General features: G+C 40.8%; 2 protein-coding genes across 4 annotated transcripts; one reads left to right on the top strand and one right to left on the bottom strand.

Annotated features, from left to right (window-relative positions):
• The first annotated feature begins 26683 nt into the window (after positions 1-26683).
• Positions 26684-45313, top strand: LOXL4 (lysyl oxidase like 4). Its single transcript, XM_054581716.1, has 15 exons — positions 26684-26702; positions 31085-31400; positions 31987-32165; positions 32988-33193; positions 34599-34637; positions 34839-35058; positions 35893-36076; positions 36209-36363; positions 37104-37271; positions 38266-38428; positions 39976-40219; positions 41261-41376; positions 42480-42616; positions 43017-43128; positions 45174-45313. Exons 2-15 carry the CDS (start codon positions 31118-31120, stop codon positions 45242-45244), a joined length of 2277 nt encoding a protein of 758 aa, XP_054437691.1. The 5' UTR covers positions 26684-26702; positions 31085-31117; the 3' UTR covers positions 45245-45313.
• Positions 45314-49257: 3944 nt separating this feature from the next.
• On the bottom strand, positions 49258-134960 carry R3HCC1L (R3H domain and coiled-coil containing 1 like). 3 transcript variants are annotated; one of them, XM_054581326.1, is made up of 11 exons: positions 134846-134960; positions 111368-111468; positions 99054-99094; positions 98890-98957; positions 93557-93652; positions 80263-82085; positions 64650-64825; positions 59480-59550; positions 58601-58696; positions 57937-58077; positions 49258-50096 (listed from the first exon to the last, which is right to left on the bottom strand). In XM_054581326.1, the coding sequence occupies exons 6-11, from the start codon at positions 82069-82071 to the stop codon at positions 50029-50031; spliced, it is 2361 nt and encodes a 786-aa protein (XP_054437301.1). In that variant the 5' UTR covers positions 82072-82085; positions 93557-93652; positions 98890-98957; positions 99054-99094; positions 111368-111468; positions 134846-134960; the 3' UTR covers positions 49258-50028. The 3 variants fall into 3 exon arrangements, with proteins under 3 accessions (XP_054437301.1, XP_054437302.1, XP_054437303.1); XM_054581327.1 differs by lacking the exons at positions 98890-98957; positions 99054-99094; XM_054581328.1 differs by lacking the exons at positions 93557-93652; positions 98890-98957; positions 99054-99094.
• Between the last annotated feature and the right edge of the window lie 9219 nt (positions 134961-144179).

The raw sequence follows: 144179 nt of genomic DNA, 5'->3' as shown, positions 1-144179 counted from the left end.
CCAGGCAGGAGGAGGGGTTAGTTTAGCCTTTGAGGCTCTTTGGGAGCTCTCCAGGGTCCTGACAGCTCTGCTCTAAACTGTTTGTGACCTAGTGGGCCCTCAGGCCTAGGGCTGGGTCTGCTGCCTCTGCCTTTCTGGATTTTGCCCTCCAGATATCAATGACACCTAGTATGAACAGCCTGCCAGCGTCCACATCCTCCTCGGTCTTATACTACTTAAAAAGGCAACGCGGTGTAGTGGAAAGAGGCTAGATTTCCCAGCCACACAGATACGGGTTCAAATCTTGGTTTTGCTATTCATTTTGTAAGTTAGGAAAGTTGTCTCTCCTCCTGATCTGCAGCTTCCTTTTTTGTAAGATGAGACAGTAACATTTGCCTTTTTGGGGTTGTTGTAAAGATTTTTAAAGTTGGTGACTCACTATAAAATACTTACCTTGTGTCTGGCATATAGCAGGTGCTCAATAACAAATACCTACATTATCATCTGTGTCCCCCTTGGTGCTAGGCTTAGGCTGCTCTGCCGACCTGTCAAGCCCTAGGCTGGCGACCCCTTTCCCTTGCATAAGTTAGAACTCAGTGGTCGCAAGTAACAAAGAAGGGGCATGGGCTTATGTAAAAAAAAAAAAAAAAGTGGAGGTGCATTATGAGGACATGGTGGAATTTAATGGAAGCCAAAAGCCCAAATACATGGCACCTCAGCAGAGCTGTGAACTGGGAGCAGTGAGGTCACCAGCACCTTCATCATCTCCCATCTGCTCCTCTGTCTGGTGTCTCCTTATTCTACCTACGGGACAGTGGTCTCACTTCTTTCATCTATGTGGCAGAATACACCCTCTGTAGTTCATGAGTATTCACATTGTAGGTCTAAAATAGACACTGGACTAGGCTAGTTCCATTTTCTCAGTCCCAATTCCAATTTATTGGGGAGAAAATATGATGGGCACTGTTTGGAATGACCCTTGATACAAATCAGCCAGACTGGGGGCAGGTCTGGGAAAGCCATTCCTAGGGGAGACAAGGTGAACACACCCCCAGTAGAGCCACTTGGATTTCCAGTACAAACCACTTTCAAGAGTTGGTTTGTTGTACCATAGACGATAGATTGATCGATAGGTAGATCGACAGATAGAACTTTAGAAGTGATAGAGACAAAGGTACTTCAGTACCTAGTTTTAAAGTATATTTTTCTTGTCACTAGGCTCATGCAGAAAAAAAAGCAAATGGTCTGTGTCAAAGTGGGACTTACCAATGCCATTTGATACCTTTCACTGTGGGGACCACAGTGGGAAATGCTGCAGGCACCACATTTGCACTGAAGCCCTCAAAGGCGTGCACAGTCCCAGAGTCATCCTGTCCTTGGAAGGGAAGGATGTCAGAGCAGCCAGGCCTCTTAGTTTCTCATTCTGTGTACCAGAGGCAATGTGACCCTGAAGGAGACACTCCTGGCCAAGGACTGACCACATATAGAGAGATGAGTCTAGAATCCACTCCCCACAGACTATTCCAGGATAAATATTCAGCCTCAAAGGGCTGAATGCATGACCTCAGTCTCCATGCTCTTCAGACCCTTCCCTCTGACAGCCTTACAGCAGTCTCTATTACCTGTCTTGATGGCGCTTCTCAACTTGGATGAATATCAGAATCATTTAGAGAGTGTTCAAAATATTAAAAATCCTTAGACTGCCACCCTCCTTTTCAGGAACTGTTTTGAAACCCCATGGATAGATGCAGGAACTTATTTTTTAAACAGTTTCCTCTGTGATTTGAATGTGCATCATACTGGAAAGCCCTGAACTAAGGTAAATAGTCTTCCAGCATAAACATAAGTTGAGTCTCTATTGTGCTGTGCCTCGGGGTACAGACACTGGATGTGATTTCTAAGATGTGATTTCTAAGAACAGCCTCTGTTTCACTTCTCAAAGGGAAATGATGGCTTTCCTTTCTTCTGCACTGGCAAGCTCACCAGAGCCCAATGTCTTGGGAGCACTCCAAGCTGATCAACAGAGGATTGTGTCTGAACTCTTAAGGGTGTTTCCCCATCTTCTCCAGAAATCTCAGAAGAATGGTTCTGGGAAAGAACCCACAGGCCTGCAATTTGAGGACAGTGGTGCTTTGGTGAAAGATGGCTAAATCAATGCCTATTGGGCAATGGGGCAGGGATGTGCCTGTGATTACAGGGTTATACTCTGCACAAGCCACTGTTTACATAACCCAACAGCCAGGACTAATTGCTAAGGGTTAATTTTTAATGAGGAAGTAAGAGCCCCTAAGAGGGGCAGAGAGGTTTTGGGGATGGGAGGCAGAGGGCAGTTAGGACCAGCAGAGAATCAGGGGAGCTGAACCAAAAAGACAGAATAAGAGAGCTTTGGAGGACAGAGAAGCTCAGAGAAAACTCAGGGCTAAGCCATGGGAAGCAGAGAATTAGATAGAAAATGCTAAGGATATTGGGCAGAGAGACCTCAGCTGGCCTGCAGAGACTTGTATACTGAGTAATCTCAGTGTAGCTCATGGGAAGAGCTCAGAGCTCTCGAGACAGAGAATTTGGCCTTAGCTAAGGACTTGCCTTTAACAAGCTGTGTGACCTTGGACAAGTTGCCTAAACCTGGGTCTCGGTTTTTCGATTAGTAAAATGGTAGGGTGGGAACAGGTGATCTCCAACTCTAAGACTGTGGACAATGTTGCCACAGTTTGGGGAATGCTCAACTCCCAGCTGCCACATGTGCTGGAATCTCCTCCTCATTTCCTGTCTGGGCACTTTATGCTCAGAGCCACGATGGTGAATAGAGAAGACAGTTGGGCACCGAGAGAGAAGGGCTACCTAGGTAGAGCCGTGAAGTTGGGAGCCTGGAGGGGTGTCAGAGCCATCTGAGGGGCAGAGGCATCTGCAAGGATAAGGAAACCCAAGGCCAGACCCAGGCTCCCATGTGGTCTTGTCTCCCCATACCTCCCCCAGGGATCTTATGGAACCCTGCAAAGAAGTCGCACTGCACCTCAAGAGAGGCAGGAAACTGCAATTCTACTCATGATCAGGTCATACGGCCTAATCATGGTATCAGGTTTTGTTTTTGTTTTTGTTTAGCTTGGCGTTAGAATGGCCTCAGTGCAGTGGGTAACTGGGTAATCTGGCAGCCACCCACGCCTCTGATGGATGAAAACCACATGGTGAATTACAGCTTCTCCCTGCAGTTTGTTTGGCAACTATGGGGTCCATATCTGTCAGTGTCTGGTTCAGAAAACAGAAATCACGGCAGTTACTTTAACAGAGAGAATTTAATCTAGAGAACTGGTTAAAGAGGCATTGGATGACTGAAAAGGAAAAAAAAAGGAGATGGGGGACACATTGAAAAAAACATAGTGAATAATGCAAAAGCAGCTGCCACTCCCAAAGCAGGAACAAAGGAAGAGTTGGGGTTGTTAGAACCCAGACCTGGAGGAGGGACTGCAGGGGGTGCAGCTGGAACCAGGACTTCTGAGGAGGGGTGCTGCCTAGCTGGAGTGTCTGAGTGGCCACAATGTACAATGATACTCCTTCTAGAAGTGTTCAAGAAAAGCTAATAACCAGAACTGACTTCTGCTGCCATGATGAAGAACCATCTTTGGAGTGAGCTTGACAGAATAAGAACCAAATCCAGAAAAAGCAAGTCCCAGCTCTCTCCTCCTCTGGCCTTCTTGTCTCCCTCTGGCCTTCCCAAAGCAGAAGCGACCAGGGACTGGCTGGCAAAGCAAACCTATGGTTTGCAGACTCTCAGCCTGGGCACCACAAAGCATCACATAGAAGAATGAGTTCAGACTGAGAAACCGTATCTGGCAGTCTGTTCAGCAGCTATGAGGTCCAGGCAGGTGCAGGAGAATTATGGAGGCCCAAGGATGCAGTGTAAAATCTAAGCTAAAGATTTGATGGTGCTCTGGGACCCATGGGAACTGCGAGAGCTCCAGTAGCCAGGTTTGGGGTGAGACCTGAGCTTAGAGTGGCAGTAGGCTCCCCGTTGGTTCCCCAGTAGTTCAGGGCTAAACAACCCCACTCTGGAGACAGGAAACCAAGAAATGGTTGGCTTGCAGGCTCATCACTTTCAGTCTCAGTATTTTCTCTCCTTCTTTCCTTTCTGGGAGGAGGGGAAACAAATTGTGAGGAACTAACTCCACAATGCAGATGTGGAAGGAGAAGACCAAACCCCTCAGTCCAGGGAAATCTCTCAGAACCCATCCCCAGGCACTGCCTACTTCTCCACCGGACATTGTCCTTGCTGGTCAGACCCACTCACTGGGCTGGAAGGAAAAAGAGTAAGGACTCTTTCTATGTCCTAGAGATATCTGCCACGCATGGGGGTAGGAGGATGGAGGGGTGGGGGCGAGGCAGATGTAAAATAACATGGGCCCATTTTCACTAACTATCGTACATCATTGCAGGAATGACAATTCTGGGAAGCACCAATCTGCATAGACCAGGGGCAGAAATGGAGCCCAATGGAGCAGCCACACCGTGCCAAGCCACTGTCCCTCACCCTACTACCTCAGAACTGGTGACCCAACCTCCCACTGCCAGCCCACAGCCTGCTCTGCCTGGGTACATGGAATGATGGAATTAGCAACCCTCATCAGTGCCTGATGGGGTACAAGTACCCCAATTCCCTTGCTCCCAGGTGGGCTAAGTCTGAGTTGCCCATTATACACTATTTCTAAGCAGAATTAAACTCCAGATGTCCTCAGTAGTAACTCACGTGGTAATCCTCTCCTTCCTTCCAGGCCTCCTATGCATTCTCACAGCAGCCTTTCTGGGATCACCTCCTGCATCTCAGCATCCATTTCTGGGGTACTAAGACACCCAGGGGAGAAGGGAGAGGGACTTCATGTCCAGACAGAAGCTGGCCCCAGGAGCGAACCCAGCTAGGGACAAAGCTGTGGGCTCGAGCCTCTCCATCTGTGTTTCCAGGGGCCCCCACAGGAAGCGCCCACAGCCAGCTGCCTCTGGAGTCTGGCCTGACGCTCAGGCTGAGGTTTCTCTGAGAGAGGGTGCAGCTGCATTTTGGTCAGTTTGTTTTCCCTGCCACTCTGTCACACCCGTATCTACATGACACCTGGGCCTTTGAGCTCTGTGCATACTTTTGAAAAAGGAAAATCTGGGTCAGGCAGTCGCCATCAAGTGAAGTTTCAAAGGACTTTCCATTCCCCAAGGCTTCTCTTTGAACTTGGCCAAAACTTCCCTCCCAGGCTGATATTTCTTCCCCAGAATGATAGCCCAAAGGTGAAAAATGCAGGGCAGCATTCACCACAAGTGGGTGGGGTTGTTTTTGAGTCTGATGAGTAAGTGAGGAAAAGTACTGGCAGCTGAGGCCAGCAGCCCCTATCCCGTCTGGGATCACCCGGCTCGGTGCCCAGGCCTGGCCAGTCACTCATGCTGCGAGCTGCCACTCAGAGAACCCCCTCTTGGAACCACAACTGGTGATAGCCACCAACCTTTTTCTCCTCACGCTTCCTCATTTGGTCCTGTGGTACGAGGGTCATCCACAGAACTCCAGCCTCAAAAATGTGTCCCAGCCCAGACGGGGCTGGAAGACACTGTCAACATCAATGTCACTATCCTGGAGCTCTTCCCTGGATCCTTGGGTCATCCATGCCTGCGTGCCCTGGGCTCCTGGCTTGGTTGGCCAATCCAGGTTAATTCTATTCCAGGGGACTTTTCCAGTAGCAGTGGAATGACTGGGAGTTGGTCTCTCTGTCCTCCCCTGTCAATGCGGAAGAAGGGAGAGGTCCAAGAATAAATTACATGATGGGCCAGACTGATTGTGAGCCATTTGGGTCTTTCCCTAAAACACAAGGTGTGTTTAAGATGAAAACACCTCAAGCTGAGGTTTCTGGTGGACCTCAGGAGAGCTGGGTCTTAGCCTGGACTCCACTGTGTGCCTGTGGGCAGGCTTCTTGACCTCTCTGAACCTCGGTTTATTGGGGTTCATTCTTGCAGGTTTGATAAGGGTGTTTCAGTTATGACAGGGTCAGTCTTTGTGGTTAGCATCAGGACGGCATAAGTGCTTAGACCCCATGTGTGGCTGACCTCCAAGCCATACAAGAGGAAAGAACCCCCTCCTGAAATATTGAGGAAAAGCTACTTTGTAGCCATGCAACATCTGTGCTTCACAACCAAGAAGCTTCTGGTAGTAACGGGAACTGTTCTCAGACTTAGGATCCAGAGAACAGATCTGATCCAGAGGGTAGAAATCCATCTGGCAAAAGTGGCGAATACATTTGTGGTTGTGTCCAAACTTTCTCTCTGGACTACGCCTTGCTCTGCCCTTCTTCACCTCCCTAGGTTTGGATCTCTAGAATGAAAACCTCTAGTCCCTCACTCAACAACGAGTTCCCAAAGCAAAAGGTTGAGAGCTTGGAATTGAACCAGGGAGACCTAGTTCAAAGCTGAGCCACTTTCCAGCTGGGTGACCGTGAACAAGTTACTGGCCTCACTCTCCTTGTCTGTAAAGAGCGTTATAAGAGTATCTCCCGCCTAAGGTTGTTCTGAGGATCAAATGAGGCAACACTTGCGCAAATCCTTAGAGTTGGTCTGGCACACGGCACACAGTGTATTGTCAAGAACTATTAGGTTTTTTTGTTACTTTGTTGTAATTGCTTTTTAAACTTCAAAGAAGGATGCTGGACCACAGATCTGCAAACTCTCACTCAGCTCTTGTGTTCAGTAAAACAGAGTGGTGCCTACCTAATCCATTGTAGAAATTTCAAGCTGTGCAATACTGATTTACTGGAAACAAGGACTATTCCAGAAGAAGGGCCAGTTTGGCTCAGTTTTTACCCCTGAACCCAAACTGACTTGGCATCACTTTTGCTGGTTGTAGAAGACCAGAAATTCTCGAGCTCCTCATCGCTGGTGGAAAAAGTCAGGCCTAAGAGGGCAGAGGCCTAGGTCAAGGGCTTCTGGAGGCTGAACAAAAGAGCAAGAGGAAACCTATGTGTTCCTCCTCTACCTGCATACCATCACTCGCACCCCTCTCTGTTCTGCAGTGAATTTCCCAACTCATGTTTAAGTCACAGACATTTGCTCCTGGACTGTGTCTTGGTCACATGAGGTGAGGGGATGTTCTACTACTCCAATCCCATCCCAGACTCCATTTTGCCTCAACAGGTACCTATAAGCTGCATAATATAATGAATTGTTGTAAAGCAGCCCACATTTTCCAGAGAGCCAAGACTGTAACCAGTGGTTACTGGTCTGATCAGTGGTGACTCAACAGCAAATTCATTATTGATAGCCACCAACAACATCAAAAACATAATGTGTGTCTCTACTACAATACTCCAGTTATGCTCCAAGTCCTATAAAATGGGCATGAATACACTGAACACTCCTTACATAAAGTGAACCAATGGGCTATATACAATATATGTGCAGCTATAAAAGATATAACTGTGTCTCCCCTGGCCAGGTTGCTCAGCTGGTTAGAGCATCATCCTGTACATACACCAAAATGTTGAGGGTTCAGTTACTAGTCAGGGCACATCCTAGGCTGCAGGTTCAATCTCTGGTCAGAGTGCATAAGAGAGGCAACTGATGGATGTTTCTCTCTCCCATCTCTCTCTTTCTCTCTGTCATCCTCTCTCTCTGAAATCAATAAACATATGCTTGGGTGAGAATTAAAAAAATACAACTGTTTCATACATTTGAGCTAAAACCAATATTCTAACCTTAATGGACATCAATTAAATATTTAATTAATGCCAGTTTTCCCTACTTGCTTTGAATTCAAAGTGAATTTGGGAAGGATAATTTGGGTAGCTCGGGTCTCTTAAAAACTGCCTAGGAAAGCCTGAGTGGTTACATGGCCCTCCAGTAATGAAGGTCCCAGAGAAGTCAGCAACATAAAGTTTAAGCACGAGCTCTGAGCTCAGTGACAGGTGGTGATGGTTAAGGATGGTGTGTATCCCACTTAAGACTGCGTTCTGAAGGAAGGGCTGCCCCACACAGCACTCCCCCAGCCCTCCCACCTCTGAAGGAGGAGTCACCCTGCTCAGTTATCCACCAAGGCTGGTGGCTGATTACCTGTCTGCTGAGCTAAGGGAGCAAAGGTAGTTACATGCAGTTATCACAGAAGTGCTTCAACAGGGAACCACTGGTATCAGAATTAAGGGGAACTGGTTAAAATGCAGAGGTCTGGGCCTCACCCTGACATCCTACTTCAGTATGACTGGGATAGGGCCTAGGAAACTGCATTTTGACTGGCATCTTGGTCATTGTCATGCACACAAAGTGTGAGAAACCTTGCAGTGGCGGTTCTTCTCATCTCACCCCCATCCTTGCCATGCATAACAGGCCACTGCCGTTCCCATGACTACAAAGAAAATGAATGTAGGCACTCCTCACACCCATTCGATACGCCCATCCTTCCTTCCCTACAGGTAGTCCCTGTCAATCATTGGCTATGATCTTCCTAGATCTTTTAAAAAATGTTGTTTGCATACTCATGTAAACTTTGAAGTTCTTAGGGTTTATATAAATGGCATCATTCTAATACATTGGGAAGGAACTTGCTTTTTTCATTTTACAAAACACCAGGCAACAATTCCACGCTAGTGTGTGTAGATCTGCCTCATTCCTTTTCTCTCCTGAACCTTATTTTGTAACAGCGGTGTGCCTCGGGTTCTTTAATCACGCCCCCAGGAAGGAATGTCTAAACACCCCCTCCCATTTTTTTTTTCCTCTGATTACTAACCATGTTTCTTTGCATAAGTCCTTGGGTTCATTCACAGTCTATTTATGGACACTTCCCCAGGCCTAGGCAAGGAAGGAAGCAGATGGCCCCAGGGGCTTGCTACTGGCAGGGTAGGCTGCACTCTGCTGAGCCTCCACACTTCAATGAAAAGCCTTCAAACAATTACCTGGCCATTCACTGGAACATTAGCTTCTCTCACTAATTTGCCTTTACCTGAACTGAGGATGCTTATCGCTGCATCCCTGAGATAAGCTTCCAGCTATCCTCCCCTGCCCCCACACCGTCTCCAGCTTGTGCTACCAGACTGCCCTTTCTTACCTACCATGGGATGTATCATTTCCCCCACTGAACCTGAAACCCCAGGCAGCCACCTGACTCTTAGCCAGGCTGTTTGTGCTCCCTCCAATCCAGCACTGGGCCCGTCTTTCCAGCATGATCCTCTTTGGGCTCTGCCGTTGATCTTATGCTCCAGTGGGCTGGAGTCTCTGTTCTCTAAGTCCATGTAGGAGACTGTGGGGGATGCTTTCCACCCCCCCCCCACCCCCGCAGTGTGTATTCCTGTGGATAACCTACCTTTTCCTCAAACCCCACACAGGGCTCACACCCCCATGAGAACCCCTCTGGGCTTACTCCTCTCTCCTTTGTGCTCCCCCAACACTCAGATGCCCCTCTCCTCTGTTGAAATTCTTCATTCCAAGTAGTGTTACAACTCCTTCCTGTGTGCACATTTCCTCCTCTTCCCAGCTGGACTGTAAGCTCCTCAAGGGCAAGGATTGCTCCCGGGCTGTGGACATCAGAGGCTATTCTCAAATTCAGCAAATGAGCATGGCAGCCCGTCCTTCCTCTCACCCAGCTGCAGGCACTGGAAGCATTTCACTTCTGAGCCTTTGCTGAGCCCTTCTCAGCTGTGGTACTGACAGCTTTCTACCTGCTGGATCAGCTTACCCAGAACAGTTCATCAACAAACGAGGAGGCGCTCACTCCCACACAGAAGTGGAGCTTGGCTTCTCCCTGTAGGACAGTTGCAGGGTGGCAAGTTGTTAAGACAGATGCTGGGCCTCGCCAGAGTGACTGATCCAGAATGTCTGGGGTGGGACTGACAACTGGCAATTCTAGTGAGTTCCCTGGTGATGTCGAGGCTGCTGGCTGGGACTACCCTTAGAGAGCCACTGCCTTACAGTGTTTGAAATTTGTTCCTGCTGCTTAATTTTAGGTCAGATGAGCCTGATGCAAATACTGTTACTTCACTTCCACCTTCAAATCTTATCTTTCTCTTTTTGCAGCTGATTTCACACAGCTGGTGGGGAACTTACACAGCAGGGATGGTGGCCTGCTGCCTGGCTGCTGAGCTAAGGGCAGGAGGGCAGTTCTGCGGGGTTGTGACAGGAGTGCTTGCTCCAAGAGACCATGGGTGTCAGAATCACCATAACACAAATCCCCCCTCCTCTGTCCTGGCTCACACCCTTTATCACCCTTATTTCAGTGTTTTGTGTCCTTTGGAGGGTCACAGGCCACTTTGAGAGTCTGAGGAAAGCCATGGACTCATGTTCCTAAAAAAGCATATATACAATTTTGTGTACAAGTTCAGGGGACGTGACAGATCCCTACAAATTCCACCACAGACCTCAGGCCAAGGACCCTTCTATAACTCAGTGATTCTCAGCCCTTACTGCACAATAAAGTGTCAACAGGAGACTGATGCCCAGGAGGATCCCACTACTACCACATCGCTTGGGTAGGACCAAGACATGGGTCCTTTTTTAATGTGCAGGCAGGCTGAAAACCATGCAAATTGCCTCCCTGCTTTGACCTAGCCCCTCCTCCCTTTTCCACACTGCCTGGACCTTAGGTGTCTCAAGTATCTTCTGTTCAGTGGGGTCCCTGGCCAGTCCTGAGCCTGCCATGATGATTGTGGGTGAAGGGGGTGGTTTAGTGTCTGTCCAGGGTCACCGCTCCTCAGTTATGCCCCTCACAAGGGTTCACAGCCAGTCTCTAGGCCGTATCCCGTGTCCCCTCTGAGAGGGCGTCCGGACCAGTCAACCCCATCCTTCCCACCTGGGCACAGCTGTATGCCCCATTAACTAGGCCGCTCCTTCCCACTAAGATTCAGATTAGCAATAGAAGGAGCTGCTATTCTGTCCTGTCTCCAGAAACAATTAAGATGAAAAAGTGTCTCAAGTAGCCACATGGAAAGCTTGGCTTCAGCACAGGATGTTCACATGCCTAGGAGAATCATAGTGTCAGTGGGAATATCCCCGGAGCGTGCTTTAAGATTTCCAGAACGTGGGACTCTGTAATCAATACATGAACACAGCCTAGGCAATTGTAATTGATTAAGTGAAGTGCTTAAATAGAACAATCACAGTCTAATTATCACTCATCACTGACTCAAGTTATCCTTTAAAATTATAAAAGCAATCTGTGGCTTCTCCCAGTTCCTTCTGAGGAACTGAGCAGGAAGAAGTAGAGATTGTGGCAGGGGGACTTGGGGCACGAAGAGGAACAGTCAGGGCTCTTTCCTCTTGTCTGGACAGCTGGGGCTCCTGTCTGCTCAGTGTCCTTTCACTTTCTCTTTAAGGAACTCACCGCCCTTATTCTGTGATGCCTTGGTAGGACTGTCAAAATGCCCTCTTCCTATGCCTACCTCCTTACTCCTGAACCACGTCTGGCACAGAACATCATCTTTCCCAATCAGACCTTCTCTGGTTGAATTTAAACTTGAGTGAGATGACCTAAGGTCACTCCACTGGATGCAACTTGAAGCAATGCCCTTTTGTTCCGGCTAATAAACAGTGGTTAGGTTGCCTTTAATCAGCCCAGCTTTTCCAGCTTTTCCTGTATCCTTCCTATACATTCTATTTTTGTTTAAATTAGTTGGCATCTATTTTTTCCCCCTGGAAACACACGCTAACTGATCCATGTCAACCAAGTTCCCTGCTCAGAAAGTTCCGAGGAATGATAGATAAGAGGCTGTATCACATGTTTTCTGTTAGGGCAGGCCCCAGGTGACTAAGCTACTCCAGGGCTAGTCTAAGTGCAGGCACCATGCAGGTCAAGGCCATATGGCATGGGTGCCAAGACTGCAGGTATGGCCAAGTTCAGCCTTATAGGGATGAGGTCCATGAGACCCGCAGGCTGTGGAGGGGCCACTTCTCAGAACCCAGACACAGAAATGGGGCAGCTGCTCCATCCTTCAGTCTGTGGCTGATGCGCTAGCTTCCTGTGGTTGCCTTAACAAATTACTACAAATGAGGTGGCTTAAAACAACCTCACTATTTCACTAATAGTGAAAGAGAAATTTATTCTCTTACCGTCTAGAGGCCAGAGGTTCAAAATTAAGGTGTTGGCAGGGCTGTAATCCCTCTGAACTCTCCAGGAGAAAATCCTTCCATGCCTCTTCCAGCTTCTGGTGGCCCTAGCAGTTCCTTGACTTGTGGCAGCATAACTCCAATCTCCTATTTCATTTTTATGTGGACTTCTCCCCTGTGTGCGTAGATCTCAAATTTCCCTGTCTTTTTACTTATAAAGATACCAGTCATTGGATTTAAGCCCCATCCTAATTCCAAGATGATTTCATCTCTAGATTTTTAACTTGACTGCATCTGCAGAGACCCATTTTCCAAATAAGGTCACTTTAGTAGATTCCAGGAATTAGGATTTGGACATCCCTTATTTAGGGCCACTATTCAACACACTAGAGCTGGTATCTGTGAATGGAATGCAGCCTCTGTCTATTCCTGCTTACCTATACCCCCCCATCAGAGCTGCACAGGGTATCAACACCCCAAAAAGTAGGTTGTATCTCATAAGAGCCAGCACTAGAGGAAGGCTGGTTGACTAAAAGGCCAGCAGAGTTAGTATCAGGTTAGGAGAAACCTTGGCACAGTGATGGGAGCATGCCACAAGATCAAAACATGCAGTAGGTCAAGGACTATGGGTCTGGCTGTCAGCACAACCAGATTCCATGCTCACTGCACAGCAATAGAGTAGAATCTTCTCCTGCACCATTTCATCTTCCCCTGGGGTGGTTAATGCCCCAAAGGCAACCTCACAATAGAGGACACAAGTGGACAAGAGTTGGTAAATAAAAGTCCCAGCCTCTCATCCTTTGGGAGTAGAATCCTCAGGTGCATCCATCCCTCCAAGGAGGGTCCCCAGTAAATAGAGCTCCAGTTACTGGCTAGGGTGAACAGCTTAATGATCCATCTCCAGTTGGCTTAAGCCAACAGAAATTTAACACACATTTCTTAAAAATCACAAACCGCCAAACTCATTCAATGAGAAGTAGATAACCCAAATAATCCTAGATTTCTTAAAGACATTCACAGTTAAAAATCTTCCAACAAAGAAAACCTCAGGCTCAGATGGAAATTTTCACTGGGAAATTTTACCAAACATTGAAGGAAGATATAATAGCAATTCCACAGAAATTCTTCAGAAAATTAAAGAGGAAGGGAGATGGATTTCTCCATCTGGGAAGATGAAATAGAACTTTTCCTAGTCCTCCCACTAAGTGCAAGTTTAAGTACAACTAAAACCTTGTACATTGTATTAAAAAAAAAGAAGAAGAAGATTCTGGAAAGCGGAAAGGAGAAGGCAGTCCAGCTAAGGACCTTGGGACTCAAGGAACAACACAATAGTGAATTCCCTGAATTTTCTTTTTGCCTCATATATCTCAGGCTTGTTGCTGAGGAAACCAGAAACCTGGTAGTTCCAATAGGTACAGATCACAAAAGCCCCAACAAAAGCTTTCTCTCTCTCTCTCTCTCTCTCTCTCTCTCTAGCCAAAGGACCAGGAAGCCTATCAAGACAGGAATCTTTAGAAAATCACTGTTCTATTCCAGCAAAAGCCACAGGGGAAAAAAACACAAACCCTGACACCATCCCCCAGCGCCGCGTCCCGCCGCCCCCCCCCCCCCGCCCACGCACAAACCTAAAGAACATACACACACACACCAGCAAAAACCTAATGGAGAGCCAGGATTTCTACCCTCTCCAGGTTGTAACAAGATACCCAATTCCCACCCCCACGCAGGGTAGTGTCATGAAGGTTGAATACGGAGCTGAGACTTATATCCCACTGAGTCAAATGAGCCTCTTCCCATCCTCATCCCACCCCTCCTACAGGGTCAATGGAGCCTGAATCTCCATTCCTGTCCAACAATAAGGAGGCACCTCTTCCTCTCCCCACTGGGATGGTGTCAGAGGAGGCCTGGTGGAAAGACAGGACTTTCAACACCACCCAGAGATAACGAGGCCACCCCCAACTGCAATGTCGGTGCAGACCATGTGAGAAGCAGTGACAAGGCCTCTTAGCCAGGGGAAAATCCATGGAGGTTCTCAGTGAGCAGATCAACCAACCTCACCCACCTATAACAAGGAGCCCTCTCCTCAGGTGTCAAGGGAGGCTGGATGGGGAACCAGGACTTGTACTCTGACCAAGCAGTAACAGGTGGTACCCTCTTGTCCCCTGCTGAAGCACTGTCAGAAAAGGTCAGTTTAACAAAAGTTTTAAACAAGGTCCAGAGGGTCATAACATAATACCCACAGTGTCCAAGTTTCAATCCAAAATCACTCATCATACTGAGAACAAGGGAGCTATAAAACTGAATGAAAAAGACTATCAAGAGATACCAATGCCAACATGATAGAGATGTTAGAATTATCTAGCAAAGATTTTAAAGCAGCCAAAATAAAAATGCTTCAACAAGCAAATAAAAACAAAGTTGAAACAAATGGAAAAATAAAGTCTCAGCAAACAAATAAAAAGTCTCAGGAAAAAAAAAGGAGACATAAAGAAGAGCCAAAAGGAAATTTTAGAACAGAAAAATACAATAACCAAATTTTAAATCTCAATGGATGAACTTAAGAATAGAAGGGAAGAGGACAGAGGAAAAGAAAAAGTGAATTCAAAAATAGAAAAAATAGGTATTACCTAATATGAATAATACAGTGACAATAGACTTTAAAAAAAAAACAAACCCAGAATGAACAAAGCCTCAGGGAAATGCAGACTATAAGAAAAAATCAGGAGAACCAAGATGATGGAAGAATGAGTGGAAGCATGCTGACCTCCTCCCAGGACTAATCTGGAATTACAACTAAATTGTGGAGAAATCACCTGGAACAAATAACTAAACAATAGAGAGAAAGGAGCCTTATAACCTCAGAGACAGAAGAATCAGCTTTAGCACAATCTAACTGGTAAGGAGTGCAGTAGAGAAGGCGGGCAGGGTGCCCACGGGTGGCAGCACCAGGATATTGAAAGGGCCAGTCGGATCCCCCTGAAAAGAGTGAGGTCTAAATCAAAAGTGGGGATCTCCAGCCTACAGCACCAGAGCCCAAAAAGTACACAGAAAACAGCCAGCTGTGAAAAATGGCATGGTTGCTCTCTGCCAGACACAGGCAGCTGGAGACTCAAAGAGCTGTTAAAAGGGCCAATGCATAAATTTTTATTCGTAGCCACTTACACAGGTTTCCCGCAAAGGTAGGGGGCAGAGTGGGCTGGAGAGGCCTGAGGAGAGACTGGGGAAGGAGGCTATGGGGAAAGTACTGAGAGAGTAGCTGGTGGGTTCTCGGTGCTGACTCATCTCCCATGCGGAAGGAGCCATCTTGCTCAGGCAGAGACCACTCCCCCTGAGCAGCAGCAGCGTCAGTGGACCCAATAGCCCTGCCCCAAGGTGGGATTCCGCCCTGCTCCGTGCTGTCTAAGCTGCCTGCTGAGTGCAGAAAGGCAGCCACAGATAGAACATCGCTGGATAAAGGGGGCACAGAGTGGTCTGGAGACACTTGAGGAGAGACTGGGGACAGAGGCTTTGGGGAGAGAGCAGAGAGAGTAGCTAGCGGGATCCCAGTGCTGACTCCTCCCCCATGCAGCAGCAACCATCTTGCTCAGGCAGACCACTCCTCTGAGTGACAGCAGTGTGAGAGGACTCAATAACCTTGCCCCCAAGAGGGACTCTGCCCCACACTGAGCTGTCTAAGTCAGCCTGCTAAGTGCAGAGTGACTAGATTAACAGCTGAAGGAGACAGCCACAAACAGTAGATTCCTGGAAGTCTCGAACAGACTGCCTAAGGTCAGACAGGAACAACACCTGACATCATCAGAGGCAGATCCAGAAAGTAAAAACAGTGGTCTCTAACCATAGAAGTTCACACCACAAAGTGAGGAAATCAAGACAGATCAATTTAAGAAGCAGCAGCAAAAAAGAAGAGTCTCACAAATAATGGGAAGACAAAGAAATACTCCCCACACGAAGGGAAAGGAGGAATACCCAGAAAGAGAGCTAAATGAAATAGAGTCAAGTAAACTATCAGATACTGAGTTCCAAACAATGGTTTTAAAGAAGCTCAATTAGCTCAGTGAGCTCAGAGAGAATTACAAAAAACTACAGAGAAACTACAAGGAACTCACTGCAAACTATATCAGCATGAAAAAAGACATAGGAACTATCAATAAGAGACAAGAGGAAATGAAGAATACAATTTCTGAATTGAAGAACACAATAGAAGGAATAAAAAACAGGCTGGATGAAGCCAAGGATTGAATCAGGGAGCTGAAGGACAAGGTAAAAAAACGCTCCCAGAAAGAGCAAGAGAATGAAAAAAATACTAAAAAAGAATGAAGAGGCATTTATGGAAATTCAGGACAACCTGAAATATAACAATATCCATGTAATAGGGATACCAGAAAGAGAAGAGGATGAGGAAAGGATAGAGAACCTGTTTGAAAAAAGTAACAATGGAAAACTTCCCTAATTGGAGGAAAGAAAAAGCCACACGAGTCCAGGAAACAGAAAAGGTCCCATTCAAGAGGAACCCAGTGAGGCTCACTCCAAGGCACATCATCATTAAAATGGCAAATATCAAAGACAGAGAATCCTAAAGGAAGCAAGGGAGAAACAGGTATTAATATATAAGGGAGCCCCGATACAGCTCTCAGCTGACATCTCAACAGAAACACTGCAAGCCAGAAGGGAGTGGTAAGAAATATTCCAAGTCATGAAAAGCAAAGGCCTGCAACCAGGACTGCTCTACCCAGCAAGGCTCTCAATTAAAATGGAAGGCAAAATAAGGAGTTTCCCAGACAAAAGAAGGTTAAAAGAATACACTTCCAGCAAACCAGCACTGCAAAATATGCTAAAGGGACTGCTTTAAGAAGATGAAGAAAAAGGGTCTATGAATACCCAGTTCCTTTCACAGTTGCCAATATTCGATATCACCAATATTTTTTAATATGAATTACTCTGATTGTGATAATGATGTTATTTTAATTGTTCCTTTATTATTTCTTGAAACTAAACCTGTTTTTGTATATTTCTTGCCTATATCTATTATTTTTAAAAAAGCTTTAAATGAATTTTTGGTATTCTTTATCCATTTATCGATTAAATGTTTGTAGAATTTTTTTCCCTAAAAAAAAACCCAACAACTATTAACCCTTTTTTAGATGTGTGGCAAATACTTTCCCATTCTATTACTTGTCCTTTAATTTTTTTTATATGTATATTACTATATAGTCTTAAATGTTTAATATGGTCATATTATCAATATTTTACTCTATTGCTCCTGGGTTTGAGTATGTTACTTCAGGGTAAGAAAAATAGTAGTTTGTATTTTCTCCTAAAACTCCTTAGATTCTACATACTGATTGTTAACTCACCTGAATATTTCTTGTATAATGTGTGAAATAGGGCTCTATATTTGTTTTATTTCAAATGATAGTGGTCCATGCACCTTATTTGTTGAATAAGCCTTATTTTCCCCATTGATTTGAAATATAAATTTAATCATATATTACATTGTTAAACAGATACATACATTTGTTTCTAGAATGCTCATTACATTTCATTAATCTACTTGATTATTTCTGTGCTGGTGTCATGTTTTAATTGCTTAGACTTTATAATGGTTTTAAATTTCTTAATATTTTGTAATTGACTTTGACATTTAATAAAATAAATAAAATCAATCTGCATTTAAGAAAGAAAGAGGGAGGGAGGAAAGGAAAGAAAGAAAGAAAGAAAGAAAGAAAGAAAGAAAGAAAGAAAGAAAGAAAGAAAGAAAGAAAGAAAGAAAGAAAGAAAGAAAGAGAGAGAGAGAGAAGGAAAGAAAGAAAGAAAGAAAGAAAGAAAGAAAGAAAGAAAGAAAGAAAGAAAGAAAGAAAGAAAGAAAGAAAGAAAGAAAGAAAGAAGGAAGGAAGGAAGGAAGGAAGGAAGGAAGGAAGGAAGGAAGGAAGGAAAGGAAGGAAGGAAAGAAAAGAAAGAAAGAAAGAATTCCTACCTTTTGTAACAACGTGGATGGAACAGGAGAATATTATGCTAAGTTAAATAAGCCTGTTGGTGAAAGACAAATACCATATGATCTCACCTATAAGTGGAATCTATTCAACAAAATAAACTAACAAACAAAATAAACCACAGGCATGGAAACATAGAGCAGACTGAAAGTGACCAGAGGGGATGGGGAAAGAGGACAATGGTGGAAAGAGGGGGAAGGGACTAGACAAAGAACATGTATGAATGACCCATGGACATGGACAACAGAGTGGGAATTGACTGTGGGAGCAGGGGGTGGGGGTCGGATGGGTGGAGGACGGTAAAGGGGGAAAAATTGAGACAACTATAATAGAATAAACATGATTTTAAAATTTTATAAATAAACAAACAAAAAGAAAAAATCAAATATTCATCATTTGTGTCTTTGGAGTCCTGGAAGCCCTGAGGACTAGCCACGCATACTTGAAACATTTTTCAAGAAGCATCTCTGGTAATGAACATCAGTGGTGGGGAAGGGAGGGTGCAAAGCTGGGGGTATGGAAGATGCTGCAATCTGACCATAGCTTACAGCCCGGTTTATGAAAGTACATGTTGACCAACCCCTGAACACTGGATGTAAACTGAGTGAGAATTTGAATGGGGATTGGTGGTGGTGCAGGAAGTGGTGCCTGAATAATAGAGACAAGAACCTGGAAAACATGGCTGTTACCATTAGTATGACTCCAGCATACCCTGGCCTGGGGAATGTGGGTCATATTTACTTTTCTAGATTTCCCAAAGTGGCTACATAAATAATATAGGTGCTCATAAACATGTTGAACAAAATAAGTAAACGAATGATATCATCTATACAAACAGATTTCACTGGATGATGTAATTCATATAATGATATAAATATAATTTATGACTTATGTGACTTACATTGAGGACAGAAACTGTATCTTTACCTCTCTGTGTTCCCAATGTGCCTAGCAAAGTGTTCTCTGTACAAATATCATGGACCCATGCCCAATATTTATCACAGGATAACATCCAAACTTGAATGAAATGCTTTTCACCTATTAGCCATGGTTTACAAATCATTGCCAAAGGCATAAGGCAGTACACCAAGTTTCCATCACACCACCTCACCACAGTGACAGCAATTCAAAACGTGCTGGTGGGCAGAAGTTGATGCTCATGCATTGGCAATGAGGAGAGAAAATTATTTCCCCTAAGATGTTGAGTTTCTGCCGATATCTGGGTGGAATTCCTTCTCTTTCACCTTGTTTACTAGCACTCAATGCTGAAAAGAGATGTCATTTATCTACATTTTTTCTGGATAGTTCAGTCAACATGTTAAAGGTCAAGCTGTCCTAAGAAAAGTGGTTTTTAGTTAATGAAACCAGTGGCTAGGAAATGAAACTTCTCTTGTCCTTTCCAGGCAGTTTCCTTTGTGAACAAATCAACAGCCTTGCAGCTATTTAACTCTTCTGTGTCTACTGGTGTATCCAGAATGGTCCAGGGCTAAGAATTATTCCTGCAGTGAAAAGCCAGGACCAGCTACTGGGGAAGGAGAAGGCGGTTGGTGCACAGTCCAGGTCTCTTCTGTCTGCCTAGAGCTGGGGGAACGTCAAGAAACCTGTTAAACTTGTCTCCCAAAATATCTCAGGCTTCAGTCGATCTTCACAATGGTATGGATTTTTGTGGTGTTGGGTAGATGGTGAAATTCCTGTCATGGAAGAAGATCCTTCCAGAGTATAGATATTGGCCTGACCACCCAATCTTGGCCCAGCACAGGTAGGGCTTCCTGAGGCCAATAATGAGGATTCCCTTTACCCCCTCCTCCATGATACATTCCTTGGGGACATAGAAGTCCTTGTAGAACTCTATGTAGGACAGAAAACATGTCCCTCTCACCCCACCATGAAGGGACTGAAAATCTATTTGGGAATAACTGGGATATAGAAGACTGTGATCCCCAAAGACTCAGTTCTTCACATACAGAGGATACTTCTCATAATAGAAGAGGTTCCCTGAGGAGGCTGAGCCCACCAGACAGGACTGGGACTCTTAGGAAAAAGGGATCCAGACTCTGTCAATGCAAACATTTTCCAAAGGTGTGGTCTAGAGAGATGGTTATCCAACATTAGCAGGAATTAGAATTATCTGGAGGACTTGTTGAACACAATGCTTGGCCCCATCCCTGAGGTACTGAGTGAGTGGGTCTGGGGTGGGGCCTGATAACTGGCATTTTCAACAGGTTCTCAAGTGATGTTGATGCTGCTGATCAAACACCAGTCAGAGAACTGCTGGGCTAGAGTAAGACTGCCAGGCCTGCCTCTTGCCCTGTCTGACATTGTCTGAACAGGCCTATCAGAGTAGCCCTGCCTTCGCGGGGCTTGTCTCTCTCCCCTCTACCCCTATCCTCACCCCTGGTTTAGCCTTTGATGCCAATGGATCCCCCATCTTGCCTCCAGCTCTCTGGACCTGGTCTTGGCTCAGCTCCTGCTTTATCCAGAGATTTGCCTGGAACTCTACCCTGGCACCCACCACCTTCCCTCCCCGCAAACAGGCAAGGTCAGGAAAATTCCCCACCCTAACAGCTCCTTGCTGCCCCCTCCTGGTTCCTGGAAGCTGAACACTGGTTGGCAACAGGAAAATTAACCCTTTGGGGTCCCGTCAGTCCCCACCTTGAATGATCTTTTATATTCTAGCTGGGGAGATAAAATCAGTTTCTCATTTAAATAACCTTTAAGATGTTTGCAAACCTGTCAATCAACAGACTCTGATGCAAAAGAATCCAAAACTCCGTTTAGGTCGCATGTACCCCTCGGCCCCCTGATTGCCTCAATTAATTCCAGAAATCACTCACAAATGTTAGGTCCCAGGCTAGGAGTGGCTTCTAACACTTTAGCCTCCAGTTTGGTTCTTCCCCCAAATAGTCAACAATCTCCCTAGAGTGACTAAGAAGAGGAAAGACCCTGGGCTAGGGGAGAAGTGCAGTCTGCAGGGTTCCCAGGCTAGCCCACTCAGGCCTGCTGACCTCATCTGCCATGAGAAACTGGGAGGAGCAAGGCACTTACTGTGTTATTTGTTTTAAAAGATCCAGGAAAACAGTGTAGAATAAGAAATGTTTTTTAATTTAACTTGTCTGGTGTTGCTTGAGGAAAAAGAGGTTCAATTACTGGTGGGTGAGAAGGTCAGCGTGGACTTGTGTGAGTTTCTAAAGGGACCTTGGGGGCTTCAGGGCTGTGGTACAGAGACTTCAATCCATTTCATTTCCCCCAGAACTGATGATTTTAATTTACCTGAACAGAAGTGCATCCAGGAACTGTGCCTGTTTAGCTTCTGACACAAGGAAATTTGGGGTTTGTAGGTGGAATTGGGGTGCAGAGGGAGAGTGGTAAAGGGAGATATTCTCAAGTGACCTGGAGAAGATTTGGAAATAACTTTAGAAAGGGGTGCGTGGCTGATAAACAAGCAGGGAGAGAACAAGGGAGAGCAGGGCGTGGGGCGGGTTCTAGAGGAAGAAGGAGGAGATGATGACAAGGACCTTTCTTAGGCAAGGACTGAAAGATGAGAAACAGAGTAATGAGGTGAGAGCCTGTATCTGCTAGTGGGGTGGGAGTGGGAGGGAAAGTTGTGGGCAGAGATGAGCCTGAAGCTGCTGATATCAAATCAAATTGAACACACAAACCTGTGTGTGAACTTAGGGCCTTTCTACTGGGGATTCCCAGGGGCAAAAGTGTGACTAGGGGCAGGGGTCTAAGTCAGGTTCTCTGCCTTTTAGCAGCTTACAGGTTATAAAAATCCTCCCTGTTCATCCCCCTCCTCAGGTCCCCTCTCAATGAGAGGTATAAATCTATGAAAAATTAAATACCAACTCAAGACAGCACCAGGAAAGACTAAGGTTCCTACAGCCCCGTTCTAATGAAACCCAACTTCCACCCTCAACCCTCCTCAGAAAGCTTCATTGCCTCCTTCCCCCCGACACTCACCTCTGGCTCTGGGGCTAAATGGCCCACCACTCTCCAAACTTAATTTGAGTGACTCATACCCCTCACCCCCACCCCAGCCACCAGAAACCACCTACCTCTAAGCTATATTCCACCCTTCATGTTATACCTCCTGCTTTCCCACCCTCACAACTTTCCTTAAGCCTCAGCAAAGGGGTCCCAACTCTGGTCCCCCGCGCTTTAGGGGGCATTGCTGCAGCCCTTCTCCAATTGTGCCCCCCTCTACAGAGCATGGAGTTCACAGGGCCAAGGGGGTGTACCCACTGGGACCCTAAGCTCATTTCCAAACCTGTATTCCAGTGATCCTGGCCCAAGCGGCCCAAGCCTGTTTCCAGCCTTCCTCCTGAGTGCGGACACTACCTTCAGGCTGTGTCCCCAGGCTCAAGGTTGACAAAAGGCAGTGGCTGTGCAGGTCTGGACAGAGCCTGGAGTGTGTGTTCCTGTCACAGCAGAAGGGCCCTTGCTGTGAGGGATGGAGCAGAGGGTGGGCCAAATGGGGCTCAGGGCCAGGGGTAGACTCTCATTGTAATAACATACTCTGCACAGAACTCCAAGAAGTAGAAAGTTCTGGTTTCCCAGGTCTTCCCAAAGGTGTATTTGTCAAGGCAGGAGGAGTAACCATGTTTCATTTGACAAGGAGTGTGAATTTTAACTCTTAGACACTTAGACATACGGTATGAGTTATCCCCTGACTCAGGCCCAGGCCCTGGCCCTGCAAATGTTGGGGTGGGCCCATCCAACTGCAAACACTATTGGAGATTTTTCTGAGGCTTTCAGAGGAACGAGGGATGGTGACATTGCAAAACTTCATACATTTCTATTTAACCAGCTCTGTTCTTCCCCTCAGTTTCCTCTCCTTACTACAGCCAGCCCATCTCTCCTTTCTTCCCGGGGACCATCTCCTTGGCTAGCCCCTCCAGCCTCCTCACTCCCCCACCTGTAAGATCTTCAAACTCCCCTCATCTTCCCCTCCTCCCACCCCCTACCTCTGAACAAAAGCCCTGTGCCTGGTTAAACAGCTCTCAGCAAGGCAAAAGCCCATCCTATGTCAAAAGGGTCTTCTCTCCCCACTTTTTCTGCTTTCTGTTATCAGTCTACTTCCCACCACTGCCGTGTTTTTGAGTCATCTCTCCCACTAAGCGGTGAGCAACTCCAGGGCAGAGGCGGTGTCCTGTTCGGCTCCTATTCCAGCACCTTATACTTTGAGAGCTTTCATGCAAAGTTGCATGGATGAATTCACAGAGCAGTTGGAACCTGAGTGAGACCTGAAGGATAAGTAGAATATGGAAAATGAAGTCAGAAGAGGAAAGGAGTAGAGGGAACAGAAGGAGCAACAGTAGAGTCTCCATATCAGTGGGCAATAGTGAGTCATCGACTATTCTTGACCTAGGATATGACAACATATTAGGAAGATCAACCTGTGAAGAATTTACTGAAGTCAGGGACAGCCAAGATGCAGGGAGGAGAGGAAAGCAGCTGGAACCTTGGGTGTCAGAGGGTCAGGGGTACAAAGGCAAAGCAAATGGATGCAGGAGGCTGTACCTTGGGCTTGGCAATATCACTTGCCTGAGGCCACACAGTTCAGATAGTCAGAACTAGAACTCCATTCTCCTGATTACCAGTCCCCTGTATAATTTCCACCGCACTGAGACTCAAAGGAGGTGGCACTGAACTGAGTCTTGAGAGCAGCCGAGGGGGAAGTTTTGCCCAGCAGACACAGCACTGGGTACTCTAAACTGGTCTTCCCAGCTGCCTCTGGCAGCATCCTGGGTAACAGCTTTTTGCAGGAGATTCTAACTTTCCAACCTGGGAGAAAGCACAGGCCCTGATTTGGATGGGGTTGAGGAATACCCCATGGGGAAGAGATTCAGGTTTGCTACTGTTCAACCTCTCAGCTCCTCACCCTGGTGGGACAGGTGGGCAAATGGTGATGCTTACACTCTGGCATCCTGGGTGAGGGGTGAGGGAAGATGCGGACCTGATACCTATACAGTGCTCCATGGCTTCCAAAGCATTACTCTTGACAACCCCACTTTCCCATCTCTCTACCTAGTGAATCGTATTTATTCTTCAAGTTGCTTCTTCCATGAAGCCTTCAATCTTCAGACTTCCCTCCTCTGGACTCTCACAGCCCTGTGCTTCCATTCTAGTTTATTACTTGCTACCCTATGCCAGTAACAGCTGTGTGACTTTGGAAAAACCACTCAACCTCTCTATGGCCCAGTTTCATCATTTGTAAAAGCAGGGTGATGAAAGCATTGTTCATAGTGATTTTAAGCAACTTAAATGAAATAATACATAGAAAACTGCTCCACCCTGCTAGCCATTACGGTAACTACAATGCCTTGTCAGTTGGTTGATTGTGGGTCAGTCTCCCCTACTGCTCTAAAAATTCCCTGAGGATAGGGATCACATCTGGCTTGTGTCCATGTCACCAGCAGGCCCATTTATTCAACCCACCAGCACTTATTGAGCGCTTAATATGTGCCAAGCACAGTGAGACAATCTGTGTTTAGAGATAAGTAAGAAATTTGAGGTGCTCCCAGAGTCAAGGTGGACACCGACCAGTATATCAAGAGGGCAGCGGAGGGTCTCAATGCTGCTGAGGCTATGAGTACAGTCAGGCCATCAAGTCAAAACTTATTTAGATGAACAGAATTGTGCCATTTGACCCCACAGTGGTAGCATTTAAGGATGAGGAGATGGTCACTCAGTTGAGACAATCTACCACTAGTAAGTCACAGGGCTGGGGCTGGGACTGGAGCCCCTCATTTCTCAAGGAAAGGGGCTCATAGGCACCCCCTGGAAAATCCCCCCTTCTACTGCTCTCCAGCCTCAGCCTCTGCCCAACGTTTTGCAGTTAAAGAACTTCCGGGCAACATCCATTCATTCACCGGGCTCTAGTCCGGGCCAGCCCTGGCTTCCAGGATATTTTTAGCTCTGGCGGCCAGGCCAGGCTGGTGATTGGCAGCAGGCGGGGCCCACCACGTTTCCGAGCCCTCCGTGTGTTGTTGCTGGCTGGGTATGAGAGGTGGCTGGGCATGGGGAGGGGGCCAAGGCATACCTGGCACCACAGCCCACAGCTGCCTCATTGTCCCTGGGGGAGGGGCTGGGCTGCTGCTGCTGTTGCTGCTACTAACCCAAGGCTGAGAGCATTCTTTCCTGTTGATTCATCACAGAGAACGCTTTGGACCCACTTGGGGGCAGGATAGGGGTGCTGGGGGGGAACATCTAAAACATGGGCAGCCAGGGGAGGATGGTGGTCCTCTGTCAGCCAAGTCAGTGTGTCACCTAGGGATCAGAAAGGTCCACCTTACCATCCTAGCTCTAATCCGTCTCTGTCTGTGGTGGTGTCTGTTTACACATCTGCCTCCCACACCAGACTGGGAAGGCCCCTCCCACCCACTCACTCCTGCAGTGTCTAGCACTCCAGTACTCTGTCTAGCATGTAGGAGAAAATCAATAAAGTTTTGCTGAATGAATGAGCCTTTGGAATGACACTCAGGCAGGTAACGGGAGAGGGGGAAACCAGACTGTACTGATTTGAGCCTAGGGAGGAAGATGGGAGGTTAGAACTCTCCATTTTACAGACAGGGGCACTAAGGCACTGGGATGGACCAGGACTCTGGAAAAGAATTTGGAGGCAAGAGACTGGCACCTGGGTGCTCAACTAAGCTGATGGGACTGTGCCCTTTTAGCCTTTTCTACTTTCATCTCTTTTCATAGCCTCCCCCCAACCCACCCTCCACACACGCCCGCCCCCATGGGCCTGTCAAGGGCCATGGCTGCCTCATTCCACTCTATAAACGATAGTAGTGGAGGATTTAAGTTCTGGTGACTTGGGGAGCAAGTCGTGTCTCTTGGGACTCAGAGTTCTCAACTGTACAATGGGCAGAACAGAGGCCTCAAGCCCATGAATTTTGAGGGACCAGGGCAACAGAGGGGACCACCTGTTACCCCAAAGAGAGCACACTTGCACCACACTATCTGGATCATTTGAATGGAGCCCCCAACTCCTGTCCACATCCCCATAAGGGAGTCTGCTTTGTCCTAAATAACCAAGTACCCTAGGACTGACTGGCATTTCATGGGAACCCACTGGCACCTTTCTGAGACCCACTGAATGTAATCTCCATGTCAACTTTGGGTGTGAGCCTATCACCTGCTTTGTCAGAGGAGGAAAGTGCGCCTGCCTCGGACAGGGGCTCACAAGGCCAGAGTCGCACTCAGCAGATGTAGCTGGCTGGCGCTGAGCCACTATCCTTTCGCTGGAACTCAAACCCTCCCACCATCCCTCCTGCTGCAGCGTGCCAGTCTCCTCCACGGAAGACAGTTCTCCTTCCCCTCTGACCCCCGCAACTTAACGACCCCGGGATTTCCCAGGCCCATGGGGCCGCGGACACAGCCTCTGCGGGCTGGCACCCAGCCAGCCTGGCCGGCCTCCCGGCTAGGGGCGCAGGGCGGAGGGGCCGCAGGGCGGGGCACCGGCCTCCTCCAGGGCCGCCGGGGGCGGGGCCTGCAGGGCCTCCTCCACGCCCTGCTGGGTGGGGGGCGCCGGCGGCCCAGCGGGATAAAAGGGCCCCAGGCGCCCTAGGAGGCCCGTTAACGCTGCTTCGCTGCAGCTCCCGCCCAGCCCCGGACCATCCCGTGCTCCAGCTGGTGAGCCCCCGCCTGGCCCTGGCTCTGGCCTTGGGTCTGTTCTGTAGCTGTCCTGTAAGTCTGTCTACTTCCGTCTCTCTGTGGGTTTGCAAGCCTCTGAGGGTTCCTGAAGTCTGGGCGCTGGGAGGGATGTGAATCCCATGGACAGTTAACCAGCTCCCAGTTGCTTACCAGCTTGCTTCTAATAGAAGTCACTAAGTTGAGAAGCTTGGTCCCAGGACTGCCCTGGCCTTGGGGTGCCTGCGTGTCTTGTTTGTGAGTGTGTGAATGTAACCATTTCTCTGCCTTCTCACCCAGGGAGGAGGCAGGGGAAGGTGCGCGGCAGGTTCAAATGTCACTCCTGTGACTTGGGGGACAAAGAAGCAGGGCAGAGCCAGGCTCTCCAACAAACAAGAGCAGAGCTGATTAGGGAAGGGGAGAGGAGAAAGGGCAGGGCAGGCAAAGGATGGAGGGTGGGCTGAGGGCTTCAACTCCAAGTCCTATGCCTGGACAGGTAGAGCTCAGCGACCTTTGGCTGGCACTACTTCAGGTCACCATAATTGGTGATCCCAGGGAGAGTATCAGGGCTCAGAGGAGACGCCCCACCCCATTCTCAAAGAGGTAGAGAAGGAACTTCGAGTGATCCAGAGGCTGTTCCTCACCAGGACAACATCCTCAATGCTCCCTCCTAACACCTTTGGGCATTTCTAGTCCTCCCTAGTGGGGCCAGTAGCAGCACCTGGAGCAGGTACCTCTCTGCTTCTAGCTGGCAGGGCCCTGGATCTGTCATTTGGTTGTACTGAGTACTGGCACCTACCCCAGTCCCCACACACCATAGCTGGTCATAAATCAACCAGCAACAGGGTGGAATTTCATTCATTTCCCTGCCTCCCTTCCTTCCTCCCCACTCCTCCTCCAAACTCCATCTCTCATGGCCGAGAGCCTGGCTTTTGGAGTCAGTCTGCCTGGGTTTGAATCCTGGCTGTGCAAATTACTTAGCATCTCTGGGCTTCATCTTCTCATCTGTAAAGCGGAGATAAGTATTCAATACATATTTTTACATTATGTAATAATAATTATTAACTCCCATCCCCATCCTTCCCCTCACCCTGTCTCGTTTAAGTGGGAAAACAGCTGCCACTTTGAGGCTGTTTCCTTCTCAAAGGGAGGGGGGTCCTCAGCCTGGTCCTTTTTTCTGTATTCCGCACTGGGGGACCTGCTATGGGTAGACACTGTACAGACTGGTTATGGAGATAGGAAGCAAACAGGCCAAGTGCTAGGAAGGTTTAATGGAACGGTAGCCTTTGAGCTGGGTATTGGAGAAATTTAACAATCTGAAATGGAGGGAAAGGATGCTCCAAGTGAGAGCAAAGGCTTGGCAGCTGGGAACTTGAAGGATATGTTGGGGAATGTGAGGCGACAAGTTTGGTGTGAGCAAAAAGCTGTAGAGGTACCGTGGGCAGGAAGGCTCAGAAGAGGAGTTCCCCCTGTACCCGACTCTCAGTCCCCCTACTGCCCACCCACCTCCTGGGCAGCTTTCATGGAAAGGAGCTGCTCTGACATAGCACTCAGGGTCCTGCAGCAGAAGCCCACCCCTGCCTCCAGGGAGGCCCCTTGGAGGGGAGGAGCCAGTTGGTCCAGGACTGTCCACAGCTTCTAAGACCTCCATGATGCTGTGGGACATCAGCCACCGCCACACAGGCAGAGCTGCCCAACCTATTCCACAGTCCATCAGAGCATGTCAGCATGTCTTAGATAGGGGGACCCCCTAGGGCCACCCCCTCTCAGAGAGAGGAAAGCACCTAACTCAAGTCACATAACAATTTGGTGGCATAGTGACAAGCATCCTGACTCCTTGAGACAGGGAGCAGGGTACACTCTCAGTCCAGGCCCAAGGGAACCACTGGGTCATAACAGCAGGAGAAACCTGAGCCCAACCCTTCCTGTCCTCTCTTGTCATCTGTGGAAGGTCTCTACGCACAGTGACTTTGGTTTGGCTCAGTCCCTAGCTATCTCCCTCCTCCTTAGGGGTGCTGGAGGAGGGAATGGGGACATCCCAAGCAGTGGAGAATACTCTGCTCATGGTGACAGCTAGCTGGGGGCCCCATGGGGAGTAAAAATAACAGTGTTCAAGTCTGGAAAGAAAGTACAGGAGGGGTCAAGGCAGGAGAAGGCTTCAGTGCTGAGAAAGGGGAAGAGGCAACACAGGGCTTCAGGAAGTGGAGGAGAACCTAGGGCTCAGAGGTAAAAGAGGCAAAGCTGAAGAATGCCACAAAGAGGGGTACCAAGAACTAGCTGTTGTGTTCCGATGTGGCTTCCATTCCTTCTTTATCCAAAGAGGAGCTGGAACCAACCTAGACCAATGGTTCTATAGTATGTTAGAGCTGCTGTTACTAATAGTAACTGTCACTTGAGAGCTAGCTTTTCTAAGGGTTTAAGGTGTATGCATTCATTTAACCTTCAAGAATCCTATGAGGTAGGTGCTTTTATTATCCACATTTTACAGAGGAAACTGTGGCACTGAGAAATTAAATCACTTGCCTAAGACCACCCAGAAACAAATTGGCAGAGGTGGATTATAAATCCAGGCAGTCTGACTCCCCATCTGTACGCTTAAGTGCTGTGCTATGTCACCTCAAATCCATGCAACCACGGGTGTTTACTGGGTGCCACCTACATACCTAGTTCTATTCTGGGCAATAGGGGCACAACACAAAGTCCCTGTTTCAGTGGAACTTCATTCCTGAGCCCATCCAGTTCACTTCTAGGAGTCCACTCTACCCAGTCCTGGGCTGGCCAAAGCAGAAGGATTGGCAGCTGAAGGCAGCGGGGCCAGGCTTAGAAAGGAATGAGTGATTCTCAGCCAAACACCAACCTGTAGGGAAAGGAGTGGCAGGGGGCCCCCTGAGAACATGGTTTCTTATGATGCAAGCACTGAACAGGCAGCCAAGAACCCAACTTTCTCCATCCACTGCTCCAGGCAGCCTCAGCTGAGCCTGACAATGGAGGAACTGCGGCATTGTTGGCTACAGACACTCTGACAGCTCTAATCAGCTATAACTTGCTCTTCTATGCTCCATCCCAACCCTGGTCCCAGGACCAGGGAAGCTACTATATGAGAGAGGATCAACCCCGAACCTCATCCCTTTTAAGGACTCAAGGAGCATCTGATTACAGCCTCCTGAAGACAGCAGCCCTCTCTCTGGTGGATGATCACTGCCTAAAACGCTCCCATGGCCACTCACTTCCTACAGGATGAAGGACAAACTCTTCATGGTGCACAAGGCCTTTGAGCATCTGGCCCCAGACTGACCCTCCACTTATGTCCCCTCCTGGTCTTGCACAAACTTACGTCTTCTCCTCTTTCCTTCTTTACCCATTCTCTTCTCTCTTCCTGGAATGCTGAGTTTTCCCATCTGGCAAGGCCCAGATTATGTGTCTCTTGCCTGAAAGCCTTCCCTAATTCTTCTTCTCTGGGCTTCATGCGGGCAGGGAGTAGTGTTTACCATCCTCATGTCTGTGTCCCAGCATCTGGCCTAATTGGCCTGAAGCAGGTATTCCACAAATGTTTGTTGAATCAATGTACAAATCACACACCTAGATGGCCATAGAGCTAGGGCTTGAGGATATCGTAGACTATCCCAGCTGAAGGAGATATTAGACAATACCGGGTAGGGCAAAAGTAGGTTTATAGTTGTGAGTACATGAAACAGAGTTTATTCTTGTATTATTATTTATTATTTATTAATTATTGTATTATTTTTCCATACCAATAATTGTAAACCTACTTTTGCCCCAGCCTTTATTTGGTTCAACTACCTCACTTTCAAAATAAAGAATTAGAGCCTAGAGAGTTTAGGAGACTTGCCCAAGCCACACAGCAAATGAGTGGTAGAGGCCTATACTTCCCTCAAATAACCCTTTCCACCCCAGCATTCCATATGCCTTCTATAGTGAGGGTGGCCAGGGTGCTGGGAACATCACAAGAAGGATGAGGGCAGTTCCACTGGGGTAGATATTTCTGGCCCTGAGGGCACTCCTGGGGGCTCCCCATGACTCAAAGTATAGGTCACCTCTTCTATTTATATATAACACTGTATCAAGAATAGCTGTTTACTGAGCACTTATCATGTGGTAGGCTTGTACTATGTACTTTACATACAGCATTTTATTTAACACTCACAACAACACTGCAAGACAGGAATTATCCCCACTTTGTAGGTAAAGAGATTGAGACTCAGTAAGGGTAACCTTAAACTTCCTCAAGTTCACATGGCAACGAATAGTAGATCTGAACCAAACTGACTAACCTTAGAGTCCAGACTCAATGCCAGCACCCCCCCACCCCAAAACACACACACTTGGAGGGACCCTGCCATGCTTTGTCTCTGCCAGAAAAAGAGGCCTGAGGTCAGGGATAGAGGTGGTAATCACTGTCATGTTTACTCATTCCCCAGGTGGCCTTGGCCTCAGCTGCCCTTGAAGTCACCATGATGTGGTCCCCACCAGACACTTTCTCCCTGCTCCTGCTGTTCCTGCTGCTGGGCCAGGTCCCTCTCTGCAAGTTACAGTCACTGGGCACCATGAAGATACGGTTGGTGGGCCCAGGAAGCAGGCCAGAGGAGGGCCGCCTGGAGGTGCTGCACCAGGGCCAGTGGGGCACTGTGTGTGATGACAGCTTCGCTCTCCAGGAGGCCACAGTAGCCTGCCGCCAGCTGGGCTTTGAGACTGCTCTGACCTGGGCCCACAGTGCCAAGTATGGCCCAGGGGAGGGTGAGTGACTGGTGCCATCAAGCAAAATGACAAGGAAATGGTCGAGGGCTTCTTTCAGGAGCTAGGCTCATTGAGATTCCAACAGAACACATCAGACTCCCACCTGTCCTTTAATACCCAGCTCAAATGACCTCCTCCATGAGGCATTTCCCGAGTGCCTCAGCTGTCAATGACCCCTGCTCCAACTATTCCATTTGTTCTTGCAATAAGGCTACCACTATTACCATTATGACAACCAAATACTCAACTAACTTCCTTGAACACAGTGACTGGCACAGAGTGGGTGTTTAGCAAATGTTGAATGAATAAATAGATGGATGAATGGGAGAACAGGTTGGTCTAATTACTAGATCTACTTGTCATTTTTTAAAAACAGACTCTACAGGACCTGATGCCAAGAGGAGACAGTAAGCAGGGTTGTAGATATCAAGATCCCAGGAGAACCAACTCCTCTCTTCTCTTCATCCCACTTTCTGCTTAGGACTTAAGAGGAAAGTTGATAACTGTGAGGTCTCATCCAGAAGGCAAAGCCCATGACCTGCCTTTCTATGTTTTTCCCTGAGCATCACCTCCCCCTCCCCCTCAGGACCCATTTGGCTGGACAATGTGCGCTGTTTGGGCACAGAAAGCTCCTTGGACCAGTGCATGTCTAATGGCTGGGGTGTCAGTGACTGCAGCCACTCAGAGGACGTCGGGGTGGTGTGTCACCCCCAGCGCCAGCGTGGCTATCTTACTGAGAGAGTCTCCAATGCCCTCGGGCCCCAGGTGAGGAGGCTTTTAAGGCCCTGGCCTGAGTTAAGTGTTGGGTCAGGGGACAGAGAGCCTCCTGGGTGATGAACCTGGAGATGGAAGCAAGAAAGAGACTGAGCGTGGGCTGAGGTGTGTCCCTGGGCTCTGACTCCTATTGGTGGCCTAGAGCAGGTGCATGGACAGAGGACCCCAGCTTGAGGCAGGGCAGGCCAGGAAAGCAGAGGCTGGGCCTGCTGGGAATCACTGAAGTTGCTCCCCATGAGGGAGGCAGCAGAGGGGCAAGGGGCTGTCTCACCCACAAGGCCAGCCATAATTGCTGCCTCTTCCCGGCACAAACAACCCCAAGCTAAAAACAGCCCAAGCCAAACAACAGGAGCAGGCAGGGCAAGTCCTGGCTCCTACCGTCCACGAGGACTGCTGGCCCTGGCCCACTAAGTGCTGTAGGCCAGGATGGGAGCTCAACATGGTCTAAGTCACCCCAGGGCTAGGGTGGGGGGTTGTGTGGGCCAAAGGACCTGTTGGCAATCTCAAACAGCTGGTATTTGACCATTTTCAGCACCCCTTCTATAGCTAGTGGAAGCCAGGGAGGGTACAGATCTGCCTGGCTCTCTCTAATTGAGGAAAGGGTCCTAAACAAACCAAGGTTCTGCCTTGTGCTCACCACATAGCCTTGGGTAAATGCCTCCCCATTTGGGCCTGTCTCCTGACCTGTCCAATAAGGGAGCTGTGTGGGGTGATCTCCAAGTACTCAGAGCCCCAGCTCTCCCACATGAAGACCTGCAGTGGGCTCAGCAGGAGCAGGAATCCCAGGGCCCACAGTGACCATGCACCCTGCAGGGCCGGCGGCTGGAGGAGGTGCGGCTCAAGCCCATCCTTGCCAGTGCGAAGCGGCAGAGCCCAGTGACCGAAGGAGCTGTGGAGGTGAGGTACGACGGCCACTGGCGGCAAGTGTGTGACCAGGGCTGGACCAGGAACAACAGCAGGGTGGTGTGCGGGATGCTGGGTTTCCCCAGCGAGGCCCCTGTCGACAGCCACTACTACAGGTAGGGGGGCAGCTGGGTAGAGGGCACTGGGGTGGGGGGCTCATGGGGCAGTGGCTGTGTGTGTGCATGTGTGAGTGTATGTGTGTGACACATGTGGGAACTTGCAGAGGTGAGATTGGTAGGGTTGGGTGTCCATGGCAGGTCATTCAGTGGGCGTTGGGACTGGGAGGGATACAGGCCCAAATGAGCAATGTTCCTAAATTACCTGGGTTATGCATCCCCTAGAATAATTAAGAATGTGAGCGTGAACGTTGAGACCTTGGGAGATGCCTAGAAATTGTCAGAAACTAACTGATAAAAAGAGTTGGCTATAGTACAGAATACTCCCCATAGAAAATAATAACAACTGAATGTAAAATTGTGTCCCTGATTTAAAAAGCAGGCTTTACTGAAGATACCTACAGTGCTGCCAACAAAAATAGACAACCTGAGTCTGGTCTCACCTCTGCCAGCACCTAGCTATAGGGCCTCAATAGGGTACTTGAGCCTCAACTACCCAACCTCTAAGGAATAAGGAATTATCTCAGCTTTGCCCTAGTGGATTTCCTCAACTCCGATCCAAGCCAGGCCTCAGTTGGGTTGTGTGTAATCAAGGTGTCGGGTAGGGCAGCATTTGGAAGAGAAGACATAAAGCATTCTGTCAAAAATGTGACAGGACTGTCGCAAGATTGCATCAGCCTGTCAAGGATAGCCAGGCACAGCTCTACCAGCTCTGTGTCCGTGAAGACTGTGTGTTTCTCATCAAGGGAGAAACTTTCTGCAGTACATCTGAGTCATCATCTACCCTTGCCCACCCTAGTCAGTTTTAGTCGCTCTGTCCTGTGTCTCTGACTTAGATGACCCTGGTCCTGAAGACCAGCCACTTCATTCTACTCTTGAGGGTTATGGGCATGGAGGTCCTGGACTCCCCAGCCCTGGAATTGCACATCTGAGCCTGGCTGACTCTCTTACCACCCATGAGGAAGGCAACCCTGATTATAGCCTCTGGGTGGGCAGCTGCCACCAGCAAGGCTTTCAACTTGCACCTGTCCCCAGAGGACCTCTCCCCCTGGGTCCCTTCTTTCAAGGTGCTTCCTAAAGGTGCCCCTTCATCTGGAATGGGGAGAGGGCAAGCTGGGGGCTGCCTGTCCCAGGGACAGGCCAGGGCAACAGAGATCCCACTTTGGGATTAGTCAAGGGAGCTTGCTAGGTACTGCTTTCCTTCCCTATAAAATGGAGATCATTGTTATCTGTGAGGTGGTCACCCTCTCAGGGCTGCTGGGAAGCTCAGTACTGAAATAGGATCTGTGAACTAGTTTACAAACTGTGAAGTCCGGTGCAAACTCAAGGACAACTGTGAGGAGCCAGGGTGACTGGGTAGGACTTCTGCACCCACTCCACACCCCACCTCTTTTCTCCCACCCAGGAAAGTCTGGGATTTGAAGATGAAGGATCCTAAGTCTAGGTGAGGAGTGTACCCTTGGGGAAGGATGTGAAGGGATCCTTTGGGCTGATGGGTCTCCCTCCCCACCCCTTTCCTCCCCTCCCTCCCCCTTCATTCATCTCCCCACCCGCACCTCCTTCCCAACTCCCCAGTGCCTTGGCTTTCCTGAGTCTTGAGCTTCCCTCAACCCCTCCCCCACCCGCAGTCTCCCCTGTCTTCCAGGCTGAAGAGCCTGACCCAAAAGAATTCCTTCTGGATCCACCGGGTCAACTGCCTGGGGACAGAGCCCCACATAGCCAGCTGCCAGGTGCAGGTGGCGCCAGCACGTGGCAAACTACAGCCGGCCTGCCTGGGTGGCATGCACACTGTGGTCAGCTGTGTGGCAGGGCCCCGCTTCCACCCTTCTAAGGCCAAGCCTGGGCGCAAGGAGTCCAGGGCAGAGGTAGGCTCTCTGGTGTCTGTACCCTGGCAGGGAGGCACAGCCTCCCTCTCCGCAGAACCCTGCCTTTTGGGGAAAGACTGATGGGGAAGAGCTCCAGGACAGGCAGGAGAGGAGGTACAGTGGCCCCTATCAAGAAGGTGTCAGTGCAACTGGGAGGAGAGAGGCACGCACAGAATGGTAGAATCTTGAATTTATTTAAAAGGGACCATTTATAACCCAACCATAAATGGAAAGCTGACATCACCTTCTATGAATAGAAGGTAACCGTAAAAACAGTAATTACATTGGAGCTATATCCCGTATTGAACCAGAGCCTGGCCCTTTGTTATAAAAAGCAATGAGCAAGTGCTGGTGAGGTGTTACAGAGAGGGCAGCACCCCATGTCTCCTGGATGTAATAGGGAGGAGTGGAAGAGAATACAGTGGCAATAAGTTTTCCTATTATGTGAGTCAGTTTAATTAATACCATGTCCCTGCATGTCTAAAACTGCTTCACATATCCCTTTGGGAAGAACTGATCTAGTTTAACCCCCAAGGACAAAGAGGAAGCAGAGGCTTGGCAAGAGGAAGGGACTCGCCTGGTGACCAGGCAGTAGTGTTGTGAAGCACAGTCTTTCATTAGAGCTGGATGTTGCTTTACTATCATATTGTTGTGGCTCTTTGTCACTGAAGAAGGGGAGGTTGAGAAAAACAGCTTATTCTAGGTAATAGTTATGGGTAAGAGTCAGAGTCAGTGTCTCTGCCCAGCTGGAAGGTGCCTGGCCCGTCCTCTCACAGTGGCTCAGCCCCTGTCCCCGCTCCTTGGCCCTCCCTGAAGCTGGTTCTTGCCCAGCAGGAGCCAAGGGTGCGCCTCCGCTCGGGGGCCCAGGTGGGCGAGGGCCGAGTGGAAGTGCTCATGAACCGCCAGTGGGGTACAGTCTGTGATCATGGGTGGAACCTCATCTCTGCCAGCGTTGTGTGTCGTCAGCTTGGCTTTGGCTCTGCTCGAGAGGCCCTCTTTGGGGCCCAGATGGGCCAAGGTGAGTGAAGAGGCCTGATGTGCCACTGTTCCATCCCTTGGTGGAAATTCTCCCCCATTGTGGAGGGGAAACCACAGCTATGGGACTACAGAGATGGAGCCTCACATGGCATTTCTCTCCCTCCCTCTCTAGGCCTGGGGCTCATCCACCTAAGTGAGGTGCGCTGCAAGGGATATGAGCGGACCCTCAGTGAATGCCCCTTCCGGGAAGGCTCCCCTAATGGCTGTCGACACGAGAATGATGCTGCTGTCAGGTGCAATGTCCCAAACATGGGCTTCCAGAATCAGGTGAGCTCAGGTCTGGGCATGGCCTCAGGCTAGGGACTGGGAAGGCCCTGGGATGGCCCCCGGGACACAGCATGGAGCCAGTGGGAGGGGTTCATGGGAGGCAGCTAGTGCTTTGCTCTGAGCCCCAGCTGGAGCCAGCCTGGAAAGCCACTCCTCTCCTGAATCACCCCTGGCCTGGTCCACAGCCCCTCAGGGCAATGAGAGCTCTTCAGGTGGATGGTTCTCCTATTACACCTTCTCAGGATCCCTGTAAAGTTGAGAAAGAAGATGCTTAGGGCAGAGGGCCACAGGGCTGTCAGCTGGAGAGTGGCACTAGAGAGGCTGCAAGGGGTGATCAGAGCTCAAGTGTCATGCTAATGTGGGCTGCGGGCAAGTCTCTGGTGTCTCTGATCTTGGTTTTCTCTTCTGTAAAATGGGGTTAATTGACTCAGAGTCACTGTGAATGGGACAGTTGATAGGAAATCCTTTGCAATTGACAAGGCGTCATTAATGGTAGGATTTCAGGCAGAAGGAGGGCAAGTACTGGAATAGGAGCCCTGGGAACAGGCACTTTGAGTCAGATTTGTGGAGCACGTAGGGATATTAGAGACTATCTGGTAAAGTGTCCTCATGTTACATAGAAGGAGGCAGACCAGAGAAGGGGAGTGTCAAGTCAGGGCCTCACAGTGAGCTGGCCTGGGAATCCTGAGCTCCCCCCTCCTAAGACCGCCCTATTCCTCACACATCTCTGACCATTGCAGGTGCGCTTGGCTGGTGGGCGCAACCCTGAGGAGGGTGTGGTGGAGGTACAGGTGGAGGTGAACGGGGTCCGACGTTGGGGGGCCGTGTGCAGTGACCACTGGGGGCTCACCGAAGCCATGGTGACCTGCCGACAGCTCGGCCTGGGTTTTGCCAACCATGCTATCAAGGTAGGTCTCTGTCTTGCTTTAAAATTTCCTGTGATAAAGCTGCTAACCATTCATTCACTCATTCATTCATGTATTCAACAATTAATTACTCAGTGGAACTGGGCCAATATAATGCTGGGTGCTGAGCATACTGTGGTGAATGAAGACATAGTTCCTGCCTCACAGAACAGTCAGTCAAGGGAGGGAGGCAGCCATTAATACAACATTTACACAACAGGCACATGATTGTGTCTACAGGAAAGACTAATAGAAGCTAAGCAAATTAGGTGGGGGAGGAATAAACAGCCCATGCAAAAACCTATGACCAGAGAAAGCTCAACTCAGTAGAGGAAATCAGAGACCAGAGGTGGAGTGTGGCTATCAAGGGTGTGAAGTGTCAAGGTGCAGGAGGCAGGGGCAAAACCTTAAAGCCTACAGTGCATATTTTTAAGATTTCTTCCCTGTCCTTTGCAAACAGTTGCGGTGGGGACTAAAGTGAATACAGGGAAACACACTCAGGAAATACAGTGTTGCAGGAGCTCAGGTGGAAAATGACGCTGGCTAGGACCAGGCAAGTGGCAGTCCTGGTAGAAATAAGTGGATAGAGTCAAATACAGTCAAAGATGTCAAGGAAGCAAAATCAAGAGACTTTGGGCATGACTGCAATGGACAAACCTCTTCAACTGCATCCTTGCTGGCCTACTGGGCAATGCTGGGCACACCTTACCTGGAGAACCAGGGCCAACCTGGAGCACAACCGACCATATGGGGTTGGGAAACAGGAGAGGCCGCCTGGGTGGGCAGGAAGGGACCCTCCTCTTCAAATAGCTGAGGGCTGCCATGTGGGAGAGGGATGGGAGCAGAGCCACATGGGATGGTGGAAACCACAGGCAGTGTATTTTTGCCTCAATACATGGAAGAAATGGCTACTATCAGAGGACTCTAAAGTGGTGGAATCCTCTGACTCCAAAGATACCTCTCAACCCTGACTGGGTGATGCTGGCTGTTTTCTCAGGACACCTGGTACTGGCAGGGGACAGCAGGGGCTGGAGAAGTGGTGATGAGTGGGGTGCGCTGCTCAGGCACAGAGCTGGCCCTGCAGCAGTGTCAAAGGCATGGGCCAGTGCACTGCTCCCATGGCACGGGGCGATTCTCAGCTGGAGTCTCCTGCACAGACAGTGAGTAACGGGAGGACCCATGGGACAGTGGGGCAGGCAGGCATGGGCTCCCCCAAAAGCAAGCCTACAGCTCCCTCCCTCAGGAAGGGCTCTGAGGGCTGATCCCAGATCAAGGATAGCAGGGTGGGGGAGTAGTAAGAGGGCTGGATTTGGAACAACAGCCCTGCCATTTACCAGCTGTGTGTGGCTAAGTCACAGCTCACACAGGGATACAAAACCTGTCCTGCCCATCTCATGGAGTTATTGTGAGAATTGAAACAGAGAATATGTGACAATATAAGGATATACAACAGTATTTTTCAATTTTCACATCATGACCTATAGTTAAAAAATAAAAGAAACAGAATAGAAAACAACAGAATGAGTTATATTAGTAAAAGTAATTTTTTTTCTTGGAATTATGGAGATGTGTACTAGGTCATGACATGAGATATATTTCTCACTGTTGATTGTAGTGAGGAAAGAGTTGGAAAACTGTTACAGAGGATACATAAATGTGAGGACACAAGGTCCTAAGGCTTCCTGTGTATTCTTCTGAACTGTGGAATTTAACCAAAACGTTTTAGGCCAAGATCATTTTCAGGCATCGGTCTGTCCCATACACCAATTCCTAGGGCAGTAGCATCTTTCTGACATCTGCCAACCAGGTCTGTACTAAGATAACTACGTCTACCCAGTCCAAAGGCTATAGGCTGGCACCAACCCAAGTGGCCCTTGGACCTTTTCCCCAAACAAGTGTCAATGCCAAGACATCCTTAACCTCTGCCAGTGAGCTTTAGGGCTTTCTCTGTCCAGCATACCTTGGAAGAACTCTGGGCCTTATGGCACACTCTGCCCTTCAGGGTGATGGGACATTGGAGTGGGCCTACACCAAGGCCCACAGCACATTGGGTGCCTACTCCCCACTCACTCCCCTTCCTGGGATCAAGTACCCCTCTCTGTCCTGCCCAGAATGGCAGCTCTGCTCCTGAACGCATTTGAGGCTTCACAACAGCTTAGAACAACTGACGTGCTGCCTCTGTGGCCATCCCTATTTGTTCCCTGTGATTTTTCTCATTTCTTTCCTTTACTCTCTCTTCTTCTCATTCTCTGTGAAAGCTCTCTTTCTTTCCTTTGGGAACTCTAGGGTTTGTCAGTGGGCAAATCCTGGCTCTCTCCAAAATATACCACAGGAATTTCAAGAGCATGTTTAGTGACAGTACAGGCATTATATAGCAAACCAGCCATATCCCCACCCCCACCCTCAGTGCCCATCCAATAAACCATAGTTAGCGCATAGGCTCACCTGTGTGATGCCTCTGCCAAAAACCTGAATTGGAACCCTGTTTTTACATAGACAAGCACTGAGAGAAGGCAAATTTTCTCTCTTCACGTGGCAACAGCTGTGGGATCTCCACATGTCTGTACTATCACATGTGAGGGATAGCAATGGTAGAGACATGTGGCTTCGAGGAAGGGTAAGAGAAACACTGTGACAGGAAGGGAATGGCAGAAGCACTGAGCAATTTATCAACCTTTGCACCTCCACTATACCCTCTGTGGCCCAGGTGCTCCAGACCTCGTGATGAACGCCCAACTAGTGCAGGAGACTGCCTACTTGGAGGACCGCCCACTCAGCCTGCTCTACTGTGCCCACGAAGAGAACTGCCTCTCCCAGTCTGCTGACCACATGGACTGGCCCTATGGACACCGGCGCCTATTGCGCTTTTCCTCACAGATCCACAACCTGGGCCGGGCTGACTTCCGTCCCAAGACAGGACGCCACAGCTGGATTTGGCACCAGTGCCACAGGTTAGTGCCCATCCATACCATCGCTCTACAGGGTCAAAATGCAGAGTCCAGAGGCCAGACCAGTCCGATTTTTGCCTGGCCTCAAGTATACTTTCCTGGGAGGGGTGTGTACTCAGGAGGCAATGGGGAATCCCAGTAACACCGGCTTGCCCTCTCCATTGCTCTTTCATTGACCCTGGATGTACCCATGCTGATGGTGCTCATGAGGTCCATTTCCCAGAATAACATCCAACAGAGCAGTTAATGCCAGCCGAATTAGTCTCTGTTGGAACAATACTGGATTTTTCTGTTGAACCTTAGGCTTTGTCTTTAGATAACACTTTCAGGATGCTGGCTCTGCAGGAAAAGCTTGCTGGTTTCTGCAGCTTCAAAAGCAAGGTCCCCAAAGAAGAGCGTGAACACTGGTACTAAAAGGAGACACTGAGCATTCTTTCCTATCAGTACTCCCCAGCCCAAACAGAAGGAGAGACAATGCCTATGACAAACACAAAATATAAAAGTGGTGGTTTTTCTTTAGGACACAGCTGTGGGTGGGGAAAGCTGAGAGGAATGGGCAGTGACTCTGGGACTTGGCCTTGCTGAGATAATAAGCACCCTTCCCTATAGCATGAACAGAGTTGTCATTAGAACTGAATTGGAAACAATGGTAGCAATTTCCCACGCTGACAGAGAGCAGAGTAAGGACCCTCCTCAGCAGCTCAGCTTCTAGGCTGGCCCCTAGAAGTGCCCCTTTCTTCCACCTCCTGTTTAGGCCCTGAATCCAGGCACCAGCCTGCTGGAGGCTACCAGGACAGAGCCTTCACTTCTCACCTGAGTTAAGACCCTAGGTGATAGGGCAGCTGTGCCTTGCTGCTGCGTAGGGGAGCCAGGAAGTAGGCCACAGGTCACTAATCTTGGGTTTGGAAGAAGGGCACTGCCCTGCTGTTATAACATTCTCCTCTGAGTAATGATGGGGCCTAGTGCCTCAATCTTCCCTGCCAACTTCTCCAGTGAGGACCCTCTCTTGTTGCCACCAGACTGACAGCCCTGCCTCTTCCGCAGGCACTATCACAGCATTGAGGTCTTCACTCACTATGACCTGCTCACTCTCAATGGCTCCAAGGTAGCTGAAGGGCACAAGGCCAGTTTCTGTCTAGAGGACACAAGTTGCCCCACAGGTATGTCGTTTCCTGTCAGCATATGCTTCCCATGTTATATTCCTCACCCTTTGGGGTCAGGTTCCTCTCTACCCTGCTCAATAAACCTTGGCACCTGAAGACTCTGGCTTGGCAACTGACAGCACTCAGGGCAATGCAAAAAGACCAATTTCTTACCTGCTGAGATCTTAGGTAGAAGGCCTCTAAATACTTCCTCTACATTCCCAACACACTTTGAACGTTTTAAAACACTTAACACTTCTATATTTCGGATAATAGTTGCAGATCTGTCTCTCTCTGCTAAATTCTTTGAGGGCATAGACTGTCTGGTTCCAATTTGCACACCCACAGTTCCTACTACTTAGGAATGGCATAGTAAACTCTGGTTCCTCAGAGGGTTAGATGGGTGGATGGACAGACAAATGTATTAGCACAAAAGAGCTGGAGTCTTCCAGTCACTTTTCCTAGGCCAACAAGGATTTCCACTAGAACAGGGGTGCCCAACCTGCAGTCTGTGGGCCGCATGCAGCCCAGGATGGCTGTGAATGTGACCCAACACAAAATCATAAATTTACTTAAAACATTGTGAGATTTTTTTGTGATTATATATCCCAATATATTTAATGTGTCGCCCAAGACAACTCTTCTCCTTCCAGTGTGGCACTGAGATGCCAAAAGGTTGGACACCCCTGTGAGCATCCAAAGAAATAATCTCTGTTACAGACAGGTTTTGTTACAGCTGGATTCATGGTTAGTAGGAATTTTGGCTCTGATACTGAGGGAGGTTATTTATTGTATTTTGCCATGTATAATGCGCACCCAAGGTTTTTGTGCACATTTTACATGGAATTATATATCCATGATGTATGTATTGTTGTTACATACATCATACCCACGTGTAACATGCATCCATATTTTTCCCTCAAAAATTTGGGCAAAAAGTACACATTGTACATGACAAAATACAGTAACTGAACCTCAGGTCCCTAATCTGACTGTACCTAAGATCTGATTGGTAAGGCTGATGAGAGGAATAAATGATCAAGTACGTGAAAGACCTAGCAGAGTTCTTGGTCCAGAATACCTAAACCAGTGCCTCAATAACTCAGTACTCTTCCTTATAGGACTGCAGCGGCGCTATGCATGTGCCAACTTTGGAGAGCAGGGAGTGACTGTTGGCTGCTGGGACACCTACCGGCATGACATTGATTGCCAGTGGGTGGATATCACAGATGTGGGCCCCGGGAACTATATTTTTCAGGTAAGGGGGCTTACAGGGAATCTCCACAGACTCCATTTCCTCCCAATGTTCCAAAAACTTCCCTGAGGTCAAATGAGGGAAGAGTATAAGGTCAGGGTCTCCAATAGGTCTGGCACTTGAAGGAACAATGTATACAATAGGGGAAAGAATACTGAATCAGGATCCAGAGAACCTGGGTTTGATTCCTGATTGAATGGGCAGTAGGTAGTCAGAGCTTCTCAGCCCCCATCTCTAGAATAGGGACATCAATGCCTACCTCCCGGGGTGATTATAAGGATCAGTGAAGCAAAGAATAGAAACATGCTTTGTAGGACTACACAAAATGTAAAGGTTACAGTCACTATCAACTCACTCAGAAGTCAAATCACCTGTTTTCAGTTGTCCCCTCCTCTTGCTCCAGGTCATTGTGAACCCCAAATATGAGGTGGCTGAGTCAGACTTCTCCAACAACATGATGCAATGCCGCTGCAAGTATGATGGGCACCGGGTCTGGCTGCACAACTGTCACACAGGTAACTGCAAGCCACTATTGGACTAGCTCTATATGGGCTTGGGGAGCTGGAAGACTCTAAATATACACCTGTGTGACTTGAAGGTGTGTGTAAAGGATAGGTGTAACATCTTCCCAGTAAAATTTCCAGAACAAACTGATCAGACTATTAAGCCTCACCCAAGAGCTGCCACTTCTATATCTTTTTGTCCTTAAGGCTGTTTGGATTGTAAATTATTTCCCATTGTTCCTAGTTTCCTGTTACTTCAAGCCATGTCAGGATTTCCCTTGTCCAGTCTGTTATTTTCTCCTTCCCTTTCATATGATCTTTCTTAGTTGCCTTCATTTTGAGCTGACTGTCTCATAGGCAGAAGTATAAGTACCCCAGATTTGTGTTGCTGTCTCCAGCTGTTATTACTGCTTGCAGGAAGGGGTCCATAGAGAACAGGGCTCAGGACACTTGTGGGAGTGGCAGCATCAGGCAACAGAGGCAGCAATGATCCAGTGGGGGCAGAGTAAGGAGGTGGTTGCTCTACTTGTCTATAAAGAAAGGTAGCAATTCCTCCATCTTTAAGTTTAAAAACATTTGTATTTGCTGTGGGCTATGTGTGTTCACATCCACACTTGGGTGTATATAGGGAGGGACAGACCTGTTTATTCAGTCAACATTAAGACCTACTTCTGTGTTGAACAGAGCCAGGCAGTGGGAACAGAAACAGGAGTTGCACAACTCACTGTCTAGTAGAGTAAGCAGGCATGCAAATGGATAACCCCAATACTACTAAGTACGCCAAATGGGATGAACTAAATCCTGAGCAAGCAGAGACAGAAAGCAATCATCCAAAGGAAGTGCTATCTGAGCTGGATTTCAAAGGAGACCAAGAGAAAGGAGAAGGAGAAAGACCATAGGATTTGACTTCAAAAGGCTTTACTGGATTCCAAATTCAATTCCAACCTCTTCCTAGCTGTAATACAATGAGGAAATCTCAACCTCAAAATTTTTCTCTTACTGCACTTGAAATCCACTAAGGTTGTCTGCAGAGGAGGTTATGATGGTTCTTGCTAAGAGGATAGATTCTATCCTGTGGTCCTCTGGGAACCACTGATAAATTACAGTCAAGGGAGCAAAAACATGAAATTTATGTTTCGAAAGATAACTTTGGCACAGATGGGAGACAATAAGAAGAGGCAGAAGAAAAAAATCTAAGGTTAGAAATTTGTGTGACTGAGTATATTTCGCTGTCATGCAATGAGACAGGAATATGAGAGGAATCAGGAATTGAAATCTGAGGCTGTGCATAAGGAGACAGCAGACCCTCCATAACGATGGCAGGAGGCTGCAAGGAATCCAGGACAGTGAGGAGGGAAAGAAAAACAATGCAGTCCTGACCTGTCAGGGTCTTTGCAGAAAAGAAACAGCACACTTAGATGAGAGTTTGAGTTATTTAATAAAGACTATTTATAGAGATGCAAGTGAGATTAAGGAAATAAGAGGTGTTGAAACAACCAGGGATAAGCAAGAGTGGGAAACTGTTTTCACCTTTAGACTTAAAGGGGCAGAGGGTGTCCTGGAACCAGATGAAAGCTAGAGCTGTAGAGGAGGGAGAGCCTGGCCTGGGGTTAGAGTAGACCATCAATGCCAGAACAGAATACCCCAACCTCTCTCTCCTTCCACCATCTAATTTCTTGCTGTTGCTTCCCACTGACCTAAGTTAACCAGAAACCATAGGATGAAGGAGCCAGCATGATGCAATCTAGGGCACAGTTCAGTTCTCCAGGGCACAAAGAGGACAAATCAGGGCAGAGAATGATTCTGGAGGGGGCAGAGGAGAGTACCTAATAAGCCTATTCTGTTTCCACCTAATAGCCCTATTCTGTTTCCACCAAATAGCCTATTCTTCCTGATGCCCCTGAAACTACACACCAGTCAGGATCCGTGCCCATGGCTGACCCTATGTAAAGAAGCTCAGCAGAGTGTCTCTCTTTTTTTTTTTTTTTTGGTGAAGTTGTCAGGGAAGGGATGAGATTGGTAGGATTGGCTACTTACCTGCTTTCTTTTTGCCATAGGGGATTCATACAGAGCCAATGCAGAGCTCTCCATGGAGCAGGAGCAGCGTCTCAGGAACAACCTCATCTGAAGCCATCACTGCACTCCCAGCTGCTGCCCACACATCAGATACCTCAGCGTACTGGAGCCATGCCCTTTACAGAACCCTAACTCAGAGGGAAAGGGGCCAGTGCCAAGGGGCATCAAGAACTGCTCAGGAAGCCTTCTGATGGCAAGATCACCAAACCAGGATGGTACTGCTCCCTTGGGATGGCTCTAGGCCTGTCCTCTAAGGGCCTTTGGTCTATGGACTATGACCTCCGGGCTTTGTTCAGCTAAGCTCTTCTCCCTCAGGAGACCCAATCTTTCTTGGATTTTGCCCCAGAGTTTCTGGTTCAGGAACAATCAGTTCCTTAGGGATGAATGGCCCAGCCCACCATCTAAAGGGTGCTTTGCAAAGGCCCTGGAGGAGTAAAAGACAGGACCCATACACAGAAGGTGGAATTAGCCTTGTGCAAGATCGAAGCAACACAACTTGTGTCAAAGTCACAACTGGCATAGAAGTTTGTGAATTCATTCCCTTGCTTGATCTGCCCTCATTTAAAATTCACCTGTCATATTCTTTATCTGTTCAGTAGTGCCCTTACCTTAATCCTACTGTACACATGGGTGTTTCTAATATCCCTGGAAGCTTAGGCCTCAGGCATCCCTTTATATCTCCTGGTGGGCCAATGCCACCAATTACTGAGTGTCTGAGAGGGGGCAACTTTGCAGAAGTGGCCAGATAGGGCCTTTCTGCAGAGCAGCAAGAGAAGGTCAAGCAGACAGACTGCTGGGTAATATAGACCACAGCCCCTAACAAGGCCTCTCCCCGCTAACGTGCCATATACCTGGCAGGCCCTAAGATATCCCCTCAAAATCACTGTGCATCTCAGGACTGGCCTAAATTTCAGGTCTCAACCAAGTTACTGAAGTGAACTTTGCATTGAATGAATTTTTGCAATGGAAAGAACATTGGTCAAGCAAGCCACGTATCTCTGTAGGAACAAGACGACAGGTCTGATAGAGTGGGGGACAGTAAACTGTAGGGGAATATTTAATTTTGTTAAGGACTAAACCTAGGAAAGGCCACCATCCCTTCTTGATGCGACTGTGATATGCTTTTGCTCAGGCAGTATGAAATCCCATGATCTTCTTGGACATGATTCCTAATCTTTTTTTCACTTAGACACACTTAAGAAATGATCCTTACAGGTCTGTCACCGAATACCAATAAAGGTTGCTCACTATGGACTGAAAAAGACAAGATTGGCTTTGATTCTTTCCAGTTCCCAGCACACTAACTTTGCCCCTTTTCACTCCCACTGAGCTGGTGACTAGGATGCACAAGACACACATAATATCCACAACAGCCCCACTACACTTCTCTGATCAGATAGTAGCCTACTGACTGTCTGCTTCCCAATTCCCTCCCCAGGCTCAGTGCTGAAGAATAGGTTGGAAAGGTTAAGGGATGAAAGGTAGGAGGCAAAAAATAAAGTCCAAGGATTGTAAACTTTTATAACCAAGGCTGCAAAGTCAAAAGGAATGGCAGCAGATGGGGAAGATTTACAATAGAGCTCCCTCCCCACACCACGAGCACCGCACCCCCCCCTTAGTAAAAAGGGACATGCTCTGGGGTGTGTTCTATGAATAAAAAGAAGTGCTTTCTTCCTCCTTCCTCTTTACCTTCTCTCTTTCAACTCCTTCATCTCCTTCATTAGGTAGAGGGAGCATTATATTCTGGCACAGCAGTTTAGGTAAACAAGGGAAGGACTGATTTCCTGTTGGAGCCAGCAAACATCTCCCAAACAGTAACAACATTATACTTGCACATGCAGCTAATGGTCTGTGAAAGAATGTGCAGCTATTGGGGGAAGCATGTGTTGACTGATGACTAGATTCAGGCAGGGAGGTTACCCACAGCTTCTTGCTGGATCCAGTTTCCAAGAGGGCCAGAAAAGCAGGCCAGGCAGTCGGCTACCAACTCTGGTCTCAGTCTTGCTGCCCACATCACATGTCTGATAGGAGCAGCCAGTTCTAATTCTTAGAAAAAGCTATACAAGGGTTGTGCTGTTACACCTCTGAGTTGAAAGGGAAGGGCATAGGAAGACTGGTGGCTGGCATGACTTGTAACTAGATGAGGAATGTTAACAGAATACCAACCACCAAATTCCAGACAGAACCAAAAATGTCAAGATTTTTACCTCTGCATACTTCAGTCTCAGTAAAACTAAAGTGCTAGGAACTTCAGCTTACTCTTCAGAAGCCTAATTTATTTCTATTCTACAAAGACGTTCTACTATAAATTCCAGGTAATCCTGGATTCCAACATTCAACATATATGAAGCAATATATATGCATAGCAGAGTGCATCATGTCTTCTCATCTTCTCAAATATCTAACAAAGGAGTCAGTGGTAGCTACAGGGTACTCTCCAGTTAGCTCCACTTGTGAAGGCATGGTTTAGATGTGATCAAATATTTGATTTCCATCTGGAAAAGCTCAGTGTAGTCCATCCTGGGCCATGGCAGGCCCTCTTACCTCCAGCCAGTATACATCAATCCCAACTACTAGAAAAAGATAACTAAAAAGTACATTCTCTACTAAAGGTAGGAGTTAGCAGCACTGCATGGCTTTCAATACTGGCTAAAGAAGAAAAACAAAACAAAGCAAAAAACAACTCTTTCTCTGGGTCTGATTTTAAGGATAAATCTGAAAATTAGAAGTTGTTGATTGTTAGCTGGAAAGACACACACACACACACACACACACACATGCATGCACGCACGCACACACGCGCGCTACCAGCTACCTAGTACAAAGCATTAGAATGAAAACAAAAGTAACTTCTAGAAATTATGAGGACTACAAGAACACTGGGCAATAAACATTGGGCAATATGTTACTATTAATAATGCCCTTAAAAGCTGAAATGTCAGAAAGGGAAAGCCCCTTCAAAGGCAAGTAATAGGGGCAATCATCTTTTTTTTTACTAACCAAGGCCACTCAGCCTTGAAGGACCAACACAGAGCAAAGCTATACTTCAAAGGTATACCATTCAGTATGAAGCCTGGCTACAATTCCTTGTATTTCCTTTCAAATGCAGCCACATTGTTCCAACAGACCTGCCTATCTTAGAGAAGTCTGTTCTGTGAAGACAGAGAGCACAAACTCTGCAGCTGCAAGCCAAAGACAGGGGCACTAGTCTAAGTACTTGGACAGAGGGTCAAAAGAAGGACTTATTTAATCCGCCAAACTTGAATTGGAGGCATTGAACATGAACAAGGGACACTCTCAGGACTGACCAAGTCTGAGAAAAACAATGCTGAGGAACTCCAAGAGGGCTCCAAGACCAGAACAGCAGCAGGGATAGTTGTGTCAGGACTAAGACCCAAGGCCAATGTCATTTGAGAAATGTTTGAAAAAAGCCCCACTCCACCATGTTCTAGGTAATGCTAATAATCCATCATTGTCACAGGCACTAAATCATACAAAAATGAGGCTACTGCCTTACTTGAAAGCACAATGAAACAATGTTTCTTGCTACCTCAGCATCTTAAGGTCTAGCACTATCATTTCTTCAGTGCAGAATTACTTCCCAAAAACACTGGGAATGCAGGGATGAAATAGATAAAGCCTGTGGTGATGGCTCTGCCTTGTCCATGTCCTTTAGGAGGAAATCTCTCACTGACCTGAGGTGTTTGTTTTAGTCAGGCTGCTTTCCATTTTAATGGATGGTCTGGTGCTGCTTGCCAAGTACCCCTGGCACAGGCTAAGAAAATCATACCAAGAACATGCTATGTGCCAGATTATTTCTGCAGGATGTCAGATTTGACAGAAATGGGGAAAGGTAAGAGGCTGGAATGGTGGTGCACAAGGAGGGAAAGAAGGGAAAAGGAGCTGCCACATACCAGTCCCAGGAGAGGCCCCTTTGTGGTGTGCTCTGGGGCAGAGAGATGATGAGCTCTCTGCTCAGTGGGGTTCAATAAAATCAACAGATCCACTGAACCCACGCACAGTATTAGAAGGATGAGGATGAGAGTTGCTCTCCAATTTCTTTGTGGGAATGACAAAACTGACAAACACCAGAGTGATCTAGGTCATAAAATGGACTTTAATGTCTCCCTCTTAAAACATGATAGTACTGCTTAAACTGGAACCGGCAAAGAGCTCCCAAGACTGGTTTCTTAGGAGGAATGAAGTTAGCATGTCTCTGGCTGCTCTGCAGCCCCAGGCACTCAGCTAACTGAGTACAAACTCTGTAGTCCAAATACCCACATCTGTTGTAGGTCACCGATTTTGGAGCTCTGGAACTGGCAGTGTAGATTCTGTGAATCCCAAGTATACCAGATACTGTTCTGTCTCTTTGGTCTAGCTGCTCCCTCCCCTCCCCCTCAATACTGCTGTTCTCAGCTTTGTGAGGTACTAAAGAACACCCTGGTTTTGCAGGGCCTAAATCTCCCGTCATCACCAGTTTGAATCCTCTGTTTCATATTTGCTTAAAACATCTTGGAAGTGTGACCCACGCTAACATGACTTGCCCTGGCCAGAGAATTCCTGGAAGTCACATTTCCCAAGTTTTCTTCCCAGCTGACGGCTCCCCTTTATGCCCAACATAGTTAAGGTGATGACCAAGAACTGCATTTAGGAATGAAGACAGGTGGGAGTTTGTCTTCTTTCTACACCAGCCAGTCCTTGTCTTGATCACTTTATCTCTCTCTTTCATTAACAAGCACATCGGCATGTACACAGAATTCTGGAAGGATCCTCTTATCCGAAGACTGTGGAAATATTTTCTGAATTCATGAAATTATCCCTTTCATTGATTGATGTTCAAACTGCAGATTGGTCTCTGCCTTCCCAGATGTCTTCTCGTTGCTTGGCTTCCAACCGTTTTCTCTCTGTAAATTAGGGCAATGTTAAAAGTGGTAGTGTACTTCATATAACCAGTGACTTTTCCTTAATCCAAATTACAAGGCAAACTTTAATCAAGAGGCAGCTGATTTCCTGGTCTTTTCTAACTGGATTCCAAGAGTTGTATCTTTAACTTTCCAAGTGCTTTGTTAAGTGGAAATGAAACTACAATCTTATGGAAAAAATATTTCAGAGGCAAATTGAATTTCAGTATTTTCAGAACACTTTCAGGAGCCAGAAATCTTCTGGAATATACCAATTCCAAAGTGGAAAAATGACCACATATAATGGAGGGAAACAAATGGCTATTTCTAAAAATAAAAAATGCACAAATCTGGGCAATCCATTTTCAATTTTTAACATAAAAGCTTGGTTTCCATTTAACACTGTCACCAAAACATGAGAAAATACATACGATACAGGGTTTGGTGGCCCAAGCACTTCATTAGGTACCACAATACCAGTTCTAATTTCATGGTTTGTCATTTATCCTGATACCATAAAATGTTGATGAGAAGCCTAAATGTTTCCTTCCAACAGGTATTATTTCAGATAATGTCTGTAAAAATTGGCAAGTCATAAATCAGGTGGATAACAGAAATCAAGGTGAATTTAGAGTTAACACTACTTTGACGTATCTTTTTCAAATCAACAGAATCTCTTACAAAATTCCTGTACTACATTTGACTGTACTTTAAGGGCCAAGAACTTTGTTAGGAAGCTGACTGGCCTTTGTACACGTGTGAGACAGAAATTTGCTGCTATTTGGGCACCATCTTGTGGCACGATCAGAATACAGCAGCAAAATGGCAAAAACAGGGATCAGCAAATTCCAAACTGAAGGCAAGTAACTTCAATGTCTTGTCATTCGGCCTTAAGAGTCAAATTGGGTTGGGATTCTCCAGGAAACAGTGCATCTCTTAGAACACACTGAAGTTCTGATTCTCACAAACAGTAAAGTTAGGAAGGTTTCTAAAGACAAACCTTAGATGAAAGCAATCAAACACTGGTTCTGCATTCCAAGAAAAAGGGAAGAAACAAGAAAAGTCGATTATTAGCACTCAAAGTTTTCAATACACTCAGAAACTTAAATCTGAAAGGCAATATGGAAAGAGTGGCCCATAATCCACAATTCTAAAATCAAAGCAGTTCTGTAAACTTTTTTTTAAAGGTTTGGGCCAAAACTCATTTGGAGGTGTATCTAACCTGAATGTTCATAGTCTTCACATATGCTATTTAGGGTAACTTGTTATCAGTGTTAATGTGTTTGATTTTGGTGTTATGAAACACGTAACAAGATAACCATATAATCTTTCTAAAATTAGAAAATTTCAAAATTCTGAAACACTCCCTACCCTAATGCTTTCTACTAAAAGACTGTAGATCTCTAATACCAAATGTAACTATCAGAAGAAATTCTGGTTGTAAACCATATGAAAGAACCAGTACAATTAGGGAGACAAATTGGGAAGCACAAAGAAATAGTGAAAATGAGAGGTATAAATTTAGAAATATAGAACATGAACAGAATAAAAAAATACAGGGTAGGACGAGAAGAAAGTATTTTCTTCATTTTAAAGAGTAATTGGAAGCTTGGGCGGGAGGTGTTGAGTGACTTGCCTAAAATTACATAATCAGTGAAAAACTGAAGTTGGAACCCAGGTCCATAATTCTTAAACTAGCATACTTTCCACTATTCTGATATCTGAAAAGATCTACAAAGAAAGGGGGTGGGGGGTGGGAAAAAAAACCATATTGACAGAAAGATAAAGAAACATGCTGTCCCTGTATTAAATGGAAAGCAAAGCAAATAAGAGCTAATAGGCTGTATGAAAAAAAAAGCAATCTTTAACTTTACCTCCAACCATTAAAGAAAGTTAATGAAATAGAGTGAAGGCTCAACAGAAGCCATAAGGACAGGGAACTAAGGAAGAACTGAAGACTTATTATCATGAAATGATTAATCTAGAGCACTCACATAACCAGCCCTGAAAGCCTTCATTTTTCCTAGTATAATAAATAGGCAAAAATGATTATATAAAATGAGTTGATTGAAATCACCACTTCTCATTCAGAGAATAAAAAGGATTGAAGATTAAAAGAGAGCCAGTTTGGTGTCATGTTTGAAAAAAATAAAGAAAAAGAATGTAAATTACAATGTTCAAAATTTACTTCTACATCTAAGAAAATAATGGAGAAAATCATCACAAAATCTATCTGCATCTACCTACAAAGTAATAATCAACATGAAGACTTGAAGTACAAGTCTGGTCAAATTAATCTAATTGTCTTCTTTTATGGTTTGACAGATGTGGTAGATCAAGGAGAGTAAGTAACCTCTTAATTTTAGCAAGGTTTTAAACTTTATGGCTTACAAAGTATTTATATCATCATTAATATTCTGGGAAAATGATCTGGATTACCTAAATGCTAGAGGACATACAACTCTGGAGAGTGGATTGATTATCCATGTATTAATAAGTATCATCACAAAGGACTAGGTGCTATTTATTTAGCAATAGTTGTTGAAATTGTCTGTTAGTCCTAGGATTAACATTTTCACCTCTGATCTAGACCAGGGATGTAAGTTTATTAAACAGCAGGTGATAACAAAAATATGGGTAAATAATGCATCTCAGAGAAAAAGACCACATTAAAATGAAAGGTAATATGGTTAGAAATGAAGGGAACTTCACATCATGGGAGAGAAGACACCAAGAAAATACCGTAAGACCCAGATTATGAGTCAGCAATGCAGCACTGCCCTTAAAGGCAGAATAATGGAATGCCTGAAAAGGATTTCAGTAGGTAGCAATCGTGATTACTTTTTTTAATATTACAATTGACTAAGTACCCTATAAAGATGATTTTACTTTGAAATTCTTAGTGATTTAATTCATCAAAGTAGGGAATTAAATTTTTGTCTACTTACTCTTTCAGGTTTGTAACTTAAAGGTGGCCTTCTATGACTGGCCAGTTAATCACCTAACCCCAAGAGTATAATGGAGTTAAGTTGTGAAATAAAATGGCATGCTTTGAAGATGAGAAGGTGGCTTATTCTAAGAAGTAATAATATCTGTTCCTAATTTCAGGTGGGAATCAAGTGTTTTGGTAAGTGGTATGTCTGCAAATTTTACACATATTCCTGACTTTAGTCTTTAAAAGGTGGTTTTATCACTCAGTGTGAATCACTGAGTTAAAGCACATGATTAAGCCAAATACAAAGCACACGGGATGCAGTAAAAACATTTCGATGGGTGCCAAGTAGGAAGGGGGTTGACGTAATGGGTAAAAAAGAAGGGATTAACATGTACAAATTGCCAGTCACAGGGATGAATAGTATAGGATAGGGAATATAGTCAATACTAATATAATAACTATGTATGGTGTCTGATGGGTACTAGACTTATTGGGGTGATCACTTCGTAAGTTATATAAATGTCTAATCCTATGTTGTACACCTGAAACTAATATATTGTATGTCAACTATAACTGAAAAATAAAATTAAAAATTGGGGGAAAAAACCCAACCCCAAACCCAAAGCACTCAAGGATGATCTGTGCTTTCATTTCCCACCTCAGTGTAGCTCTGATCTGTTAGGCACTCTGCGGGACTAAAAAATACTTCCCCCATGTTCAAAGGCTTATGACATAAAAGTTCTTATCCTCTACATATATACGATTTGCTTAAAATGAATTGAACGCATTCTTTTTTCCAATGTTTTTTCTGAGTAGTTTTTTTCTGAACCTCCTTTTTAAGGACTACAATATAGACTTCTCATTAAAAGAGGTAAAAAGACCAAAGTAGAGTGGAGGAACTTAGCAGGAAAGTACTTAAACCTTCAAATTACAAATCCCAAATACATTAATTAGAAGAGTTCCAGATGAAGTGTTCAACTCTGGATTTTATAAAGAAACACCTGGAGGACTTGACAGGGTTCAGAGTAGAATCATGAATGAAATAAGATTTATGAAGAAATTAAAGTAACCAATGTCATTCATGTATTCAGTCAATAAATATGCATCTTTTTATAAACCAGGCACTGTGCCAGACATCAGAGCTCTTGGAAGACGAAAGGTTAGATTATTCTCTAGTATTATTTTTTATTCTACGGTATTATTAATAGAGGTACCTATAGAAGATGGCACATAGATCTCAGTTCCTTTGCTAGTTCTGATCAATTAACAACGGTCAAGTCAAAACTCACCAAGAAAGAATGTCATGACTAACTGCACTATCTGTCATGGCTAATGGGTGGGTAGCAGCAGTACATAGTACAATATATATTTGTCATTACTGGCTCATATTATTATAATGAACACTGATTTCCCAAGAATCACATAAATAACAGCATCCTGAATTTGTAAAGTACTTTTCTAAACATTTTTACACATGTTAACTTATGTTGTATTAAAAAATTCTTTAGGGTTAGGTAAGCCACTTTGTTGGAAACTGAGGCACACAGACTTGCTTATGGCACACAGCTGGTTAATGTCAAAACCTCTATTACACCACATTCCTAAATGATCTGTCCTTGAGAGAAATCTGGATTAAACTATTGGGTTGGCTAAAAAGTTGGTTTGCAGGTTTTTTCAGTAAGATGGCTCTAGTAGCGTTTAGTTGTCTTTAACTTCATTTGAAACAATTTTGTTAGATTGTGTTGTGACAGCTGTCATACCAGCATGCATTTGAAAAAAAAACTTATCAAAACTGGTGACTTTTTGTCTAGCCATTTTAATATTGAGGATGGAAGAAAATACACATTTTTGGCATATTATGCTTTATTATTTCAATAAAGGTAAAAACACAACTGAAACACAAAAGAAAGATTTGTGCAGTGTGTAGAGAAGGTGCTATGACTGGCAGAACATGTCAAAAGTAGTATGTGAAGTTTCATGCTAGAGATTTCTCGCTGGATGATGCTCCATGGTCAGGAAGACCAGCTGAAATTTTGATAGCAATCAAATCAAGACATTAATTGAGAACAATCAATGTACTACCATGTGGGAGACAGCCAACATACTCAAAATACCCAAATCAATAAAGTTATTGGTGAAAATGAAAAATGTGTCTTTTACATAAAAACTAAATGGACTTTTTGGCCAATCCAACATCATAAAGATTTAAGTTAGACCTAAGGAAGAATTTTCTGACAGTGAAACCTGCCAACCATTGAAACAGGTAACAAGGAAGGCTGTCCTATTTTATTTTCCAAAGGCCTTAAAATTTTCTAAGTATTTTTTTCTAGGAAAAAAAATTTTAATTCCCCCAAAGTCCTTCAAGAGAGATTACAGTATAATAGAAGGAGCATGGGTTTTAATTAGAGAGCCTTAGGTTCAAATGCTGGGCGACCTATAGCCAGTTACTTCTCTGGGCCACCTCTAAACTGGAGATAATACCATCCATCACAGAGTTATATAACATGTTACATTACCTGGAGTTTCCTTCCAATCCTTTTAATCAACAAAAACCTTGCCATGGCTTTTAATCTTAAATCTTCAGAACTGAAGTGAGAGGAGAAACAATTGCTTAAAATACCAAGTTCGTATTCTTCTTTACTAAGGTATCTCTGCTAGCTTGTAGGTGTTAAGGAGAGGAATAAAAATCTCTAATTCTTCTAAATAGAGGTCATAATGCTTTACACAGGGCAGGTGCTCAGTGAATGTCAAATGTAGATAGACTATTATATGAAATTTAAAATAAAAAGAATAATGATACAAAATATGCACTGGATTCAACAGATAATATTTTGACTATTACTAATAAAAACAGCAGCAGCTACCATTTGTCACTTATTAGTTACAGCCCTATAGAAACAGAAGGAAGAGCATTCTTATGGTTTTTGAGGATGACTAAGTATCTTCCATGTATTATCTCACTTGATTTCCATTTTAGGGATGAGGATACAGAGGCCTCCAGAAAGTATCTAATTTGCCCAAGGTCACAGAGCCAGTAAATAGCAGAGCTAAGATGTGGACCCAGGAAGTCTGATACCGCAGTCTACAGTGTTAACCACTATGCTATACTCGTTCCTCCCCTTCTAGTGAAAGGAAGTCTAGAACAAAAATATCTGTTCTGCTCAACACCTAAACAGTACTTTTAATTTTCAGAAAAAAAAATCGGCCAAGTTGAGAAGCCTTGGGGTCCACAAAGGCAGGTACCAGAGTATCTGCTCTATACAATAAAGAAGCCAGAAAAAGATAAATTAGGAATTTTCCATATGCATTTTCTCAGATATGAAGAATGGGAAAGCTCTGAAGCATAATAAAGAAAGAGTTCTCTATGATCTGTACTGCAGCACCAATAAATAGCAGGAACTTATCACAGTGGGTCTCTAGTCAAAACTAAAGACCTTCATTTAAAAAGTAACACAGTACCCATTTAGCCAACAGTCTCGTTTTTAATTGCATCACTGAAATGTCCTTTGTATAGCTGTGTACTTAAAACAAATACTTCAAGTGAAGCTGCATGCTGATGTGCCTACAGGGAAATAGAGGGGAATACTCAGATGATACTCATGCAAAAATGTTGCTGCAGAATCTGTAGAGATATGCAGGGAGGCATGATACACTGAAAAAAAAGTCATATATGCTTCTAGAGAGACCACTGTTATTACCCTCTATTGAAGCTCTGAGATAATTGTGGTTATCAATAGACAAAGCATTTTCTTCAAAGACAACCAATTAATAAAGGGTTAGGACATGATACATTCTCCTTTAATCTAATTCTGTTATTGCCATCTGTAAAAAGCAGACGATTAGTCTGGAATCCTCCTACTTCTGTAGTCTGTCTATAGATGCCTCTGAGTGAACCATGCATTGGAAAAATCAAAACTGCCTTGTTATAATCATTAAGGTTTCAAAAATTAGTTGGGTTCTACTCTGAAACTCTAGCACCTGCCATGACACACTCTGTCACTGGTTATCTGGCCAATGCAGCTGAGAGTCTGCAAGCTGCCTGCTATCACCAAAGCAGAGTGGACAGAAAGTATTAATGGCCTTGTTAGACTGGCAATAAACAAGGAGTTTGAAACTTCAATTCATTTAATGGAAAAATGAAGATACTTTTCAGTAAGTGGAATTTTCAGAATAAATTACCTTCACAAATTCCACAGATTGCAGGCTAAGGCAGTGAGACTGTCTAAAAGCCTGAAGGCTGATAAAAAGTACTTAAGAACAAAGCCAGAGTTCCAAGCCTTTACAAACAAGTCAATAGCCTATCATGGGGACAGAGATTTTAACCTCAACTCCAAACTATAGCAAAAGACAAATCCTGTTTGTGGATCAGTTGAAATATTTTCTGGGAACTCATATGTACTGAAGAATAATCAGAAGCTAGGTTAATCTAGATGTACTCTAATGGAGCCACTCAGGACTGTCTTTACCAAAAAAAAAAAAAAACCTGCTAAGGTTATCATCATCAATGTCAGCAGCTGGCTTTTCCTTAATTTGTCTTCTACCTAAGATCTAAACCATCTGATAATACCATGACAATCATGGCCCAGTAAAACCAAAGCAAATAATATTTTCTACCTAGAAGACTATCATGTTTTCACAGGAAAATTTTTCTCAGCATTTGGAGCAAGAACTATAGAAAATGCTATGGATGAGCTGAGAAGACTGAACCTATCTCAGAAAATAACAGCAGGTAAATGGATTAAGATGCCTTGGTGTGTGGAACAAGCAGACAATTTCAATATACTTGGGAGGCATCTAGGAAATGGAAATGACAAAAATGAAACGAGCTTCATTCTTTTTTTTTTTTAAACACATGCCTTATAGTGAGCTCTAAAGGGACTTGAGAAGAACACTATCACTTCAACTCACCTCGGGCTTCTTGCAGTTTCTTGAGTTCGGCTTCCCGTTCAGTTTTGCTCTGCTTACTTCGAACCCCAAGGGCACTGACGACTAGCCTTCTGGCTAGGGCTGCAGAAGTCTCAGGACGCTCCTTTGCTGGCTGGAGGAACTCTGAATGGGAGGAAGGGAGGGAGTAAGAAGGAATAAGGAAGAGAAAGCAAGCACTCTAGCTCTAAGTGATTTAACTCAGTAATTAACATACAAAATAGACTACCAATGACTGCATCAGCAGTAATTAATAGGACCTGATAGATGAACAGCGGAAATTAACATGGCAAAGCACAAACAACCCTAGCTTCTTTACCTGTATTAACACAATTTCTTCCAGTGACTCTTATCAAACAGCTAGACAAAGAGATAGACTAGATAAGGATGTTATCAGAAAATGGCTGCTGTGTAGCTTGAAGTTAGCATCTCCCAATTTCTCCAAGTGGCTGCTCAGATGCTACATATCCTACACAGCCTTTTCTATATCCTTTTTTCTGTTAAAAACATATTCCCATTAACACTGAAAATAAAAGTGGTGTGTCTTTACAACTCTGGACACTGTACAAGTGCCAGAAAAAAAAATAACACTAATATCAACAAGAACCAACACCTCCCTCCCCGCCTTGCCCCGAGATTATAGGCTCACCAGCATAAGCTCTAGCTTTGGCCTTGGCTGCTCTTGAGGCCTGTGACAAGGGCCGGATCTTCACCATGGTATGTTTACTACCAAGAGCATCACGAGCTACAAAGAAGAATAAAGGTAAGGAAGCAGAAGATATGAAGAAAAGAGATGCAAAGGAAAATTTAATGCTAGTTTTGGAAGTATTCCCCAGGCGTTAACGCCTTTTTTCTTTTATAGTAAGCAAAGGAGAAAATAAACTCTAGGAAATCTGTAAGTAACAACTTGGCAGTGATTATTTTATATCAGGGTCAACGAACAATGGCTCTGTGATCATATCCAGCCAACCACCTGATATTGTAAATAATGTTTTACTGAAACAGAGCCATGCCCATTTGTTTGCATATTATCTATGGCTGCTTTCTTGCTACAACAGCAGAGTTAAATTGTGACAGAGATCATATGCCCTAAAATATTTACTATCTGGCCCTTTAGAGAGTAAGTATGCAGACCTCTATTCTAGGGGGTTGAGACAGGATCCAAAATCTCTAATTTCTCTGAATGCCTCGGTACCACATCTATCACCAGGCCAACGATATATGTATAAAAGATATAGGCTTCTTAAATCTCCACCTGTAATCTGTTTATGTACTATCATAACTGACAGTTATGCAGCAAATAACCTTGAAAGGAGCTATTTCTCAAAACACCACTGGATTAAGGTGAAAAGGGAGAAGGGAAGCACATGGGTACCAAAACACCATGCCTCAAAAACCTGTATCTGTCAATCTGCCAATTACCAATACTAGCTGAACAAAATACCAGTTGGTTGGAAAAAAGGGAAATTAAGGACAACTAGCAGAATATAGACAACAAAAAATAACACTGAAATCCATTGGGTAATACCTGTAATCGGACTGGAAAATATTCCTAGGGCATGTGTATCATCCACCCATTTAATATCAAATCCCTTCTTCCTGCAACAAAAAAACCCACAATTTTATTTCATAAAATTTACCTTATGAAACATCTTTCAAACAGAGTCTCATAAAGCATTTCAGGACAAGAAAGCAACACTCAACAGTGCACAGGTGGAATGGGGATAATGACACAAAAAACAGCTTGAAGGACAAAAGAAGCCACTGAATTTTAAAAGCAATAATACCATCATAAAGAACTACCTGGGAGTATTTTATGTTCCCAGTTATTTTACAGACATCAACTAATTAATCCTCACAAGTCCCTGGAGAAGCTAAAGTATTTAACACACTATTTACAAGAGATGCACAGAACAAAAAGAGGTAGAAAGAGGAAGCAGAGGAGGGTTAAAAGAATATGAAAGGAGGAGGCTGCAGGGTGGGTCACCTGAATTTAATGCATATGCAGGCTCCAGGGCAGAGACTGAGACAGAGGAGAGAGACAGGTCATTCTAAGCAAAAAATAGACTTAAAAAGTTCAAGTAATGGAAAGAAAGTACAATTGTAAACAGAGAGCCTGACCTAGTCTTTAGAAAATACCTTTATTTTGGAGCAGAGCTATATAGTGAGCACAAGGACTATAAGGATGATGACATGACAGTTATTTTTCAACTAGGAGCTTAAAACTGCTCATGGACTCAATATAGTACCCTGGAACGAGCACGGTGTGTTTGAGGGTCAGATATAAATGGATTCAGGGGCTGCCATCCATCCTGAGTGCTGTGCTGGTTTAACCTCTCTTGAAGCTAGGTCTGCTCACCTGTAGGAAATGGATACTTCCTCACAGAGTTGTAAAAATGGAAATGAGATCATCCACCATAAGACAAAGAACACACTGTTGAGCACTCATTGGGCATTCAGTAAATGAATGACACTCATTTTTTATTATTAATAGCAATATTCATAAGGAAGATTATTAATATTAATGAAGATGGTGATTAAAACACAAAGCTGCCTGCAGTATTTGACTCACAGGCATTATTACAGACTTTTGCACCATGATCTTTTCTATTTTTATAAAGAAAGAAAAAAAAGACAACTGCTAAAATATTTTCCCTCTTTAACAACCAGTGAAGAAAAAAATTCCTCTGAGGGAAAAGGAATAAAGAAGCTTTGATGATTAGTTAGACAATTTCCTAAATGTAAGGGAAAGTTTAACCATAGAATAAAATGACCAGTTAGAGACTGAAAAAATTCAATAGTAAAAATCTATATCCTAAGATAGTTTACAACAGGATACAAAAAGATCTAGATGGGTTCTGGAGGGTCTTTTAGACTTTCGAATGCATAATCCTTTAAAATGCTTCTCTTTTGAGAATATTTTTGGGATTTGATTTTGAAAAAAGTATTACAGGTAAGGTTAAAAAGAAACAAATCACAAGGAAGTTAATTCACTAGAATTATCTTCAGGAAAGCCTAGACATCAACAAAACTGATCTTTGGTTTTAAAAGCCATCATTGTTAATGACAATTTAAGATAGTTCTAATTTGTGATGTAATTTCATTGACTGCCTTTTAAAATCAATTATGCATTTTACATGGAACAAGATCTGGATGCTGAGTCTTAACATAACTGAAATTAATTTGACTGAATGACCTACACTGTATATTTAGAGTAAGATCTATGGCAGAGATTGTTAACTATCCTCCAGGATCCAGACACCCCTTCTTTCTTTTATAGCACTGATGCACCCCCACCAACCAAATATAAGTGAGGTACACGGCTGCTAGCTAGTTTCTCGCCTGTTCTAGAACTTTGCAGGAAAACTGGACACTTATTTTTATAAATAAAGTTTTATTATATACAGCCATGCTCATTTGTTGGTGTATGTCTATGGCAGCTTTTGTGCAAATGGCTGAGTTGTTTAAAATATTTACTATCTGGCCCTTTAAGAAAAAGTTGGAGGCTATCCTCTAACCGATGTAAAATCTTACGAATTCAACAGGTTATGAATTGAATTTTAAATTTAAAATTGTAATATCAGATAATAGACCTGATTCATTTTTACTATCAAGACTGTGTAGTAAAAGTGTAATTCTTTTCTTGGTATTAAGTTTCTGTCAGATCCTGAAAATCTTTTTATAAAGTTCTTTCTCAATTATTTCTTTATTTCTGGAGCTTATTTTTTTCCTTATAAGCTAGAGATACAGAGGTATAACTTCTGACTCTTTACCTTCTCCTATATATTTAGGAATGATGCACATACGTAGTTAGTGCAATTGTTTTCAAACCCATTTATATCAGTTTTAATTTACATTTCGCTGCGTAATTTAATTGCACAAAACTAAACCAATGAAATTTGTGAACTAAAAGACTTGCTATATCTATAAAACCTTAGTGAAATGCTTTGGAAGACCAGAGAAAGGTAAAGTCACTAAAAAACCCTAAGAAACCACTAACAATTGTATTTGGGCAAAATAGTTATAAAAAAACAAGAGAAAACACTTTACCCTATTAGCAACATGCACTCAGATGACTCTGAAGGTATGTTAAAGTTCTTACTCCATTAAAAGAAATGAAACTGAAATATACGATGGTGACATACAAGAACTCTTCTACCAATAGACCAGTAACTTTTTACAAAAGGCCTTGGCACTGATACATCAAAGACTATCAAGTAAATGGATACTTAATAAGTAAGTGTTGTTAAAATAAACTAGTTGATACATGTTAACAGTCATCTTTTATCTTCTCTACTTGACTACTTCTGAGTGGTCAGAATAATCTCAAATCAATAATTTAATTTACAGTGTTTTAGACTGTTAGTGCCTTTGGTGCTTAGCAGGGGGAAAAAAATCCTTTCAGGAGAAATCCTCTTCTTTCATTGTAGACCTCCATTCCCATAAATAAAATTCCAAGGAAAATGGGCAGCTCACAGTAAAAAAAGAACTAAATCTCAAAAAAAAGCAATGCACTCTGAGTGAGAACTTGCAGAAATAGAACTAAAAAGACTTCAGGTAAAGTATTTACCAGATACAAACTATAGAAGGCCTATGTTTAATATACTTCAATTCTTTTTTTAATCTTGAAAATATTTAGAGAAAATAAGAAACTAGAAACTGACCACACAAATTTGAAAAAGATATAGAGAACACTGAAAAATGAAAACCGTAAAATGAAATCTAAAAATTCAATGAACAGATTTAATAGCAAATTAAACACAACTGAAGAAAAATTAGTGAACTAGAAACTAGAGCTCAAGAAATTACTCAGAATGAAACAAAGAGATGAAAAATATGAGAGGTAACATGAGAATCAAGTGAGAGATCTAATATACACATACTTAGCATCTTAAAGAATGTAAAAGAGAGAAACTGGCACAGAAGCAATAATTGAAGAGAGAATGCCTGACTGCTTTCCAAAACCAATGAAAAACATTAATTCACTGATTTAAGATGCCAAAATAATCTCAAAAAGAATAAATAAAAGGAAAAACAAACCAACATCATATGGAAAATGAAAAATACCAAGGACAAAGAGAAAGCCATAAGAGCATTCAAAGAGAAAGAAAGAAAAATTACATTCAGAAGCAACAGTTGTTAAGACTTTCGGCTGACTTCTCATCCTCCACACAAAAAAAACAGGAAACAGTAGAACAGTATCTTCAAGTTTCTAAGAGAAATATAGCTGTCAACCTAGAATCCTATATCCAGGAAAAATGTCTTTTAAGAATTAAGGTGAGCCCTGGCTGGGTTGCTCACCTGGTTGGAGCACTGTCCCACACACAAAAAGGTTGAGGGTTCAATTCCTAATCAAGGCATGTATAGGAGGCAACTGATAGATGTTTCTCTCTCTCCACCCGTCCTCCCACCCCCTCTAAAATCAATACACATATCCTTAAGTGAGGATTTAAAAAAATTTTAAAATAATAAAAAAAGAATGAAGTTGAAACAAACCCATTAAAAAACAACAAAAACCAACTGAGTTTCTTACTAGCAGACTATTATTAAAGTAAATGCTAAAACATTCCTGATGTACATAAAGAAAAAGATTTCAGATGGTTTGAGATGCAAAAATACATAAATAAAGAACACAGAAAGTAGGTAACTCTGATTGCTGAATATATAAAATAGCATCAAATGGAGTTTAAAAGGAAAAAGAAAAAAATTAAAAAGAATCAAAATGCTCATTCATAACAGCATATAAATTGGTGTGGGAAAGAGATAAAGAATGGAACTGGGAAATGAAGCTAAAAGCCCTTACAGTGTTTGGTAAGAGTGTGAAAATATTAACGTTAGCCGCTGAGAAGTTAATCATGCATTTTTACGTTCTGAAGTAACCACCAAAGAAACAGAACAGAATATCATTTTCCCCAAAATATAGAATGAGAAAAAAAATACCTCATCAATCCAAAAGAAGGCAAGAAAGAGGAGAAAAAGATGGGACAAGTAAACACACAAAAAAAGATGGCAAGCATACATCCAAATACAGCTGACTCCTGAACATGGATGGCTTTGAACTTGCAGTTTCACTTATATATGAATTTTTTTAAAATGACAGTATTGATAAATAGAGTATGGTACTGTAAATGTACTATCCCTTTATGATTTTCTTAATAACATTTTCTTTTCTCTAGCTTACTTTATTGTAAAAATACAGTATATATATTTTGTACATATAACATACAAAATATGTATCAATCAACTGTTTATTGTATAGAAAGGCTTCTGGTCAACAGTAGCCTAGTAGTAGTTAAGTTTTCGAAGAGTCAAAAGTTGTATGTAAGTTTTTGACTTTGTAGGTTGGCTGGCACTCTTAACCCTTCCCTATCTTGTTCAAGGGTCAACTGTATATCAATAATTTATAATAAATATAAATGAACTAAATGCACCATGAAGACAGCTTTAGAAGTCATCATTAATATTGTTCTTCCTAAATGCTAAAATGGGTCTAGAAAGAATATTTGGCATTTCTAAGGAACTCTGAAGAAGAGTGGTTTGATACGGAGTATTTCTAATAGACTTGGAAAAGACAATAAACAAATTTGATGCTAAAGTTACCAGGGAATATGAAAACAAAAGAGATGATTTTCAGAAGCCATTTTAAAGAAAACTTCATCCATCTTCCCTAACATTCCCAACCATTTGCAAATACTTACTGATAACTGCAGAAAACCCGTAGGAGGTCTTCAGTACGAAATTCTTGGGGAAAGTCATAAATTTCAATGACATGTGGAAATTCACAATCACTGAGGTCAATATCAGGAATTTCACTGTTGTAATAATCAAATCTAGGTTCCTGGATACTTTTCCTAGTCTTCATATTCCCTGATAACTAAGGAGAAAGCGTATTAGTGACTGTCACATCAAGCCAGAGCATTATAAAATATCCTCCCATATTTAAACAATCCTCCTTGTCTCCATGTTCCTATTCCTTAACCTTTAACATTGTCTCTGTATTAATGCTGTTCATAAGTATAATGACCAGAGTTCTATCACCCAGTTTACATTATACACATGGGATATTTGAAAAGGTACTAAATTTCTAGCAAAGACAGGCAATGCATGAAACTTAACTTGCATCTATCAACTACTGTGTGACAAAATGCAGAATGATTAATGTGGTGAGTTACATCTTAGAAAATGAAATTTCAGAAAATAGCTGAAGAGATGAATTAATAACATGTTTCATTTGAGCTTATTGATCAGACCCATCTCACAGTTTCTTTTTTGGAAGTAAACAAAAACAAAACAAATTTTAAAAAATGAAAACACTTTTTGTTAGTTCACCTTTTATTGAACGTAGCTTACAATGGAATTTGTTAAGGCAAATTTAAGTGGTACAAATAATTATATTTAAGGTCTCTAGCATGAGAGCTACCTAAAGTAATTCCCACATAGCAGGTTAGTAAAGGAATTAACAGTAATAAAAAATAGTTAAAATTCTAGGAACCTCTCGTGCATGTGGGGTCTCTGATTCTCTCTTGTATGGAGGGTTCCCAAGCATATGTATCTATGAAATTTGGTTATTTTCTTTCTAAACAAACAAAATTGCCCCTTAAAATTCTACTATGCTATGAAAAAAACTGAAGGCTATTAACTATTTTACACTGGAAGCAGAAGGGAAAGGGAAAACTGCAGTGGCAACAAAGCCACGATAGCCACTTTGTCATTCACCCATTACAAAACCTAGATGTTAGTACTGACCCACCAAAGCCTTCAGATCTGAGTATCTTCTGTTAATCAAAAGCCCAACTAGATCCCTTCAAGCCTTCCCTCTTTTATATTGTGCCTCCTTCCTTTCCCATCAAATGGGGAAATGTGAACTTGCAATACCAAAGATATATCTCCTTTCCTTGGAGAAGTAAAAAATAGATTTAGGAATTTTATTAAGGAGGGAGGGAAGGGGAAAGGTGATTTAAGTGAAATCAACAAAAAGGTTTATTTATTGTGGAGCCTCTAGCTCTTTTTCTTCAGTTTTACATCTAAAAAAGAATAATAATAATACTTATACCTCATAGACAGGTATGTGGATTAAATGAAATCATGTAGTAAGTGCTTAGCATACTACTTTGCACCTAAGTATTCAATGAATTCAATCTACTTTAAACAAAATTTAACTGAGTGCTGAATCTATTACAGGTCAAACTATTTCCATTCTTAGGATGCAGAAAGAAAGAGAATATCCCTCTCACCATAACAAAAAGACCAGCTGATATTTAAAATCATAATGTTTCTTGAGTTCACTAGACAGATAGCTAAGTATCCAAGACAACCAAGAAAACTAAAATGTACAGGATAAGTCCCTCCAAAGAGAAACGGGATCTATAAACTGTTAGCCTTTGGCAGATCATGGCAAGAAGTGGCCACCACATAAGCAGGCAAGAAGATTACCAGCTAAACGTGTAACAAATTCTTAAAAGCCTAGAGTGTGCTGGTATTATTGGTTTAGAATGACTCAGGGGCCCCCAAAACAAGGGATGTCTTTAATCACTTGCAAGTCCATCCTGTTGCCAGTGCCATACTATCTTGATGACTGTAGTTTTATTATAATAGGTTTGAAATGAGGAAGTTTGAGTCTTCCTACTCTGTACTTCTTTTTCAAAAATCACTTTGGTTATCCTGGGTCCCTTGCATTCCATATGAATTTGAGGATTTAGCTTGTCAATTTCTCCAAAAAAAAAAAAAGAAAGAAAGAAAGCAGCTGGGATTGTGTTGAATACGTAAATCAATTTGAGAACTATCTTAATTTTATTAAAGAGATGGGATGTCTTTCCATTTACTTAGGTCTCCTTTAATTTCTTTCAATGTTTTGCAATTTTCAGAGTACAAGTTTTATGTCTTTTGTTAAATTTAATCCTAACTATTTTTTATGTTACTGTAAATGAAATTGTTTCCTTCATCTCATTTTTGGATTCCTTTCATTGACTTTCAGAGCTACTTTGCAAAGAAAAACAAACAAACAAAGGAAGCACTGCATGTTCATGCATTTAAAAATTGGGGCTAAATAATGCATTGTGAGAGGTAAACAATGCAAGACTATAAAAAATATCTTGGAAATATAAATCCTAAGAACTGATTATAAATATAAAGGAAAAGAGAGACAGGATGATCTGGCAAAAAAAATCTGGTAAGGTCTTTTGCTCTAACCTAGTAAGCAAAATTGAATTTGTATAATTATATCCCATTTCTAAGCTAACTAGTAAGCATTTTGGCTTCTAGGACTAATGAAAACCAAAGTGTTAGTATTAACAAAACACACAATTCTTATTCTTTATTTCATGGAACAATAGATACAAAGCCTACAAGCTACAGACTCCCGCCAGTTTAACACTGACACTCCACTGTTTTCAGTGCTTCCTATCTTTTCCTAAGATAACAAAGTTTCATTTTCCCAAGCTTAGGATATTGCTGGGGTCAGCTTACTTTTCTACTGGTAAAACATTTTTTTGTGGAGATATGGTAGTAGGTAGGAGACCATACTGTTAATGGTGTTTTCTCTCCTGAAAATCACAGTAAGACATGCAAGGGAGCCTTGACAGAGTAAAGGAGAGGAATGTGTGGCACAGAAGGGGGAAGTCTGAGAGAGACAAATTTGGTATGAAGCTGGAAGGGAGAACCAGGGCAAGGTTATATGTGTGTGTTATGGGGGGAGGGGTCATGGCAATATATAGCCTTTAAGGAAAGACTCTAAGACTTGATGCACTGATTAATTATGTAGATAACTTTGCAGAAGACCTGTACTGTCTAGCACGAGTACTTGAAATGTGGCTCGCCTGAATTGAGATGTGTTTTTTTAATGTATAAAATATGCACTGGATTCAAGGGCTTAATACAGATTTTTAACAATACACCTCAAAAATTTATATGACTACATTTGAAATGTTATTTGATAAATTGGATTAAAATATATTAATTTCATCTGTTTCTTCTTACTTCTTAAAATATGGATACTAGAAAATTTTAAATTATACATAGGGCTCACATTTATTTGTAGCTTGCTTATTTCTATTGTACATAGCTGGAATATTTATTATGTCACGTGAATGGAAGCAACACTTGCTATACCATTAATGTGAAACCTTCGTATTGCAAGACCCACATATATATTTTTTTCTTTTTTATGGCTAAGAAATGTTTGATAGAGCAATAATAGAGGGAAGAGGTTTAAAATTTGGTTCACTCTTATCTATGTATTATAGACCAAAGGGAAGTTTGCAGACAACTCAGAGCAAAGAATTTTAAGCTATGAATCACAAACATTTTAGGATTTTTACCAGTGGTCTACCTTGCCATTTATAAAGCACAGATCAAATCTGTGTATTCCTTCATACACATAAACAAAAACACTCCACAAAATTATCTTCCACAAAGTGAGGGTTTTAGGATTCTTATAGCCTAGTAGTCTGGTCTTAAAAACAGGTTGTAACACATTACCCGATTTGCTATGATATAATTGTCCTGATTCCTATTTGTAGACAGGTAAAAGGCTGGAGACAGTATACAGTTGACAATGCATGGATCATTGAGCTTTTAATTTTTTTATTGCTTTTTGTTTGATCCTTGGTTTTTCGAGATACAAAAGGAAAAACAAAAAGTTCTGAAATCACTAGTCAGTTATTCTCCTCAGACAAAAAAAAATAAATGTTACATTATTCTAAAATACAGGTATCTTCATGTGTCTGTCAGATATGCATGTCTAATAAGCTATCATTATCCCAATTACAAAGATGGAAAATTGCATCACAGAGAGGCAAAAGAATTTACCCTAAAGTTACAAATCAATTCACTTGACAAAGTGTGAACACAGGTCTCCTGACTGCTAGTATTCCTTCCGTAGCACAATGAAATGGTCAGTGAACAGAATCCAAAATAGTGTCTATATCAATGTTAGAGCAACTAATTCTCTCTGATTAAACATTTATGAATGTAAACTATTCTATGAGGAAGGAACGAACGAACAAAGGAGGAACAGGGAAGGAAGAACTAAGTGAGGGAGGATCAATGGCAAAACTGGAAAGACCACTCCAGGTTGCTAATTTCTTCCCAGTTCTTTATTCTAAATAGCAAAAAGATTATAGAGTAAACTCGCAAAACAATGCTTTGATCATGTCATCCTTTCATCAAAAATCTTCAATGGTTATATTTTATTTTTTATTTTTATTTTTTTCCCCCTTCAGTGCCCTTCCTCCCAGCATCCCCTCCCCCTTAGTTCATGTCCATGGGTCGTACATTCAAGTTCTTTGGCTTCTCCATTTCCTATACTATCCTTAATCTCCCCGTCTATTTGTACCTACTACTTATGCCGCTTATACCCTGCACCTTTGCCCCAATTCTTCCCTCTCCCCGTCCCCTCTGATCTCCATTTCTGTGCTTCTGTTCCTGTTCTAGTTGTTTGCTTTTATTTTTTGTTTTTTTTAGGTTCAGTTGTTGATAGTTGTGAGTTTGTCACTTTATTGTTCATAGTTTTTGATCTTCTTTTTCTTAGATAAGTCCCTTTAATATTCCATATAATAAGGGCTTGGTGGTGATGAACTCCTTTAACTTTACCTTATCTGGGGAACACTTCATCTGCCCGTCCATTCTAAATGATAGTACTCTTGAGTGTAGGTCCTTGTGTTTCATGACTTCGAATACTTCTTGCCAGCACGGTTTCTTTTGAGAGATCGGCTGATGGTCTTATGGGAACTCCTTTGTAGGTAACCGTCCACTTTTCTCTTGCTGCTTTTAAGATTCTCTCCTTATCTTTAATCTTGGGTAATGTAATTATGTGCCTTGATGGGTGCTTCCTTGGGTCTAACTTCTTTGGCACTCTCTGAGCTTCCTGGATCTCCTGGAAGTCTATTTCCTTGGCCAGATTGGGGATTTTTTCCTTCATTATTTTTTTCAAGTAAGTTTTCAATTTCTTGCTCTTCCTCTTCTTCTGGCACCCCTATGATTCGGATGTTGGAACATTTAAAACTATCCCAGAGGTTCCTAATTCTCTCCTCACTTTTCTGAATTCTTGTTTCTTCATTCTGTTCTAGCTAAATGTTTATTTCTTCCTTCTGCTCCAAATTGTTGATTTGAGTCACGGTTTCCTTTCCTCCACTGTCAGTCCCTTGTATATTTTTCATTTCATTTTATATAGCCTTCACTTTTCCCTCCATTTTACAACTATACTCAACCAATTCAGTGAGCATCCAGATTACCTGTGTTTTGAACTGTGCATCTGATAGGTTGGCTACATGTTCATCCCTTAGTTCTATTTCTAGAGCTTTGACCTGTTCTTTCATTTGGGCCACATGTCTTTGTCTCAGCGTGCCTGTTACATTGGAAGGGGCGGAGCCTTAGGTATTCACCAGGGCAGGGTAACCTAGGTCTCTGCGTCATGGCGCTGTATGTGGGGGAGGGGTCCAAGAGGGAACAATGCTGCTTGCACAGCTCTCATCTGGTTTTCAATCCCTCCCCTGCTATCCATAAGCAAATTGGGCCCTTCTATTGCTGATTCTCAGGTGGGTGGGTTTGTGTACATTCTAGGACCCCATGGATCTCTCCAAAGGACTTTCCTGCGAGGTAGAGTTTCTCCTGCTGTCACAACAACCACAGGTTTTTACCGTCAGAGGTTTTGAGGCTTTCTTTTCCTGGGCTGGAACCCTGGATTGCGCAGTCTGTCTCAGTGCCCAGCTGTTCCTCACGTTTCATCTGTACACAAATGTGGGACCACCTGGTCCGCCAGCTGCTGCCTCACCCGGTCCTCTCTGCCCCTGCTGCCCATCTCCGCCCCTCCTATCTGTCTGGATGAATGTTTCTTCTTTAGCTCCTTGTTTGTAGGACTTCCATACAGTTCTATTTTCTGGCTGTTCTCATTGTTTTTTGTCTTTAAATTTGTTTTTGTCCTTCTGGTTGTGTGAGGAAGCAAAGTGTATCTACCTACACCTCCATCTTGGTTGGAAGTCCCCAATGGCGATATTTTAAACTCCTATAATTTAGCCCCAACCTACCTATGGTAGGCAGAATAACGGGCTCTCAAAGATGTTCATATCCTAATTCCCTTAACCTGTGAATATGTTACATGGTAAAGAATTAAGGTAGAAGATGGAATTAAGATTACTAATTATCAGACTTTAAAATGGGGAGATTATCCTGAATTATCTGGGTATGCCCAGTGTAATCACAAGGGTCCTTAAAAGCAGAAAAGCTCAAAGGCATTAGTCAGTGTCAGAATGATATGATGTGAGAAAGACTGGCCACTGCTGGCTTTGAAGATGGAAGAGGGGCCATGAGCCCAGGAATGCGGGCAGCCTCTAGAAGATGAAAAAGGCAAGAAAATAGAGTCTTCCCTAGAGCCTCAAGAACGGAACAGAAGCCTGCCAACAACTTAATGTTAGTCCAGTGAGACCCATTTTGGAAGTTCAAATAATCTTCAGAAATTCAAATAATAAATATGTGTTGTTTTAAGACACAAGTTTTGGTAATTTATTGCAGCAGCTATAGTAAACTAATATACTACCTTCCTGTTTTACCTGTTATTCCTTTAACATACTACATTTCCACCAAAGAATAATACTCACTATGGCTAAACACATTTTGTTTCTTCCTTCCTATTGCTTTGGTCTCATTATTTTCCAAGTGCTGACACCTGTCAGTCTGCACATCTCAAAATTTCACATCATTCTCCAAGGATACACTAAAATACCACCTCTACTATGAATTCTCCTCCTAAATACCCTCAAGCATGTATAATCTTACTCTTCCTCTATACAGTTATAACATTTATCACATCTGTACTACTTTTATGTGCTCATTACACAAATAGCTAGACCTGTCTCTTCCTCTAACCTTATTGTGACCACCTGACCACCCACTCAACAAACATTTAGTGTATGTTGAACATATGTCAGAAAAAAACTTAAACAAAGAACTTTAATATGTAATAAAATTCTAAAAATAAAGGAAATGTTACCAGTGGATAGAGGAGAACAAATTTTGCTTACTCTTCTTCACTGTCCAAATAGAAAAATAATACATAGAAAATGCAAAGAAAGGTACCACAGGTAGGAGGAACAAAGCATGCAAAGACATGCAAGGAGTGTGGTAGTCACAGAACAGTTCAGTGTGGTTACATCAAATAATGTGAGGACTTAGGGGAGTATTATGGGCCTAACTCTGCCCTCCCAAAATTCATGTTCAAGTTCTAACCACCACTACTTTAGAATGTGACTGTATTTGGAGATAAGGTTTTTAGAGAGATAATAAAGTTAAAATAGCGGCATCAGGATAAGCCTTAATCTGACTGGTATCTTTACAAGAGGAAATTTGACAGAGACAACGGGAAGACCATGAGCAGACACAAAGAAGACACAGCCATCTACAAACCAAGAAGAAAGGTCTCAGAAGAAATCAACCTTGCTGACACTTTTACCTTGGAATTCTAGCTTCCCAAATTGTGAGAAAACCAGCCTGGGAAAGCACTTTGTTCTGGCAGCCTTAGCAAACTAATTCAGGGAGTCAGTCTAGAAAGGTAGGCTGGGTTTCAGTCTCCTAACCAACATTCTAATTCTATAATTCGACTATGAGAGATATGTCATACCTATCCCAGCATTCCCCCACTACACATATTATCTTGCACAAACTAAGCACTCAGTAAATATCTGTGGAAAAAAAAAAAGGCACATTCCTCAGGTTAATTACTTTGTCCAAATGTATGCTTAACAAGACTGAATCTACATAAACCTCTCATCAATAGGGATTTGATTTTTGTAACATATTTTAAGAATAATTCTGGAAGGCATTTGGAAATTTGAAAGAAATTGACACATTTTTCTTTCCCTTTACCAACAAACTTTAATTCTTCTGGTTATATAAATCATATAGAAAAACTTAATTAAGAAATTATACTTCCAGTCAAGATCACAGTGTAGGTAGACATGGCTTGCCTCTTCACACAACCACATCAAAATTACAACTAAAATATAGAATGACCATCACTCAGAACCATTAGAAATCAAATTGAATGGAAGTCCAACAAGTATAATGTCTACTATACATAATTATTTATAGAATTAACCCATATAGTCCATTCTCAATTACGAAGATTAGGTTATTCAAGCCTTTTGGTTTTACTTTTTTCTCTTCCCCAGTTATCTTGTGGCTCCTTAACTGCTAATTAACTCACTTTCTACTAATGAAAAGCAATTTTAAATTTTATTATTTACTATAAACTTTGGTAAATTAAAAGATTTGGTTGGAGAACAGGCTTAAGCTATAAACAAAAAATAAGGTTTTTGATGACCTGAATTTTATTCTATCCAAAGTACTCCAATACTACAGAAAATTGAGAATAACAGCCAATGATTTTTCATATTGGTCTATGGTAACGTGAATGAAGTAAAAGTAAGAATGTTAGAATGCTTTATCAACTAACCTCCCATCTTCGGCAGGTAGAGAAGTAAAACTATTTATTTAAAAAATAAAAAGCCTTTTAAAATTTCTCATGTCCCAATTTCAAAAACATCTGAAAACTGTTCCCTAAAAAAAATACTACTACTATGTTTAATATGTAGCATAAGTTATAGCTTCCAGCCCTCTTCTATGCTCCTTTGGGCTTAAGTCCTTTTCAACAATAGAACGATAATACCTTAGATATAATCAAATTCAGATAACCAAACTCTGGCTTCAAAACATTTATAAAAATGAATGGGGAGAATGCCATGCGAGGTGCCATCTAATCATTTCTCCAGAATAGCTATCAGCAACATCTCAATACTGATAATCATCAGTGTGAGAAAGCCATAGTCATAACTTTAGATTAAGGCATAGTTAAAAGAGAAGAAAGGGGCAAAGTGAACAAACAAGCAGAAAAGGAGACAGGCGAAAGGAAATGAAGAAAGCAAGCTACAACAAAGAGGCATGTAAAGTGCCCCTGCAATTGGTTCAGATGATCATTTACTGACCCCAATCCCAGAGGATAAATTTGAAAGGCCTAGTTCTCTCCCATAAATGGTAATGTAATGACACATGAATGGACAGGGACTAAGTGAATATCCTGAATTGACACAGACCTGGCTCATATTCAGACAGGACAGAAAGGTTAACATGGCAGACTGATGCTGCATTCTTGAAAGATGTATATAGATCCACTGAATAGTGAAAACATTGTAGTAGATTAAATTTATAGTCAAGAGAAAGACTGGAAAGACAGGGAAACATATCTGTATTTACTTGTCTTCCCAACATCACTGGAAAGACAAGATGGAGAAACACTATTGATGAAGTAGAAAGGTAAGACTAGACTAGCCTGAAATAATAAAACTAAGTCAAATGGGGATGCTAGAGGTTTGAAGCTTCCCAAACTAACCTTGATGACTTAACTCTAGTATTGCTATGATAGTCAGTGACAATGGCTATTCATTGGACCTAAGAAAAATTGCAAATTTAGCATTGTCATTCCACTTCTTGCTTGATTTCTCTAGTCCCTTACTCCCCTTTTCCAATGCTCCCTTTAGATATTTAAAATTCTGCATCACACCCAGGCTTGTTCTCCCACACCAAAATTATTCCTTATTTATTATTTTATATATTATTAGTCCTTGACTACCTGTCCCTCTCAGCAATAGGGAATAGATAAGTACTTCTAACCTTCAAACTGGAGGCTCAGGCTCACGTGGTTTAAGAAATGAGTCACTCTTGTTCCAGGCAGGCAATATAATAGTATGACCCATCGTCTGAAGGGATCAGAAATATAGTCTTGGTGCTTTAAGCAGAGTTATCTAGTATGCCTGGGTAATCCCTGTGGCTTTTCCTTAATAAGCGCAGCCTTTGGTCAATCCACACAAAATACTTTCTGTATAAGGTTGCTGATGAACACAAATGTCCTGTCCCAAATCTAGGTCTTACTGCAAACTTATACCTCCCCACAATCTAACCCCAAATTCATCACAACAAAAAAGTCTAAATTTAAATATATTTATACTGCTGGCTACCTACTTCAGCAGTCAGGCCTATAGCTGAGTCAATCTTTCCTTCTTAGCACTCCATCCCAAAGCCCAGCATGCCCAGAAGTAATCCAGCATCCCTACAATTTCTGATACAAATGATTAAATGAATTCAAATCAAAGTATGGGTGAGATCTAATTCTCCCAAAAGATATGTTTCTATCTTTAACTAGGCATTTTAACACAAATAAATTTCTAACTTTTGGATATAGTTGTTGTCTATTTTTCTCCTGGTGAAGGTAGGATATATACACTCTGGTTCTCTTCGCCAACCCTACCATTTCTCCTCCTTACTACTGTCACTAAACAGTGAATGAATTAAATGAATGAACATTATGAGTTATATCACTGATCCATTCCACCTGCGCCAGCCATACCCCACATACCACATCTCTTGGGTTTCACTAAAATACTGCCAGGGACAGAGTAAATACATCAGGAATCTCTGATGTTTCAGACAAGAATCCCTCCTTTTATTGACAGTGTAGGCCCAGAAAGGTTTATACCTTTCTTTAGTTTTGAGAAAAGGGATCAGAAATTAAAATGCTGCTGGTTTGAATATAAATTCAGAGGGAAAAAATATTATGCAACAAATCTAACAAAACTCAGAAGGTTTTTAATTTTAGGAGTTACTAGGTTTAAAAAACCCCGCACAAACTATGTACAATGGACTCTAGTTGATGTTCCCTCTTTCTGTGTGAACCAGAGATCTTGTCATTATCCACTGATGAAATGAACAATAAACAATCAAATTCTTCTCTGGATGTCCCAAGTGACTACATTAGAATATATAGCATCTGGGAGGTAAGTCTATAAATCCCCACTTAGGCAGTCAATAACATATTAGTTCAGACATTTTAAAAAAATATCAAATATAAGTCTGTTAACATGAGCTGGAACTATTAACAAAAGATACTGTGAAAACAAATTAAAATAGCATTTGAAGAATGAGAGAGTATATGGGAAGTCTCTATACTTTTCACTCAATTATCTTCTGTAAACCTAAAAATTGCTCAAAAAGAGTATATTTATTATAAATACAAATAGAATAGAAAACAGAAATTAAAAACACAGAATAATCTAATGGAAGTGGGGAATTATAATCTCTTATTTAGTTCTATGGCCTCACCAACATGAAACAGTATTAACCAGTTAGCCCTCAGAGATTAAATCCTCTTTGGAAGCCACCGTCTAGATCACTCATAGACAATCACATTCAGTGTTAGGGCATCTCTTATATGGTTGTTTTATATTAATTATTCTTCAGATTTTTACGCAAATATCTAGTCATATGGTTATACCCTGTCTCTCCAAATAAAATATAAACAATTTTAGAGTAGAGAAAAAAGCTGGCATGTAGCATATTGCCTTTAACATAGTAGTGATAACGACGACATATAAGGTATGTCTCAAAAAAGTCCAACCATTGTTAATGTAATGTGAATGGTTTGCATAAGATGCTGATGTAACCTGGCAGCCAAGGCAAGTGGACTGGAATGCACATTCATGAACAATGACTACTTCACTGTACTAGTCAGTGGAGGCGGTAGACACCACTGAATGAGCATGTGTACTGTGTGGCCATCACATTCAAAATGACAGAGCAAGTAGAGCAATGAATCTGCATCAAATTCTGCATTAAGCTTTAACATTCCTTTGCAGAAACTATTTAGATGATTGCCACAATTATGGGCAATTGGTGATTGGCAGCTTCATCATGACAACATGCCCACTCATGCATGAAGTCTTATGCAGTTTTTTGGCAAAACATCAAATCACCCAGGTGACTGAGCCCTCATACAGCCCAGATTTGGTGCCTTTAGACTTCTGGCTTTCCCAAAAACTAAAATCACCTTTGAAAGGGCAGAGATTTCAGACCACCAATGAGATTCAGGAAAATATGACAGGGCAGCTTGAGGCGATTTGAGGCCTCAAGGTGCCTATTTTGAAGGGGACTGAGGCTTTATGGTCCTATGTACAATGTTTCTCGAGTCTTCTTCAATAAATGTCTCTATTTTTCATATTACATGGCTGGATACCTTCTCATACATCTATTTATAATTTACAGTTTGTCAAACTCCGAGTGCTCAATATTTGCTATTTAACTGCAAAGTGATGGGTTATCAACTAGTAATAAGGTCCCTAAGGGAGGGATATGAAGAACTTTCCTCCCTTTCTACTTTATATAGGTTGTTTTTAATGGATTATGAATATTTCCATTCAATTCTGGATTGCCTACTTAAAAATGGAGAGCACAGCAGAAAGCATGGGTGGTGGTCTTTACTTTTCTCTCTTTCATGGTTATATATTGTTACACATGGTATACATTCAGTACCAAAAAGAGACTCTTATTTAAGTATTTATTCCCATCTACATACTCACATCAAGGCCAGACATGGCCAGTGAAGGGACCAGATGCCAGTGTCTATCAACATCAATGTTATATTGTTGGTATCCTACCAATAAGTTTGCTGATCAGCAGAGGCACTGGGGCTACAAAGTTTTATTTAAATAATAATGATTCCTTATACCAAGATCTCAGAGGGTTGAAAGAGGTCAGGACAACATCCTTTTCTGCATCACTTACCTACTTTTAAGTCTCTCGGCATCCCATACCATGGCTTTAGGAGATTAAGTGTGATCTACAGAGACTCATAGAGTTGCAGTTCTAGGACTTCAATAATGACCTAGCTATGTTCTCTACCCTCATTACTTTTAGAGGTTCAAACACAACAGGAAACTGCTTCACATGCCAATGGCTGCCACACCCAGCTCTACAGCATACTTTTCTGCCTATCAGAAGTATCAGACAAACCTCCACATGTCTAGCCATTGTCAAAAAAGAAACAGGCAAGCTGGGAAAAGATCCAAAAATCTTTGGTTGGAAAGTTTTCAAGGTAGGCAGACCCTCTGGTTTAGCCTTTAATAAAGTATGTTTGGAGTAATATAAATTAAGTGTTAATAGTCACCAAAGGGACTATTAATGATTGGATTTGTGACATTTTTAAAGTAACATTATTATTATAGCTTCTAAAACCCAAAGACCACGAGACCAAAGTTTGAAGCTGGATCCCCTTCAACATTCTCAATCCATATCCTTCTTTCTTGCTTTCATCCATCCTTATCCCCCTACATAGACTCAATTTATACCAAGAACCTCCAAAGATATCCAAACACAACACCCAAGCACTGGCTGTATTCAGCTTTAAATACTACATATTCCATTTCCCGTCATCCCCCGCTTTCGGTCACATTACTGTCCTCTTTGGCTATAGTACTATGCTCCTCAAAATACTAAGTGGTTCCTCAATTCTTTTGCACCTATTCTAAACAGTGTTAAGACTTGAAAGAATAGTTACTTGCCAGAACCCCTGCCCCCCTCAATACAAAAGCCATATTCCTAAGCTATCACACAGAATCCAAATTCTAGCAGCAATGATGTTCTGAAAGCACCTGGAGGGCATCCTAAAAGGAGAGTTCTAACTATGCCCTATCACCTATATCCATTCAATGAATATTTAGAGTGCTACCATGTGTAAAAAGATGTCTGTCCCTTGTCCTTTTGTAGAAAACTGTTCTTTCACTATCGGTACGTGTGCTTTCTACCCCCTTACGCAGTCAGTCCCTTTCCCAACTCCTATGAACACCACTTCCTGTCTCAGATTAAAGTCTTCTCTTAATGCTTGAATCCTTAATAAATTCTCTATATTCATTCAACTTCTCCCGTTATTGGTATTTCTGAATCTAATTTGAGTCTAAAATCTCTGCTGAGTAACACTTTTCTAATTATGGGCTGACAGCCATTTCCGGTTACCACACTCACTTTCTGATATATTTAAGTATGGGTATTACCTTTGAGCATATTATTGTTTTATGTGCATCAGGATCACTCAGAAAACTTATAAATATACACACTGCTGGGCTAGAGTTTGCATTTCTAATATAACTGATGCTCATGCTGCTAGTCTAGCAACCATACTATGGGAACCATTCCCTTTGAGAATCTGATGAAAGCTATGAAAAACTGTGGGTGGGTGGGTGGGTGGGTGTGTGTGTATGTGTGTGTGTAAAAATTTTCATGCATTTTCAAGTTCATGAATGTCCACTTGTAGAAATTTTCTGCTCTCTGTTTCTTTCTGAATGTTTGGAACAGTGTTTCCTGATGTGATTATAATAAGTGCTGGTACTGGTAGGTTTGCATGCAAACACCTCCTAAGAGTGAGGAGGAACTGCTTGGAACTGGAAAGTCAGTTCTGTCCAATGGGCTGATATCTTCAGTCTCATGTGTCTCTTTCACATGCATGTAATCATTTTTCCATCCTTCTGATTTATCTCTCAGAAACAAAAGACTCATCACTTATTTAAAAGGCTCTTTGGAATAACTCAAACAAAATTCTATTTTTGAGATAAGGAAGTGGTCTGGTAGAAAGAACATAAACATTGGATTAAAACAGAATTAGACTGTAACCCTAATTCTGCCTTTCCTAAAGGTATGACCACCAAGCTTTAATTTCCTCATTTATAAAACTGGAGATTTTATAAGGAAATCAATTCTGTCCCCCTTTTAGGCAAAGGTTATGTAAACCCACCATAAGGAATGATAGGGGAGTGGTTCTTATTTACAGTAAGGAATTTAAATGTTGAATGTCTAAATTAAGAAAATGAAAAGACTGAACTAAGTAATTTGAAAAAGGTCTTCAAAAATCTAACAATTTGTATTTATGAACTCTAACTAGTCAGCATGTCATTATTCACTTACATTTTCTATAGACTCAATGATCACTTATTTTTTAACTCAGCATAAACTACTTAAAACAACCACATCTTCATTTATTTTACTCTTCCCTTCTCTACTTCTTTTGCTCTACTAGGTCTAAAAATATCTGAACATTGATTGGAAAAATAAAATAAATATAAACAATAAAAAATTATTATCCTTCCCTCAAATAAGCTTGTATAAAACATACCTTGTCAACACAGAAAAGCCATTTTGAAGAAGTTTACCTCTGTACTTCCTAAACAGACAGCTAGTACTCAACTAAATTCATCTTTAATCTGTTCACTAAGATCACTCAGGACTTGGCTGTGACAGATATCGCTCAATTCTGTATATTTTAGTTTTAAAAGATCTACAAGATATTCTTTTCTCAACCTATAATCCTGTAAGTTTATTGCAGGAACCCTTACATTGGCTGTAAAAAAGTGAATGTGTGAGTGTACACAAATGTCTATAAAATTACCTCTGAAATCCAAAGTTCTATGAATCTAAGCATCAAGCAATTTCCACTATACATACCTCTTGTAGCAGGCGTGGATCCAGGCAGTCACCATCATCATTAAACATGGACTCCCAGCTCTCCTCAGTAGCAGCACTTCCCTCCATGTGAGAAGTTTCAGTAGCTTTTGGTTCCATGGATGTCTCTACAGAAACTGATTCTGTATCAGGAAAGGATATACTAAATTCTATGTTCTCTGAGTCATCTTCGTCTTTTGTTTTGAACTCTTCAGCAGTTTTCAGTTCATGCAAGGCCTCTGTTATATCACCAGTACAATCTTGATCACTGCCCAAGGCACTATCTGAAAATACTTTCATCCCATTTAACACACTGAGTTCAGAGTCCAAAAAGGTGTTACAGTTACTACCAGCAATCTTCTTTATAGGCAAGGATGAAGCACAATCTGACGAATTCTCTATCAACTTTCCTGTTGACTTGGTGAAGCTAGATGAAAGACTCTCAGCATAAATATCTGAGCAAGCAGTCAGGTTGCCGAAACTTTCAGTGCCATTCTCACTTCTAGCTACATGAAGAGAGGCTATATCTGAACTCATTTCTAAATAATCTGAGAAATTACTTGTGTTGCTATAAGCTTCATCACCCATTCCAACTGCAATGACACAAGGGTTATCTACAGTTATTTGGTCCGATATGGTATCTGTAATGTCCATCATACATGCCTTATTTGTAATGTTGCCTATAGTCTTAAACCCATTACCTGTATCTGTTTCATGGGCAAGGGCAGCTGATTCAGAAGGTTTATACTTTACACGTAACTCATTATCAGTGCAATCATTCTCCTCACAGCCTCTAGTCATTGTTGGATCAAAAATGCCATTTGTGCTCTCTAATTTATTGACTAAAGTCATTTTATCAGAGATGTGACCCACTGTCTCAGGAATGGAATCTATACCCTTCTGACCCAAGATGAAATCTGTACTGTTGGCTGCATCACCAACATCGTCAGCCTCGAAGTCTACAGAAGTTTGATCAGTGACACCATCTAGACTTCCAGGAACAGGAATAGTGATGATGCCTCCACTGCTGAGCTTTAACATTCCACCTGATGTTTGCATGCCTTGTTGCACAATTCCAGAATCACAGCTTAGTTTTAATGGTGTGATCATACTCTCAGGTCTCAAAACAGAACTATGAACTCCAGGAAATTGAGACTGTATCTCTACAACCTTGGCATCAGTTTCAATTCTGCTTTCTAAACCTCTGTTTTCAAATGTTTCCCCATTTAGTTCAAGCCCACTGAAATCCCAGAATTCCACATTTTGGAGTGGCTTGTTTAGAACTGAAGACTCACCAATTTCTGAACAAGACTGAGGAAGAAGCAACCTCTCATGTCTTGTCACATCTGTGGTTTCAACCTCCAAACATTCCACCTTCTTTGGCTTAAAATGCCTTTGTAAAGATTTACTAGGTACAGTCCCAGAATTTAACACTCCTTGCTGATGTTCTTGTGATAATATTTCTTTGGATTCTGTGGTTCCCCTCTTAGTACAAACCCTATCTTTATTGTTGCCTTGAAGGCATGTGTCTTTTCTTAATTTTGTTAAAGATTTCTTTCCTTCTCTACAATTGTGCTCCTTTTTATCAGGACAAATATTTAGTCTTTGAGACTTAGGTTTGTTTCTGAAGATTTCCTTTTCGGAGAGATGATCTTCTTTTTGTTCTTCTTTCACTGTAGAGTTAGGTAGACCACAGTTTTTTTCCTCATCCCCTGTCTTGAGGAGTACTACACCCCTTCGAGCTTTAGGTACATAAAGTGCCATGTCAGGCCTTTTGGCTCGAACTCTGCATCTTGCTGCTTCTTGCTGCATGGTACCACCTCAATCTGCAAGAAAAAGTGACCGATTTAATTACCAGAAACTAATTACAATGTATTGAACCAAGAGATTTTTAAAGAGTAAGTAGAGGGCCTACTAATCCATCCTATAGAAACCCTGAAGTTGAAGAAGAAAATATGCCATGAAATAATTCATGCAATCAGATAAGCAACTAATAAAAGTAAATCCCAAAATAATTCATGAGCCCATGCATGAAATTTATCCATGTATCCTCTTTCTTCATAGTCCCCAAATCATTTATCTCTACCTCCCACATGCTGTCTACTTTTTAAACAAGTAACCTTGTCTTAGGCTGAATTAAAACAGATTATTAAAAGTGATTTTCACCTGTCAAGTACTCAAAAAACATAATCATCTCCATATTCTAGGAGCTCTGAATTTTCATTAGAGTATATTCAAGGAGGGCCCTAAGAACACATTTGCTCAACAAACATATACATAAATATAATTTTCAGAGTAACTTGAATGGGAATAACTTGAATGTGGGCTAGAAAATAAGGCAACTAATCAGGAACTGCTTTTGAACTAATATTTTTAGAAAGGAATAGGTAGCAGGAGAGAGAAAGCCATTATTCTACTAATACTATTTAATCATGACTTACGATAAATTTTTCTTTCTTCCAGCAGCAATAAAACAAGTCTGGGTAGGATGAACAGTGGTAGAGGCCAAGGAATGCGATGACAGAGCTCACACTAGAAACTCCCTGACAAGTTCCACCATAGTTACTCAATGGAATTTAAAAGGGGGGAAAATTTAACAAAGGTTAAATAAACCTTTATCTACTATCTACAAAATACAAGGAAATGTGCTACACAATTCATACTGAGTTATTCTTTTAATCTTCAGAAAAAGTGAAGTAGGTATTAGTTTGTCCAAAGCAAAAAGAGTAAGGAGGTGGTATACACACACACATACACAAAATAGCCATACTCTCTCCAAATTACCTGTTGTTAATATTCACCACATACATTTCAAAGAGACAATAAGAGGAAAAGAAAGGCCAACAATCCTGTCTGCTCTTCTCCTGATCCCCAAAATTTCACCTGACACAGAATACGCATACTTCCTCAGGTAAAGGAGCTCTTGTTCTCATGGCACAGGCCTTTTTTTTCTTTTTTTTAATCCTCACCCTCCGATATACTGATTGTTTTGAGAGAGAGAGAGAGAGAGAAAGAGAGAGAGAAAGAGAGAGAGAGAGAGATACATGGATGAAAGCAAGAAACATCAATTGCCTCCCATATGTGTCCCATCCAGGGATCAACCCCATAACCTAGGTGTGTGCCCTGACCAGGAATCAAACTCGCAACCTTTTGATGTACGGGACGACGCTCCAACCAATCAAGCTGCCCAGCCAGGGTAACACAGGCTATTTTCTTTTCAGTCCAGCTATACCATGACCCTGACCATCAACTGTCCTGTTTTCTTATTGTCCCTTTTCTCTTCTGATGTCTTAATTAACTGGCCCACCAATCTTCAAAGATTTTCTATTTTTTTTTTTATTTGTGGAAGAGTAAGACTTTAACATTAAGCCATGCTAGGATTTTTAAAAAACACCTACTTTTCAAAGACAAATACTAATGTGTATTCCACTGGAGGAGATGCCACAGACATAGTGTATCTTGATCTCAGTTAACAAACATGTGACAAAATACATTAAGATGAACTTCTGTACATAAGATGGTAAAATGTTATCTACTTTATCTACTTAACAGAACTGATAGGTGTACTCACAACAAAAAGTAATGATAATGGATAGAGGTAAATTGAGAGAAGGTTATTTAAAAGAGAATTATGTCCCCACAGCCCTTTGAAGTTCAACATTTTTAAAAAAGATTTATTTAATTAATTTTTAGACAGGGGGAGAAAGGGAACATGTACCAATATTCAATGTACATGAATATTTATGTATATATTAAAATGCCTATGCAAACATCCTAAATGCAAGGTTCAACAATTCAAGTTTCAATTCAAGATGACAGGTGAAGCACATAAACATACCCTCCCCTGCTCAAAATGGACCCACACTTATATGGGAACTCATTTTTTAACAAATGTGGCACTTGAAATCAATGGAAAAATATGGAATCCCCAATGTCAGGAAAACTACCTGGATTGCTTGCCAATACTTTACTGAGGATTTTGTGTGTACATTCATGCAAAATCAGTCTATCATTTTCCTTCCTAGTATTGGGAATTATGTGATTGGGTTATCAAGGTTACTGTAAGACACATTATGTAAGTTAAAAATTTATGTATAAGTCTGGGCTTATTTCTCTTTTAATGTTTGGTATAACTCATCTGTAGCACTGTCTGGGGATGGTGATTCTGGTGAAAATGTTTAAAAAAAATGTTAAGGGTCTACTGAAGGTTCCTTTCTTCTTGAGTTAGTTCACAAACTGCTCTAGAAAATTTGTCTTTTGATCTAAGTTTTAAAATTTATTGATATAGGAGTTGCTCACAGTACTTGATAGCATTTTAACATCAGTACGTGTCTAAATATCTAAAGTTAATCATTATTTGTATCTGTTTCCTAGACAACTGTACAATGCTTCTAATTCACAATCCCTTCCACATGTACTTAGTTTTCATCCTTTAATACTCCCATCCTTTAATAAATTTTTATGTCTATTGTTACTATTAAAAAATCTGTTGTCACTTGTCATTGCTTTTTCCATGTATTTCTCTTTCCTCTCTGATGATTCTCAAGACAGTCTCTTAAAATATTTGGTGTTCCCAAGTGTCTACTATGTGTTTAGCATTATTTTTCTACTAGGGCAACACTATTTTGATTATTTCAGCTGAGTCTTTTACCAGTTCTAGTCATTCAGGGCAGTATCTTCAGATTCATCTTGAACATCACCAGTTTTCTCTTCATATTTGTCTATTCTGTATTTCATCCTAGCCATTCATTCAGTTTTTAAATTTCACTAAGGTTTTATTTGTCCCCTACCCTGCCCCTAATCAACTTGGTTTTATATATTTTTAAATAGTTTTATTCTTATACAAATTTATGTCACAGGGACATTAAAAAGATTAAATAAAATAATGCATGTATAGAAATTTGCCAGTAATGGTAAAATTCTTTTTTAAAATTTTTATTTTTAAATCATGTTTATTTTATTATAGTTGTCTCAGGTTTTCCCCTTTTGCTCTCCTCTATCCATCCCATCCCAACCCCTTCTCCCACAGTCAATTCCCACTCTGTTGTCCATGTCCATGGGTCATTCATACATGTTCTTCATTTAGTTCCTTCTTTCCCCCACTGTCCTCCTTCCCCATCCCCTCTGGTCACTTTCAGTGTGCTCCATGTTTCTGTGCCTGTGGTTTATTTTCTTCATTAGTTTATTTTGTTGAATAGATTCCACTTATAGGTGAGGTCATATGGTATTTGCCTTTCACCAACTGGCTTATTTAACTTAACATAATTTCTCCAGTTCCATCCATGTTGTCGCAAAAGGTAGGAGTTCCTTCTTTCTTTTTTTTTAAGTGCAGATTGATTTTAATCGTTTTTTAAACTACAAAATCCATTATAAATATTAAAAAATTTAAATCCTTTATGAAGCCTCAGCAATTAAAACATGACACCAGCACAGAAATAATCAAGTAGATCAATGAAATAAAATGAGCATTCTAGAATCAAACATATATATCTAACAATGTAATACATGATTAAATTGATATATCAAATCAGTGGGTAAAATAAGATTTATTCAACAAATAAGGTACATGGACCGCTATTACTTGAAATAAAATAAATACAGAGCCCTATTTCATCCATTATACAAAAAAATATTCACGTGAGTTAGAAATCAATATGTAAAATCTAAGGAGTTTTAGGAGAAAACACAAAATACTATTTTTCTTACCGAGGTAAAATATTCAAACCCAGAAGCTATAAAGTAAAATATTGACAAGATGACTATATTAAACATTTAAGACTACACAGTAATATTCATGTAAAAAAAGTTTAAGGACAAGTAATAGAATAGGAAAGTATTTGCAACAAATCTAAAAAAGGGTTAGTAGTTTGTTTTAAGGAAAAATTTCTACAAACCTTTAATCGATAAATGGATAAAGAATACCAAAAAGTCATTTAAAGCTTTCTAAAAATAGAAATAGGCAAGAAATATACAAAAACAGGTTTAATTTCAAGAAATAATAAAGGAACAATTAAAATAACACATCATTGTCACAATCAGATTAATACATATTTAAAAATATTGATATCAAGTATTGGTGACTGACAAAGGAACTGGGTATTCATAGACTCTTTTTCTTCATCTTCTTAAAGCAGTCCCCTTAGCATATTTTGAAATGCTGGTTTGGTGGAGGTGTATTCTTTTAGCCTTCTTTTGCCTGGGAAACTCCTTATTTTGCCTTCCATTTTAATTGAGAGTCTTGCTGGGTAGAGCAGTCTTGGTTGCAGGCCTTTGTTTTTCATGACTTGGAATATTTCTTACCACTTCCTTCTGGTTTTTAGTGTTTCTGTAGAGAAGTCAGCTGCTAGCCATACCGGGGCTCTCTTACATGTTCCTACCTCTTTCTCTCTTGCTTCCTTTAGGATTCTCTGTTTGTCTTTGATATTTGCCATTTTAAAGATGACGTGTCTTGGGGTGGGCCTCATTGGCTTCCTCTTGAATGGGACCCTCTGTGCTTCCTGGACTTGTGCGGCTTTTTCTCTCCTCCAATTAGGGAAGTTTTCCATTGTTACTTTTTCAAACAGGTTCTCTATCCCTTCCTCCTCTTCTCCTCCTTCTGGTATCTCTATTCTATGGATATTATTATGTTTCAGGTTGTCCTGCATTTCCCTAAATGCCTCTTTTCTCTTTGAGTCTTTTTTCATTTTCTTGCTCTTTCTGGGAGCTTGTTTCTACCTTGTCTTACAGCTCCCTGATTCGATCCTCTGCTTCATCTAGCCTGCTTTTGATTCCTTCTACTGTGTTCTTCAATTCAGAAATTGTATTCTTCATTTCCTCTTGTCTCTTATTGATAGTTTCTATGTCCTTTTTCATGCTGATAGAGTTTGCAGTTAAGTTCCTCGTAGTTTCCCTGTAGTTTTTGGTAATTCTCTCTGAGCTCACTGAGTTTCCTTAGAACCACTGTTTGGAACTCAGTATCTGACGGTTTACTTGATTATATTTCCTTTAGTTCTCTTTGTGGGGATTCCTCCTTTCCCTTCAACTGGCGGGTGTTTGTCCTCCCATTATTTGTGAGACTCTCCTTTTTTGCTGCTGCTTCTTAAATTGATCTGTCTTGATTTCCTGATTTTGTGGTGTGAACTTCTATGGTAGGAGACCACTGTTTTTTCTTTCTGGATCTCCCTCTGATGATGTCAGATGTTGACCCTGTCTGACCTTAGGCAGTCTGTTCGAGACTTCCAGGAATCTACTGTTTGTGGCTATCTCCTTCAGCTGTTAATCTAGTCACTCTGCACTCAGCAGGCTGGCTTAGACAGGGTGGGGCAGTCTCTCTCCTAGGGGCAGGGTTATTGTGCCACTCATGAGAACAGTCTGCCTGAGCCAAATAGCTGCTGCTGTATAGGGGAGGAGCCAGCACTGGGATCCTGCCAGCTACTCTCTCCATTCTCTCCACAAAGCCTCCACCTCCAGTCTCTCCTCAAGTGTCTCTAGACCACTTTGCACCCCCTTTAGCCAGGATCTACTATCTGTGCCGGCCACTCTATACTCAGCAGTCAGGCTTTAGTACTACTGGGCCAGGGCCAAGTCCCTCCTGCGGGCGGGGCTATTGTGTCCTCTCACACTGTTGCCACCCAGGGGAGTGGTCTGCCTGAGCAGGATGGCTGCTGCCACATGGGTGATGAGTCAGCACCGGGATCCTGCTGGCCAATTTCTCAGTTCTCTTCCCAAAGCCTCCTTCCCCAGTCTCTCCTCAGGCATCCCTAGCCTACTCTACCCCTGCCTTTGCCAGGGATCAGGGTAAGTGACTGCAAATAAAAATTTATGCATTGGCCCTTTAAATGGCTCTTTGCGTCTCTGGAAAAGAGTACCCTGCCGCTTTTGGCAGCTGGCTGTTATCTGTGTATTTGTTGGGCTCTGGTGCTGTAGACTGGGGATCCCCACTTATGGTTTAGACCCCGCTCTTCTCAGAGGACCCAACTGGCCATTTCAATACCCTTCTGGTGCTGCTGCCTGTAGGTGCACCGCCCACCTTCTTGAGTCTCTACCTCACTCCTTACCAGTTAGGTTGTGCTAAAACTGCTTCTTCTGTCTGTCCGAGGTTATAAGGCTCCTTCCTTGCTTTTGTTTAGTTGTTTGTTCCAGGTGATTTCTCCACAATTTAGCTGTAATTCCAGATTGGTCCTAGGAGGAGGTCAGTGTGACTTCCACTCACTCTTCCACCATCTTGATTCTCCCTAAAACTCTCAGTACAAGTTAGCTATTGTTTAAGTTCCTTAAGTTACAAGCTTGCAGAGGGAATCAAAAGCCCTTAAAATAGAGAATCCATTCCTTCTTGACACTAACATTTACTTCAACTATGTATCCTGCCTTTGCCCATCAATATATAATAGTCTAATGTTTTAAAAATCCAATAATACAAAGTAAACACAATGCAACTCAACTGTAAAGTGAAAATGCAAAACTTGAAAGTGCAGGATTTCATGAAATCTATGAAAATAATATTGAAAAAAGTACTCCATCTCACGGCAAGATCCTTGGGGAATAAAGGTCTGGCAGAATCAACCCAGCGCACGAAGAAGAAGGGAAAATCCAGCAAAGATGATAACAGAACAGGAATCAAGGAAGAAAATGTCAAGGGATTAAGAAAAATCTCTTGAGAAATTGCTAAAGCTCTCATAGTTTTGGTAAAACTGATGCACTAGTCTAATCTATATGATAAACCCTAAGAAAATCAAACAAAGTGAAGGACGCTATCAGACTATCACACAATTTTAGAGGAATAATCATACCAAGAAAGTACATCATTCTTTGTTAATTCTAAGAATTAGCACAGCTGTAATTACAACATAAATTTTATTAAATATATGGTAAAATAAATGCTTTCATTTTAGAAAAATCATCCCTAACAAATCTTTTTTTCATTAATGACTACAAAACTTTAGTCTTCATTTTAAATAGGTCCACTCTAATAAGTATTTTCAAAGTACTAATTTTCTCATTTCATAAGAATTTCTCATAAATGTGTATTCCTAAGTGGAGAAAGGCTATTATCTAAACTCTTAACAGTAGTTAAAACTGGGAGAGTAAAAGATAAAGGAAAATAATTAAGAATTAACTTTTTATACATATACCTCAGTATTGTTGAAATTTGTTACCATAAATGTAGTATTTTTTTATTATTATTATTATTATTTTCATCCTCACCCGAGGACATGCTTACTGATTTTAGAGAGAGGGGAAAGGAGGGAGAGAGGAGGGAAGAGAACATGCACGTGAGAGAGAAACAGGAGGCAAAAGGTTGCCTCCTGTATAATCCTCAACAAGGGACCAAAGCCACAACCCAGGCACGTGCCCTGACTGGAAATTGAACCCACAACTCTTAGTTCTACAGGCTGACGTTCCAACCGAACCACACCAGCCAGGGAATTTTGCATAAATACGGCATAATTAAAAACATAATCAGTAAAATTCAAAGATTTGCTATTGTTTTAGTATAAGAGGCCATTACTATAAACTGCTGTAGTGGAAAGCAAAAGCAATGAAAATTGATAAAACAGATCTTTACTGGACAAAATCACTATAATTAGGAAAAAGATGAATGAAAAAAGTGACCTCTTTAATATACTTGACAAGACAATAAAACAAGCAGCACATAAATTACCTGATGTTGAAAGACACCTTCAAATGTTGTAGAATGTTGAAGCAACCTCTACTTTTTGGTCAAGAATGATTTAGAATTACACTGTCCAATACAGTAGCCACTAGCCACACATAGCTACTGAGCACTTGAAAAGCAGCTAATCTAAATTGAGATGTGCTGTGCATGTAGAATATCCATAGATTTCAAAGAGTTGGTATACCACCCCAAAAAGTAAAAGGTTTCATTAATACTTTTTTATTATTTGTTGAAATGGTACTATTTTGAATATGACAGGTTACACAAACACATTTAAGTCATCTGTTTATTTTTGTATTTTTAAATGTGGATACTAGAGAATTTAAAATTACATATGTGGCCCATATTTGTGGTCCATGTTATACTTCTAAAGGGACAGCACTGGTCTTGTGACATAACCTTAATGTCACAAGAATGAACACTCTGCTTTTTTGCTTGTTTTGCCTGTTTCGTATTTTTTCACTTTTAGCGACAAGGGAATATACCAGGCCCAGAAATGAACTAAAAAAATAATGTATAAATAAGCTTTTCTCTGTACAAACACTTTTTTATTCCATATGTTCAAAATGATCCAAAAAAAAAAAAAAGCATCAAAAAAGTAGAGTCTACTTATGTTTCATCAATCAGAAACTAAGACAGATTAGACAACATTTGTATGTGGTAAGGTTACCCTCAACAAACTTAGGACCATTTATTCTAACTTAACTTTTTTTTTCCTGAAAAGAGGGCTTTTTATATATGTTTAAAACTGCAGAGGGCCCTAGACTCAGAATCATTTCTTTGCATATTAATAAAATAACTTCCTTTGTTTCACTATACTATCAAAAACATTCTTATTCTTATTGGTCTAGTGATAAACAGGCAAAACTAAGAGAGGCTAACATCCTTCAGTAGTTCAGCAGCATATATGTCCATCTGTAAAGGAATAAAAATATCTGAGAAGTAGACTTAGCATATTTATAACTAAATGTAATATATAAAATATTACATGACACAAGTAAACAAACAACTTCTAAGCACTATGATAATGATATACTTTTAAATTCTAGACATCCCCTCAGAAAGATTCACTATTCTTCTCTCCTTAATTTCATAGTTTGGTGAATGGTATCGCTAACAACCCAGTTATTCAAGCCAGAATACCTGGGAGTCATTATTCCTGACATTTCAATAAATTACCAAGCCCCGTTCATTCTACTTCTACACTGCTTCCAGTGATTTTCTAAAATACAAATCAGATTTGGTCATTTTCTTGTTCAAAATTCTTGAGTGGCTCTTAAAGTATCCTTATAGCATATTTGGCCCTACATGGTCTAGCTCCACTGCAACCACTAGAACTGCCTATCTGCCCAGCCACATCTCCAGCCACTTCTAATTTCAGAATTTAAATTTCATCAATTCCAATTCCTGGTCGTACTAGAAATATGCCCAGCTGCCTTCTTCCACCTCTGTGGTTTAAGGTATACTATTTCTCAGTTGGATACCTGCCTGACAGTCTCTACCTGACCTTCAATTCTCACCATAAAGGTTATCTCCCCTATAACTTTGTCACTGACTCCTCCTGATATATTATGGTACTACCTGTAAGTTCCCATTATATATTTTACCTCCATTAAAGCAATTATCATACTGCTTTGCAATCATGGGTTTGCATGTCCAGCTCTCTTCTAAACTGTTAGGTTCTTCAACTTAGGGCTACTTTTTGTCATTGTATCTACAATGCCATAGCACTGATTTTGGCACTAAATGTTAAATCACAGCAAGTGAGATTTTTCAATAGGTGATGCACCCCAACCTCCAATTAAGATTGGGAGCCCCATTCATTCATTCATTCCACAAACATTTATTGAATATTATTATATACCAAGTCCCACCCAGGCACTATGAACAAAGCAATGAACCTCTGGCTTCAAGAAGCTTACTCTGTAACGGTGGAGACAAAAAATAAGTATACATTTAAACATACAATGCCTGATACTGATAAAGGCAATGGAGTGAAATGAAGCAGGGACAGAGATCAATGTGATGGCAATGTATGTGGCTATTTTAGAAGGGAAGACAACATGATAAAGTGGTGAAGACCACTCCAAGGAGTTAATACCTGAGCTGATACTTGAATTGAGTCAGTGAGTCACACAAGTTATCTATGGAAAAGAGAATTCCAGGAAAAAAAAAAAGAGCAAAAATTCTGAGGCAGGACCAGGTTGAAAAGTCCACAGAATAACAGGAAAACAGATGTGGTAACAGCAGACTAAGAAGGGGAACAGATGTCAGTAAGATAGCTAAGGGCCAGAACAAGTAGGGGTTTGCAGGCCAAGGCAAGAGCTTTTACTCTGAACGTGCTGGGACATCACTGAAAGGTTTCAGCAAGAGAATGGTGTGACCTGACTTACCACTGTTAAAGAGCAATCAGGCAGAAGTGTGAGGTATTGACTATAGGAAGAGTAGGAGGAGGAAAATCTGTAAAGAAGTCTGCAAACTAACAAACATGCAGGATGTCTAGGGTAGTAACAGTGGACATAACAAGTAGTGGTTGGATCAATGATATATTCTGAAGGCAAAGACAGAATTTTGGTGGACTGAGTATATGGGATGTGAAGAAGGAAAGAGACAAGTCACTTGAGAGTTTTGGTCTGATAGACCTGAGTGATTACAGTTATACTGACTAAAGAAAGACCAGGGAAGGAAATGGAAAAAAAGGAATCAGAAATTATGATTTGGATATTTTATATTTGAATGCCTGGGAGATATCCTATATAGTTGTTAAGGGAGCAATTGGATATACAAGTTTAAAGCTCAGAGGCAGCATAAAAATTGGAGATAAAAATTCAAGCCAAGGAATAGGATAAGACCATCTAGTAGTAATAAAGACAGAAGGCCAAGGAGATTGGGTCATGGGGGAGCTAAACCCTTAAAGGTCACAAAGATGAAATGTGGCCTGCAAAAGAGACTAAAGAAGAAAACACAAGTAGCATCCTAGAAGCCATGTGAAGAAAATATTTTGAAAGGCAAGAGGAATAATCTGTATTAAATGTAAAGGATGAAATAGGAAGAACTGAGAATTTTTCTACTGAATTTGACAAGACAGAGGTTGCTGGTGATATTAGAACCATTTCAGCAGGATTAGAGAGACAAATACCTCATTGGAATGGGTTAGAGAACAAGTTGAGGTAAGGAAGAATGATATAATAGGAAGGGAAGAACTGATAATGCCAATGGAGGATGGGGAGGACTATAATAAAGGCATATTTCCTATAGGTTTCAAATACTGGAACAAAAATGAGCAACTATAAGATTAGAAAGTCTATCAATTCCTGCTTTGTCATATCTTTATTAGAAATGCAAGAGGAGTATTAAGTAGAATATGATATTCTGAATTGCTCAATTATTCTCCTCAGGACAGTTAAGGCACCTTGAGCCTCAGAATTTACATAAATCAAGCTCACATATTCAACATCTTTCTTAAAAGTTATTTTTGCTTTAGCGAAGTTCAGGATTCATTAAAGCCTGCACAAAATCAGTTCTTCAGTCATTTGAATTCAATCAGTCTAAGGAACACAAATTTTGCTTCTTTAGCAATGCCAACAGCATATCTTTGGAGTACTGGGTGATCTTGTGAATGTTGCAGTTAAATTCACTTACAAACTTCTATAGGGGTCTCCGTGTTCTGATGACAAAATGATTACAAAGTTCTTTATCTTGGTCACTATGGGGGCTACTGCCTGAAGAATGAAGTATCTAAGTAGAAAAGGAAAAAAAAAGATTTCTTTAAACAGGTTACCCTTTTTAAAGATAATAGATGGCTCAAAGCTCTGTAATAGAGGATAGTTTTATGAAAAAAATTAATGAAGAATAAAGACCAAAAAAAGAATATTTCTATATTTTCCCTAACATAAAAAAGCATTATACAATAAATCTTTTTATTAAACCTGTATGTTCACTTCACAAAGATAACCACTATTAACATTTTGCTGTACATGCATCTAGACCTTTTTCTATTTTTTAAAAAGCTCTGTGAACGAGACTCACCTGCTATAAACACAGATTCCTATACAGAAAGACTAAGCCAGTTCTTTTCAAAAATTTTTTGCACACCACTTAAAAACATGTCATGACACAGTACAAATTCATACATATAATGTGATGGGAAAAAGTTCCATAAACTACTTACCATTTGCACTGTTATTTTTAAATCTATTTCATTATTTAATTTAAAAAATTTTAGATTCTTATCATTTAAAATCAAATTTTTTCACTAAATTGCTTCATTTGATTGTTTTAAAAACATTATATTAAAACAGCATATCCAACATCAGAAACTTTCATATCAGGAATGAAAAAGAATCTCTATTTTAAATGATTTGGAATTTTGGTTGTAGAACAAAATAAAAGGGAAAGTAAAACATTAAGTAAAAAATATAAGATTATACCACCTAACCAAGAGTCTTTATCAAAATAATAAAGTTAGGAATATATTAAATTTCTACATTTTCAAGATCCTCCCCTCCCAAAGTCAAGCACATTCTGCAAATAACCAAGAAATGTCCTTCTTCTGCAAAAGAGCTTCACTTTAAAACATACTTTACTTTATCCAGCACAACGGAGGCACTTGTAATATGAAAAAGTATACTTGAATAGCAGAGAAATGGCTTCATATTTTAAAAACTCTAAATCTGCTAATGAACCACAACTGATTCTCCTGTAGTTTTCTTAACACATCCTCCCATAAATGAACTTGCACTAGTTAATGCCATGACATATTTCATACTTAAAAATGCAAAATAATTCCTACATCTACTTGGAGGTTTATTCTTACTTCTATTCAAACCAGGTTTATAAGATACATGTTGTAATTTAAATTAACAGGAAAACAACATTTTAAACCAGGTATTATTTAGAGGATCTTACACAGACCTTATTCAAAGGTATGCAGGAAGCATTAATTAATGGGAAACAGAATGAGCAGACAATCAGCTCTATTCAAACTACTAAACTGGCCGTGCACAAAGTGACAGGTTGAAGCCTTATTGTGACAGGCTGCTCTCACCAACACACAACACAACTATGTCACGACCTCCAAATTACTGTTTTTTTTAAAGCATAGTACCTGCTTTTTATTGTTTCTTTCTCTTCCCCACCTGTCACTTCTTGCTACTCTAAGCATTTTTCTCTCTCCATCTAATGAGTATTGTTAAATTCCAGCATGTGCAAATTACATACAAAATAAGGAAAAAAAAAAAGGCTTCTAAGTAAGGATCTGAGATGCTTTTCATTTGAGCAAAGCGTATGAACTTTAATATATGAACATTGTGATACCTATTTTGGCCCCTTACCAGATATTATTTGCTTACTTGGTGACATTCAAAATATAACTTCTTCATTTAAGCCTCCCAACCCTACAAAATGATCCTACCAGTCCAATTGTACAGACAAGACACAAGGATATTAAATAAAATGCCAAAGGCCAAAAAACTAGAATGTGGCTGATTCTAATCTTGATCATCTGCCTCCAATGTTTGTGCTCCTAACTGCCTAATGGCAACATGAACATACCAGTGTGTTTTAGTGCCCTCCATGTTAATACCTTTGACCATCCTCCAGGAAAGACAGGAATAAATGCATCAATTAGGAGATCAGAAATCCTAACTACCTCCTTTCACCTCTTCAAAAGCTGCTCCAAAAGACGTAACTGAGCCATAAAAATGAAAAGCCAGAGGAACACTAGTAGGTCAGCAAAGCTGATGAGGGAGTTTTCAGAGGTCTAGCCTTGTATATGATTAGACTGTGCCTGTCCTTCAGTAACTCTAAATCCAAGACTCTCCATTGCCATTTGAAGGCCTACTTGCCAAGGATGGTTCAGGACTGTTCCTTTTGACATGCAGCCTTAAATGGTCTCTGAATGCCTACTGCATGTGGTAGATGTCAATAAATATTCCTTGAGTAAATGTGGCGTAGGTATTTTCTACTCCCTGCTGCTATAACAAACCGACTTTACCTCTCAATTATACCTTCAGCTTCCTGAAAGCAAGAAATGCCTTATTGTTGTTATATCCTCAATGCCCAGCACCATTCCTGGCACATGGATGGTATTCAATAAATGACTGGTAAATATGCAAAAATAAAAACAAATGCTCCTAACACAAAGCAACAGTAATCCAGATGTTTTTCCTTAATTTGAGACTGTGAACAGATGAAAGGTATGTGTATTCTTGATGAAAATTAAGAATTCTTTATGGTTATTTTTTAATTCAATTCATTAGCTATTTTCTTACTAACACAGACTCTTTAACTTGTATATATGCAAATTAATGGTGAGAGCAAGATTACACCAGAGCCAGATTAAAGGCCTATCTTCCGTACCTGGTTCACTCTTGAAAACCAAAATGTACTACCACCATCAAAGAAATGATGCTCTACATTTTAAAAGTATTACCCATTTTTACATATTGTTAATATACAGACATACCCCAATTATGAAAAATGCTGAAAAGCATTAAGATCATAAATGTATCTGAGATTATAAAAACCTTATAGTATGTTAGATTTAAAAAACTGTACATGGCAATGTAAATTAAATGTATACTACCCTAACAAAGTTAATGAATGAAGCACTGTACTAAGTGCTCATATATATTTTCTCATTTAACCATCATAAATCCTTGAGGTCTGTATAATTATTATTACCATTTTACAGATAAGGCAGCTAACACTCAGGTCATACATCTAGCTAGTAAGTGTGGGAGCCAGAACTGAAACCTAGCTTTGACTGATACTCCTGCTCTTCAGTGCTCACAACTCTACAACCCAAAGTATATCCTCAGCAAAGAACTCTAAATTTTCTAAATCACAACTGCCTAAGTTTAACACTATAATGTACCATATTTAAAGTCATTATTTTGAGAAGTAAAAGAAAATTATTTACCTTCATGAACTCCACACCCACCTTCCTACCTTAACCACTTTTGAAACCTTGAATCATAGGCTTTTTATCACTAACTTTCCCTTTTCTGAAAATCACACTTTGCCCTCTCAATACTTTGAAAACTCTGTTGGCACCCACCACTGTGTTCTGCATAAAACTTGCCACAGCTATTAACAGTGGAGGTCACTACCTCAAGTGACTCTAGAGTCTTAGAAAACTTGAACTCTGTAATAGAAGTTCTAAAAGGTTTCTATACTATCCACTGCACTAATGTTGAATAAAAACATCTGGGAAAACCAAGAAAATTATGTGATTAAATATAGTTTGACTCTGCATGGAACAGTTCTTTGAGAAGATCAATGACATGTTATTTTTGTTCCCAAAGAGCAGGGAAGCTGGTTTGAAGATTTTATTTGCTTATATACCAAGAGGCTAAACATCAACACTGAAGGAATCATTGTCTTCTGTTTTTCTCAATACTCAAAAACAATCAGGGAAGAGAACTTTATTCGCCATGACTTAACTATTATTGAAATATTGTTTCTTTTCCCCTGCTTCTGACTTACTGCCACCCAAAACCTCAATGACTTTTGAATCTTGGACCATGAATGGTTGTATTTATTAAAGTAAACCAAGGATATTTTCTTCTACTCTCTCTCTCAAGGGAGGAAGAAAGGAAACTTGGAAGTTATACAGAAACATACCAAGATTTTTATTTTACTGCACACACTTCAAGTTTTCCCTCTCCCTCACTCATTCAGCAAGTTCCACTGATCTTCACACGTAAGTATATCTTTAATCTGTCCAGTTTCCCTATCTTTAATATACTCCAGACTAAACCAACACACACAACTGCCCAAACTACTGTAAAACCCATCTAACTTGGTCAGTTTTGCTTCCTTTCTATTCATCTTCATCTTGCTTCCAGAATAACCCTTTTAAAAACAATTAGCTGCTCAAACATCCTCCAACCCCCAAACCTTTCAATGACTTCCCATCATTCTTGTGATAAGATCAACTTTTTAAACATATCTTACAAAACTCTTCCTAACATGACTATAATCAATTTCTCTTAGTTTTTCTCACTTCTGTACTTATATGCTATAGAGTAGGGCAAAAGTACGTTTACAGTTGTTCATAAAGAATACAATAATAATGAAAGAAGAAACTCAGTGTTTCGCATATACATAACTGGAAGCCTACTTTTGACACACCCTGTACAACCACATCAAACTTCTTTCAGATTCTTGAACTCTCCAAGTTGTTTGTTTTATGGAGTTTTTCTCATCTTAGCCTCTACACAGTCTCTTCCTTCTAACTAGCCTACTCCCCTGCAGCCTCCTAACCATCTTCACCTACCTAATTTCTATATAACCTTTAGGTCTCCACCACAGCTTTTTCTCTGAGGTTCTGAGATAATCATGCTAGAGTAGACTAGGCACCTCTGCCATATACTTCTCCTGTTACAGCTCTTATATTTTACTATAATTACTTCTTTGTCTAGTTACCCGCAGCATACTATTTGCTTATTAGAAAGGTAATTATGTCTTCTTGTTCATCATTGTATCCCCAATACTTTACCACAGTGTCTGGGCATACAGCACAGACTCAATGCTGTTTGTTCTGTAGAATGAATAAATGAAAGAATGAACAAACAAAACAATGTGGGGATAGAAATTGAAAAGGGAAAAATTTAAATGGTATTCTGATCAGCGAAAATCCCATATCAAAATCACATCCTCATATAAATAACTGGGACTTCTGGATTCTGCTTATTTCATAGAAAGGTAAAAAATGCCATTTTCACTCTTAAAACAAAATAAAAGGTGAGTAATGTGCAAAATCATTAACTTTTTGAACTCATCAGAGAAGCAACTAACCCAAAATGTAAAGAAAGATGACAGGCTCACTTCCTTACCTGTAGTAAATGCTGGACAGCATACATGCCAGCAAGAACTCAGTTGAAACGTTTTAAAAATTGCTAAAGGCTAAATGTAGGCTATCATGAGAATATAGAACCCTTGAAAAGCATAGAAACAAGGAGATTTCTCACCCACTCACAGAATCTTCTCCACAGACCGTCCCGAAGTGTGTTAGATTTCAGATATTATCAAGCTGATTCTAAAATAGACAGAGAGAGGCAAAGGAACTACAATAGCCAAAACAATTCTGAAAAAATAAAGTTGGAGAACTCACAGTATCTGATTTCAAACTTACTGTAAAGTAATCAAACCAGTGTGGTACTGCAGAAAGGGTGGCTGTCAAAAAAAAAAAAAAAAGAGAGACCAGGAATAGACTCACATATATGATCAACTGATTTTCAACAAGATAAAAAGGGAATTTGAAAAAAAAGAATAGTATTTGTAATTAATGGTGCTAAAAAAAATTGATATAACAAGAAGAAGATAATTTCTATCCATATGTCACAGTAAATACAAAAATTAAGTCAAAATGAATCAAAGCCCTGTAACACTACTAGAAGAAAATACAAGAGAAAATCTTTGTGACTTTGGGTTAGGCAATGATTTCTTAGATACAACCCCAAAATCATTATTCATAAAATTAAAAAATGTTTAAATCAATAAACTGGACGTCAGCAAAATTAAGAACTTCTGCCCTTCAAAGACACTGTTAAGAGAGTGAAAAGAAACCACAGATAGGAGAAAATATTTGCAAATCACATAACTGATAAAAGGCTTTTATCTAGAATATATAATGAAACTCTCAAAACTCAGTATCCAAAAGCCAAAAATTTGAACTTCATCAAAGAAGTTATAAAGATGGCAAATAAGCACACCAAAAACTGTTAACGTCGTTTATCACTAGAGAAATACAATTCCATTTATATAAAATTCTAGAAAAGGCAAAACTTTAAGGACAGGAAATATATCAATAGTTGCCAGAATCGTAGGGGTTGACAACAAAGGGGTACAGAGGAATTTTTGGCTTGATGGAATTGTTCTATATTTTAATTATATGGGAGTTACATGACTGTTGCTTTTGTCAAAATTCACAGAATATATTCTTTAAATGACAAATTTTACTGTACGTAAGTTATATCTTCACTCTTTAAAGAAATTCACATTCTGTAGCAATTCCTACTAAAATACAGCTGACAGCACTGACTCATTTCTGATTCTTGGCTTGAAAATATACCTACCTAATGCTAGTGAGTAATTAGTGCAACTGTAATGAAGTTACATTAGTAAGACTAAAGATCAATTTCTTTCTTAAAACTCGAGGCTATAGTCTTTCCTAACTCTGCAGTCATTACTTGAAACTTCCATGACTTTATTTAATTTTGCATGAATAAAGACTGTAAAACTTAGTCTCCTTTAACTATCAACTCTACTATCTACTTCATACATAACCAAACCACACAATTCTTTGCATTGCACAGACAGTTATATAAACTATATTTTTAATCTGGAAAGTTTTGTTCTGACAAGCCCAAATGACATTAAGTATGTCCATATATAATAATTTCTTTCTAAAACACACTTTTTCAAAATTCCTTGCTCAAAAACCTTAGTGGCTCCCCAGTCTACAAGATAGAAACTAAGCTTACCTGGCATTCAAGGCTCTCCTCAATTTGGTGCTAGCCTATTGTTTCAATCATGTTTCTAGCACTTTTAGACACAAATCCTCCATTCTGCAACTGGATGGCCTCAACAGTCTGTTCATGCCAACTTCTGAAATGCCCTCTTTGAATTATCTCAGTTTAAACAATCCTACTCACTATTTATTCAAAAGGCTTATCTCAAATCCAGTTTTTTCCTTTGACTATTTGAAGACACATTGATTTCACCCTTCTGTGGTTTCTTGTGCATTCATTATCTATAGTATTCATTTGTCATCATATACTACCTTATATTCTTGTTTAAATGTTTCATTTATAAATGTCATCTCATCCTTTATAATATAGTTTCCTAAGGGCAGATGCTGTTTCTCACATGCCAATGCACTCCCAGGAACACAAAAGGTACTCAATAAATATTCAGAGAAAAAAATTAATGTGGAATTTTATTTTAAATTAATTTTAAATGACTTTAAATTTTTAATTAATTTTAAATTCACTTACTGTACTTAACTTCCTGGAAAAGCCTATTTTAATAACTTGATAAACCTAAGCTAGAGACAGTATACTTCTGCTCACTGAGATCTGCCACTGGATCTCATTTATCTTTTTATTTCCAGAGTTGGAATACAGTACCTGACATAACACATGGAAAAGACTCAAATAAATGTTTAATTTAATTTTATTTTCTAAGGCCACAAGGTAAGAAATGGAATCCTGGAGTGCTATCCCAATCCTCCCATGATTATATTAGTGCCTTGAAATGTCCTCTAACGTTTCATATTTATTAACAGAATCTCCCTAAATAGACTACAAATACCTCAAAGACAAAAACTGTGCTTTCTCCTCTCTTTAAGGCTTGCAGAGCAACTATCATGGTGTCAAGTCCACGCATAGTAGGTAGGCACTATTCCTATCAGATTTCTTTATAGTAACATAAAGGAAGCTTATATAACACTTCTCTGCCCCATGTAAAAACACACCAGTTACTCTTCCTACTGGGAAGGTTTATTTTTCATCATCTTTGGCACAAATTCTAGAATGCTATCTGCCAGGTCCCATGCCCCAATAAATATGCATCCACAAACAATTATGAAGACAGATAGCTTATGGGGAGGGGGCACCCTCTGGTCAGGTCCCAATGCTGGCCTGTGGTTAGGGTGAAGGGTAAGCAGGGGGAGGGGTGTGGCCCTGTGATTAATCACTGCCCACTCTACTTAGGGGTATTTATCACAGCCCGCTGTCAGGTAAATCACTGGAAAAACACCTCTTCAGTAATTAATGTGAAGTGACGGATGGACAGCCCCTGGGCCCATTAATCAGGAACATCAGCAGCCTACCGAGATTATGAATGTCAGGATGCATAAACTGCCGGTGGATCAATAGGCCCAGGAATCCATCCAAGACACTCATTTCCGAGGCATCTCCGGTACATTAGGCTCCCGGACCCCTCCCCCATTCTGAAATGAAAAGCAAGGCTTCAGAACAAAGAACAGGAGCTGAGGTCTGAAGTGACCACTGCAAAAAAAACCCAAAAAAAACCCCACCAAAAACAAAAAAACAAAACAAAAAAAACCAACCATCAGGGAAGCTGCCCATAATTAGAGAAGGTACCAGGTAGCAACATGAGCACAGAACTATACTGACCAGGAGGCTCTCTGAAGGTTCAGTGCCCTGGAAAAGCAGGGGAACCAGGAAGATAACAGTTAACAGAGCCTGACTATCCATTTTAGGATAATCCAGCTTCTTTCTGCTAATCTTTTACCAATTTTTCTGTCCACATTTTCTTTCCTTTCATATTGGCAGCACTAATAAAGAGTAGAGAGAAAAGAAAGAAAATTCAATTTCTGCTACCTAACAACCTAGGTAAAAAATTTATTCAAAAGGACAAAGAATCTGTACAAAATAAAATCACTGAATTATCCTTGAATTTAATTTAGCCTCATTCCCTCATTACCATGACAAGCTGGGAATTGCCAGCAGAAGTACCCACAATTCTTCTTTTAAGAAGAAGGTGGTCTTCCTGATTCATTGCCATTTACAAAGCATTCTACCAATATAATATACAGGTTAAAGGCTAAACTGTGTGATGGGATTCCAGCAAGATGAAATCACATCTTAATTCTATTTCTTCTCCAAGTCAAACAAAAAAATTCTCCATCAAAAAGGTCTGCTCAACCTGTAAAACAATAGGGAGCTGAAAGAGAATTGTTTGATCGGCATGCCAAAGTTAGTCAATTTTGTATGGGAAATAAGGCTGTGCTTCAGCCTCATATTGAACACCCTCTAGGCTAACGGGAATGAGACTGTGCTTGCTACCACATCCCGCCAAACCCCAGCACTGTGCTTTGTGGTCAGACTCGGGGCAGGACTGCAATCGTTGGTTAGAAAGTGTCTCAGAGTTACGGCTGCCTGTTCCGCTAAATCTCATTTCATCCTACTGATGGATGGATGGACAGATGGCTGCATGGTGAAAGCAGCATTATCAGATGGAGCCTCTGAATGATGGATAGCCCTCTTTCTACTTTCTCCAAACCACCATCGATCCAGGCCATATTTCAGTGGTCAGAAGCCCAGTAATATTAAGACACACAATCGGGTTAGGTTACTTGCAGTGTAAACCTCTAAAACAGAAATTCTAACACCTCTGCTTTGCTGTCAAGAACTACGCTGAAAATGTTAGTTTCATTCTTTCTAGCTGCTAACCCAATGAATTCCAACAGCTCAAAGTGCAAAGCCCAAAGGGAACAGCTGGGCTCCATTCCTAGGAACACGTGAAAAGCTAGCTTGCCTGCCAAATTTTTTACTAGCCAGTTCTGTGAAATGAACTCTGCAGCAGTAGTGAGCAGATCTGTGAATATGTGTATCCAGTGGAGTGTGAAGCTATTGGAACCATACAAACCACAAAGTTTTTCAGTGACATAATCACTAACCTCAAACACGTAGAGCCTTGAATATACCAAGTGAACTACCAACATCAAGGAAGGCGAGTAAAACCAGAACAGATTAAAATTTTGTCTTTTGCACATAACCCTAAAATGCTGTTTCTATCTAATCTGCCTGCTTGGCTTCTACTTTCTTGTGTACATATCAAATCATAAGTACTAATCCTTGCCTGTTTCCACAAGCACACTTCAGCATCCATTTGCTCTGTCACCTTCTAAACACTCATCTCAGCTTGACTATTTGGACTCCATGCCCTCTTTGTTCCTTCCACATTATCCTGTGCTCTCAGACAGCAATTCAGACTCGTATAACTGGACTTTGTATCACAGTTATTTCCACTAATGTGAATGGAAGAAATGGACTGACTCCAGCTTTGTGATAGAGTCCCAGAACCCACATGCCCTCTTTTTTCTTAGTTCACATATCCCCAAATGACTTCTCTAAATGTTTCATAGCCAACTATAACGCGAATCACCTTGGCTTAGCTCCTAATCCACCCTCTCTTGACTGTTTTGCTGCTACCCTGAGCCCAATACTCAGGTAATTTGTTTGTATTCATTTGTGGGTTCAGAAAAGTGTATCAGTGGAATGGCTACTGTCATTCTTGCTGTAATGGTAGTGTACTTTAATATATTTCTTAAAGATTTTATTTTAGACAGAGAGGAAGGGAGGGAGAAAGAAAGGGAGAGACATCAATGTGTGGTTGCCTCTCGCATGCCCCCTACTGGGGACCTGGCCTGCAACCCAGGCATGGGCCCTGACTGGGAATCGAACAGGCAACCCTTTGGTTGGCAGGCTGGCGCTAATCCACTGAGCCACACAAACCAGAGCTAATATTTTAATATTTATTCCTTAACAACGCCTATACCCCTGTTCCTAGCTAAAAAGAAATATGTACTATTTAAACAACATACTACTTAATTATAATAAATCAACAATAGTACTGCCTTTCACATAAACATTAAAAAATTTTTACAGAATCTTAGAACTGCATTACTGAAGTCACACTTCAATGCCCTAAATTTCTGAATTAAGGAAATTGAGGATCCGAGGTTGTAGTGTCCATGGTTAGATGGGTATTAAGTAGCAAAGCAAGACTGGAACCTAGATTTCAATTACAAATGCTGTGCTCATTCTATTACACTTCTCTGACATTTCACTTTCATCTCAAGATTTCACAGGGAATGGGGGCAAGAGTGACATTTGTATGTGTGCCCATGTGTTCTGGGGGAGAAAAGTGGCCACAAGTAATTAAATTTGGTCATCCACCCACTATTGTGCTTGCCATCAAAGTTGCCCATGGGATCATCTGAGAGCTACTCACTATAGTAGAGAACAAAATTAAATGAATCCCTGACAACTAGAAACCTCTACTCTTCCCTTCTTTATGTATTTGTCCCAGTCCTATCTAGATGGCTTAGGAAAGATGGCTATGTAAAGAAAAAGGCAGAAAGATATTTGATACAAGTAGAATCAGAAAAGCAAGAGTCTCCACATCTTAAACTAAATGGATAGAAAAGCAATGTGTCCTCTTCATTCGCAAGGATGCCACATTCCGGTCAAAGGCAGAGCACAAGTTGACTGATTGGACTTCACCCTCTGGTGGCCAAAATGTGTCACTGCTTCATTCCCTGAGTGCCATACTAATCTTTATAAACTTAATAGCTGAAAAAGACCTCTGAAAATCATGTCAAATAACCTCATTTTGGTTGAGGGGTTTATCTAAGACTTACAGTTATTGAAGTAGTAACTTAGTAGTTTTATCACTACCATAACTGCTTAACCAGTTTTCCACCCACTTTGTGTTCAAGATATACTAGCTGAGCAAAGTTTAATCAGAAAGTTAATTGTGCTGCAAAAATAATCACTTAATGCACATAAAAACCAAATGTATTATCCACACTAACGCTCATCTTCATTAGTATAAATGATTGGGATGACTTTTTCATCCCATTCCCACAAAAATGTGCCTCACACACTGGACAAGGACTCAATTATGATTATTCTTAACACCAGATAAAATATTTCTCCTTAGAATTAAAACAAAAACAAAAATAAAAAAAACACCACTTCCCTAGAAAAAAATAACTCATGTTAGGTGAATAATAAGGAATGACAATTCTTTGAACTCGTATTTTATTCCTGTATACACCCTAAATTCATAAAAAGGTTGTTTTTACTTGCATTAGCCAAATACATTTTACAATAATCAATTTTTATACACATTTGCAAAGCTATCTAAAGCCAACACAATAATCCTTTCCTTTCATTAAAAAAAGTATTTTTATAGAGTTTCTATTTGGTTAAGAAAGATCTATTAAACAATGCCTAAGAGAACAATGACATATTTTTCAAAATCTGCTGCTGTGAACCATGTCTAATTATGTTTTCTGTTTCATTAAGGTCTAGGCCCTACAAGCAAAAGTGAATTAGTGGTAGAATAGTATCAATATTAGAAGAGGAAGAGAAAGAGGAAAAAATAACCAGCTACCACTTAATGAGTGCTTACAACATGACAGAGACTGTGCTAAATATTTTACACGTATTATCTCATTTGATACCACTATAATATTATGAGGTGGCTATTATTATACCAGTTTTACAGATGAGAAATCTGAAGCCTAAGTAACTAATACCACACATCTTCTAAGTGCTGGTTAGGATTTCAAAGACCCTGCGTTTAACTACTATACTAGACTGCCTGACCATCAGCAAGATGGTCTCTCACAACAGTATATTCATTTCCTAAGTATTCACAATTTGATTACAATTTGTATAAATGCAAAGCAACCAAAGAGAGTTCAAAGACTGTTGCAGTAAAACAAAAAAACTACCATATTTTGCCACGTATAGTGTGCACCCACATTTTGGGCCCAAACTTTCAAGAAAAAAATTTATTCATTTTAATTTTTTAGTTAGAAACAAAACCGATTATCATATTCCAGGGTATTATTTTACATACAGATATCGTTACTGCTTTCTAGAGTTACACTTTTAACACACAAGCATAAATAAAAGAATTAAAAAACATTTATACAGATACGGAGTTAGTACTACCCATGTGCAATGCTCATGTGCAGTACTAATTTATTTTTCCTTCAAAAATTTGGGCAAAAAAGTACACTTCATATATGGCAAAATATGGTAACTAGAATGAAAGAAATTTCATGACTTGCCCATTCCCAATAACCTTCCAGACTTAAAAGTGCTGACAATAAAAATTTGCTACTGCCTCTGAAGCTTTCTCATTCACCTTGCCTCACCCTCAAAGCCATATGGTGTCAGGAGAGGACTCCCTCTCTTCTTCTCCCCTTAACAATAATCTCTATACTTCCGATTAGAACACCTCCAACCAAACTTTGTCCTTCTTTACACACTTCCCTTTCTCCAGAGCCACATGTGAGCATGGGAACAATGACCAGTGAAATTGATAACAGAGTTCTCTGACTAGAAGAAGCTTTAAAGGGGAATGTGGAACACAATTTCAAATCTGAATGTAAAAACACCAGAAACTTATACATCAAATGCCTACTACAGATGGTTTTTCAAATGTAATTTTAAGCAGAATATAATAGTTGTAGTATTTTATTTTTAGTCTGCCTTGGACATTATAGTATTTGTCTCTCTTCACACAGTTGGACAAAGAATACAGCTTATGTAACTGGAAGAAATATTTCATGATAAATCTGAGTATCAACAAAATGAAAAACACAGGATACATGATTCCAGTAGGATCTTGGGGGCACCAAAAGACATAAACAAACTATGGCATGGAAAGGCTTTTCTCAAAACATAACACAATTCATGCCCCCAACTTATTTTACACTCCACTGACTACAGTCATGCATCAGCAACAACTGATTTCATGGCTTACAGGCTGGGAACCAGCCTGCAGCTTAGTTCTCTTTCACACTCCATTGATACGGTAACCCCATGGTTCACCAAGTTTAATGTTAGCACCTATTATTATAGGCCATCTCAAAAGGCAGTCCGATTAAAGCTTTAATATAACTGAACAATAACAATATAATATGTAATAGAAAGGTAGAGATAAAAGTCTTCTTTCTACTCAGTAAATCTACCTTGGGCAGGGGTTGGGAGGATGGAAAGAGAAGTTAAAAACTTCCTTCTAAAACTTCTTTCCCTCACTATACATTTAAAGGTTGATCTGTGCTTCTAGACTTACTTGAAATTAGTTACTCTCCTGGATCTATCCCAGGTTACAAATATCCTATGTCCTATAGTAACAGTAAAAGAGTTGAAATGGATAAGGCTTTGGGGACTGTACCTCAAACCTGACATGCATGAAACTTGATCTTTTTCCTCATTGTGGATACACAGACTACAGCTAATAAACCACTGAGTCAATTTTGAAAGCACAGGCTTATCTATGGTATTTTATATATACCCCAACTACATACTAACAGGTAGTAGCAATTATCTCAATTTTACAGGTTAGATATCTGAAACTTAAGTTACAGCTTTAGTGTTGGTTAGAATTTCAAAATTCCTGCACTTAACAACTACTAATTACAATACATGCCTTCTAAAAAATGGGATAAAGTAAAGCATAGCATAATTAAAAAACAAAACAAAACACTGAAGTGCAATAGCAACAAGAGAATAATTGTAAAGGAGGTAGAATCTGTATGTCAGAAATAGTTACAATTCTATCTATATCCTCCCTCCTTGCAGCTATGCTAGCAAGTGTAAAGGCCAAATGTGGCTGGTAAGAAACTGAGAAACCAAAAGACTTCAAAGCAAATTTCACTTTAAATCAGGCAAAGAAAATATTAAATAATTAATAAAGAGGAGTTTCTCTTATATGCAAATGAAGTTTACTAATTAGAGTTTCAAGAGTAATAAATTACCTTAGAATACAACCATATCTTCAGAGCAATGCTCCTTTAAGGATCAGGAAGCCAGTACAGAGTGCTACAGAAAGCTTTCAAGAAAGAATAATCTACTGAACAAACATGGCCAAGGTACTTAAACTGCATTCTAATCTATTATTCTTATGATGTTAAAAGAAAGATAAGACTGGTAAAAGCTAACAATAGGTAATTACTTGCAAACAAATATTAAGTGTACATATTATACTAATATCTATGTTAGGGACAATGAAGATAATAATGTAGGACAAGTAATAACATGGTTTGAACCACGTGAATAATATACCCCCCCTCCCCTTTAAGTCGTCTCTACCTAACTGGGAGGATAAGAATTTTTTTTAAGTTATTTTAAGGTGGTATATAATTGTCAAATAAAGAGAAAAGCAGTAAACAATAAAAACCCAGAGAAAGCCTATCGCTAAGTAGAATGGTTGAAGAAGATGTCATAAAGTAGGTGGAATTGGAACCAGACCTTCATTTATTAAATTTATTTTACTTTTTATTAAAAAAGTAAAGTATAGTTGGCATACAATAATATATTAGTTGAAGGTATACAACATAGTGATTTGACTTTTATATACCTTACGATATGTTCCTTACACGGTAAGGAACGAGGCCTTTAGAAGACAAAGAATTGAAGGGAGACATTCCAAGCAGAAAGAACAGCCTAAACAATATGAAGAGGTTGTAAGTCAAAAACTGTTGCTTTGGAGACTGATACAGAAACTAGCCTAGGGAGAGTTCAATGTTGGAAAGCAGTGGAAGATTCTGCCAGAAAGACTGTTTTCAATAAGAGGTACCTCAACACTAAGTTTAGGCATTCAATATCCTAGGCAATGGAGAGCTGAGCCTAGACCTTACAGATAATTCCAGAGAAATGATACTATTACAGTATTTCTAGATCTTCTCCATATCTTCCTTTACTCCATATGCCCTTTCATTTACCCTGGCATCCCTTTTAATATGGACCATCAGTATAGAGGTGATAAAATAGCACACAATCTTCACACTGACATCTTTTATGCTTATTTAATCCAATGGTATCAAATGACCAAGCAGTAACATTTTAACCAAAAACCAGAAACAGGATCAACAGGAGAGGTGGGCTCTAAAACAATGTGTCCCAAGCCTAATCCCATATTCAGAATTAGACATAATACCTCGCAGAACCATCAAATACACTTTGTATATCCATTCTCATAATCAGAGAAAGAATTGAACCAAAATCTGCTCCACATTAAATTCTACTCCATGGTTCAAACAATATCCAGAAACTCTTGCCTTGATATCTGATGAAGACTGTTATATTTGGGAGTCTCTGAAAAAATAACAGCTGGTGGTATGTGCACATACACATACATGTTACATAAATTTAAAAAAGTAAATAAACAACAGGATATACATTTGACTCTAGATATGGTAACTGGTCTTACTGCCATTGCAATAATGCCTTGAAAAGATAAACCCAATCCCTATTACCCTGACTTTTATAGTCTCATTTCCTGGGATGAAGTGTTACTTCTAGTCTCTTCAAAATTTTTAAATCTATCCAATCCATACTCTTATCAAAAGAACATCTACCCTTACAGTTTTGATGACAGAATGAAACAGTAACACCTTGAACCCCCACATACACTAGAGTTGTTTATTTCATCTTGTTAGCACAACTAACAAGGAGAACAGATTCCATTCAAACTGCCTACAGAACCCAACTGCTTTGCTCTTCTCTCACTTCATCCCCTTCCCAGCTCCTCTATAATTTACACACAACCACCTTGCTCTGCTGCCCATCTTCCCCCAACTGCTCCACAACAATTCACAGGCTGTCACAGATTGTCAGCACTGCGTTAGGGGACTTGAGAAGTACTCTTGTGGGACAGTGCAGCGTGTTAGTACAGCATTTTCCTGGATACAATGTCATTCTTTATAGCCAGTTGTAAATTAGTTTCCTCTTAAAAAAATAATACTCCTAATAAGACAGGTACAAGGAGATTTTAAATAACCAAGATTAAAACTCACTTTGGTTTGCTCTGAGATCTGGGCCATTTCAGAGTCATGCACAATGAAATCCCATGCCTCTACTTATATGAGGCATACGCACCATCTAGGAACATCTGAAATCAGCTTTCTGATGCTAACAAAAGCAAAGAGACTACCAAAAATCATATCAAAAGAGAATCATCTTCCCCTTTTTTCTGTGTCTAAGTCTCCTCATTGTTAGAGTCCACCTGGGAATACTTTAAGCTCAGCTGTCAATATCAACATTTACTTCTCACTTGCTATGCAAAATTATTTAAAAGAAAACTCTGTGAATCACCAATATTATTCCATTATAGTTTCTGTCCAATTTTTTGCCACGTGCTTAAACAGCACACGAGTACAATTATCTTCTAACAGTTCCTCTGACTGACCCTCTTGTTACTACTGAAACCTTTACCCTACATATCAGCTTCCCAGTTACCACTGTCTACACATGACAGTCAGAAGCTGAAACGGACAGCAAAGATCATCAGAGGATATAGGTCAGAAAAACATCTTACAAAACAGTAGGTCCCACCAATTTAATAAACGTTCTTTAAAAAAAATGTTAATTGAAAATAAACACCTAAAAAATAATATTAAAAAACTGAAATCAATTTCACTAAATATCTATTTTTCATTTCCAAGTTATTTGATAGATTCATTCTCCTTTATTATGCTTTACCAGACTTAATTATCTATTCTTTAACTCTTACAGTAACAATGCATCTTTGCAATGCATCTGTATGATCTATAGGGAAGCTACAGTTTAAAAAGAAGGATGTTACTTCTCAGTTTTTCCAGTGGAAAGAGAATGAAGGAGGCAAAACTAGAAATCCATCTTTGAGAACTGATTCCAGTTTTTAACCAGCCTCCTCCCTCTTTACAACAAACAACGAAATTAAGAAAGACAGTGAAGAAAAGAAAATCTTCCAAAGAGCCTAAGTCTTTCAGGAAATTGCCATTTTAAAACTTGTTTTACATGAGAGTTATAAAAAATAATGACAGCGAAGAAACAAAATATAAGCAAACAAATATTTAGAGTAAATGAACAGTATTTTTTATAAAATATGCATAAGTGTACTTAACTGACTTACCAGGTAAGTAACATTTATTTTTTGAATAATAAAACCAGAACAGATAGACTCTGAAGGAAAATGGTACCAAAGTTCCCTTCTGATAGACACAGCAGCCTCACCTGAAAAATAATAATAATGAAAGTTATTTTTATAAAGACAGGTAGTTATCACTTCTTTGACAACTGTGCACTTCACGCACTCATTTTGTGAATATTGAGTTTAACACAGTGATTTATCGTAGATTGTGCAATGAAAATAAATACATACATGTAATAGTACATTTTAAAGCTCATCAACAAAACAGAGTAAAGAAATGTCATCTCTCATTCTACAGTCTTCTGAGAACTAGTTTGAAAGGGGAGAAACTCCTATTAACTGCCATTAAAAAAAAAACGAGAGATAGATATGAAACAAAAAAATACAAATGATCAAAAACACAAAAAGAGACCTGACCAGCATGGCTCAGGTGGATGGGCACTGTCCAGCAAAGAGAAAGGTGGCAGGTTTGATTCCCAGTCAGGGCACATGCCTAGGTTGCAGGTTTGGTCCCTGGTCAGGGCACCTAGAAGTGGATGTTTCTCTCTCGCATTGATGTTTCTCTTCCTCCCTTCCCCTTTCTCTTAGGAAACAAACAAACAAAAAAAAATCACACACACAAAAAGATATTCAACTTCCAGTCATTACTATAGTTCTTACAGGCACATGGTGGATGCTTAGTAAGAGTATGCTGAATGGATATTTGGATGGATGATTAAAATTAACATCAGTTAGCAAAGAAAAATAAATATATTCTTTATTGCCCATCAAACTGGCAAAGATTTTTTTTAAAAGCAGTAAGTTCCTGTTTTGGTGAATGTAGACTGAAAAATTATACAGAATAAAAAATTATAAACAATTTTAATGTCCATCTACATGGGTCAGAGTAAATAAATTACAGTATACCTATATTGTCTGAAACAATACAGACATTAAAAACAATAGTGTAGCTTTACAAATATTGAAATATCTATAAAACATACAGTAAGTTTTATAAAAATGGCGAATTTAACAAGAAGTGTACAAGAAAAAAACAAGAAGTGTACAAAACCGATAAAAAGAAAACTTTAAAACAGTCCTGTGACACAAAAGTAGAGCTGAGTAAATGGAAAGATATTCCTTGTTTTTGGACAGAAAACTCACAACTCAACATCATACCGATGTCAGTTCTCCCTAAATTAAGTTATAATTTTAACATAATCCCAATAAAAATCCTAATACGAGTAAGCTTTTTTACAGAGACAGCTGTTACTGAAGTTCAATAGAAAAAAATAAACATGTAATAGCCAATAAAACAGTAAAATATTTTAGAAGCCTTTGATATACATATAATTAAAACTGTGATAATGGTGCAGGAATACAGACTAGTAAAGAAGGAAAAACAGAAAATCCAGAAATAAACTTGAAATAATGTATGATAAAGGTGGTATCACGAAACACTGGGGCAAAATTGTACTTTTTAAAGAATATATACTGAGACAACAAATTAGCATTTGTACAAAGATTAGTAAATTCACACAATATTCATTTTTAAAAACCTCCAAATGAATCAGGGATCCAAACCTAACAACTAAAACTATCAGTCACTGCAGCACTGTTTGTAAATGCAAAATACTAGAAAAAGCTTAAGAAAATGGTTAACATCTTCACAATAGAGCACTTTGCAACTGTGGGAGGAAGGAACAGACAAAGGGAGGGAGGGAGAGAGGTGGGCAAACTCTATAAACTGATGTGGAATGGATTCCAAATCATGTTGTTAGGTGAAAAAAGGGATGTACAGAAGCGTATCCATAGTATTTTACCTTTTGTGTATTAAAAAAAAAAAAGAGGAAAGAGGAAATAAGGAAATATAGCTGTATCTCCTCATTTCTGGGGGAAAACACACAGGAAGAATAATTCAGAAAATGAGACTGGTTACCTATAGAGGGTGGGTAGAAACAGGGTGGAAAGGAAAGGATTAAAAAAAATGGGTGACACTGCTCTAAGGATGGAACTTCTGGAACAATATTAATCTTTCGCATTCTCAAAAATATGTAAGATCAACTAGGATGAACAGAAAAACTTAGAATACAAATAAAATGAACTGTACTTCAAATAAATAACATAAAAACATAGGGGAAGGAAGAATGCTGGGGAGAGTGAACTAATCCAAATAACTTTTTAAAAAAGATTTTATTTATTTTTAGACAGAGAGGAAGGGAGGGAGAGAGAAGGTGAGAAACTGGATCAATGTGTGGTTGCCTCTTGTGCGGCCCCTACTGGGGACCTGGCCCTCAACCCAGGCATGTGCCCTGACTGGGAATCAAACCAGCAACCCTTTGGCAGGCTGGCATTCAATCCACTGAGCGACACCATCCAGGGCTAATCCAAGTAACTTTTAAACATGGTTTTTATATTAGCGATGTCCAAAAGAAACATAATAAGCACTAAATACATAATTTAATATTTTCTAGTGGCTGTGTTAAAATAAAGTAAAAATAGGTAAAAAATTAATTTTATTAATTTATTTTATGATACAGCTAAAATATTTCAACATATAAATAATATTAAAATATTAAAATATTAATTCCTTATTTCATAGTAAGTTTTCAAAATGCAGTATATATTTTATACCTATGATACATCTCGATTCATGGGCTTAGTAGCCACCCTATTAGACAGTGGAGATTTAGATTATATGCTAAAGGAAAAAATACTATCAACAAATACTGAACTCTACTTATGAGGTGTCTTTTAAATAGTGGTATAAGTTAGCAATTCTTAACTTATTTTCTGATATTCTAGAATTGAGCCAATAAGTAAAAACATGAGTAACGGGGCTAGGTTTCTCACTGTTAGGAGAGGGAATTATAAACATAAAATGAAGGATAGAAAAAATTCTGTAGTTTTGGATTAGACTCAGTGCTATCAATATAAATTCATTCCTTTCAGTAGACAGATAAAGATGTACATGAATGTTTGTGGATACACACATATCTATCACATGTATCTATTTCCTAGATGCCTGCTGAGAGGGCCTAGAAGCAATAACACGCAGCAGCAATGAGGACATCGAGAGTCCAGATTCTGGCTTATAAAGCTATTCCCTACTAAGGAAGTAAAAACTCATTCCAAGGCTCAGGCTGGGAAAGTATGAGATGGGTCTGGAACATCTTGCTGTGGTAAAAAGTGAGGAAGTACTCTAATGACAAGAGAAAGCCAAAAGGAGACAGGAATCAGCTTGAAGGGGTTCCCACTGGCCAAATCAGGGACAGCATAAAAATAATGAAATGAAGAAAGTATTATAAAATAAGCAGAGAAGAAATGATAGAATTAGAAAATCACCATTTAGGAACCATCATGAAAAGGATTCAAGCAGAAATCACTGGTGGATACTAAAATTAGTGAGGAAAATTTCAGGAAATAACAGAATATTCACAGTCTCAAGTATTTTGTCAAAGATACTTCAAAACTAGAAACGAAATTCGAATGTATTTAATCCCGCTAAAAATGATTAAAATGGTAAATTTTATGTTATATATATTTTGTCACCAAAAAAACTACAAAAGGAAAAACGGTAACTTCACACTAGAAAACCTAAGAGACACTGCCTTAATGAAATCATAACATTTCTTCTGTGGTACTCCTGACAGAAATGGATAACCTGAATCCAACCAATTACAAGAAAATATCAGATAAAGCCAAATTAGAGACACTCTACAAAATAACTGGCCTGCAGTCTTCAAAAATGTCAATTTCACAAAAAGAACAAAGACCAGAAACGCTCCAGATTAAAGGAAACAAAAGAGATATGACAACTGAATCCACTCCAGGATCCAAAATTTTCTTTTGTCATACAAATGTGTTATTGGGACAATGGGTGCAATTTGAACAAGTATATAGACTAGATGATAATATTAATGTTAATTTCCTGATTTTGACAACTTCACTCTGATTACATAAGAGAAGGCCCTTGTTTTTTAAAATGCACTCTCATGTACTTAGGGTATATAGGGGAATAGGTTTGCACCTTAGCCTCAAACATTTCAAGATTACACACACACACACACACACACACACACACACACACACACACTCTCTCTCTCTCTCTCTCTCTCTCTCTCTCCCCCCCTCCCTCCCTCCCTCTCTCTCACACACACACACACAGAGGCAGACAGAAAAAGTGTTAACATCTGAGGTATCTGGGTGAATATTTTTGTACATTTTACAGTTTGAAATAATGTCAAAATAAATTAAACAGGAAAAAATAGATGTTAGCACAGTACCTGGCACATAATCTGCATTAATAGCTGTTAGATGTTGCTAATGAGAATATTATCTCTGGATTCTGTACAAAAAAAATTCTCAAGACATATTCTTTTATGGTGGGAAAAAATGGAGGAGGAGCAAAATAATACATACAGTATGCTTCACTTAAACATACTTGCACATATACATAGGTAAATGCATAGAAAACATACACTAAACAGTTAGTCGTTGTTAGTTCTGGGCAGTGGAATTAAAATAATTCTTGTTTTCATCCTCACACTTATTGGTATTTGTGAACCTTCTTATACTGAAGATGAATCATTTTTGTTTTTTTCCAAAAATTATTTTTAGAAATTGAAGGTATAGTACGCAATCAAGAAACACATGCCATCATTACTTTTCCATAACAATGCCCTCTCAGCAGACCTGTATTAAGTTACTGTATAACCATATTCTGTGTTACTTTGCCTTTCACACAGTAAAATTATTATGTCACATAAAAATATTCATTATTCTTAAATCATTTCAGTCTTGGGAATTAAGAGAGTGGAATGGACATATACAAATAATTTTGCTTCTTTCCAAAATCTTACTAAAATAACAGTAAAGTGTTTAAGGCAAAAATTAACAAGGATAGTTAAGAGCAGAAGAAGGGAAAAAAGTAACAAAACCTTGGAAGTCAGAACATATACAGATGTATGCTAACTGTAGAGCAGGTCCTGGAGAGACAAATCCCAGTCCAGCATAGAAAAAGATGAGACCCAACTCAGTTTACTGAAATCTGCACAAGAGTCAGGAACTACCCTGCCAGCACCACCCCTGGAATTGAAAGTGAAGTGGGAAAGGGACACCGGTGAAAGCTGTTTGAAAAGTAGTTAGATCCTTTGATCCCCTCCTCATCCCTGAAAGATGACTTGGTTATCTCTGCAGAATGTAAAACAGATTATCTCTGCTTTGGGGACTGACTAGAAGTACATAGGTCTTTAAAACTGGACAATTATGCGAGCATATTAAACACCAAGATCTATTGCCCCCATTCCCACAAACCAGTTTCTAGAAAAATGCAAACTGTTCTAGATCTAAAGGGCCTTCCAAGTACCTACAAAAACCCAGGACAGCATAAAAATACACATAGACCCATACGAAAGCACATCATTGTGAAATTTCGAAATACTGGAGAGGGACACAGCGGAGGTCCAACAAGATCCAAAGACAAGAGAAGATTACTCATGTTGACTTAGGAATTCTAAACAGCAAGAGAAGACAAGGGAAAACAAAAAACAAGAAAAAACTATGCTTTCAAATTCTGAAGAATACTTTCAACCTAGAATTTTACACTTACCCAAACCAAATCAAATGTGAGGACAGAAAAAAGAGACATTTTGACATGGAAAGGCTCAAAAAAGTACCTCCCATGTACTCTTTCTTAGAAAATTACTAGAGGACTGAGAACTTCAAGTTCTTAGAAAATCAGAGAAAAAACCAACTGTAGCCATAGCAAAAAGTTGTCTGGAGAACCAGTTTTAAATCCATTCAGTTGATAAGGACAACTTACTTAACCAGGGGTTCCTTTTTAAATGATATTTTATTAATTATGCTACTACAGTTGTCCTGATTTTTCCCTCTTTGCCCCCCTCCACCCAGTGTCCCATAATCCCTCAGGCAATACCTCCACCATTGTTCACATCCGTGGATCATGTGTGTAAGTTCTATGGCTACTCCATTTCCTATATTGTAGTTTACATGCCCATGGCTATTCTGTAACTATTTATTTGTACTTCTTAATTCCCTCACTTCTTCACCCATTCTCCCCCACACCCTCTCATCTGGCAACTTTCTGGTAACTAACTTCTTTTCTCTTGCTGCTTTTAGAAGTCTTTCTTTATCTTTAACTCTTGGCCTTTTAATAGTATGTCTTAGAGTGGGCTTCTTTGCATCCATCATAATTGGGACTCTCTGTGCTTCCTAGACTTCTGTGTCTATTTCCTTCACAAAATTAGGGAATTTTCCTTTCACTGTTTTTTTCAGATAGATTTCCAATTTCTCACTCTTTCTCTTCTCCTTCTGGTACACCTATGATGCAAATGTCAGACCTCTTGAAGTTGTCCCAGAGGCTGTTTATACTACCCTCATTTTTTTTTATTCTTTTTCCTTCTTCTTGTTCTGCGTGGTTGTTTTTTGCTTCCTTATATTCCAAATCATTCGATTCTTGGCTTCAACCACTCTACAGTTGTTTCCCTGTAAATTGTTCTTTATTTCAATTAGTGTATCCCTCATTACTGACTGGGTCTTTTTTTATGCTGCTGAGGTCCTCACTAAGTTCCTTGAGCATCCTTATAACCAGTGTTTGGAACTCTGCATCTGATAGATTGCTTATCTCTATTTCATTTAGCTCTTTTTCTGGAGTTTTGACCGGTTCTTTCATTTGGGCCATGTCTCTTTGTCTCCTCGTTTTGGCAGCCTCCCTGTGTTTGTTTCTGTGTATTAGGTAGAGCTGCTTTGACTCCATGTCTTGGTAGTGTGGCCTAATGTAGTAGGTGTCCTGCAGGGGCCAGTGGGACAGCCTCCCCTATCACCCAAGCTGGGTACTCGAGGTATGCCCTTCCTGTAGGCTAAGTACACCCTCCACTTGTAGTTGAGCTTTGGTTACTGTTGGCAGATCAATGGGAGGGATTTACCTAGGCCAGTCAGCTGCAAGGATTGGCTGTGACCACTTACCATCAACCTCCATCCATGGAGGATCAGCTGTGCAGGGGCAGGGTGACGGTGCCCTGACATGGTCTGTAGCTGTCCACTGGGTACGCTGGCCCTGGGGTTTCCTAGGTGGTGCAGGCCAAGGTCAGCCCCTACCTGTGTTTTGCTGGGGCACCCTTCCTGAGCTATAAAGCAACCTGAGATGGCCACCACTTGTGCTGGGCTTGGAGATTCTGAGGCAAAGCCAAGCTGTGAATCTAAGCTGGCTGCTGCTAGGTCTCACTGAAGCCAGCTGTGGCTTATTTGATAGGATTTAGGAGCCAAGACCAGCCATTGTATAGAAAAGCAGCTTGGGTGGGCCCATAAGTTGGGGGGTGGGGAACAGAGCCTCTGGTGATCTCATAGGCAGATCAAACAGTGTTAGCCAGGTTGATAGAGTCTCAGATACAACACCAGCTTATAGGCTCTGTGGGAGGAGGGTTTAGCAAAGGCACAATGGCCTCTGCTCACTTTAAAGATAGACACTTCAGTTTCTCCCTGTATACCACTGGTCCCTGTCAAGCTGCTACCCCGGTACTGGAGTTCAAAGGGAGTGAGTTTGAGTAGGTGAGTCCCTGTGTGGGTTTTTTAAAAGGAACTGCTTGGGGCTCCAGAGGTTTCTTCCACTGACTCAATCCCCACTGGTTTTTGCAGCCATAAGTTGTGGGGACTTATCTTCCTGGCACAGGATTCCTGAGCTGGTGGCCCTGATGTGGGGTGCAACCTCATTCCCAAGATATCCCTCCTGAATTTTTAATTCATGTGGGTGTGGGACCTGCCCACACATCTGCACCTCTCCTACTGGTCTGGATGAATGTGGTTTCTTTACTTCCATAGTTGTCAGACTTCCACTCAGCTCAATTTCTGATGTTCCTGAGTGATGGCTGTTCTATATTTTAGCTGTAATTTTGATGTGGTTGTGCAAACAGGTGAACCATGTCTGCCTATGCCACCATCTTCCAACAGGCACTCTTTTACAAACCAACCAGTCAGAGACAGAAAAATACACCCAAGTGCCAACCAATCAACAATGCCAACCAAGTAACCATACATCTATAGATGATGTTAATCTACTTCTCTCTCTTAATACTGGATTGGCCAAAAAGTTAATTTGGTTTTTTCCATAAGATGACTCTAGTGAGCATTCAGTTGATTTTAACTTCATTCAAAATAATTTTGTCAGACTGTATTGTGACAGCTGTCATATCAGCATGCATTGAAAAAAAAAAGCTTATCAAAATTGGTGAGTTTTTGTGTGGCCATTTTAATATTACAGATCGAAGAAAATGTAAAGATTACATTTTCGGCATATTATGCTTTATGATTTCAAGAAAGGTAAAAATGCAACTGAAATGCAAAAAAAAAAAAAGATTTGTGCAGTGTATGGGGAAGATGCTACGACTGATCAAATGTGTAAAAAGTGGTTTGCAAAGTTTCACATTAGAGAGTTCTCCCTGGACAATTCTCCACAGTCAGGCAGACCAGCTGAAGTGGATAGCAATTCAGAGACACTGAGAACAATCATTGATGTTCTACTATGCAGGAGATAGCTGACATACTCAAAATACCCAAATCAATAAAGTTATTGGTGAAAATGAAAACCGTGTCTTTTTATTTTACAGAAAAAACTAAACGGACTTTTTGGCCAACCCTGTATTTTCCAATCCCTGAACTCCATACTCCTCAAAAACACTATGTAAGATTAACAATCTGGTCTGTTCAGGAAGACTGTGCTTGATCTCTAGATAACGAATGACACAGTCTCACCATCCTTTGACACCAAGCGAGGAAATAAATCAAAATAAAGACAAACATAGGTATGGAACACAGGATATTCAACACAAGTGAAGGAATATTGTTGAATGGTGATTCCAGGATGCTGACTGTGCACCAGAAGTAGAAAGCAACCAATCCAGATGGAAGCTATATGACATAAACAGGCATGTTGAAGGCTGTCATCCTCATGTTCTTGGCCATAGCACCATCTTTTTTAATTTGACATAACTACTAGAGGATGTGCTCTACTTAAGGAAAAGGGCAAATGAAGAATGAGGAAGGTAAGAGTTTCAACAACACTGGGAATCAAACCCAAAAGGAAAGTCAAGTCTAAGGATGACAACAAAGGGAAATTATCACAGGAAAAGACTGTGTGGCAGGCTGAGACAGCATGCCTATTAGAACAATGAAGGTCTCCAGAAAGGAAGTTTCCAAGAATTTTTTTAAAAAAGGGAAGAAAATTGGAACTGACAGATTACTTTGATCTTTTGTAAAACTGCACTAAAAGGTTACTATTTAAGATACTATCAGCAAACAAAATTTGCACAGGCATAATAAACACAACATTAACTGATTTAACTAAATATTATAATAAATTGGTAAATCAAAGATCAGCATTACACATATATTATTTTAAACTATAGATACATAAATGCTAGAAGAAACGGCTTAAAGAGCTGGTAATGGTTACCTTTAGAGAAGGGAGTAAAGAAAATGGGCAGGTGTGGGACAAGAAATATATTTTGTTGTATATCCTTTTTTTAACAATTTGACTTTATAAACTACATCTATTTTAAACTATATTGTCTATTGAAAAAATATAAATAATGATAATATGAACTTATAGTCTTAAAATATATTGCTCATCATTCAAAAATACCTAAACACATTTTCAATTGAAAGGGATAAAAAATCCTAGGAAAAAAGTTATCCTTTTTTGTTGGAAGACCTTCATATTTCTAATACTGAAAGAACATAAACATACAAAATACAGATGCTTTAAAAGTAAAAAAAAAAAAAAAAAAAAGCAATAATTACCAATTAAGTGGAGAGAATTGAGTAATTGTAATACTAGGAAGATTGTAGGTCCGACCTTACTTACAAATTCATTAATGATCAGGAGAGTGTAAGTAACACATTTAATTAAATTTACTCATTTATCTGTTTTGGGAAGTATGATTAACAGCAGTGAGAAAGAGTAGTAATATAAAAGCACAGAGACAAATTAAAAACACTGGCCCAAAACCACCAAACTGGAGAATGAATAAGGCTGGATAAACTTATAGGCCTAAAAACAACAAAGGGATATCAGAGGCTTACTTATCATCAATTTACTGCACAATGTTGCCATATGAAGTAATTTGGGCAAACAGTATTGTTAAATGAGGATATATACTCACACACATATAAACATGTGCACTTGTGTATGCATACATGTATACATACATGCATACACATACATAATTTTTTTTCCTAATGAGACTGATAATCCTAATTAAACAAGGATTCACAAAGGCATTACACCCTAAAAACAAGGTATTTTTGATGCAATTTGCTAAGGGTAGTTTTATTCTCAGTTTCAAAGAGTAGAGAAACTCTATCAAGGATTATCAATAATTAATTAAACTCTCCTAAACACAATTCTGCTATCTGCTCTATAGTCTTCATCAGATACCCTTGGATTATCCTCACTGTTCCTGTTCTTTATTCCCAGGCACTGACCATTCAAAAGAGTCTATGTTTCCCAACCTCTTCAGTAGGAAAGTGTGGCTCATTGTGTGACTAAGTTTCACCTATGGAATATAAGCAAAATGATATAGTATATAACTTTCAGGAAATACCCTTAAAGGGAAGGAGATGTGTTCTTCTCTTCCTCCTTTCTGCTGGGTGGAATGTGGATGAAATGGCTGGAGCTCCAGTAGCTATTTCAGACAATAAAGTGACTTTGGAAAAGAATAGAACCCATGTACAGTAGAGAAACAACATGAAACTATGACAGGCCATGCCAGGCCTGGAATACTTCTGGAATTCCTGACATTGAGAAAAATAAAATTCCATCATGTGTCAGTCTCTGTATTTGCTTGGAACCAAATCTAATCCATATTAATATAACCTCTATACTAACATACACTCCTTGTTCTTTTTCTTTCTCTAAACAATCTCCTGCTGCTCTTTTGCAGACTCCTTTCCTGCCACCCACTCCCTTACTATGAGTATTCCCCTTATATTTCATTCTTGGTCTTTTCTGCTCTTATATCACTAAGTTCTAGGCCAAACATTCTAAAACACTGTAACTCGGCATCTTCTACTTGAGCTCTAATTTTATCTCCAGCTGCCTACCATTCCACTTAACATGAGACATAATTACATAGGAATAAGTAGTTTTTAAAACAAAACAGATAAATAGACAAAATGATGGTGGTAGCAGTAACAGTAGTTTCTGGGATGGTAATTAATAGCTAATATTTACTGAGCTCCTAGTATTTCCCTTCTAAGTCTAAGAGCTCATCCTCACAGTAATCCTAAGAAGTAGGGAGTATTATCACTATCCCCAATATAAAAATGAAGCTGAGAACCAGACAAGTTCAATACTTGCTTAAGATACACAACTAATGTACTAGAGAGGTCATTCAAACTTAGGCTTTTCAGAACCCACTTCTTAACCAGAGTGCACTAGCACTTTATTCTAAAGATGCTATCACAGTTAACGACAGTTTAAGACTGTCCTCAGCAATCATGATAGTCATTTAGATATCCACCATGATAAGAAATTTTATGCCTCTGAAAATTAATTTTTAAACACTGCCAAATATCACTTAGAAAAAAGTATGGTAAATAAGATGAGCGATCAAGCAAGACAGTACTCTTTGGGGTACAAAGTATATGGCCATCAAGTAATGAGATTAGTTTTCTTACATGGCTCTACTGGTTCTGTTGAGTTCCAAAAGAGAAATTTCAGATTATTTATTTGCCAGAATAAATGCACAGACTCAAGAAAAAATTACTCAAAAAGGCAGGGCACTCATTTACACTACTAGTTATTTTTAAAGCAACAGTGTTTCAAACTACCACTCAAATTATCTAATATCTAAATCTTGGCAACTGAACTCATTATCTTTCTCTCTAGACCTATCTGAGATCCTTTCCCAGTGTCACCATCAATGACACCACAATGTACTTTATATGTCAGGCTCAAACTGAGGTATTCTGACTCTTCCAGCTCTTTTAATCCCATCCTTACTGTTCTTTCTCCACAAATACTACCATGGTTTCTATTGCCACATTATTTCGTGGCTGTCCTATTGAAATACTCTCCAACTGCTCCAGTCTCTCCCTACTTGAGGTTATCCCACAAAGCTACCAGGATAATCTTTCTCAAATACTATTTTCATTCTTTCTCAAATACTATTTTCATTCTTTCTCAAATACTATTTTCATCACATAACTTTCCACAGAATTACTGTCACCTACAGAATGGGATCTAAGTTATTCAGCCTAACCTTCAAAGCCTTCCACTAATTCTTTCTCCACATACATAAAGCTAATTTAAAAAATCGCATTTCTTTAGTACTCAGTATCAGTAAAAATCATCCCTTCTGTTTTCCAATACTGTTAACATTCCCTTTTGGTCTCCCTCAGTTCACATATTGTACTCCTTTTTGCTTCTAACTTCTCATCTCTCTATGTGGGATTTTCTTCTATCTTCTCCAGTTAAATTGGCATTCTATCTCTTCATTCAAGATCCTCCTCTTCCATGAAGCCTCAAATATGTGCGACATCACATAATACACATTGCTATATTTTGCATTCCTCAACAGAGAGATCCAATAGTAGAAATGAAAGAATTTCAAGATTGATCAGTCTAGAACTTACTTGGTTTATGAGTGATTTTCTAAGGATAGGGTTAACTTCCATCAGATTGTGGTGTCAAGCACCTTAGAAAGTTCATTTGTCAGCTGACACAATGGAAGCCCACAGAGATTCTGTAACTTGTCCAATTGTTTAGGTGGTTAAAATACAGCTATATTTACTAAATGCTCTAAATGATTATGTGTTGAATTTATGATACAAGTAGTAATAAGAAATACTTTAAAGTTGAAACTATATGACATTATGAAGTCAAAGATAAATTCCTCGTCTTTGAACTCAAGTGTCAGAAGCAAAGAAAAGTTTCAGGCTACTCAGGGAAACGAACAAGCACAATACAAAAAAAGAAACACTACTGCAAAAAGAGAAAGAACAGCAATGTCACATTAACATCGGTGGCAAAAACCAAGAGCCACATGGCTCCCCAGGCTTGTCAATTTGAGTACTTAATACATCATGGGTTCTCACACTGAAAGGGTCAAGAGGTCTAAAAAGTCACTGGAAATTCTGAATGTATTGAAAGATGATCATACTGGGTTTGAGATTTTTGGGATGGCTGAAGAGAGTTACTGATCATAAAACAAATCAAGACTCTTTCTTTTATTTCTGGGTCTCTAAAATGAAAACGCAAAATGAAAACGTGAAATGAAAGCACAGAAGTTCTAGTAAGATTCATATGATAACAAAGTTTAGAACTTATTAAATAGGCCCATAAATTCATTTTTTCCTAACACTAGGTTATTAATTTCTGTCTAAAATCTCTTATCCAGAACTCTTGGGGACAAACAGGCTACAGAATTGGATTTGTTTTTCAGACTTTAGAAAGATTAATAGGGTACCTAATCCATGTTACAAAATAGTCCGACCAGGGTCTGGGGCACTGCTATGCAATTAAACATGTGAATATTTCTGTGGGGAAAAAAGTATGAATCACTGTATTACATACAATAGAGATTACAGTCTTATATTAGTGCATATTGGGCTTTGCTGCCAACTAAGTTTGCCAAACCTTCTTAAAAACTTTCCATTTTCACAACAGCTTAAATTTAAGAAGCATGGATAAGAAATTACGGGCCTCAAACTGGTTACATCTGAGAGGTGAAATTATAGGTGGATTTTCTTTCCTGATTCCCAAACTTTCCTACATTATTGTATTATTTACATGTATTAGATTATTTACAAAATAAGTTGAGTTTTAAAAGGGGATGGGACAGAGCCAGGTATAGAAATTGACCAACTTGCAAACTGGGTTAAAAAGAGAATTAAGCCCTGGCTGGTGTGGCTCAGTGGATTGGTCGCCTGCCTGCAAATCAAAAGGTCACTGGTTTGATTACTGGTCAGGGCACTTGCCTGCCTGGGTCATGGCCTAGGTCCCCACTTGGGGGCGTGCGAGAGGCAACTGATAGATGTTTCTCTCACACATCAATGTTTCTCTCTCTCCCTTCTTTTTCCCTCTCTAAAAATAAGTAAAAAAAAAAAAAAAAATTTAAAAAAGAAAAGTTAAAAAGAGAAATAAGATCATTTTCAGAGCCCAAGTCACGAAAAAAATTTAAAATAGCTTTGAGTTAAAAGTTTTTACAAATACAATGTTTTTAAACTAAATTAACTAATAAAAACACCATTAACGTTATTAACATTAAATAGGATATTTATTCACTGACATTCTAAAAGTGATACTGGTAGCCAAAGAACATACTGCATTTTGCTGTGTATAATGTGAACTTTTTTGCCCAAATTTTTAATGGAAAAATAAGAATGTGCATTATACATAGGTAGTACTAATTCTGTATCTATATGTGTTTTTAATTATTTTATTAATGCTTATGTGTTAAAAGTGTAACTGTAGAAGGCAATAATGACATCTGTATGCAAAATAATACCCTGGAATACAATAATCGATTTTGTTTCTAAATATAAATAAAAAATTGAATTAAAAAATTGAGATTTTTTTTCCTGAAAATTTGGCCCAAATATGTGGCTGCACATTATACAGGAGTGCATGATACAAAGCAAAATACCAATGCATGCATGACCCATGGAAATGGACAATTTACTGGGATTGCCTTGGGTGGGGAAGGTTGGGTGAAGGTGGGTGAGGGAGCAGGAAGCAGACACAACTGTAATAGCATAAACAATAAAGTACAATTTTAAAAAGTGATACTATTTTATTAACTTATTTTTTAATTTACTATTTCTCAGTTCAGTAACAGCGTTTGATAGACCATCTCTTTCCCAAAGATGGCGCCTATTCCCTCCATGATGTTTGTTTTACAATGTGACTGACACTTCCATGAGAGGTTGGTTCAGTGTAACCACTGCTCTCCTTGAATGTGGCAAGCTTATGTCACTACATGACTTCCAAGGCTAAGTCACAAAAGGCAACACAGCTTTCACTTGGTTCTCCTGGGATGCTTATTTACTCTTAGAAAACAGAAGCAGCCAACATGCTGTGAAGAAGTTCAAATCAGTCAGTGTGGAGAAATGGTATGTAGGTGTTCTAGGGGATGGCCAACATCAACTATGAAACACATAAGTGAAGACACCTCCAGATTCTAACTCCCAACCCAGTCAGGATCAGTTTTCATGCCTTTCCAGACAAGTCCTCTCCACACCTCCCAATCTGAATTCTGACAGAATCCCTAGCATAATGAAATAGTTGCTTTACATCACTAAGTTTCAGAATGGCTTTCTACACTACAAAAGCTAACCAGAAAAAGCACCCTTTCCTAGTTCAGGGACTTCGCATTAAACACACACGTGCACCCTAAAATTAAGCTTTTCTTGACTTTAAGGAAAAAAAATGAGAAATTGAGCAGACCTGTTTAAATAAGACAGTTTCTAACTAGATTCTAACTAGTTTCAACGATTCACCTCAAACATATTTGGAGTACCTACAATACAGGGTGGGGAAAAGCAGGGTTACAGTTATGAATACACAAAACTTATCATTTATTAATTATTGTATTATTTTCCGTATGAACTATAGATCTACTTTTGTCCCACCCTCTGTGTGTAAAACACTTTTCTACATGTTTAAGACACATTAATCTAATTTACAGAGGAGCAAAGTAAAAATAGATATACAAATAGTTTATTCAAGTACCTGAGTGCCAAAATAGAAATGTAAAAATTAACAACCACAAACGGTTAATTTATAAAATCATTTGGACTTACAAATAGAGCTTTTTGATTCCTTTAGAAAAGTAGAAGGGTTTTAGCAAATGCCTAGAAAAAAAGATTGGAAAAAAAACCTGAAAAAAATGTAGGTCTGGTTATGTGTTTATATTGTGGTTATGAATGATTTTTGTTTTTCTCTGTTGTTGTTCTTACAAAAGTTTCCTGTATTTTCCAAGTTGTCTACAATAAGCATGTATTAATTTTTTGAAGAAAGTATTTCCAAATAAGGAAATAATAGTTTTATTTCACTTTTTAAAATGTGTTTACAGTTTGAAAGGAGTCAGTCAGTAGTTAACAGCTCTGTAACGGATAAGCTGGCTCGGTGTTTGCAAAATAAATTTAGTATTTAAGGAAAAATTTTTGTGTAATTAAAAACCACATAAACATACTTAATTTACTATTAATATCTGCTTTCCTTCCCTTTCCTGGCAAATTACAAGTATTTACAAGTTCTCCTCAAATAGATAAAAAGTAACTCAATAAACTCTCCATCTCTCTTGCTCACGCCCTCCTGGCTGTCCCCTCTCATTGTCTCTTGTCTCCCTCTCCAATTTGACTGTCATTTTCAAGTCAGCCCTTCCCTCTACATCTCTGATTACTCCTTTCTAACTCTTAACTGCCTTCTGTCTGATGTCACTCGCTCTCTCTAACTGACCCTCCCTCTCTCCCTATTGTATGTTGTTTTCTTTCTGTCTTACCAACTGTCACCCACCCCTTTTCCAAGACATTCTTGTTAATTTTTCTCACTATTCTTTATAAATAAGCAGGGTTTGTATTCTTATCCCTATTTTACAGATGCTATGGGAACACAAACAGGACTACTTGCACAAATTTAAGAGGTTAGGAAAGGATTTAAATCCAAGTGCTTCTTTCTTTCTGTGAAACACTTCTGGAATTCCATGGCAAAGAACCTTTACTATCGTCATGGAATTCCATGACAAAGAACCTAAAAGAAACTGTCCAACTGCAAGCCAATAGTAATACTAAACATATTCTTTTCTAAGGGGCAAATCACATATTAAGCACCACCATACGTCTTTTGTCCATATTTTTGCCTCTGCATCCAAGTTAAACGGTTTTGAACAATTAGTCACTTGACTATTCCAGAAAACCGTATCATCATACTCACAGGTTAGCCTGAGTTATTTGGGAACCTTACTAGACACCAGAACCTGCTGTTTCCAACAATGCTTCTCTATTTTTATCCCTAGTCAGAAACAAGCCATGTTTGACATTTTAAAAAAGATACAAAAGGGACAACAGGAATTTATAAAACTGAAGAGCGATTTTGAAAAATGGAAAACTATACAGAAGGCTAGCAAGAGACAATGAAAAATACATGCCATGGACTGGGAGCAACGGGTCCATGTTTTGTTGAAAGAGAGGAAAATCTTCTCCAAATTCAATCTTACTGCTGCTAAGCAACACCCTGTAACTTCTCTTCTATCTAAAGCTCTGATAACTGGAATTTCTCTGTAATTCAATAAGCTCTTTGGAGTTACCCCAGCTTCATCCATCCTGCTGGGCATATTTATGAAGAACTGTTTTCCCTACTAATAGCACATTTTGTGGTGGGGGTGGCATTAGGAGTAGGGTTCTCTTTCAAGACATGAGTATGCCATTTCTGCTCACTTCTATGGGTGGGAAGTCTGAAACAAATACAGTTCAACAACTAAAAGAAATGTCTAAATTAGAGTTCAGGTGAGTGGTCATCAAAATAATCCTATAATAACATGATGTTATTTTATACATGATGTGAGGGCTAGCCTTATATTTATACAATTTTATAATTAAAAATTTATACTTTCAGCACTAGTTCATTTACTACTATTAAGTATAATGAGTGTGTGCCTGCCAAGTCAACAATATAGAAGTCTTATTCATTCTGGTGAGATATTTTGGGAATAGTTTGCTTACAGAGCTAATGAGGACAGGGTCACAGATTCAAACATGTTGGCCAATTAGCTTTGCTGTGTTTCAGGGTTCCATGGTCACAATCAATAACCTTAACCTTGGATGAAAAAAAGTACACTGATCACATGAAGCAGTGGAGGAATGAATATAGATGTATTGCCAAAACCCATGATTATCAGAAAAATATAATAACAATTGGAAACAGTAATAATACCACCACCATCTATCTTTTACTAAGCCTGGCTAGGATATACTGAGTTCAATCTAATCTCTTTAGTCATGCAGGTTGGTATTATCTCTATTTTACAGATCATGAGAAAATGAACTCAGAATGATTATATGAGCCAAAGTCATAAAATCTGGTCAATACCATACTGTCTCTCCAGAGCATGACTTAGGGACAAAGGACAATCAACAAAATATTCTTATTCAGAACTATTCAAAACAGTCATCACTAAACCAAGCCTTCGTTTTGCACACTTAGCTGCTATAGCTGAGAATGAATCTACCTTCCAAAAACTTCTTTTATGTAAAAAAATCAAGGAACAAAAATATTTACAACATAAAAGAATAAAAAACACACTACAGCACACAATGTAGATTTTAACAAAAGTGATTACTGTTACAGTTCTGTATATAAACCTGTATTGAAAAAAATTCATGACTAATGGTAAGAATGAAACTGACAAAGCAGTCAGGGTAATACCACATCAAAATAAGGGAGTAAAAGAAACATTTCCTAAACATCTGAGTGCCAACTTCTTGCAGTCAACAAGTTGAAGGAATTTAAACATTTCATTTCTTAACCCAAACACTCTGCTTTGACCAATAAGTCAACCTTCTGTATTAGGCTTTCTCCTAGGTATCATTCAACTCTCACTCCTTGCAGATACACACAAACCAATGCCACTATCAGCATCAGTCACTAAGAGTTTCCACCTGCAAAAACTTAGGTCACCCCTGAATGGATAAAAAAACCAGATCATTATATATGCTGCCTATATGTAATTCACTTCAGATCAAAAAACACACAAACAAAGTAAAGGGATGGAAAAAGATATTTCATGAAAATGGAAAGAGTATCAACAAAAAAGCTGGGACAGAAATACTTTTATCAGACAAAACAGACTTTGAAACAAAGGCTATTACAAGAGACAAAGAAGGATCTGGGAATTCCAATTCTGGTTGCTTATCTGAACAAAACTTTAATTTGGAAAGATATATGCACCTCTATGTTTACTGCAGAATTATTTACAACAACCATGATATGGAAGCAACCTAGGTAATTCAATAGATGAATGGATAAAGAAATAGATACACACACAGGAATATAATTCAACCATGAAAAAGATCGAAATCTTGCCATTTGCAACAACATGGACAGACCTACATGGTATTATGCTAAGTGAAGTAAGTCAGAGAAAGACAAATACCGTATTATCTCACTTATATGTGGAATCTAAAAAACTAAACAAATGAACAAAGGACTCACAGATACAGAAAAACTGATCAAGTTGCCAGGGAGGTGGCAGCATGGGCAAAGAGGTACAAACTTGTAAGTAAGTCACAGGGAAGTAAAGTACAGCAGAGAGAATACAGTTAATAATATCACAGTAACTTTATAAGGTGACAGATGGTAACTGGACTTTTCATGGTGATCATTTTGTAAGGTATATAATTGTCAAATCACTATATTGTACGTGTATACCAACTAATATATTATAATGTTTAGAGTTTTACATTTAAAAAAAAAAGAGGACTTCTGGCCGAGATGAAGGCGTAGGTAGATACGCTTTGCCTCCTCGCACAACCAAAAGAAAGACAACAACAAATTTAAAAACAAAAAATAACCAGAACTCCCAGAAAATCGGAATGTATGGAAGTCCGACAACCAAGAAGGTAAAGAAGAAACATTCATCCAGATTGGTGGGAGGGGCAGAGAAAGGTAGTAGGGACAGAGAGGATTGGCAGCAAGGCGGAGGCTGGAGGACCTGCACAGCAGTGGCTGGCGGGCCGGTGGTCCCCTATTTCTGTGAGGATAAACCAGGAGGAGCAGATGGGGAGTGAGACAGACTGTCCAATTCAAGGTTCCAATGCAGGAAAAGAAAGCCTCAAAACTTCTGACAGTAAAAACCTGTGGTGGTTGCGACGGCAGGAGAAACTCCCAGACTCAGGAAAGTCCACTGGAGAGACCCACGGGATCCCAGAACGTACACAAACCCATCCGCCTGGGAATCAGCACTAGAAGGGCCCAATTTGCTTGTGGGTAACGGGGGAAGCGACTAAAAGCCGACATCACAATGCAGCCATCTGGGCTGCTCCACCCTGGTAAATACCTAAGGCTCTTCCAACATAACAGGTGTGCTGAGACAAAGAAATGTTGCCCAATTGAAAGAACACATCAAAGCTCCAAAAATAGAACTAAGGGATGAACACACAGCTAACCTATCAGATGCACAGTTCAAAACACAGGTAATCTGGATGCTCACTGAATTGGTTGAGTATGGTCATAAAATGGAGGAAGAAGTAAAGGCTATGCAAAGTGAAAGAAAAACATACAGGGAACCAACAGTAAAGGGAAGGAAACCAGGACTCAAATCAATGACTGGAAGCAGAAGAAAGAGATGAACATTCAACCAGAACAGAATGAAGAAACGAGAATTCAAAAAAATGAGGAGAGGATTAGGAACCCCTGGGACAACTTTAAACGTTCCAACATCCAAATCAAAGGGGTGCCAGAAGGAGAACGGGAAGGACAAGAAATTGAAAACTTATTTGAAAATATAATGAAGGAGAACTTCCCCAATCTGGCCAAGGAAATAGACTTCCAGCAGATCTAGGAAGCTCAGAGAGCCCCAAAGAAACTGGACCCAAGGAAGCACACATTAAGGTACATCATAATTACATTACCCAAAATTAAAGATAAGGAGAGAATCTTAAAAGTAGCAAGAGAAAAGGAGCCGGGTTACCTACAAAGGAGTTCCCAAAAGACTAATTTCTCAAAAGAAACCTTGTAGGCAAGAAGGGGCTGGCAAGAAGTATGCAAAGTCATGAAACACAAGGACCTACACCCAAGAGTACTATCATTTAGAAAGGAAGGGCAGATAAAGTGCTTCCCAGATAAGGTAAAGTTCATCATCACCAAGCCCTTGTTAAATGAAATGTTAAAGGGATTTAACTAAGGAAAAGAATAAGCTAAACAACTATGAACAGTAAACTGACAACAAACTCACAACAACCAAAAACTGAACCTTAAAAAAAAAAAAAAAAAAAAAAAAAGGAAAACTAAGCAAACAACTAGAACAGGAACAGAATCACAGAAATGGAGATCAGAAGGGAGGGAGAGGGGGAAGACTGGGGGGAAAGGTGCAGAGAATAAGCAGCAGGTACAAAATAGGCAGGGGGAGGTTAAAAATAGTGTAGGAAATGGAGAAGCCAAAGAACTTACATGTAGGATCCATGGATATGAACTAAGGGGGCGGGGAAGGGGGGAATGTGGAGGGGAGGGGCAGTGCAGGGTGGGAGGGAATAAAGGCAAGGAAAAAAAAGGGACAACTGTATAGCATAATCAATAAAATATATATTAAAAAATAAAATATAATAAATAATAAAGGAGGTCACCCAAGTCTTCGGGACCCTACTCAAAAGGCTGAACTTTGAGTAAAATAGTCTAGCTTAAAAAATAAAAAGAGGGCAGTGTGGGAAGGACAAAAAATTGTTCTATAAAATTCTGTCCTAGTCAACCAATAGTCAATATCTAAAGTCATAAACATAGATGATTGTTCGGCTACAAGGTACAATGTGCAGACAGAAAACTGCCTTCCTACTACAGGTTATAAATGAAATGTCACATCTTAACAATCTTTTCACAATAGCATTCTGGAAACCTCTACAACTCAAAAGCAGCATAACATAACCTTTACATAAAATGCAATTGCTTAAAAAAAAAAACAAACCCTGCAATCTGAGAACCTGGTTACAGTATTTTAAGTTTCTGGGTTAACTATCCTCATTTTAGAAATAAAAAAATGGAATCTCAAGCAAACAGTTTACCTAAATTTTTTTTATCATCATCAGCAAATATATAGTAACAGAAAAAAGTAAAAACTCAGTTCTCGAACTTATTTTGTTCCAGAAGGCTGTTTGAGAAGTGATTTGTTGGAAAACTCAATCTCCTTATTACCCGAGAGAGACGCTGTGATAGATCACACAGGTATCAGTATGAAAGGGTTGTCCATTCCAGAACCATGTTTTGTTTGACAACCCAGACATTTTTTTCATGAACAGCTTAGTCAAGAACTGATTTGTTCGAAATGGGAGACATTTGAGAACTGAGGTATGACTGTAATGAGTACTTACTCCAAGCACTAAGCTGTTTATATTCATATCTCATTTCATCTTTATAGACACCTTGTGAGGTAAATGCTATTATCTCAATTTTAGAGATGAGTAAACAGTCTTAGAAATCAAGTAATTTGCCAAAAGTCATAAACTGTACGTCACAGCACCAGGATTTGAACTCAAATTTGTTCAATTTTGTACATCCAACTAACTCACTGCACTGTCAACCTCTCTGTTTTCAACCAATGATTTCAGAATAAATACAAGTTAAGATTACCTAACTAATACTGTGTAGTGTCTGTGTTGCGGGGAGGAAAGTGTCTAAATTCTGGTGGACCTTAAAATCTTGATGAAATTCAAAACTGACTCCACAGGTGATAGGCAGTGCCCTGACAGCACCTCTTCACCAGGAACAGGGCCTAAGAACATTTGTACGGCCCATGTTCTTCTCTAACGACACTTTCCCCCGTTCATTAACTCAAGTTACCTTCATAAAGATCATGACCACACTCAAGTTCCTAAAGACGTGGATGTGACTTTAACCCTGACTTGACTCAGAAGGATGAGCTTATATTTGAAACATGCTTTCTCACATGTATCGCTCACGCCGAAGCCCACAACCCTGCAAGGCAGACAGGCCAAAGGCCATTTTGCCCATTTTTCATATAGGGTAGCCGACGCTGCGGTAAAGGAAGTACGAAAGACCTGAGGTCCAGCAAGTGGAAGACCTGAGACATTTCGCCCCAAGACATCAGACTCCAAATCCTGGAGTCTTCCCTTATTCTACTCTGAGAGGCGGCTTTACTGATAAGGACACTTTAATAATCGGACGACGGGTTTCCCGAGGACTTCCGAAGAAAACCAGGAAGTATATTCTCCCGCATGGACTGCTCACTCCCAGCCCATTGCCCGCAGGCTCCCGGGCAGCAGAGCGGACTCACTCCAAAGACTCGCGGCCCGGAAATCGCCCGCAGGCCCGGGGTCGTCTCGAGGCAGCCTCTGCGGCTCACGGCCCCGTACCCCTGAGTCGCCACGGACCCGCTCAGTACCTGTTGAAACCCAAGGAAGGAATGTCCCTCCCCAGAGAGTATTTTGGGCGAGGGCGCTTAGTAGGCACGATGCCCCGGGCAGAGCAAACAGGCCCCTATGGGACACCACCCGCGCCCCTCCTCAGCGCAAACCCCTCAGGGCTGGAAGGACAGGAGCTTCCCAGTAACCTCCGCCCCAGGCGGGGGCCCGCCCCGCGCGTCACGTGAGGAAAAAAAAATACCGGTAACAAACAAACAAACAAAAAGAGAACTCCTGTCTCAGGTGTGAGCGGAGAAGTGAACTCCACGAGCACGACCTTGGGGCGCGGAAACGGTAAACAGGGACGGAGGGACAAGAACGCAGCTTGCTAGTTACCGGGGGCGCCGCCACTCTCCGCTTCCGCCGCCTGCTCGAAGATCTTGCTATTTACTCTTCCGCTCGCGCCGACCCGGCGCACTACAGGCCTCCACTCCGCCCCCCGCCAGCGCCGAGGGGCCTTCTGGGAGCTGTAGTCCTGGGCCGCGCTGGCTGCCTCCTGGTCACGTGGGGGGAGGAGCGAGCAAAACGAAGTAGTAGGGAAGGTGTTTACGCTCCTGGGCCTGCCAGACCCTTCCTCCCTTCACCTCAACTGCAAAGGTACTCAGATCCTTCACATCCCACCCAATCATACCATCCCTCTTCTTCACAGCCAAGTTTCTTGAAAAAGGTAGTCCAAACTCGCTATCTCCACTTTCCTCCTTCCTGCTCTGCGCTGCAGTTTCTGCCGCCACAGAAAATGCCCTTGTTGCCAGATTCGTGGGAGGTAGTTTCACGTCTTCTAACTTAAGCGTTAATCGCCATTTGACGCTGTTGGACATTCTCTGTCACTCCTTTCCTGTCTCTGGTTGGGTTTTCCTTCTTCCTCTCTGTCTCCAAGAATTCTTTTTCTAACCCACCCCTTATACAGGGTCTGGCACAAATAGCGCCCCCTTTTTATTACAAAATCTTTTATTACAAAATCATTATCAGGTAACTGTAACATAACAATATTACACTCATGCATGCCATATGATATTTTAGGTGAAATGTACAAATTAAAACAATAAAGTATTACATCCATATTACCAGCCACGCTCAAGCAGGCATTACTTCTGCCAGACCCTGTGTATTGCAGTGGGCGGGGGGGGGGGGCTCCTGCCCCTCTTCTCCTGAGTTCATTGTTTGTATTTCCAACTTCATAGACGGACCCTTCCTCATCCATGGGCCACAGGCATTTCAAATGTAGCAAGTTCACATTTTCACTACAACCTTCAACCTAGATTCTTCCCCCTCTCTCACTTTCTCTACTACCCATGCCTAAAGAGTCACCAAATCTTGTAGAATTTATCTCCCAAGTATTCCTTGAACCTCTTCCTTCTTCACACCCACTGCCAGTGATTTAACTCAGACCTGCATTGTTTCTCACTTGATTACTACATGGTCTCCCTCACTGGTCTCGGCACCTCTATGGAATCCCCCGTACTACCATCATGCCCCTTTATGCAAAGGAAAAATTTAATCAAGTCACCCTTTGGGTAAAGTCTCTTATTTGATTAAATTTAGAAAGAGGAATAGAGGTGAATCCTTTGGGGTGGCTTTTGTAACATACGGAAGCCAGCCCTACTACTCCCACTGCCCTCCCGCCTCCCTTATTGTGGTTGGAAGGTTCAGAGAAAGGAGATTTATAGCACACCTTATTGTGAGGTTGGTAGGCATGGCATTTCTTTAAAAAATTCCCCAGGTGATTCAATTTTTCAACAAGGATGTATTTTGCTGCCTACTATATAGGTACCAGGCATGTTCTGGGTACTGAGAAAGTAATAGCAAACAAGGCAATCCTTGCCCTGGTGGAGTTTACAGTCTCTTGGAATTGACAGATATTAATCAAATGACTCTATACCAAAAACAAAACCAATAATAACAAAAAAACCCCTACAATTACCAGCTGTGATAAGAATTATACAGGAAAAGTAATCAGTCTCTTTCCCTTTCCCACTGCCACCTGCCCCAGCCCAGGAATAGGTTTGTGCTCCTCAGCCTATCAAATGCAGCCTGTCAGGAGCTAATCTTCCACTTCCTCCCTTACACATCTAGATTTACCAAACTGCTGTATTGCACTTGCTCTATCACTTTTGCACAAGCTGTCCCTCTGTTTGGAAAACCCTTCCCTTTCTCCCTTGACTGACTTTACCCTATGTTACTCTTCTCTGTTGAATTCAAAGCAAACCCAGTAGAACATAGAACTCAGAAAGATTTTCTGAGGATTGGACTGAGTCAAGTGATAATTCCCAGCCCAGCAAAGGTGAACTGAGTAGATGAGCTAAGAAGAGTTGAATGTGGGCCACTAAGCAGGGCTGTGTTAGCCAGTTTGGAGATATAGGGTCTGAGCATATCCATCATCCAAAACAGATCAAGTATTACCTCCTCCAGAAGGACTTTGCTGAGCCCCCCAGGATGAACTATTGCCTCTTTCCTGGGTACTCATTGCACACATGTTGACCTTTCTACTGATATGCCAGAGCCAGCTCATACCAGCTTTAAAAAGGAAATTTAAACTCCCAGGAATTTTGCAAGTCAGTTCTTAAACCATTGGTAGCTTGAAATCAGCTGTAATGGGAGTATTTATACCACATGGAAATCAGCAAATGAGAAATTAGGACTTTTTTTTTTATAGTCAATTTATCAGAGCACCACTGCCTTTGTCATAACACCCATCTCTTGTGGTTATGAATCTCCTATTAGACGAATTCCTTATAATCACTTCATTTAGCAAATATTTATTGATATTTATTACTATGCGCCAGAGACTAGCAAGATGCTTAAGGGATATATAGTGGAGTACAAAGAAGCATGCTCCTTACTGTTACAGAGCTTACAATCTAGCAGATAAGACAGGAAATAAAAAAGAACTCCATACTTACAAACTGAGCCAGGCTGCTTTGTGATGATAGACCATCCTGGCAATGAGTGGTGATAGGCACTACTTTAAGAGAAGGTCTCTCTGAGGTGATGACCTTTCCACTGAGCACCAAAGGATTAGAAAAAGATAGTCAAGAGGAGAACCAGGGAAAGAGTGTTCCAGCCAAAGGGATCTGACTATACAAAGGAATAGCTAGGTTGTTTGAAGGACAGAATGGCCACTTTTGCTGGGATGGTGTGATCATTAATTTTACGCATCAATTTAACTGGGCCACAGGGTGCCCAGATTAAACATTATTTCAGGTGTGTCTGAGGATGTTTCCAATTGGGAACAGCATTTGAATTGGTAGAAGCAGTAATGTACAGTTGACTCTTGAACACAAGGGTTAGGGACACCAATCCATGCAATGGAAAATCTATGTATAGCTTTTGACTCCCCCAGAAGTTAACTGTAGGCATCTTCCTCAGAATCCCCACGGGATTAATTACAGGACCTTCCACAGATGCCAAAATCTATGGATGCTTAAATCCCTTATATAAAATGGCATAGAATAATGCATACAATCAGCTCCCCGTCCCACAGATTCCCAATCACAGATCAAAAATATTGTTTCTGATCCATGGGGGTTAGTTGAGTCTGCAGACACAAAATCTGGAAATAAGGAAGGAGGCTGACTCTCTCTATATATATTTTTTTAAATCTGTGTATCAGTGGACCCGTTCAGTTTAAGCCCTTGTTGTTCAAGGGTCAACTGTAGATTGCTCTCCTCTCTGATGTGGGTGGTCAGCATTCAATCCACTGAGGGCCTGAATAGAATAAAAATCAGGAAAAGGGAAGATTCAGTCCCTTCTTTCTTGTCTACATGAGCTAGGACATTTGTCTGTTGGTCTTCTTCTGGCCTTGGACTGGGATTTACCCCATTGGCTCCCTTGGTTCTCAGGGCTTTGAACTCAGACTGGAATTACACCACCAGCTTTCCTGGGCCTTCAGCTTGCAGACAGTAGATTGAACTCCTGAAACTCCATAATTGCATATATATATACATATACATGTATGTAAAAATAATATGGCTTACTCAGGTAAACATATAAGGTCTGTCTGAAAAAAGTCCAACCATTGTTAATATAATGAGAATGGTTTGTGTGACTTCAGTGTAACCTGGCAGCAAAGGAGAGTGGACTGGAATGCACATGCATGAACAACAACTTCACTGTACTAGTCAGTGCGGGCAGTAGACACCACTGAGAGAGCATGTTTACTGTGTGCCCATTGCATTCAAAATGACTGAGTGAGTAGAACAACGAATCTGCATCAGATTTTGCATTAAGCTTGAACATTCCTCCACAGAAACTATTTGGGAGGATTCAGAAGGCTGCAGCTATGGGCAGCTAGTGATTGGCAGCTTCATTACGACAACACATCCACTCATGCAACACATCTTGTGCAGAGTTTTTTATGAACCATCAAGTCACCCAGGTGACTCAGACCCTCAACAGCCCAGATTTGGTACCCTGAGACTTCTGGATTTTCTCAAAACTAGTCATCTTTGAAAGGGAAGAGATTTCAGACCATTGATGATATTCAGGAAATACAACAGGGCAGCTGATGGTGATTGGAAGAACTGTGTGAGGGCCCGAAATGCCTACTTTGAAGGGGACTGAAGCATCATTGTACTATGTACAATGTTTCTTGTATCTTGTATCGTCTTCAATAAATGTCTCTTTTTCATAGTATGTGGCTGGATACTTTCTGGACAGACCTATACATACATACATACATACATACATATAGGAGAGCTATATATCCTGTTGGTTCTGTTTCTCTGGAGAATCCTAATACAGATGGCAAGAGTGTGAATTAAGTGATGCAGATGACATGAGGTAATTAGGGCCAGGTGTGCACAGCCTTAAGGCCACAGTGAGAATCCTGGATTAAACTAGAGCAATGAAGGGGGTGGTGTTATCTGCTCCACATTTAAATACAGTCACTCTTGCTTTTTTTTGGAGGACCAAAGTAGAAGTGGGAGCCCATTTATTGCAGCAGTCTAGGTAAGAAATAACGACACAAAGTGCTGTTGCTAAAACAAAGTCGATGGATTTGACAAATATTTTGCAGAGCCAACAGGACTTGTTGATGATTGAATGTAGGGGAGAATGGGCTGGCTGGGAAAGGAAAGAGGACCCAAGGGCAGAAATTGTTTATATTCATCTCCATATCTTCAGCCTGTAGAATAAAGCCTGACGCATAGCAGGTGTTCAATAACTGTGTTGAGAAAATGTATCCATTCAATGTGCTAAACTCTGTGCCCTATCATTGTCACCTTGCTTCATTCATACAGGGCCTCCTCCAGCCCATATAGTACCTTCACGCAAATTAGAAAAAAGTGCCCCTTTCTCCAGGTGGGCATGGCCCATCACCAAGGTGCACAGATCAATGAGCGAGCATTTTGCCCCCACTTATTCCTTCAGTGGCATCCTTATGCAGTGCACAATCTGCACAACCACATATGGCAGCCCTGGCTTAAAATCCCTGGGAGATAGTTTTGTGACATTAAGTCCTGTATGCATGGGGAACATTTGAGTTCCAGGGGAAGGACACTGCCTGCCTGGGGACACTGGGCCTACTGCTGTGACTGAGATTCAAATCTGCCCTCTGAATCCCTATGGGCTCTTTAGACTTGGAGCCACATTGTCTCTCCCAAATCACTCAGCCCGTCAATAAAAAGCTAAATTCAAAATGGTGACTTTTCTTCCTTGAGTTTCTCATCTGTCTCAGTTACTATTGTTAGAGTATTTCACATTTACATAGTATCCAATATGTGCTCAGTCCCTTACAAAATACAATAAAGGAACATGAAACCGAAAGACCTTTAAAAAAAAGTATAAATAAGGAATGTCTGGCTTAAAGGGAGTTTAGCTCTTGGATAAAAATGAACTGTGGTATATTGGTCTAAGGGGATGCTATAAACAATGCAGAAAAAAAGAATGCCCAAGTGCAAGCTGTTTTTCCTTTGCACAGCTGACCATGGTAGTCAGGGACATAAGGAAGAGAAAGAAGTGCCCTACAGGAGGAAAAGAGTCTCCCTTTAATAAACAATAGTGTTTAACAAGTGTTTCATGTGTGCCAAAAACTGTGCTAAGCCCTTTACATGCGTAATCTGAATCAATCCTTGCACAACTCTATTATTACCATCATTTTACACTGGAGAAAGCTGAGGCCCAAGGCTATGCAGCTAACAAGTGACAAATCTGAAATTTGAACCAAAACAGTCTGGCTCCAGAGCCTGAGCTCTCACCACTAAATTATTCCACTTTTCATGTCAGCTCACCTGTTTTAATGGTGTGACCCTTTTGAGTTGTAGGATAATTAACAGAGGATATCTGGTTCTCAGGCTCTTAGGGTTTCCATGTCATCTGTCCCCTCAATGATTAGGGCATGGTCATCTCAGCCTAGCTTCAAAGTAGACAATTTGAACAAGGCATATATAAGAGAAAAACCCTGCTGGGGGACATTTCACAGTCTCATCAGAGTTTTAATATTCTCCTAATGTAATTACCGTAATTACTCGAATGGCATGGAAGATGGAGGAGAAAATGTTATCAGGAGAGAGGGACTAAATGAGCCTGCCTCTTGGACATGTGGATCCTGATTGGTTCCATCTAACTTGCGATTTCTTTTATGACTTTCAGTCAACAAGTGCAGAAGCATCCAAATTTTATTGAGCTTTTGGGTACTTGGATTCCTCCCACATAAAGTACTACTATGTAGAATTGTATGGGTCTTAGGTATCAATGGGAGGAAATGTAAGATTTTTTAGGATAATAGACGGGCAGGGTATCAATGGACACCTCCTATTTACTCCAGGAAAAGCAGGAGAAAGAACTCATGAGCAGCAGTGACTCCAGACCCCCAAGCCTAAGTTAGGAGCCAGAAAACTCGCCCAACTCTAGTTGAAGCTATCTTAAAGAGGGCACAGACACAACTGTTACTTTGGTTGACTCAGCTGTGAAGTCACAGCATCTGATGCTCTTATCCAGCTGTGAGCTGTGCCAGTACCCCATTGCCACCGCTACCACCATACCCACTCATAGCGCCCCCCCCCCAACTAGCTTTCCTGCACCATGTCCACTCTAACCACCTCTTGATGTCAGTATATTTATGGCTAAACTATCTAACACCTGCATGGAGGGAAGTGCTTGGTGATATTAAAGAGATAACTGAAAAATAGTGCAGTAACTTCTGCCACTCTGACTCTCACAGCTCATGTCAGACTATACAAGTTAGATACCTAGAACTGGGCTTCGGGTTCCAACACAGCATCACCTCTGCCCTGATTTGACATCCTCAACACCTGCCTCAGGATGTGCAGCCAGCCACATCTCTCACCCCAAGGTGCCATCAGGGGCCTCTGGCATGCATCTGAAGCTGTGCTGAGTACTGATCTAGAAGGCAAAGTGGAGCTGAAAATTTTCTACTATTATAAATCATATAACTTTGGGTGATTCACTAAACTTTGGATTCCTCATCTGTAAAAATGGACACCAACCAAGGCCACCTACCTCACTGGGTAATCATGAAGATTCAATCATATAAGGGATGAGAAATGGTTTAGTAAACTACAAAGGGCTAACAAGGAAAAGAGCACATACATTACAAAAAGTTTTGCTCGTGAGGGACAGAGATAAGTAGGGAACAAACATATATTTTAAATTGCAATACGAATTCTTTTTTCTTAGGAGAGTAGTAAAGGCAGAGTGACCCTTCTTCAAAGTTTCCTTCCCAGCTGCTTCTCATGGCCCCACTGTACTCAAAATGTCATGTCCCCTTATAAAAAGTACCTAGCAGATTGACTTACATATAGTAGAAAATTGCTAAATATTTGTTAAAGAATTATCTCTTTTACTCAACAGAACATCAAGAATTTGGCTACACATTCTCAGGGATCCCCTAGAATTTATAACCCAGCCCCTCACCTTGGGCAATGGGCCCCCAAATAGGCCACTCAACTCAAGAAATTCATGAATCCCAATTCAAGGCGGACAGATCTTGTTTATCTCCAAACTGCCATGTTAGTTCACGCCTCCCCCCTTTTCGAACGTGCTCTCCTTTCTGCCTGGAATGCCCTTTCCCTCTTTCCTCCACCTCCATCGGGACCCAACTCATGTCACCTCTCAAAGTGTCGCTAACTTCCCTGGACTAACAAGTCACTTTTGCCTCCTCCTCCCAATAATCTTTGGTTATAAGACTCTCACCAAATCTTAATTATTTGTGTGTCTCTACCCAACCAGGGCAAGTGTCATAGCTAAGCACCATTCATGGCATATGGGCCCCACACTTGTTTATTGGATGAACGAGTCCTCTCTCTGTTCTTTTATGCAGGGATGAGAGAGCCAAAGGTAAAATCAGAGGAAATCAAATAACCAGTAACTTTAGTTTACTCTAATTCCTCAAGAACACTTTTGCAGATAGCATCCCCTCCCCCGCCCAATTCCTTGACCTCCAAAAATAATCTTGCAAAGCATGTGATGAATGACCTGGAAGTAGGCAGAACTTTACAAAGAGTAATTCCCTTTACCCACCCTTATGTTGGTTCATAATAGTTAAAGATCACTGAAGCTGAATAACTTCGGTTTAAATTCCAGCTCTTCTCATTACTAGCTGTACAACTTTAAGCAAATTACTTTATCTTTCTGGGCCTCAGCTTTCTGATGCATTAAATAACAACAGTAGTGACATCACAGAAAGTGGGCAAGGCTTGTGAGAACTAAATGATATATTCTATGTAAAGTGCCCAGCTCCAGGTACATAATGTGTCCCAAAAACTGGTTTGTACGGAGTCCAAACTTAAAGATGACAAGCCCATTCTATTTAAATCTTCAGAAGGCTGGATTTTTTCCTGGACATCCTCGGTAGAAAAGTGGGGGTTGGGGCCATTCTGGAGTTCTGTCTGGAGGATCAGACAACGGGTGTCATCAACCTTTGATTCTAAACTGGATCCATCAACCAGCTGTGGCCCTTGCCTAAGTAGCTTATTTTTCCAAAGCCTGATGTCCCCAGTAGGGCCAGCAGTACTGAGCTGTCTCACAAGGGGGTGCGGGAAAGATCAATTCGTGTTAGCAAAGTGCTTTGGAAATGTAACATGCTAAATATTAATGGGTCTATCTGAGTGTCGGGAAATGTGCAATCTGAACTCTGCTCGGGGCAAGCTGAAGGTGGGGAGAGCAATTCTGGGCAGCCCGTTGCCACATCCTTGGTCTAATTGGGAGGTGGTGCTGATGAAGGAAGAGTGAGTGCAGTGAGCATCTGGGGGCTGGGCAGGGCTGTGGGATAGCAGCTCAAAGGAAGGACGTTCTGAGGAAGCACCTAACCCACAAAAGACAGAAACCTGGGGTAGGTTTTGGATGAACCCAGAAAAGCCCTTGGACTTATTTAGTTCACTGCTTGCTCGTGTCAGTTCTGCAGAGGACAGCACTGTGAGGATGTCAACAACCTGAGTTCCTATCCTGCTCTCAACCTCCCAAACCATATGGGCAGGGTAATAAGTAGAAATTCTTTTAACTTTAGCCAAACTCTCAGGTTCAAAATCTTTAGTGTGGCCAGACATCAGCCGTGCCAATGCTAAATAGCTCTGGAGTAAGGTATCCCTTAGGACACTACTCTCACCTCTTCTAGGAAGACTCCTTGGGCCCAACCAGGTTCAGCTGGGAGCTCCTCTTTGGGGCGGCCATAATGTTCTGCGCTTGTTCCTATTAGTGCATGCAATAGACTCTG

The sequence above is a fragment of the Pteronotus mesoamericanus genome, unplaced genomic scaffold, assembly GCF_021234165.1.
Source record: "Pteronotus mesoamericanus isolate MK-2021 breed Mesoamerican mustached bat unplaced genomic scaffold, CSHL_Meso_final contig_657, whole genome shotgun sequence".
Classification (NCBI taxonomy): domain Eukaryota; kingdom Metazoa; phylum Chordata; class Mammalia; order Chiroptera; family Mormoopidae; genus Pteronotus; species Pteronotus mesoamericanus.
The sequence above is the reverse complement of the archived record's forward strand: the minus strand, read 5'-3'. Positions and strand labels throughout refer to the sequence as shown.

Bases quoted from the DNA above. Each gene is read 5' to 3' on its own strand.
- LOXL4 (XM_054581716.1), top strand. From the start codon at position 31,118: ATGATGTGGTCCCCACCAGACACTTTCTCCCTGCTCCTGCTGTTCCTG. The intron at 32,166-32,987 runs GTGAGGAGGCTT...TGCACCCTGCAG, and splicing joins CCAATGCCCTCGGGCCCCAG to GGCCGGCGGCTGGAGGAGGT. The intron at 42,617-43,016 runs GTAAGGGGGCTT...CTCTTGCTCCAG, and splicing joins CCGGGAACTATATTTTTCAG to GTCATTGTGAACCCCAAATA.
- R3HCC1L (XM_054581326.1), bottom strand. From the start codon at position 82,071: ATGCAGCAAGAAGCAGCAAGATGCAGAGTTCGAGCCAAAAGGCCTGAC. The intron at 58,697-59,479 runs GTATTACCCAAT...TCTTCTTTGTAG, and splicing joins ATTTTCCAGTCCGATTACAG to CTCGTGATGCTCTTGGTAGT. The intron at 58,078-58,600 runs GTGAGCCTATAA...CCTCCCATTCAG, and splicing joins CAAAGCTAGAGCTTATGCTG to AGTTCCTCCAGCCAGCAAAG.